The 138411-nt window shown below is 58.2% G+C and overlaps 2 protein-coding genes across 6 annotated transcripts; both read left to right on the top strand.

Annotated features, from left to right (window-relative positions):
• Positions 1 to 5633: 5633 nt before the first annotated feature.
• On the top strand, positions 5634 to 9902 carry TMEM250 (transmembrane protein 250). Of its 3 annotated transcripts, XR_015548903.1 has the most exons (3): positions 6007 to 6308; positions 7427 to 8020; positions 9504 to 9902. XR_015548903.1 is itself a non-coding variant. In XM_087418780.1 (2 exons), exon 2 carries the CDS (start codon positions 7520 to 7522, stop codon positions 7937 to 7939), a length of 420 nt encoding a protein of 139 aa, XP_087274906.1. In that variant the 5' UTR covers positions 5634 to 5999; positions 7427 to 7519; the 3' UTR covers positions 7940 to 9902. The 3 variants fall into 3 exon arrangements, 2 of the variants coding, with proteins under 2 accessions (XP_087274906.1, XP_087274905.1); XM_087418780.1 differs by lacking the exon at positions 6007 to 6308 and adding an exon at positions 5634 to 5999 and having other exon boundaries at positions 7427 to 9902; XM_087418779.1 differs by having other exon boundaries at positions 7427 to 9902.
• An 18106-nt stretch (positions 9903 to 28008) lies between these two features.
• On the top strand, positions 28009 to 104708 carry NACC2 (NACC family member 2). Of its 3 annotated transcripts, none has more exons than XM_087418777.1 (6): positions 28009 to 28129; positions 69471 to 70426; positions 95445 to 95609; positions 97828 to 97933; positions 98431 to 98528; positions 100032 to 104708. In XM_087418777.1, exons 2-6 carry the CDS (start codon positions 69535 to 69537, stop codon positions 100529 to 100531), a joined length of 1761 nt encoding a protein of 586 aa, XP_087274903.1. In that variant the 5' UTR covers positions 28009 to 28129; positions 69471 to 69534; the 3' UTR covers positions 100532 to 104708. The 3 variants fall into 3 exon arrangements, with proteins under 3 accessions (XP_087274903.1, XP_087274904.1, XP_004423714.1); XM_087418778.1 differs by lacking the exon at positions 28009 to 28129 and adding an exon at positions 28527 to 28755; XM_004423657.3 differs by lacking the exon at positions 28009 to 28129 and adding an exon at positions 67621 to 68221.
• Positions 104709 to 138411: the final 33703 nt, after the last annotated feature.

Raw genomic sequence — 138411 nt, 5'->3', positions numbered from 1 at the left:
TGGGTCTGGGTGGTCCTGCTGGACGAGGCAGTCTTCAACAGGCGCTGAGCAAAACCTGGTGCACAGCCTCAATCAGACGGAAGAAAAATGACTGGGTCCTGACCTCAGGGTGCCCTGGGTGAGTTCAGCTCTGGGCCCACCTCGGGGGCCAGGCCTTAAGCCGAGAGCCGACCTCCTCTCCCCGCATGCCCAGGTGCAGGGCCCAGGTTCATCCTGGCCCGACTGTCTGCCTGTCACTGCCCTCCTGTCATTGCCCTCCCGAAAGACAAAATGCATTCATGTCAAAACCCTCACTTGATCAAGAATCAGCGGTAGGAATGGGCAGGCTCTGAGGGGAGATGGTGGGAACGGAACCATTCCTAGCAGATTTCAGTTCCCATTGTTCTGGAAAAGACCGAGAGAGAGCCGGCGTCCGCAGCTGATGTGAGCGCTGGGGCCTCTGGAGCCAAAACCAAAGTGGAATTCATTCCAGATGGTGGTTCCAAGTGTGGCTCATCCAGGTGACACCGCAAAGGCAGCCATGTTACCAGGACAGCAGGCTGATGTGGATCTGAGCTGAGTGCCTGGCTGATGGACCCTACCTCCGTGAGGGGGAAGAGGGAACAGCTGCCCACAGGGACAACGTGGTCCCCAACCCCCAGGGTCCCGCCACGCTCTGGCCGGTACTCCGCCCCGACTCCCCGTGGCGCGTGCTCAGTCATTCATCATTTCTCGGCCTCCAGATTATTCCGGGGCTGATTAAATTAGCGAATGCAATCACAAGCTGAAGCAAGTTAATTGAGAGAATTTATTTGGGCCTGACAGTTTTATGCATGTTTGATTAAGTATTATAAGGTTTGTTTTTGATTTTGCATAATTTAACTTTAAATCCTGCACTGGGGGGCCCATCAACCATTAACGACCAAAATAAACCTCTTTTAAGATGCATCTATTTATGATTTATTTCTGAATGCAGTATCTTCCAGATTTTTTTGGTGCTGTTGCCAAAGTGACAAATATGTTAAAAGTAACATTTTGAGCCATTCTGTTCACCCTATAAATCTTCCGGAATGTATACAATTCATTAAAAGTTTTGAAAGAAGTACAAGTTAGCATTTATATTTGCAACAAGTGACATATAAATGCGTATGTTTGTCTTCTGAGCGTGCCATAAAATATATCCACCTCGCCCGGCTCCTCGGAGCCAGACAAATCGCCCACGATCTGGGGTAATGATGAGCTCAGCCACAAATCTTCACTCCTGTCAGCACAAAACTGTTCAATCAACAGGAGGATGAGTTGTGTCTTTTGTGAAATTAGCACAAGAGAAAACACAACCAGGGCTTGGGACGGGGGACGGGGCTGGCAGGAAGTGGCTGACCCGGTGGGAGCACTAACCTTGAGTACCAGCCTTCCAGGCCCCCTTCGAGGCCTGGGTCTGGGTTTTAGGAGGACATATCCCTTGCAGTGGCCAAGGGCCCGCGCCGGGAAGGAGGCCAGGACCACCAGGAAGCTGGGCTGTGTAGCCTCCTCCTTCGCAAGGTGAGAGGCAGGTCCCAGTCTGAGAGCTGAGTCCGTTGTCTCCAGTGAGGACTTCTCCACTTTGCTCCGCCGGGTTTATTGAGCACTTACTCTGGCCTGGCCTCGGTTAACGCCTTTGCCTCATTAAATTCTCGTCAATGGCCACTGGGAATGTGCTCACAGCTCACAGACGGAGGCTGGACACTTCGGAAGCTTAAGTAGTTTACCCAACCACGGAGCCACCTCTTCTAGCTTGGGGGCAGAGGAAGGACACGCTTCTGAAATCAGGGGAAACCTGTAATCTACAAACCATACTCCAGCTGCCCTGGACTGTCCCTGGCGTCACTCACAAAGCTCTTACCTGGAGATCCACGTGCTTCCCCAGCGTCCAGTGCAGTCCGATTTCCCTCTAGTCCCCTTTACTCCTGCCCTGCGCCACAGGGGGCTGGGACTGAAGCTGGCGAGTTAAATGCCCATGGATGTCATCAGGCGATGCTAGGTGGATGCCCATTGTCCTCCAAAGCCCGGGCCTCCAGTTTTGAATGCCCAGCGCAAGCCAGATACTTTAGTCAACCAACCAACCAGTCAGGCACATCCTAAGCCCTGCTGTGCTGGCACCCGGCATACAGCAGCAAACAGGAGCTCCAGCTCCAGAGGGTGGGATGGGGAGCGGGCGGCAGGGAGGCCTCCCTGCCCGGAAATGACCACGCTGAGACTGAGGGACCAGCTCAGGCCGGCCTTGGACTTGGAGAGGTGGGGGAGAGCCAGCCGCCTGGAGGGACAGCAAGGAGGCAGATGGGGGCCACTCCCCCTCCCCAGCCACCTTGAAAGTGCAAGAGAGAACAGGGACCTTTGCACAGCTAGAAAGTTGTGGGGCCAGAGAGAAACCAGACAGCTAGAGCCGCAGCACAGGCTCTCGGCCGCTCCACTGTCCTGCCCTCCATAAATGCCGTCCATTGCTTCTGCAGTGACCTCTGCGGGCCCGGCTGGCCCTGTGACACACCAGCAGGCGGCCCCAGGACCCTGGCCAGGGTCTGCCCTGAGGAGAAAGGCATCCTCTCCGGGTTTACGGAGGTAAAGGAGGAATCACAATGGGGAAGGAAGATGCTGTGATCTGTTCTCAGGGCACACTGCCACCCCAAGTAGGCTGGAATTCTGTAACCAAGGACCAGCAGGGAAACGGCCATTGGTGAGACCACCAGAGTGCTGGATCAACTAGTGATGTCTGTCCCAGATTGCCAAATCCATGAGTGATGTCTGCAGGGAGTCTGTGGGGGGCGGCTCAGGACGAGTGACACTTATTAGCCATCTGTGGGTGGCGGATTCATCCTGGGTTTTGGAGTCAGGCCTGACTTGATCAAAAATCTCTTTCCTCATCTGTAAAGTGGAGGCAAGACTCTTTACCTTGAAGGTCGTTATAAGGATTTGAAATGACATGTTGTTCCACTCAACCCATTTGGGCATGTAAAGAAAGAACCCCAACCTCTGTAAAACAGCAGCCATTTTGTTATGCTCAGAGTCTGTGGGGCAGGGATCTGGACAGCGACCAGACAGGCCCTCTCTGCTCTGTGCTGTCTGGGGCTCAGCTGGGAAGACAAATTGGGGGGTGACCCAGAGGGCTGTGGCCAAAATCGCCCAGAGGCTTCTAGACCCACAGGTGGGACGCTTGCACCATGCACCCGAAGGCTGGGCACCGCTGGGCCATGCACTAGAGCCCCCGCCATGGCCTCTCCCATGTGCCCGCCACATGGCCCAGAGACTCGCAGCGTGGCAGCTGAGTGCTTCGAGGGAGCGTCCAGGGGGCCGAGGCAGAAACTGCACAGCTTCTTCTGACCCTGCCCCAGATCTCATGGCAGCCCTTGGGCCTCAGGCCAGTTCCTAAGGCAGCCCAGAGCCGAGGGGGCACTTGAGTCCATCTCTTGCTGGCGCAGGGCCGTTTATGAGGACTGCGGGTCGCTGTAGGGCCAAGCCTGCAGGGTGGCCTGATGTCAGAGGTCAGGACCCTGCTCACTCATCCTCTACTGTCCTGGAGTCGCCCCCTAAAGTGACGGGATCCTCCCCCTAAGTGGAGGGGGGTTGGGGGCTGAAACCATCCCCAACCCGGCGGGCCGTCCGCTGTGCTGCCTCAGCTCTTTCAAATCACTCAGCAGAATTCGCCTAGCCTCTCCCTGTGCCAGATGCATGAGGATAAATGTTTGTTTAAAGCGGGGGTCCACGAACTTCCTGTACAGGCCAGAGAGGAGAGGTTTTCCGGTTTGCAAGCCATTGGGTCTCTGTCACCGGGCTACCCAGCTCAGCCGCAGTGGCTCAGAAGCAGCCACAGCCAAGCAGGGAGTGGGCTGGATTTGGCCGGGGGGTGCCCCAGTCTGCGGCCCTACCCTGAAGCCTCAGATGGACTGAGAGCCCCGCTCAGGTCCCTCATGCAGCATCCAGGCAGCCAGCTCTGCGGCACCACGTGCACCACCCCAGCAGGTGGCGCCAGGTCACCGCCGCAGCTCGGACGTCCTGGGGGAGGCCTGGGGCTGACCCGGGAGGGGGAGGCCCGAGAGGCTGGAGACTGAGATGGGCACCCCTGCTGGACCCCCACACCAGGGAACAAACACAGCACGTGTAAGGGGCCTCCCCCGGCCCTGCCCCTGAGCTGGCTGTGAGGACACAGCCCCGTCCTGGTCCTCTGGGCTCCTGGCCTGGCGGTGGTCAGGCAGTCAGAACCCCCCCACTTGAGAGGGATAGTGGGCACCAGGGAAGGGGTGGCGCATGGTTGGAGGCGGCTTCCCAGAGGAAGGAATATTTGATTGGGGTCTTGAAGGGTGAGCAGGAGCTTGGTGTATGGAGGAGGGGCAGAGGGACAGAAAAAGCAAATGTGAAGGGACAAGTCAGTCGTGAAGGAGAACAATGGGGCCTCCTCACAGAGCCAAGGAGGGGGGCTGCATGGGGCATCCCAAAGGGAGAGGGCTTGACAGGGGCTGAAGAAGAAAACCTCCACCCTGGGGCAGGGTGCAGACCAGAGGGCCAGAGACCAGCCCAGAGGAGATGCATTTAAAGAAACACTTCTTAAAACATCCCCCTTCTCTCCCATCTTCTCCTGCTGCAGCTCCACAGCTGCTCTGGAAACTTTTCAAACTCTCTGGTCCTCAGGTCTTCCCGCCCGCCCCTCCCCTCTCCATCCAGACCCTGCCAGGCCCTCCTCACCAGCAGGGCAACGGCAGGAGGGCCAGGAGCAGGCGGGCCACCAAGCACTGGGCCCTTCCTACACGACAGGGATTGGGTGTGGGGCGGCTGGGGTTAGGGCTTGTGGGGCAAGGTGACGTGGGGGCAGTCAGGAGCTCCCCCGCCTGGGTCGAGAGGCCGGCGGTCCTGGCGGTCAGTCAGGAGGAGGGTGACGCCCTGCTGTCTTCTGTGAAGGGTGCCTGGAGAGCTGGCCTCAATTAGAGTGTCCAGTAACAAAAACGACAACCAAGACCAGAACCCCTCAGCCACCCGGGGTACAGCCAGCCACTTCCAGGTGCACGAACTTGCAGATTCTCTCAAATGCATCGAACTCAGGCAGATGGAACTCGCCAGCTGCATCCCAGGAACACCAGGTGTTTCCCCTATCCTGACACCCCTGCTGGATTAAAACATTAAAATACGTCTGCATTGAAATCCTCATTCTCCTGGGAAAGGACAACCCCAGGGCCCTGCGGATGTCCAGCCAGCCCGCCCCGACTCCCTGCATCCGGGGACACGTGTCCCTGGATGGTTCGGCCAGCCCGCCCCAGCTCGATCCCGCCACACCCACCCCTGCCGGCCCCCTCGGGTTCCGGCCCCCTGCGCCACCCCAACCCCCAGTGGCAGAGCCCGGGTCGCAGACTAGCAGGTCAGCGGGCGGTCCAGCGCTACGGGGAAAACCCACTCCAAGCACCAGAGCAACTGCCCAGCTCGCAGCCCCGCCCACAGAGGCGCGCGCCTGCGCACTGCCAACAGCCTCGGGCAGCGGCGCGTGCGCGGAAGAGGTACCCGGGGACCACCCCCACCCCCCGCGCGCGCAGGCCCACTATCTGCGCCTGCGCAGGACAGGCCGAGGCGACGACGCCCGTACGGGGGCGGTGACGCCGGGCGGCAGCGCCACGGGCCGCACGCACGCACGCGCGCACGCCCTGCGGAAGCGTCGAGTTCCGGGTCTGAGAGTCGGCCCGCGGCCGGAGGCAGGGAGGCGCTCTCGGTGTCGGCCCGGGCGGAGGGGCGTGAGGGAAGTCCTACGGTGGCCGCAGAGGGACGGCGCTACGGCTCCCACGCTGGGCCAAACGCCGCCGGCCGCCGCGCGCGGGAGCCCCAGGTCCTTCGGGGTGGCCCCGGGCGGGGACGCGTGACGGCCCGGACCCGCAGCCGCCGCGCCGTCGGCACCATGCGGCCGCCCTGCTCCCGGAGCCCCAAGGGACAGCGGGGCCCGCAGGCCCGGCCGCCGGCACCGCCCGCCTCCCCAGCGTCTCGGGACGCCGGCGCGGCGAGCGCACCCGGTGAGCGGGGCGCGGGCGTCTCCGGGGCGGCGGGCGGGGCGGCGCGGGGCGGTCCTGCGCCCGGGGCGCCCGGCGGGAGGAGCCGCTCCCCGTCGGGGCCCCGCGCGTCCCGGCCTGCAGGCCCGCGGGCCGACGTCTTTGCGAGTCGTCGGGACCTGCCCGCGGGCCCCGCGCTGGTGGAGGATGGCGAGCGGCGGCCGTTCAGTGACCCTCCAGACGAGGGCACCGGCTGTCCTGGAGGCGGCGGGCCGAGACCGAGGAGAAGCCGGGATGGAGCGGCTCAGGGTGCGGGAGCTGCTTCTAGACCAGGTTGTGGCCAAAGCCTGTGGTTTGGGGGCGGGTGGACGTGCCGGCCTCCCCCTCCTCTGCCTCTGGCCTGAGCAGCGCTGGGGCAGCCATTTGCTCTGACCAGCGGCGGAGAGGAGCTGGCAGAAGTTCCCTGTGCAGGGCACCGGGCTTAAGCCCAGCGGGTGGGAGGCAGAGGCCCCCGCAGCGTCTCCCCGTCGCCTGCTGCGATTTTACACATCCCGTGCTTCCAGCTCTGTGTCTCCACGCGCAGATTGTTTAGGCCTCAATGGCAGTTACGGGGTAAAGCCGAGAGTCGCTGGGTATTTGTCTTTTCCTTCCGGCCCACTCTGTAGGGCCCCGTGCGCTGCGATGACACCACCAGCCTTCAGCTGTCGTCCACCCTGTCAGGCATGGTTGACCCTTTCCCTGTAGCACCAGCTTCCCACAGCGTCCCCCTTGTGCAGGGCAGGGATGGTCTGGGTGGGAGGGGGTGAGGTAACCTGCCGGAGGTCCCTCCTAGTGAGTGACAGCGCCAGGGTTCAGGCCCAGCAGGTGGCCCCAGAGCCCCCGTACCCCACTGTCTACCCCCCAACCTAGCTGTCTGGCTCCCAGCTCTTGGCTTGTCAAGTTGCTGGAGTGAACTGCGCCGTCTATGCCCTGTGGATGCCCCTCTCCCTCACACTGGTCCTGTTGTGCGGTGCCATCCAGGGACTCCCATCCGCCCTGTGTGAAGGGGCCACAGAAGTCCAGGCAGGAACGGGCAGCCCAGGTACAAGCCGGAGGCTGAGTCTGTTGCCCGGGACTTGTAGGAAGCCTGTGGAAGGGCGAGGTCACTCAGGGTTTCCACTGAAGCTTCCTCATTGGTTTCGGCATTGACTGCCTCCAGGGGGGTCGCCGCCACTAGCCTGGCCCTCCTTTCCAGTGGCGCTGGTGGATTGGCACTTCTCGTTGTCACGTGGTTCCCTTTGGAGTGTCCTTAGTAGCTGTGGTGGAAAGAGCAACCCCAGGGGGTGTGCGCAGATCTCATGTCCTGGACTCAGTTTCTCTGCAACCCAGGGCTGGCTGATGTCCCCGGCAGGGACATGCTCGCTCGCCGCGTCCTTGGGCTGACCCGCCCCCTCCTTGTTGTTCTCCTGCAGGCGCTCACCTTCCCCGGGCTCAGCGGCGGGCTCCCGGGCCTAGGTGCCCATGACGCCTGTCCTGACTGCCGCCTGGACGCCGCCGCAGCGCCAATGCCGGTCATGCCCATCCCGCGGCGGGTGCGCTCCTTCCACGGCCCGCACACCACCTGCCTGCACGCGGCCTGCGGGCCGGCGCGCGCCTCCCGCCTGGCGCGCACCAAGTACAACAACTTCGACGTGTACGTCCGGGCGCGCTGGCTGTACGGCTTCATCCGCTTCCTGCTCTACTTTAGCTGCAGCCTCTTCACGGCGGCGCTCTGGGGCGCGCTGGCCGCCCTCTTCTGCCTGCAGTACCTGGGTGTGCGCGTCCTGCTGCGCTTCCAGCTCAAGCTGTCGGTGCTGCTGCTGCTGCTGGGCCGTCGGCGCGTGGACTTCCGCCTCCTGAATGAGCTGCTCATCTACGGCATCCACGTGACCATGCTGCTGGTCGGGGGCCTGGGCTGGTGCTTCATGGTCTTCGTGGACATGTGAGGGTGCCAGCGGCCTGGCCCTGGGCTGTGTTTACTGTGACCTGGGCCGGTCGATGCGTTTGCAGCCTCTTTTCTTGACGGGGTAGGTCCGGGCCCTGTCGTCTTGAGCCCGTCCCACAGGCGGGGTTGCAGGCACGGCTGGTCCCCGCCCCGGTCTCTGGCACAGGAGAGGAAAGAGCTGCGACTTCTGTGAAGGGGACCTGGCGCCCTCCCCCTGCTGCTTCTCTGCTCCGGCCCTCCCTGTGCGCACATTCAGGTGCAGCATCCTCCTGGCCGCCTGCCTGTGGTTCCAGCCTGCACTTTTCCAGGCTGTGCTGTGGGGTGGGGCCTGCCGGTCCATTCTGCACTTGGAGAGCCTCTGTGTCCCTGTCCCCTCTCCAGGACACTGGCGTCACCAGTGTTGTGGGAGACCCCTGGGAGGGGCGTGCTGCCCAGGAGCAGATCTGGAGGGGGTCCTCTTGGCCACACAGCCCCTTCTGTGCACCCCGGGCCCTGGTCCCAGCCTTAGGGCAGCATCAGTCTCCACTAGCTAACAGCGCACTGCCACAAGGCTGTCCACTCCGCCCAGGGCCGCCCAAGTTTGGGCACAGCCCGCGGACCCGCCTCCATCTCTCACCCTGAGAGGTGTTGGGGGTCCTGGTCCCAGGCCAGGCCTCAAGGTCACCTTGGTTTGCTTGGACATAGTCTCGCGAGGAGTCACCGGTGGTCTTGGCAGGTTCCTAGGTGAGGGTCCAGTCCGCGGGATTGTCGGGCGTCGGGTCCAGGGCAGGTGGGTCTTCCTCCTGGGCAGATCTGTTGAGAACATCAAGCTGGATGCTGTAAACATCAAGCTGGATGCTGTAATCTCCTCAAATGTGGATTTCTGGGGAGGCAGCTCAGTTCTTTTCTGGCTCTGGGGGGCCTTTGGTCTCTTCCTTTGAGGGAATGCCCAGAACTGAGTCTTCTGTGTCTGGAACAGATGTCAGGGGTCTTCAGGAGGTGCACCAAGGCCTCTGAGTGTGCATCCCGGAAACGTGAGCAAACTCTGTTTAAAAAGCGCCTCTTAGAGCCCGGGGCGTGCCCTAGGGCTGGACCTCTGAGTGAGGGGCCTGGCGGCCAGGCTGCCCCTCTGCCTCTCTGCTCTTCTGCTCCTGCCTTGGCAGCTGTTAGAGCTGCTGGGGAGTGAAAAGCAAAAATGAATGTGGGTCAGGAAAGGACAGGGCCAGTGTGGGGGCTTCTGGTCACAGAGAGAAGACCACCACCAGGGGCCAGCGTTTTGCCTGGATCCCTGCTCTGGCCTCCATCCGAGGGGGACAGGGTGGCCGTGTGGCTTAGTGGCCACTGAGGGCCTCATTGGCAAGTGAGAAGGCACTCAGAATGATTATGCTGAGACAACAGTCAGGGCCCCATAGTGACGGTGACAGGTCAGCCGACGCCGCTTCACCCCAAGTAGTCTCCATACCCCCGGACATGGACAGTGGCCAGGGGGAGCTGTTTCGAGAGTTGTGTGCCATTGGAAGAAAAACCCAAATCAGGTAGAGAAAGCAAAAAACAATTGGCTATAAACCGTGCTCTTTGATTTGTAGCCAGCTTCTGACGACCGGCGACTTGAGGTGAGTGGGAAGGCTCCTTGACCGAAGTTATGAGTTGTCTGAGTTGCCCGGACGGCAGTCGAGGAGCTGGCCTGCGTGGACCCCACTTCACAGCGCTGCAGAGAATCTTTTGCACTAAATCATGCTGTTTCCTAAAACCTTTGTTTTGTGTTAATTAACTCACGTTCCTCAGATCCTCTGAAGCCCCCCTCACTGAGGTGGGTGCATGTCCACGTGGTCGGGATGGCAGGAGGGGTCTGGCCATGCCACCTTGAATGTAAACGGCAGTGCAAGGAGTTGACAAGCTGAACGTGAAGCTGCTCGGTGTCTCGAGTGCCTGTTAAATTCTTTATGAAATGAGCCACCTGCATTAAACTTATTTTTTTAACATGTTGATTGAGTGATTGCTTAAAGCTCAAAAAGTTTATTTCTTTTTGTAAGGGTGTAACCCACCAAAGACACCACAGATACTGTTTCTCGCAAGTTAAAATAGGGTTTTAAAGCGGTCATCTGTGATGCTGGGGAAGGAACAGATGTGGGTGCTGGGGGGGCCCACCTTGACCTGGACGCCCCAGGTTCCACCAGGGGAGCCTGTCCCCAGGATTTGGCCAGATGGCAGTGAGAATGGGTCAGCGCTGGCTGACACGAGCTGAGGTGGCTGATTTCAACCAACAGACAAGCGTGTCGAGTCCCAATAAGATGACAAGATGCCCTCACACTGGTGAAGGCAGATACGATTCGGACCCGTATGTCCAGTCTGTGCTTGATTTCGGGAGATGGTACACGTGCCCTGGGGGAAAAAAACAGCAGGAGACCAAAGTTCTGGTTTAACCAAAAGCAGTTTGAAAAAGGAGACACACGTTATTACGGAGTGTGTCTGTTCTGCAAGCAGCCACGATGGGCAGAAAGCGCCGTTGAAGGGAAACGGGCTCCGTTCCGGAGCTGCCTGTCTGCCAGTTCTGGAGCTTGGTGGAACCCGATGTTTCGGAGGAGAACAATCGAGTCATCTTGGGGTTGAGCTCTGGATGGCAGAGTTGGCACAATCCTCACAAAAGCCTTCGTCCCTGAGAAGCTGCAGGGGAGCCTCAGGAAGTGGGGGTGTTGGACAGATGGGCTGAGGCTAGGGCACTTCATCCCTGGACCTGGGGTGGCCCGAGGACTCCTTCCCCACAGACTCCAGGGGGAACCCAGATCCGGCCCCTCGAGTGAACCTGCCGGGGTAGCTCGGCCGCACTGGCTCCGTGGGGAGGGGGGTGGTGACCCCGCCTGAGCCTCGGGGACGCCCACCTTCCCCAAGGGGCTCCCACAGGCCTGCCCACCCGTCTTCCCTTGTAAGTGGGCCGGAGTGTCCCCTCAGTGGTCTCTGTCTAGACCAGCGCTCTCCACCAGAACATCCTGCGCAGTCCAGTGCGGGAGCTGCGGCCCCCAGCGCCCCGAGAACAGGAACGTGGGCTGTTGTGGCCCAAGTCTGGTCGGACTCAGCCACGTGTGGCTCGCAGTCACCTTGCTGGACAGTGGATGCGCAGGCTAAGTGACAGCAGTGTTGGGTGTGCTGCAAGCCGCAGGGCTGAGGTGCTGTCGGGTGGGGTTTCCTGCCGGCCTCCCGTCCTCTGGGCTGTTAACCCGATGTCCCCAGGTGATAGTCACCATCAAAGACGACACGCAGACTGGGCCAGCGGCCACCAGAAGGCAGGGGCTGCTTGGGGTTTGCGGGCAGAGCCTCAGTCCGCCTAGTTGGTGCTCCAGTTCCCAGTTAGGGTGCCTCCTGGAGAGGGTCTCTGGGGCCATCTGCAGCAGCACCGTTGAGCTGTGCCTCTGCCGGGAGGGGAGATGTGAGTGTTCTGCTGAAGTGCCTTATTCAGAGCAGATTCATTTGCTCATTGTGGGCTCCAGGTTTCCCGGAAAAAATGGGAACGGCCTGCAGGCTCCCAGGGGCTGTGAGGAGTCCTCTGCTGCCCCGCCACCCTCCAAATGGCCCAAGCTGCCCGCAGGGTAGAGAAGTGACTAGACCCGAGCGACCTGGGAGCGGGTGAGGAGGGCCACCTGCTGCCCGGGCAGAGCAGGACATGAAGGTTGGTGAAGATGGAGGCCGACGGCCCGGCGAGTGCAATTGGAAGAGGAAGGAGAGTGCCCAGAAGGTTCTGCAGCTGGTAGTGCTGCCCCACGGTGACGGTTATGGGCGGGGGTGGCAGTGGGCCGTTGGTTTGGGAGTCGGGCTGGGTGGGTAGGCCTGGGCCAAACTCTGAGCAGTGACCAGAGAGAAGGCAGCCGGCCAAGGGCGGTGGAGCAGCGCCTGAGGGAGAGCTGGGTGGGGCCGGGCCCAGGCCGCAGCCGTCAGCAGGCGGGCATGGGAGCCTTGGAGGGGCACCGGGGGACAGGGGGCCATCCCTGGGCAGGAGGAGAGGAGGTGGGCCGGGACAGACCGAGGGAGGGCGGGAGGAGGGGGAGCGCTTCCCTTGAGCAAAGAACAGAGGAGTCAGGGCTACCTAGGGCCAGGTGTTGGGGGTGCCTGTGGGAGAACAAGCCGACGCCGCCGTTCAGCAGCCACGCGCTGTGGTCAGGCTTGATTTCCAGCCTGTCTCTCTGCCGAGCAGCCCCCAGGGCCAGCCCGGAGGGTGAGGGGCTGTCGGTGAGGAGGGGGCAACGGCAAGGAGAAGGGGGTGGTGCTTTGGGAATTTCTAGAAATCAGATGGTTATTTGAGAAAGTCTAGATGGTGTCCAGACACTGAGCAGGGGTGGACAAAGTGGCCTCGGAAGATGTCCTCTTTGTCCCTGCAGCCGCTCTGGCAGCGATCACGCCCCCAGGGGCAGTCAGACCCCTGTGTCCCTCCACCTCACTTCCCCCCTGGGTGGTGGCAGCCGGCTGGGAGGGACACAGTCCCTACCCCTGAGGATGCTGGGGCAGGCGCCCCCAGCTCTGGACCAGAGCGTGACCCCCAGTGCTGCTGCAGAAGACGGGGCCGTCCACTGGGGCTCGCCTGCTCGGATATTGATGTTCCCTGACCTTGAGCGGTCCCTGTCCCTCCCGGCGTGATTGGATGAGGGAGCCAGTGGATGGCCGGGGCTTGGTGCTGATTCAGCGCTTTCTGGGGAGGGAACGTGCTTCCTTCCCTCCGCAGAGGCCAGTGCGGTTCTGTCTCTCCCTTTTTGGTGTTGTTTGGACAGGGCCCTCCCTGCACTCACCCCTCCAGGAAGGCCCTTCCTCTCATCCCCTAGGAGGCCCAGCCCTCTGCTCGGCACCCAGCTCTGTGCAGGAGCCACTTTCCAGAAAATCCCCAGCAGTCTGGCACGCCTCCCTGACAGCTCCCAAAAGAGGGAGCGCCCCCGCCTCACCAGCATCCTTGCCTGGGAGGGGACAGGGACATACGGGTGCCGCTGATTCAGCGGCTCGTGGGCCGCGCCCCTCCCCCAGCCCCAGCCGGGCAGCATGCCCAGGCCCGCTGGCAGCTGTGTCCCACGGGGCCTCTGGCAGAGTGGCTGTGGCTCTCGGTGTGTGGCCCGCACTGCGCCTGGGGGGCTGGCAGACTGATGGTGGGGGAGGGCCTGTGGCGGGCAGGCTGCCATTGCCCCCCCATGCAGTGGCATGGTGCTGCGGAAGAGGCCCCACAGGAGGGTGCATAGTGAGTGAGGCTACCGTGGGCCCCCAGGAAGGAAGCGTGTCCTGAGCCAAGAGATGGCAGATACACCACCCCGGGCTACAGGCAGTCTCCCAGGAGCCCAGGTCTCGGGCAGGGTTCCTCCACCTCCGGCTGATCCAACCATGGTCAACTGCCCCCCAGACCCAGGCTGGAGGCTGACCCGGAGCCCTGGGGCAAGGACGGGCTACACTGCCGGCCCATCCTTGGCTCGAGACTAGCCCCGGCCAGAGGAGGGTAGGACAGGAGCCAGAACTCCCAGCGTGGGTTTGATTTGCTTCTAACTGTGCTGGGATGCCCAGAATGACAGGCGGTCTGGGCGGACACCGGGGGCAGGCCCCAGCACAGGGCAGGAAGTTGCCAGCACTGTTTGCCATGTGGGTCCTGTAAACGGGCGTGAGTGGGAGATGCAGGGTCCTTCCTCAGTGTCCCCGTTACAGAGAGGGCCATGGGCGTGGGGCAACACCCAGGGAAGGGTGGGGAGCAGTGCAGGCCTGGAGCCTGGGGGAGTCTGGGAGGAGCCGGGGAGAAGCCCAGGAAGATGGGGGTCAGGAGGAGGCGCTCGGCAAGGTCACGGGGTGGTGAGTGGCCTGGAGCACGCCCCCCCACAGTGTTCATCTCCCTGGAGGTGGCAGTCCCGCCTCCCCCACCCGCCATGGCCAGGAGGAAAATGCTCGTGTTTGAACCGTCCACAGCCACGTTCCCGTTAGCCTCGTGTTGACCGCCATTCATTCCAGGAGGACGGCTGCTCCATTCGGCTTTCTTAGAATATTAATAACCAGTCCTGGCTGAAATGCTGCATGAATATTCACACAGAAATCAATCTGTCCAGGCTGGTGTGGTGTCGTGAGAGAGGAGCAGTGAGCAGCCAGGTGGCCCTCAGAGGAGGTGTGTCCCCTGTGCCTTGAGGGGCCAGGCCCCCGGACTGGCTGCTAGGAGTGACCTCACCTGGGAGCCCAGGAGGCCGGGGGGAGGCCAGAGGCCCTTCCCTTGCAGGTAGACCCAGAAGAGGTCGCTCTCCTTTTGCAGTGGACCTCAAGTCACCTCCTCAGAGAGGCAGCGAGCAGTGACCTTCCTGCCCTCACTGGGGTCAGGAGACAGGGACACAGATGGTCCAGGACCCAGGGCCAGGCACAGCCAGATGTGCTGGGCAGCCAAGACTGGTCCTCCTGGGGAGCCCCCATGCACAGCCTGGGCCCATCCCTGACCCCCACTCACCCACTGGTAGGAATGTCTCTGCCCACTCTGACCACCAGCTGCTCTCGAGAAGGGATTCATGTGCCCAGAGAGCGTAGATTCCCAGTTCTTCCCAGCGAGCACTAGCAGGCGTGGGTGCCCTCTCCCTGTGCCGCATCACTGCCCTGGGTGACTGCACTGGGCCTCCCTCTGGCCTCTGGGGACCCAGCCGATGCGCCCCTGTTCCGGTTCTCTCCCATGAGGCCCGGGGACGGGCTCTGCTCCCACAGCTCAGTTCTCGCTTGTCCAGGGCCTAGGCTGCTGCCCGGCTGCTGACCCACAGAGTTGGCTTTTCAGAACCAAGGGGGCCTCTGCCCCTGCCTGCCTGCCCAGGGTGGGGGCAGCCCTCCAATGGTATAAATCTGGGTTCTAAGTGTGAATTCATCATTTACAACTCTGTGACATAACAGTAACACGGATTATTTGTGTGTTTTTCAAATTGCGCTGTGATAACTCTGTCTGTCTCCTCGGCTCCCTTAGTGCATAAAGCCCCTGATGAGCACGGTCATCCTCCCCGGAGTGGACAGGGCTGCTGGACACAGCTCTTCCCAGAACGGGCGGGGAGAGGGCTCTGGGGGTGCAGCCCAAGGCCAGCATTTCCCTCTGCAGAGAGGAGGGTGGTGTGGGGGGTGGCCACACTGCCCCAGTGGGCCAGAGCTCCCGGCAGCCCTCTTCTCAGGGGATGGTTCCGGAAGCCAGGGGCCAAGGCGGCAGGCCCTGCCTGAGGACAGAGCAGATGGCCCCGGGCCAGAGCAGCAAGGCCCTCAGTGGCCCAAACCCAAGGCCCATTCCCTGGCCTTGACACTCCCCGTGGGGTCAGCCTGTAGCAGAAGGCCAGACCTTCTCATGGAGCACCGTGTTGTCAAATGAATGAATGAGTGAATGAATGAGTGAATGGGGCTGTCCTGTCTCAGTCCGTTCAGGCAGCGGTAACAGAACCACAGACAGGGCGGCTTATAAACAACAGACGTCTGTGCCTCACAGTTCTGGAGGCTCAAGTCCAAGATCACGGCGCCAGCAGATTCCGTGTCTGGTGGGGGCCCCTCCTGGTTCACAGATGGCGTCCTCTCGCTGTGTCCCCACGTGATGGAAGGGACGAGGGAGCTCTCCAGTGTCTCTTCTTACAAGGGCACGGGTACTGTCCAGGAGGGCTCCACCCTTACGACTTAGTCACCTCCAAAGGCCCCACCTCCTACCATCACCTCGGGGGTAGGATTTGACATATTAATTTAGCGGACACGAGCATTCAGACCACAGCATGTCCCTGTGTCCCTAGGACCTGGCACACAGTGGGCCCTCCATGCTCACTTTCTGAATGATTATGTCCAGGGTCACTTGAGGCCCCTGTAAGCCAGGTCTCATAGGTGGGACGTCTCCCTCCAGAGGTGTCCACGGGCATAGAAAGGTGGCCCCACCTGGGCCCCACCACCCAGGTTCAGGACCTGGCCCTGGAAGTCATTCCTCTTGTCCCACCTGGGTGTCTCTAGCTGCTAAAGCCTTTCCCGAGTCCTGCCTGGCCTCCTATCCAGGGAGCGTGTGCCCAGCTCTTGCCTGTGTCCTGCAGAGGCCCCGGCTGTCCACACGCTGCCATGCCCATCCTGGCATGACTCGGCCAGGCTCTGCCATCCGTCCTGGGAGGAGGTGAGCCCCTGCAGCCACCCGACCCTGAGGCTTCTCGGGAGCAGGAGGCGGCAGCTGCTCAACAGCTGCACGAGAAGTTAGAGGGAAATTGAGGACAAAAGAGGAAGAAGATTGGAGCTTCCTATTTAAACTGAGGGGAGGCACTCCGAAGCCTCATTCACGCGCAGAGCGCGCCACGGGTTCTGCAGCCGCTGACGAGAAACCAAAATACCCACCCAGTTTCCTCTCTTGAAAGAAATCCAAACTCGCCTGACGAGGAGCCTGCAGCTGTCTGCTGGCCCCTGCAGGGACCGGCCTCAGTGGGCCCAGGGCCACAGGGTCAGAAGCAGCACTCACTCTGGCCAATGCGCCTGGCCCCCAGGCCAAATTGAGGCCAGAGTGGATGGGAAGGAGCCCGACCTGGCCGCACAGGGCAGTGGCATGAAGCACCTGGGCGGACAGGAACCCCACGCCCACTCCAGCCCTGCTCTCCCTGCCATGCAGGGCCTGGGAGGCAGACCCTAACCCCAGCCTTCCGGCCCCGATGCTCCCTAGCCGGCAGTATGCTCTTGGACTAGGTTTAGCTGGCGGCTCAGCTCTGCAGTGTTCCTGGGGGTTCATTTCCTGGACCCCAGCAGACACATGACCATGAAGGTGGGAGCTCCCTCATGGGGCTTGGGCTCCAGCTGAGCTGGGACCACAGCCTGGATGGGGACTTGTCCGTCAGCATAAAACTGGCTGGTGCTCCTTCCTGGAGAAGGTGGTCCAGTGGAAGTGGAGGATGCCCTCAGAGAAGGGCTTTTCGGGAGGAGACTGCAAGCCAGGTGCGCAAGGCTTAATTTCCAGAGCAGCCTTCCGCCCCTTCCAGCAGCTAAATGACTGGGCTGTCCGTCCGTAAGGGAGCAAGAGGCAGTGAGTGGGAAGAGGCAGTGAGTGGGTCTCTGGCCCCCTCTCCCCACCACGCCCGGCTCTGAGCTGCAGGCTCCCCTCGCACCCCTGCAGTAGAGGGGCTGCGGCCACCGCACTGGGCCCTGACTCAGCCTCCAGTGGGGAGCGGGGTCTGTGTGCTGACGCTGTCGGTGCCGGAAAAACTGAGGAGACCGAGTCTCTCGCGGGCTGGCCGCAGCTGCAGGCAGACACAGTTGCTGACCTTTCCGGGGATTTAGGAATCTCCATTTCTCTGAAGCCAATTTGTGCCTCAATTACAGACCTACGACAAGTAGGAATGGAAACGCTGGGCATTCCCGGCCTGGTCTGGAAGATGAATTAACATAATGAAAACGAACGTGCTCTGCCCAGGGTTTTGGAAGTGAGGTAGATTATGTAATAAACAGTGTTCAACCCAGCTGCCTGCTCAATCCTTCAGCTGGGAGTGAAACGCCCCCAGGGAGATGACAGGGGGCCAGCTTCTTAGGCCTGGAGGTGCCCATCTCCAGGTGTGTGCCCCTGCTGCACACCTGCCCAGGGCCAGGTGAGCTTCTGGCCCCAGGAGAAGCCCTGGGCTTGCTCAGGCCAGGAGAGAGAGCAAGGCAGGTTCCTCATCAACACAGGTGTGGCAGCCGTGGCCCTGCACCCTCAGCACCCTCGATCTTTCTGCGGACTTGGCCTCCACTCTGAGCCGGCTCCTGCCTCCCAGGTGTGCAGTCCTGAGTGCAGAGCAGGACACAAGTTGGGTGTGCTCCTGAGATGTGTCCCTGGGCTCCTGGCAATCAAGGTCAGGGATCAGCGATGAGCAGTGTCGGGCTGTTCTAGCCCGGGAGGAGGTCCCTCATCCAGGCAGGGGTCTGGAGCACTGGCTCCCTGACCCTGCGCTGCAGCCTGTGGAACTGAAACCAACAGTCCTGGTGATGCCCCTTCCTTCCTCCCATTGCATAGAGGCACCAACTCCTTTGCAAGATGTTCTGGATTGTTCTGGGATGCATTCCTAGAAGCCCCGCCTCCCTCTGGCCCTTCCAATGGTTTTGTAGCCCCCAGTTCCCTGGGCTAGCTCTTCCTGCAAACAAGTACCTGCAGGGTTTGTGTGCTGGACCCCGGCAGATGCACCCCTGTGAGGCGGGAGAGCCCTGGTGGGGCCTGGGCTCCTTCCGTGATGGGCCCAGGGATGAATGGCCTGAGCTAGGGCTGCATCTGGTCACCTAAAGGCCGGCTCCACCCCTTCCACCAGGCTGAGCGCCTCATTTGGGCAGCCTGAATCTGAGCCACCAGGTCCTCGCCCAGAGTTTTCCAGGACAAACAAAGATGACAGGGATAATGGCAGTGGCCAGCATGGACCCGGGCCGTGGTGCCCCCAGGGCGGGGCTGGATTCAGTCATCCCTGCAGCCCAAACATTGCTCAGAGGGGATAGTCGGGGCCTCAAGGGGCAGGGGCTGCACTTCTGTCTGTCACTCTCGGCTTCCCACCCTGGGGGAGCCCAGACTGTGCCAGCTGAGGGGGCCCCATGGGCCACGGGGCCGTTCTGGGAGGCATGACCCCATGACCACACACAGGCCAGGGAAGTGGGATCTTGAGCGGGAGGACCTCTCTGGACGGCCAAGTGGAGGGACCTCATGAGCCCCAGTCGGCCCTCCCGCCGCCCCAGGGCCAGCCTTGTGGGTGACCTGCTATGAGACTTGGCCATGGCTCCCCCTCTCTGCCGCTCTGAGCCCCGCAGATTCTTCGGGGGGCAGGGGTCTCACTGGAGTCAGGGCTGGGAGAGTAGAGAGCCCTGTGACCTCCCCTCTCTGTGCCCCCCTGTGAGCAGACAGTGGGTCCCAGACCCTCTGCGGAGCCTGGGAAACCAGGCAGGAGGACTCGGCTCTCCCCTGAGCAGGAGCAGGGGTGGAGGGGAGGAGGAGTAGGCGCCACGGCTGGGGTGTCCTGTGGAACCCCCAACCGCCCACCCGGCCCCTGGTGCCACCCACCATGTGCTATACATCCCCAGAGACCCCCAGGGCCAGACTCGGGCAGCACAGCCCCTCCAAGCCCTCCTCCAGGGTCAGGCCACACCTGCAGTGGACCCAGGAGCGGGGACAGAGCCGGGCCATCCTGGCAGACAGAGCTCGGAGGGGGACTTGCCCGTCAAGGGGGCACAGCTGCTGGGCACTCGCTTCCCAGAGAAGCAGGGTGCAGTGGGGGCCCCAAGGCGGGGATGGCCCTAGCTTTGGTGAGGTGTGAGGTGTTGGGAGAAGCTGCAGAGAGGAGCCTTCCCGGGCAGGGACAGCCACTTGGCCTTTCTTTGTTACCTCACTCACGACCCCTACGGAGAAGGGGAAGCTGCTTTTGGAGAGGCCCCAGGGGCACCGGGCCCACCTGGCAGACAGGAGCAGCCGGCAGGGGCGCAGGAATGAGGGTCCAGCAGGGCCGGAGGCCGAGAGGGCAGAGCAGCCGCATTACCTCCTGCTTCTCAGGAGGCCTGATCTACCTGGTGTGGGGGCGGCCCTCAGCCCCGCAGGTGCCACCTGGGGGAGTGGGCCGAGTGGGGGCTGACCCTGGGCTGAGACCTCTAAGCCGGTCTGGGGGTGAGCCCAGCCCCTCCCGGAGGGGAGGCCTCTTCAAAGGGCTGCACCTCGGTTCACTGTGCAGACCCCACCGCCTCTGGCCGCCCCTTGAAAATGGGTGGTTTTCAGTCCTGCGGTGCCTTCAGACCACCAAGTGGCACATTCTCCTCACAGCACCAGACCCAGACCCAAATCTGCAGGCCCAGCTCTCTCCTGGTGAGCTGCAGGTGCAGACCCAAGACTCGGTGCCCCTGCCTGGTGACTGCGGTCCTCGGACCCTGGGGTCTGAGCTGCCAGAGCATCCCCCCGTCCATGCCACACATACACGGGCCCACAGCCAGTGGCCAGCAGGGCCAGCAGCTCTCAGCGTGGAGGGCAAGCCAGGCCGGGCCTGAGAGTGCTCCCCACCTTGGACCCTGATGTGCATGCCGGTCACCTGGGGGTCCTGTCACAATGTAGATTCCAGTTCAGCAGGCCTGGGGCCTGGCACTCTGCAATTCCTGTCTAGGGCCTGGGGCTGGGCAGAGGTGGGGGTGGGGGGCAACAAGTTGGGGGACCCAGGACGGCAGCGTGGCTCTGGATGGGGAGGTTGGGTCGGCTGTGCAGCCAGATGCCGAGAGGTTAAGACAGGACCGGGGCAGGGTGACCCCTGGTGACGGCGGGGCCCTCCAGCCCCGCACTACTGACACCCAGCCGGGTCTGCTCTGACTCCCCAGGCCTCGAGCCTTGGGCAGTAACTGCCCACTCGGAAGGCCTGATTCCCCCAGACTGTTCTCCTTCCCTGTCTGAGGAAATGGCCATCACAGGCCACCTTCTGGCCAGCAGTCTGAGTGCTCCCCTTGTCCTCCTGGCTCTACCTCCACATCCAGTTCCTGTCCCCTCCACCCTCCTGGGCCCCCAGGGGAGCCCCAGTGGGTCTAACAGAACATTCTTCTCCACCACAGCCAGCAGACCTCTTCACCACGCACACGGGTCAGAAGCGGCGTCTCGAGCTGGGAACAAAGCCGAGGGCTGGCCCCGGTGACCAGTCTGCAGGCAGCCCCTTCCCTCAGACATCCCGAGAGCTGACCCCTCGGCAGCCCCCTGCCTCCTACTCACCTCTCAGATGGCCCCGTGGCGGGCAGGTGGCCTCCTCTTGGGGCAACGCACAGAACTTCGTTCTTGTGGAAAATACACATAAGATTCACCATCTTAGCCAATTTTAAGTGCACAGTTCGGTGGCATTAAGCACATTCTCATTGTTGTGCAACCATCCCCACCATCTGTCTCCGGGACTCTCATCTTTCCAAACTGAAGCTCTGTCCCCATAAAACACTCACCCCCATCCCCTCCCCCAGCCCCTGGCACCACCATCCCACTTCCCGCTCCTGTGAATTTGCCTATTCTAGATATTTCACATAAGCGGAATCTGAAGCCTGTTCCCTTGTATGGATAGACCATGTTTGGTCCATCCATCGATGGACACTTGGGCTACTCTTACTTTTGGCGATTGTGAATGATCCTTCTATGAACACGGGTGTGCAAATATCTCCAGGAGACCCTGCTTTCAATTCTTTTGGTTTCTACCCAGAAGGGGCCTTGCTGGGTCATTCCACCTGTCACTCTTTGAGGAGCCGCCATCCTGTGTCCACAGCAGTGCACGAGGGTCCGCTTCTCCACATCCCCCACGCTGGCCATTTCTGTCTGTCTGACTCTGGCCCCCATAACGGGGGAAGTGGGATCTCATGGCGCGCACAGCACTTTTCAGTCGTGACATTTTGGGGGTTTGTTTTAACTGTCCGTCTCCTAGACTAGGACAGAAGCCCCAGGAGAGCAGCCCCGGCCTGCCTTCTCCATCACATCCCAGGGCGGAGTCCCGGGCCTGCACACAGCTGTGCTGGAGGAGGACGGGCTGCCTTTCTGCTCTCTCTGCGGGCAGGTGGCTGGTCTGTTCACTGCCCCCCGCACCAGGGGAAGAGGGCCGGGCCCGCAGCACTCCCAGGCTGTCGGAGCCTCTGCTATGCCCTCTTTCAGCAAGCTGTGGCTCCTCGTCCTAGGGGGTTGATTAAACCATCTGCTCACAGGTGTAGAAGTTCACTGTCCCTAGGGCTGCAAAGAGAGGGTCCAGTGCTGTGAGAACCCCCTGGGGGTCAGCCCCTGGGCCTGAAGGATGAACCAACAAGTGTTCACTTGGCAACACAGGGAAAGAAGGTGTCCCGGGCAGGGGAACAGCAGGTGCAAAGGCCCTGTGGCAGCAGGCACAGGGGGAGCGAGACACCAGCAGACAGGTGGCCTGTGTCCTGCAAGGAGAGTGTGAGTGGTCGGGGGAGGACCAAGGCTGGGGAGCAGACAGAGGCCAGCAGCTCAGGCCTAGTGGGAAGTCATGAGCACAGAAGGGACAATGTGAGACCCCACCCATCCTTCTCTCCATTTCTGCAGCCCCTCCCGCTCTCCCTCCCTGCTCCTTGTCCTTGGACACCACCCCAATCTCTGGCTCCTGGCTTCCGTGTCTGCTGGAAAACCAGGCTCTCCCAGGAGTTTAAGAGCCCCCCTCTCATGTGGGGTCCAGTCGCCCACTTCACCACCACAGGGGACCATGGTCTGGGCAGCGGGGGGCTGGAACCCCTAGAGTCTGTGTCCAGATGCACTGCAGGACAAGCTTGGTCCCCGTTCCAGCACGAGCCAATGCCCCACTGCAGACCTCGAAGGGGTGACGGGTGCCCTGCAGGCAGAGGCAGGAGCGCCGGGCCCGCACACCACACTAGGCTTCAGGGTGAGCAGAGCACTGACCCCCGAAAAAAGCTGCCGGTGACCGCAGGTGCCCTCACATCCCAGGACCATGGAAGTGCCCTGAGACCCGGCATGTCCCCAGAGAGGAGTGCACGGATCCCCCACGGGGTGAAGGGGCTGCCGTCACCCTGCCCGGGGGTTCTCCCTGATTCTCCAGCGGAACCTGCAATAAGAATGGAAACGGCAGGGCCGGCCCCGTGGCTTAGCGATTAAGTGCGCGTGCTCCGCTGCTGGTGGCCCGGGTTCGGACCCCGGGCGGGCACCGACGCACCGCTTCTCCGGCCATGCTGAGGCCGCGTCCCACATGCAGCAACTAGAAGGATGTGCAGCTATGACATACAACTATCTACTGGGGCTTTGGGGGAAAAATAAATAAATAAAATTAAAAAAAAAAAAAAAGAATAGAAACGTCAGTGGCAGGGGCGGCAGCGGACCTGGAGCGTCCCCGAGCAGCCAGAGGGCCTGCCTCCGGGGAAGCTGGGCTGCCGGCCCCTTTGTTGGAGGATCTGCGGGAGGGCGGGGACCTTCAGACCCCCACGGCGTGCCAGCACCTTCCCATTGTCCCTCCCCATGCCGGAATCCGCACACAATGCCGCCCGAGGCCAGGCCGCCTGGCTGGGTCATGCAAATACCGGATCTCCAGGCCTGCCTGGGTCATGCAAATACCGGATCTCCAGGCGCTCACCCTGAACAAAGAAAAGATAGTTTCCCTGGGAGGGACAGGCTGGGGGCTGGGCCCACAGGATGGTGTTCAAGGTTGGCCCCCTGCCACCCGGAGGGGTGCCCGGGCCTGCCGTTCTCTGCTGGGCTTTGGTTAGAGGGTGGCCTGGGTCCTGGGCGATGGCCGCTGAGGTCCCTGCCCGGTGTCCTGGGCTACTGCTGTCCAGAGCGGCCGTGGGGCGCGGGCAGCTCTCGCTCCCTGGGCCGCGTGGGCCCCCTGCTCCCCTCAAAGGCTCCACAGGCCCACCCTGGCAGACCTCCTGGAGGGGGGGCACCGCCCACCTCGGACAGGCTGTAGGATCAGATCGGCACTGTCTGAGTATTAAAGAGGCAGTGGCCTCAATCTGATCCCCAGGCTGGAGACGGGTGGGCCAAACCCCCACCACTAAAACTCAGCGCCTGATTCCCGCTGCGAGCCTGGGGGTCGGGGCCTGGGCCTGAGCCGGCTCCTCCAAGAGTCCAGGGTAAGGCTAGAGGCCCACTCAGACCCCAACCGCGAGGGGATGGCCTGGGCTGCCCAGCCCCCCTGTCCCGCCCGGCTGGCACAGAGACAGTCCTAACAAAGGGCACTTTGTGGGCTGCTGGCGGGTGGCCGCAAACAGGGCAGCCGGGGCCTCTCCTGGAGCCCCACTCTGGGGGACAGAAATGGAGCCTCATCCCCGTCCTGACAGCCCCCGGGCTCGGGGTTGGGGGCTTCTGACGTGCAGGAACTCCCTCACAGCCCCTCCCCAGAAGGCCCAGGGAGCCCCCACCAGGGGCAGCTTCTGTGCAGGGTTGGGACCTGGAGTCAGACGGTTCCTTTGACCCAGTAACTGCTCTTCAGACGTTCAAAGAGGCTTCCTCCTGAGAGAACGTAAACGCCGGCCCTGTCACCAGAGGCTTTTCTGTGTCCTCGAGTCTGTACTGACAGGAGAGAAGAAAGTGGGGGCGGACGAGCTCCCTCCGCTCTCCCGGGACAGACCAGCCCAGGGCCTGGGAGAAGGGCGTGCTGTGGGCTCCTGGCCCTCGCACGGGACAGGCCGGCAGGGCCCGGTGGAGGCCTCCTGGGGAAGTGCCGCTCAGCCGTTCACCGGGCTGGAGTCTGTCCCCCGCCTGCTGCTTCCCCTTCTGCTGACAGGCACCCGGACCCTCTGAGGACAGGAAAGAGGCACTACATCTCCAGCAGGAGACTGGGTTCTGGCCCCTCCTCAGGCTCCCTCACTCTGCAGGCACCCGCTCCGTGTCAGGCACCCGCTGGGCTGGGGAATCGGGCAGTGGACAAGATGTGGGGCCTGTACCTGCTGGGCAGACGGAGGCTGTGAATGTCAGAGTAGGTTAGTGCTGGGGTTGGGTCAGAGAGAGCAGGCTGGCAGTGGCCCACCTGGCTCTTTTATATGGGAGGGTTGGGAAAGCCAACGATTTAGGGACATCTGAGCAGAGACCCAGAGGAAGTGATAGAGCAGCCTTGAAGACACTGAAGGGAGAAGGTACAGGCAGTGGGAACAGCAGGTGCAAAGGCCCTGGGGCAGAAAGATGCCAGCAGTCAGAAGAGCCATGCAGAAACCGGTGTGGCTGGAGCTGCGGAGGGACGAAGGAGGGGGAGTGTTGGGTGAGAGCCAGGTCCTGCCCACTGCAAAGACTTGGGCTTGTGTTCTGAGTGAGAAGTGAGATGGGGGGCACCGAGGATCTGAGCAGGGAAGGGTTATGATCTGACATGTTCAGAAGTGTCTCTGTGCTGCTGTGTAGTGAAAGACCCACCAGGGCAGGGGCAAGAGGGGGAGATGGGGAGACCAGTTACGGGACTGCTGTGGTCACCTGGGGGGAACCAGGAGGCTAGCAGTGGAGGGGTGAGACCTGGGGGATTCCCAACACAGCTTTGAGGCCAAGCTGTCAGGACTGGGGTACAGACCGGACCCGGGGGGAGAAAGGTGACAAGGAGACTCCAAGGGGGTTGGCCTGAGCTGCCGGAAGAATGGGGCTTCCAGAAGGATGAGCTGCCATTTGCTGAGGTGGAGGTGCAGTTCTGGGGCGCGGTTTGGGGCTCTGCTTGGCAACGTCTCGTTTGAGACGGCCGTCAGCCACTCTAGGGGACCGGTCGAGGACGCAGCTGGCTGTGGCTTGGTTTCGAGTGTCTGATGCACCCAATCCTTCCTCGGGATGAGCCTCAGATGGAGGAAGAAGCCTCTTCCCAGAGCTGATGCAGCTGTGGGCCCAGACTTGCCCATTTGCATTCAATCTGGGGGCCCATGCACCCCTGAAATCCCCACACAGAGCCCTGGGGGACCACAGCCTCCGGGTGGCACCCTGAACCATACGGAACCCAGGGAACAACTGTCCACGGAGCAGAGGTTGAGCGCAAGGCTGCAATGGTCCCAGATGACTGGTATGGACGCGTGGACATGGAGCCAGGGAGGAGAAAGGCTCCCCCAGACCCCTCCTCGACGGGAGCCGGGCCCCACCCAGTTCCTTCTCCATCAGGTCTCCAGGGAGCACTCGCCACCTGTAGGACTGCAGCAGCAGCACCCAGTGGGCTACCAAAGGCCTCCGCCATCCAGGGGAGGACAGACAGGTGACTAGGCCAAAGCAGTGGTGACCCTCACCTTGCTCCCAAGTGCACCCCGAGACCCCACCTTGGTGGCTGCTGGATCCGCAGATTTGTCTGTTGAGATTTCCCTCTTCCCTCAGTCTGATGTTCTTTGGATAAAACGGGAAAGAATCAAGCTACTGCCACAAAAGCCCAGGACCAGACGCCAGGCTGGGCTGCCCTGAGCTGAGAAGACCCTCGCTGGCATCTCAGAGGGGCTCGCGTGCTAATCAGATCTCTCAGGAGGGACTGTGGCCCCCGGCCTGCAACCAGCCAGCAGCAGGCTGATTGTCCACAACATCTGAATCGTCGTAACGATCAAATGGGGTGAAGGAGCCGTGCAGGACCCCACTTTGAGTGGGTTGCCCACCCCCTGCCCTGCCTGCTGGGAACCCTGGGTGACTGAGCCCCAAGCTAGCTGCATCTTCTTCCTAAGCTGGGTTTTGGGAGCTCACTCCACAAGCTTCCTGTGACAACTGTTGGATAATGTGCACGGAACACGTAGCGCAGGCCTGGAGTCTGGTGGGTGCTCAGCGTTAGTATTTAGAAACCGCGCACACACACAGAAGCCGCACCAGACCCCAGCGTCCCTGGGGAGCACATTTCTGGTTATCTGTTGTCTTTCAAAAACTTTTCAGTTTTTCCAAATGTCCTTCATTAAAGAAGGAAGAATTTCTTTAATATTTAGAAAATAAAAGTGATGAAAACAATCAGAACTTGCTGCTCTGTGAGCCAGCTCCACAAGGCTGCAGGCTCCCCCAGGAGTGTGCAGAACAGCCTCCGCCCTGGCCCGTCTTCACCCAGTGCTAGTGAGGTGCTCCCACCTCTAAACCCTCCGTGGGGCCCATCCACACAGTGACCCCAGCCCTGGCCACAGGCAGACCTCGGGGCCTAGTGGACAGCTTCTTGAGGCCCGACCCCAGGGCTGGAAACTGCTAGAGACATCTGTCTCTGCTCACATGTGTCCTGTGTAGAAGCCACAGTTTCCCAGGAGCCCAGGAGAGCTTGCATTGCTGAGATCCTAAATGATGCTTAGGAGTCACCAGGAATCCTGGGGCAGCTCAGCTGCCCTGGGTCAAGGCGTGGCCCCCTTCCCCCACGGGGCACCAGAGCCTCTGCTGGTCCCTGTGCTGAGCAGGGGCACTACTGTGTTGGCAATTTACCTGCTTCTCTGGCCTGGCACCTCCTGGGCCAGGACCACGTGCCAAGCCACGCAATGGTGTCTCCAGCCGGTGGAGCCCCCCAGGACATGTCAGCCTGTCCTGTTGGCTTGGAAGTGGCAGTGGGCTGGGCTGAGGGTGCGTGGGACCTGGGACGTGTTTAGGTCTAAGTGGGATTCTGGGGCCGTGCAGAGAGTCCTTGAAGGTCCACCTCCCCCCCCCCCCCAAGAAAGCAGGGCAGGAGTGAGCTGGTGGGGGGACCTTTTCTGTGCAGACCCTCTTGTTGGGGTCAGGGGTCAGGCTGATCAGGTCAAGGACCTAGCTTGAGGCTGAGGACAGGAGTTCTTGGACCAAGCTTCTGATCTTTGTCTTAGGAATGACCTTGGCTAACTGTCCTGCAGGGCTTTAGCCCCAGCCTCTGACTCCTAAGGGGCCCAGAATGTGCTCCAGGAGGGGGTGGCACTCTGTTCTTCAATTAACCCCCTCCTCCCTTGACCCCATGCTCAGGATCAGGGTCCTGGTGCTACCCCCATTTTCCTGCGAGGACCCTCGTGGCAGGGAGGGAGCCAGGCTGCCTCTGGCCTGGGAGGACCACTGCAGCCTGTCCTGATCCCAGGCCCCAGTTTAGGGGGTGACTGACTGGGGCATTTATGGGTCCCTTTGGGAGTGTCGCCAGTTTTATTTCTGCGCACTTATTTTCAAACCGCACCTCTGTCTACAGGAGGGTGGCCTCGGCAAACCGGGAGACGCGCGGGGCGGATGGTGGAGTGACTAACGCGCCAGTGCGCCCGGATCACGCCGGGCCTGAAAGCAGACCCCGGCCGCGTCTACGCAGCTCGCAGTTCCCGGGCCCCGAGCAGGAGGCGCCGGGGCTTCGTGGTTCGCCCAAGGGCGCTCCGGCATCCCGGTTTCCCCTGGCCGGCCAGAGCGTCTCTGGCGGTGGAGGCCGCGCACCCCCGCACCGCCGGCAGCCCCACTGGGCGCCGCATCCCGGAGGCTGTTCGGTGCAAGCGCTGCTGCCGCGGAGAGGGTGCGCCCCACCGCAGGGGCTCCGGGGCTTAGCGGGTCCGCGCGGGGACGGGAGGGCCGGGGAGGGTGCGGGTCGGAGCCCCGGTCGCCAGTGCCCGGCGCAGGGTCGGACGCCGGGAGCTCGGAAGGGCACAGCTGCCGCCCCCTACGCCTCCCTGGGTTCCCCCCCGCCCGCTCCGCCCCGCCCCGCCTCCCCCGCCCCCGGGGCGCCCACCTGGCGGCGAGTGCGCGCGCGCGCGGCCGGCGCGCTGTCCCTTTAACCGGCCCGCGGCGCCTCCCCGCGCCCCGCCCCCCGGCCGCCCGGTGCTGGGCGAGGCCGGAGAAAGTCCATGTGAGCCGAGCGGGGCCGCCGAGCACTTCCTGCCGCCGCGGCGCCGCTGCCGCAGGCCGGACCGGGCCGGGCGCCCGCAGGTACGCCAACTTCGCGCCGCGGCCGGGCCGCCGCCGCACTTCCCGCGAACTCCGCGCGCCCTGCCCCGCGCCGCGCCCGCCTGCCGCAGTGCCCGCCGCGCCCGCAGCCCAAGTTCGCGCCGCGCCCGGCCGGGCGGAGGGGCCGGCGGGCCCGGGCCCGGGGAGGCGCCCCGAGCCGACCCGACGCGAGCCGGCCGCACCTGCCCCACCCGGCGGGGCCGGGCAGCGCGCTCCGCCGACCCCGGCCCTGGGCGTCTCCCTCCCCCGGGCTTCTCGGGACGCTCGGCCTCCCCCGACCGGCCGCACCGAGCCCGGCCCTGCGGGTGGGGAAGTCCGCGCGTGTTCGGCCGCGGGCCAGGGCCGAGGGGACACACCCCTCCCTCCCGGGCCGGGGTCCGAGGCCGGCCGCGCGGCTGCGCATCTGCCGGGCCCTGCGCCTCTCCCTCCCGGCCCCGGTGGGCCCCCTTCGGGGGCGCCACTGCCCCCCGTTCCTCCTTCGTGTAAGGTCAGATCTGGGAGAACCGGGGGCGACTGCCCTGGGAGGGGGCGCCCACCTGTCGTCCGCTGCTGTGTTCCTGCGGAGCGGAGGTCTCGGGGCCCAAGCCCCTTCTCCAGGAAGCTCAGAGGTGAGCTCCGAGCCTGCTGCGCACCCCCTGTGGCCAAGGCGGGGACCTAACCTCTTACCACTCTGGGATGGTGTGGGGGGGGGGTCATGAGGTCAGAGGTCACCTCTAGATCCCCTCTTCCCGACTCCTCAGAAGTTCGGTCTTGGGACTGGTGACTGCAAGCTCTCTTCTGGTGCCCTTTAAACCTGTGGATTTGCCGTCGGTCCAACCCCTGGCGCTGGCCTCAGAGGCTGTTCCTCTGCCCCCATCCTCCTCCTCTTCTTCCTCCTCTTCAGGGTCTGGGGACCAAGATGTTTTGCCCACATGGGCACTTGGGCTCCTTCTTTCTAGCAGTATTTCTTGGGACCTGTTGGGCACCCAGCTGTGTGTCCCCTGGCTGCACGTTCTAGCCGAGCCCTCCTGTGTGCCCTAGGGGGCTGGGCCTGGGGAGGCAGGAGGCAGCCATCCTTCTGGTCTTTCTGAGCATCCTGGGTGCTCACTGTTGTGCCCCCCAGCAGGCCCCCCCCTGCTTCCTCTGCATCTGGTCTGGGTTTCCCTTCAGGTCTCCCCTTACCCCTCCCCCCTTGCCTCCCCGCCCCTCCCTCCCTCGGGTTTGCCCAGATGATGGCAGTAGGACTGCCCGGTGGTTCTCAGCGCAGGTGGTTCTCAGCACCCTGTGCCGGATGTTATTTAAGCCTCACGAGGCCTCCAGAAGAGGGAGCTTCGATTATTGGTTCCATTTCACAGATGAGGCTTGGCAGGAAGGAGTTAGGTGAAGGGTCAGGCCGCCGGCACTGCCCTCTGCCTTTTCCCCTGGCCCTCTGTGCGGCCCGTCCCTCCCAGGGGGCCTGCGGGCAAGACCCAAGGTAGTTGGCCTCCCGCTCTTCCGTGAGCTATCTAGAAGGAGCAGAGAAGTAGAACAAGATATCACTTGTCACTTCTTAGCAGCCAGGGATCTGTTCTCAGTGGTCACACCCAGGGTGGGGACGGTGCTGGGCGAGATGTCTGATACCATGCTGATTCTGTGAGCTGGCTTGGTGCATCCTCTACTCCAGAGCCGTTTAGTCCCCCCGAAGAACGTTTGGAGAGGTGACAGTGCTCGTGCCGTAACTAAACATGGGGGCTCCAGGCCCCGCTAGGCTGCACGGGAATGTCTCCAGGTTCTTTATGGCAGACGTGCTGGAGGGTGTGCCGGCACGCCTGGAGGGACCCTCTGTGGGAGGTGGGCTCGTTGGAAAACAGGAACTTCTCCCTGTTTTCCAACTAACATGAGCATGCATTATTCATGTAAGGGGGCAATGACGATGGCAAGTGTGGCCTGGGTTTCTCTTGCACCTCTCCCTCTAGGGTCCTGTGCCTGGCTTGCGTCATGGGCTGGGCAGGTACCCCTTGTGGAAAGGAAGGTAAGAACTGTGGCGTTGACCTTTTCAAGAGTGTTCCCAGGGTGCCGCCTGCACCCCTTCCTCTGAGGTCTGTGCTCCCAGGAATCAGGGCTGGGGACGGGCTGCACAGGACACGGCCTCCCGTCACGGTCCTCGGCACCTGCCATCAAGCATGTCAGAGCCTCAGCCACCCAAGGCCTCATTCCCTCCACCGCAGCTCAGCAAGTGCTGTCCGGCCCTCCTCTGCGGTCCGCGCCCATCTGCCCGTTCCAGCTCACCCTGTCCTCTTGCCTGGGCTCCTCCCTGGGGTCTCTTGTCCTGTTGGGCTGTGGGGGTGGGCTGAGCTGCCCTGGCTGGGGGCAGTGTGCTGAATGTCTGCTGAACCTTAGCCCGGGCCCCTCACCCCTGAACTCTCCAGCGTGTTTCTCCCGAGAACCAGGGCCTTCTAGAGACCCCAGGGTGGTGGACACACTGGGAAGTTTGACCACGGCTGGGTTCTTGGGACAGGACAAGCTGCCTTCCAATTCCGGGTAGTGTTAGCTGGCCTGGGCCTGGCTCATTCCCATGGCCAGTGTCTCCAAGGGGTCCCTGGGCTGAGGACCCTGGGGCTGGCCTTCCAGGCTGATGTTTTGAAGGGGAGCGAATCCCTGTGGTGTGGTGCCCTTCGAGGGTTTTTCCCAAGGCAGGGACAGGGGCCACCAGCCCCTGGCTGGACCTCAAGCTGCTCCTGGTGGGGGTGGCCGCTGCACAGAGCTGGCCCCACTTTGGGAGCTTGTCAAGTCTGGCTGGGTCTGGAGTCTGACTAGGGGCTAGTGAGAGGTGTCAGGGCCTGTTCAGGGCTGGCTCACTTGGGCCTCTCACCGGCCCCAGCCGGGCCCACCTGACTGCGGGGTCCGCAGAGAGCACAGCCCAGCCCTCTGTTGTGGTCCCGTCCCTCCCCCACCCCGACGCCCCATCTCTGAGCACTCAGCCTGTCTGGCTTTTCTGGCATCCCCTTGGTCCTCCCGGAGGTGAGCAGTCTGGCCTCAGGTGCTTGCAGGTGGGGCTGGAACTTAGGGTTACAGCTAGAGTCTCTACTCCTGTCTGCACCCCAATTCGGAGATGTGTGCGGCCCCCACACTGTGACCCCTGGGCGAGGCCTGTGTGGCCTCCTCTGCCGCCGCCCCCCCCCCCAGGTTTACTTTCCCTTTCTGTGTGTCCAGAGCCACGGCGGGTGTAACTGGAGTATACCCCCCGCCCCCGCGGGATCTGGGCTCCGGGGGTCCAGCTGCTGGCTGGGGAAAGCATTCCGCTTAAGCTCCCGTCTGCCCTCGCCTCCCGAGCCCTCCTGAGCCAGGCAGGGATCCTGGCGACCTCTGTTTCTCTTTTAGCAAATCCCTGCTCTCACCAGGCCTGGCTCTCGATGAGATCATTTGCAAAATATGCTTCCCGGCTGGCCGGAGCTCCCTCATTGTGTCACCTGCAGCTGCTCGCTGGCTGGGAGCTGGGCTTCCTCTGCCGTGGCCTCTGGCCTTTGTCGTTTAAAGTTCAGGTTTTGGAGGCGGGCGCCCTGTGGGTGAGGGTCTCAGCAGGCCTCCGGCGGGTGGACATGGAGGGGTGTGGAGTGATGGTCCTAGACGTTTGGGACGTGAACGTTGGAGCAGGGCTGCCTGCAGCTGATGGGCTCCCTGGGGGCCGCCTTTGTGGTTGGCATCCTCAGAGTGGGGGCAGCCCCCGTGAGGACAAGGATGGCTGGGGTGTCACCCCTGCCCGGGCCTGCGAGTGTGTCTGAGCAGGAGAAGGAACGGAGAGGGAATCCGACTGTGGCCCTGGGCTCTCTGGCCCTGCCCCACCCCTGGCTTCTGCTGGCTGGACCTGGGTCCAGGCAGGGAGGCAGTTTGGAGCAGGAGCTCCAGGGCCCCCCCCCCCCCGGGTCACATCCAGCCCAAGGCTGTGTGACCTTGGATGGGAAACTCACCCTCTCTGAGCCCCACCCTGGCCTGTGTGTTGCAGTGCTACATAGTAGCTTCCTTATTAGGTGCTGCCAGGCTGATGGTGAGCAGGCCGGGCCTGGGGCCTCCATGCTGGCTGGGCTGGGCCTGGGGGGCCTTTTGAGACGCCCTCTCCCTGGGAGTGGGCTGTAGCCAATGAGGGGCGCACGCCCCTTGAAGGGGAGGCTGTTTCTCGCTCTCTGTGGACGATGGAGGCATGCTTTTCTCCGAGGCGAGGTTGTTTTTGGTCCCACGGGGAGGAGAGGCTGGCTCTGGGTCTCTCTGAAGGAATCTTGCCCCTCCCCCTCAGCCCTGGGCCCTGGCATCCAGGAGGGCACATGGCCATGGATGGGCTGGGAGCTCCTGGGCCCGCCCAGCGCCTGCCGTGAGCCTGGGAAGCAGGGCCGGGGGCGGGGACGGCAGGGGCCTGAAAGTGCCCATATATAGTCACTGGGGTGAGCAGTGAGCCCAGCTGCGGGGCTGCATCCCAGGCCCAGGGCTGGCTGGCCCCCAGGCTCAGCACCAGGTCCCTGAGGGTGGCCTGGACCTGGGGGGGTGGTGCTCAGGGCATCCGGCTTTGGGGCAAAGCATCAGATACAGCAACAGGCACAGGCTTGGTGCTCTACAGGTGTTTGTTGATTGAAAATAAAAATCTCCTGGGCCCTTGGTAGTCAGGGCCAAGTGTATTTCCTGAGACACCATCTTTGAAAGTTCGAGGCAGTAATATGTGGCTGCCCCGTCGGCCGGAGCCACCAGTGTCCCTCCCTCCTTCCCTTGTGGACAGTGGGGGCGGGCTGTCTGTCTGCAGCCCCAGCCCTCCACAAAATGCCACTCTAATTAAGGTGACACTCCTAGATGTCCCCTCCCCACCCCGACAGTACCAGAGCCTGATGGCTGGTGTTTTCTAGAAGAGTGCCTCCCTCCCTCCATCTCCTGGACGCTGCCTGGAGTAGGGCCAGTGGGGAGGGGGCGGGGCCTGCCTGGTGCTCCTGGGGTGGTCTTTGGAGGAAGGCCGCTCCCCTGTCCCTCGGGGTCAGGAGCAGAGGAAGTTGTCCTGGGTCTTTCCCCGCTTTGGGGTCTCCCTGGGGCGTCCCCTGTGGCTGCAGTTCTCCACCCCAGTGTGTGCCCTGCCGGCTCCCTTCCTCGGGCTCCCTGTCTCTGCCGAGAAGGGGGAAGTAACAGCCTTTGCTGCATTCCCAACTTCTGTGCTGTTAAAAAATCACAATGTTAACATAGTTTTGCTCATTTAATTTAGTTTCCATTGCACTGCTAAGCGCCTTTGTTAAATTTTGTATATTGATACTTTTTGTTGTTGTCAGCAGTTTTTTTTTCCTTCCTTTTTTTTTTTGGATATAAAGCCATTAGGGTGAGAGAAGATTAAAAAGATACATTACAATTAAAATGTTAATGAAATCTGCATCATACAACTTTTGAAACCCTTTAGGCATTAATCTTGCCTGTGTCATGTCCATTAACTCTGGCTATTCTTATTCCACACTGACCCCTGCTGAGAGATTTGTGCTAAATTGGATTTTTTTTTTAATAAAAAAGAAAAAAAAAGGCTTTTAAGAAAATAGAGGTTGATGGTGGCCCTGGCTCCTAAATGGAGAGAAAGGAGAGGGGAGAAGGGGGTCCGTGGCCTCCTCTGTCGGAGCCCCCCTCTGAGCTCTCAGCCTTGCTCCTCCCCGCTTCCCTGTGGGGGCCCATCCACTGGGGCCCTGCCCTCCCTGTCTCCCCGGGGGACACCGAGAGTGGGTGGTGCTGGGTGCCCGAGTCTGTGTAAGCCCCACCGCCGTGGGCACCGGGACCCGGTCACCTGCGACGGCACAGCCTCCCGAGCTGTCGGGTGTGCGTGGGGCCCGCAGTCGGGGTGGATGTGCGAGAGTCGAGGCTGAGCTCACCTTCCTGGGGAGAGGGCGCCGACCCCAGGCGCTCGCTGGGTGAGGGGGAGACAGGAGCGCCCCAGGCCCGGCCTGCGTGCAGCATGGAAGTTCCCGTGGCTCCAAAGACTAAAGAGCTTTGAGTTCTCTGGATTCTGAGTCCCCCACATGTTGCATGGAAGTTGGGCCTCGTGGGCGCTGGGGTCTCCAGCATGAGGCTGGTGTGGGAAGGGGGAGCCCCTCCTACCTACTCCCAGGGCAGTCGGGACTCCTGGCAAGAGTGGGCAGTGGGTGCCCGTGAACTTCTCTGCAGGGACTTGCCCTTGACTGTGGCCGGAGCCAGTGGTGGTTCAGACCTGCGTGGCGCCCCTGTTTGGAAGGGTCCCCTGGCCTGGGAGAGGCTCGGGTTGGGGGGGTCCTGGAGTGGCCTGTGGCCTCTGGGTCTGGCTGGCCGGGCCGTCTTCAGTGGGCCCAGTGCTGTAACCACAACCGTCGCGCTGCGAAGCAGGTCAGGTGGTTGGCAGTGGGGCTGCGGCAGACAGATTTCGTGTCTGTGTGTTTTTGCAACACCTTTCTATAAAGGGAAACATAATTTAAAATATGATTACTTAGTGTTGTAACAGCCGCCTCAGCGCTCCGCGCTATGCCGAGATCATTATCAGAGGCTGATATTAACTTGCAAAGAATATTATGCAAATTGCCCGCTGGCTTCGCTGGGAAACCTTCTCCCGGGATGCGCGTGGGGCATGGGGCGGGTCCCTTGGGGGGCGACACCTCTGTGTCCTGGACCCACCAGCATCGGTCCCTGGGCTACATCTCAGGACACTGGGCTGAGTCTGTCCTCTTCCTCCACACTGGGCCCTTGCCCCTTGTCTGTGGCAGGGGGTCTCTGGAGGGACATGGGGAGCAGAGGGACAGGACGGACCCAGTGCAGGCTTCGGAGCAGGATGAGAGCTGGACACTCGCATCCTCCGAGCCTGCCACCGGGCTCCATGGTGTTTGTTGAGTGAGCATTGCCTCCATGAGGAGGCCTGGCAGGGCACGTGGACCTTATCTGAGGCCACTGTGATCATGGCAGTTAACCTGGTGGTTATGGCCAATTGTGACAGCCTCTGGCGGTAACTGGACCTGGGGATTTACGAGCCCCGAGCCCTTGTCAGTCCCTGAGGAAGGGACTGAGGTTGCAGATTGCCCCATTCCTGGTACAGCAGGCGATCCTATTGACTGACTTAACATTGTGGCTTTGCTGCTTCCAGGGGCTCCGGGCAGCCCCTGAGAGGGAAAGCGGTGGGCCGTGGTTGGATCTGATGTTGTGGCTGGACTGCCCGCTCCCACCCATGCCCTTGGGGAGAGAGACTGAGTGGACTCTGAAGATGGCTCCCTCTGATGGCTCACTACCAAGGGTAGTGAGTCCCCCCACCCCTGCAGCCCCCCAGCTGGTCCTGATGGGGGGGGGGTGCTGTAGTCTTCTGGCTTTAAGATTCTTTCCAAATGCTCTCTCTGTCCCGCAGTAACAAGGAAGATGGACAGAGCAAGTTTGGGGTAAAGATCCCTGATCCCACATAGCAAGAGGACCCATTTGTGGGTTCTCAGAAATAGCATCCACCTGGCAACCGTAGAAGCCTAGTGTAGCGGCCCAGTGCCGGCCGTCATCTGTCCTCCATGTGACCACCTGTACTTCCCGTGAAGGTCGTTGTAAATGGGCAAGGTCATGGAGCAGGGCACCTGGCTCTGTGTCTCTCAGGGCAGCTCGGGCAGGAGGAGGCAGGGCTCTGGGGGCAGCTGGGACTGGACGGGGCCTTCACAGTTACCGGGACCCCTGTGGGGGCGTCTAGGGCCGTCCTCAGCCACGCGGCCACTGCCTGCAGAGCCAGAGTTTGGAGCAAACGTCGCTGTGGGCCTTGAACCCCGTTCCTCACTGTGCTGCTGTGGGACCCTGGGCCTCAGTCTCCCCGCATGTGAAGTGGAGGAAGCAGATGGTGAACGTTAAAGGAGAAGCGGAAGTGGGGGCGCATCCCACTTTCTCGTTGACGGGGCGGCCCCAGAAAGCCGCCTCGCACACTCCGTGCCTGGGAGGGGTCCCGTCAGCCTTGCCCGCCACGAGCTGGTGCTCCTGCTCCTTTTCCCGCCAGGCTCATCCCTCCCATTGCCGCCTCCCCCCGTTGTGTGAACGCTGCTCTGGGGGTTCCTGTGGGGTCTGTAGCTCCAGGAGGGCGGGGGTGTCCGCCTGCCGTGGAGATGACAGGCGGGGGAAGGACATGAGTGCCCTGGAGCCTGTCGAGGGGAGAAGCTGGGGGGAGGTGTCAGTGTCCTGGGGCTGAGGAACAGATGACTATAGAGCTGGTGGCTGAAAACAACAGAAGTGTGCTCCCTCAGCGGTTCTGGAGGCCAGAGGCCCAGAAGCAAGTTGTGGTCGGGGTGAGCCCTTCTGGAGGCTCCGGGAGGGAGTCCTGCTGTTCCAGCTTCTGGTGGTGCCCGCAGTCCCTGGCGTTCTTTGGCTGGTAGACGCTCGCTCCCGTCTCTGCCTCTGTTGTCACAGGGCCGTCTTCCCTCTGTGTGTCTGTTTCCAGATTTCCCTCCTCTTCTCAGGACACCAGTCATCGGACATACGGCCCACCCTGAATCCAGTCTGACCTCATCTCAGATCCTTAGCCAGTTACATTTGCCAAGACCTATTTCCAAATAAGATCACATTCAGAGTTCCAGGTGGACTTGAATTTTGGGGGACACTATCTGACCTGCTGCGGCGGGGGAAGGCACAGAAACTCTTTAGTGCCTGGCAGGGGGCTGTCTCGAAAGTGAAGGTGGGCCTCGCTGAGACAGGCCATCTGGCTCAGCCCTGTGCTTGCCCAGAGGGGTGTGAAGGGCCGGCGGAGTTGGGAAGTCTGGAAGGCTAGGGGGAGCTTTGTTTTCAGGAGCAAAGCTGGGGTCGAGGGTGGGAAACGGGGCCACTGACGAGGAGATTTTCCTGAGACAGTGTCTGCAGTTACGTAAGTTTTGGGACAGGAGGTAGAATTTGTGTTAATCGTAACCCAGTTTAGTCAACGCCTCCGTGTCATGCGACGGGGCCTGGAAGGCGTGTTGCTCGCAGTGGAGTCCTTAGGGCTGGGCTGTGCCCCACACTGTAGCACAGGCTCAGGCCACCAAGGCCTCTGGTTCCTTCCTTCCTTGTGTCTCTTCCATCTCCCAAGAGGAAAAGTAAGATCGTGAGATACAGGGGAGATAACGAAGACACCAAGGCAAAGAGAAAATGAGAGGAGAAGAGATATAGCGGGAGGAGGTGGGTCCCCAGGACAGGTCTTGGTGGGCCACAATGTCCAGGCAGTATGTGGGGGGAGCCGAGGGGCTGTACCATCCTTGGGGTCCAGACAAGCCCGGGCCTTGGGGGGCCCCCCATCCCAGCCCTGGGACCATGAAGCAAGCGGCTGTCGGGGCTCGAGCATGGGTGTGTCAGCGGGGGGCCGGCTCTGTTGGGTCGTGACGTGGCCCTTGGCGCCTCTCCTGGTGGTGGAGCGGGGTCCCCCAGGTTTTCCCCACTCCTCTTCCTGCCCAGCTCTCCAAGCTGAGCAGACCAGGCTTGGGCACTGGTACAGATGACTGCCCGGCTGGGCCAGGCTGGACGACAGAAGGGAGGGCTCCCGAGGTCGTGGGGGGCAGCCCTATGGTCTTGCTCTGAGCCTCTTGTCAGATTCCTAATAACCCAGGAAAATGGGAAGTCCCCCCACCAAGCATCCTGGGGAGTCGGACCCCAGCTCTGCCTGGGAGGCCTCTGGGGTGTTTGGGATGCTCCTCCGTGCCCCCTCCCCAGGGCCCAGTGTGGGGCTGCTCTCTCGGGAAGGTGGACGGTGTGCTTTTGCTGCTCAAGTTCAGAAGGCCTGGGGAGGGTCCCAGCCACATTCAGAGACTCATGTTGAAGGTTTTTAGAGTGTCTGGCCAGGGCTTGAGATGGACCCCAGGGGGCACGGGGTTCCCCAGGATCCGACACCCCCCTCTGGGGGTGGGGGCACGGTGACGTGGTTTTCCCCAGCCCGAGGTCCTAGAGGCAGCCTCCTGGGGTCCCGGGGCCTACTTGTCACAGGCAACGTGCCCAGCAGCAGGTGGGGTTGAGGAGCCCCCTCCCCCACTGCACGGCACTGGCAGCTGGGGACCTGGGTTCTGATGTTTAAGGAAAAGGTAAAAGATGAAAATATTAAACTCACAGAGAAACTGCACGTCCCAAACGAAGAGCTTTTTCCTGAACCTTCTGAGAGTGAGTTACCCGTGCAGACTTCAGCCTGTCTCCCTGCGACAAGGTCTGCCTGCTGCCCACCCCCGCCCCAGCCCCAGCAGTCACCGTGATGGCCCTGCTAACCTCGGAGTGCCCCGGCCAGGTCTCACCCCCAGGACGTCCTTTACAGCTGGAGGGTTGGAGTGGAGTCCACGTCCTAGGCGCTTGCCGAGTCTGTTAATTAAAAAAAATTCTAGTTACTTATACATAAAATTTACCATCTTAACCAATTTCAAGTGCACAGTTCAGTGGCATCAAGCACATTCTCATTGTTGTACAACCATCACCACCAGCATCTCCAGGACTCTCATCTTCCCAAACTGAAACTCTGTCCCCGTTAAACACTCACCCCCATCCTCTCTCCCAGCCCCCGGCACCACCATCCTATTTTCTTTCTCTATGGGTTTGACTCCTCTAGGGCCCTCGTATGAGTGGAGTCCTACAGGATTGTCCTTCTGTGTCGGGCTTATTTCACTGAACATAATGTCCTCCAGGTTCATCCATGCTGTAGCACATGTCAGGACTTCCTTCCTTTTCAAGGCTGCATGATATTCCATTGTGTGGATAGACTGCATCTTGTTTATTCACTTATCCACTGGTGGACACTTGGGTTGTGTCCACTTTTTGGCTCTTGTGAATAGTGCCACTGTGAACGTGGTTGCTCATACCTGCTTGAGTCTCATCGTGTCTCTTAGGCCTCTTCAGTCTGGAACATTCTATGGTCTTTCCTTGGCGCTCGTGACGTTGACTCTGGAGTCTGGGCCAGTTTTGCAGAAGGCCCCCGGTCTGGGTTTGTCTGAGGCCAGCTTGTGATACACGGCAGTGTGTCTTGGGCAGCGACTGTCTTGTCGGCTGGAGGTGGCACCTGTCAGATTTTGCGTCTAGTCCTTTGGAGAAGTTCCTGTCTGATGCGTGTGTTTCTAGCTCCCCCCACTCCACCCCAGCAGCCGGGCCTGTGGGCAGGGCAAGGGGTGTGCGTGGGGCTGGGGCAGGATACAGGAGGGGTCGGGGTGGGTGGTGGGCTGCACAGGACCTTGTGTGTGTGGAAGGATTTGGGTCTCGGGCCAGGAGCAGGGAAGCTGTTGCGTGACGAGGGACCTGAACCAGTGATATCGGGGTCACATCAGAACGAACTGCCCCCAGAAAGGGGGGGGTCTTGTCCTGGCCGTAAGCCACCATGTCCCTCTGGTGTCCCGTGTCGAGAAGCTCTGAGCCGGGCACTGGGCTGGTGCTGTCACTGCCCCAGCCCTGGCCCCTGGCCCGCTCTCCTCTGGGCTCTGAGGCTCTGTGCAGAGGATGAAATAGGTGAGGAGTGTGCCCAAGTCTGGTGTCCCCTTCCTGCCAATGATGAGCGAGAAGAGAGGCGGGGTCGGGAAGAAGTGGCTTCCTTAGCCCATTTATTGCGTCCCCTCCATCCCCCCTGACCCGGAGCTGCACCAGGGCATCCGGGTTCTTGGCAGATGTTGTCTGAGTCTGAGCAGATCTGTCCAAAACCAGCAGGTCCCCCATCCTTCAGAGCAGGGGTTGAGGTCAGTGTTGGTGGGGTAGGGGTCCTGTGAATTTCCCAGATGGTCTCAAACAGCAGGAATTGATGCTCTCCTGTTCTGGAGGCCAGAAGCCCCGAGTCGAGGTGTTGCAGGGCCGCGCTTGCTCCGGAGGCTCTGGGAGGATCCCTCCTGCCTCCTCCAGTTGCTGGCAGGTATGGGCACTGCTTGGCTCCTGGCCACACGGCTCCCGTCTCGGCTCTGTCGTCACATGGCTTTCTCCTCTGTGTCCAGGTTTCCCTCTTCTGAGGACACCCGTAAGACCTCATCTTATCTTGACTAATTACATCTGCAAAGATCCTGTTTCACATAAGGTCACGTTTGGGGGTTTCAGGTGGACATGAATTTTGGGGGGACCCTATTCAACCCAGTACAGGGGTGACACCCAAATTGTCCACCTGCCCTGTTCCCTGTGCTCGGTGACCGCCTCCTCCTCCCCTCACAGCCCCAGTCTTGGAAGGAGCAATAACGCTGTCTCCCTGAGCAGCGGGGGGTCCTGTGTCTCCGGACCTCGGGGTGGGCCCCCGGCCCTCTGACCTCCTTCCAGGCTCCTCTGAACCCCCAGCCCGGCTGCCTGGCCTTCGGGCTCCTCTCCGTTGGGGGGATGGGGAAGGGGGAGATGACTCCATTCCTGGAGCCAAGGATGAGGGTTGTGTGGTGTCAGCCCGGTGCCAGCGAGGCTGTTTGCCCGCGCATCCTCCACCGGAACAGGAGGAAATCCATCTGATCACGTCCATCTCAGCACGCTTGTCTGATGGAGTAGAAGTTATTGCAGCCATAAAACACGCGGGATTGTTCCTCTCGGTCCGAAACTTGACAGGACTGAGGCATCAGCATGAAATCCGAGTCATCAAGTGGCCACACATGATGTGAAATTAGCAAAATAACATCGACCACTTATGGCAAACGTCGAGTCTTCCTTGTGGGGAGAGGGAAGTAAGCAAAGGCCCAGGACTGGGTATGGTGGTGGGACTGTTGTCCCGTGGGTGCAATGGTGGGCACACGTGATGGGGGCTGGGGCTCTGCAGTGGCCTGCTGGCCCCGAGGGGTGTCAGGTGCAGGGGCCGGGCAGCTGGTCCCGCTGGCCTGTCTCTGGGGGTCGGGCCTGCGGGGCCTTCCCCCTGGGGCCCTCAGGAGTGGGGCCGGGTGCCTGCAGGGGAGGCTGCCTGAGGGGAGACGGGGCCTCGCCTGGGCTCCTCTTTTGTTTTGTTCGGCTAACTCCAGGGCTAAGCCCGGCGCTTTACGGTGGGGGCGGAGCATCAGTCAGCGTTCCCCAGGGAGTCAGGCCGCTGTACCCCCGTGGGCACCTCACAGGCACCAGGAGGAGGCGGGTGAACTGGGTGTCTGGGAGGTCCAGCCACTGGCTCAAGGCCACGGGCACAGTCTTGAGGTGGCAGCGCTGGCACTCGCCCTTTTTCAGGCCCCTGTGGCTCCTGGGCAGTCATTGTCTTGCTTTGGTGACGAGCTGGCCCAGACCCTCTGGCAGGTCATGCCAGGGCCGAGGGTCTTGGGAAATGTCTGGTAGCCCCCTTATTTCATGGGGAAACAAGGCCCAGAGGAGTTGGGGTGCAGAGCAGAGCAGGGTGTAGTGGTAGCTGTGCCCAGTGATGGTTTTCCTGGGGTTCCAGGGTGTGGCCCCAGGTGGGCGGGGCAGGGCAGAGACAGCAGGAGCCTGTGGGCAGTGGTGGTTACCAGCTGCCTAGCCCTGCCCTCCTGGTGCTGTCTGGTTACCTGGGCCAGGTGCCTCCAGGGAGACGGAGCTCAGTCAGGGCGGACTTGGGGCTGCCACCCTGGGTCGAGATGGCTCCACTAGGGGCCAGCAGGAAGGGGCAGTGTGTCCTTGTCCTTGGCGGGGTGGTGGGTGAGGGCATGGCCGAGAGGTGGGGCCGCCCGTCCACTGGCCCGTGTGTATTCCTAAAGGTTTCGGTTCCTCCTCACTGTTTCCTAACTGCGCTTTCGTAATAATTATAACCGAACAGAGCCACTGAGCGGGCTTGTTTGGAGCCCCAGCAGCTGTGATTACATTGCAGTCACTGATTTCCAGGAAACCTCATGAGGGAATTCGTTAGAGCCCGCGGTGGAAGCGGATGCCCTGTGCACCCGCCCGTGCGTGGATGCCCCACGGTGCGCGCCCGCTGCCGCCTCCCAGGGCACCGCCCGCCGCACAGAGAGCGGCGCTCGCCGGGTTCCTGGCTGGGAGGAGGTGCGATCCCCAGCCTCGGGCGGCTGTCCTGTCCTGTCTGGCCTTGGAGGCTTGGATTGTCTGGGGACTGATGTCTGTGGGTCATTGGTTAACTTGGTGGGCCAAGTTCACGGGCTGACCCCCGACCCGCCGTCTCCCCACCTGCTCAGAGTCCCTGGGGGGCTGGCTGCCCGTGTCGACTGGCTGGCTCTTGCCCTCTGGGTTTCCAGCAGCCTGGGGGCCTGGCAGGTCCAAGGTGGCCGTCTCAGTTCCGAGTTCGGTTTGATTTGCTTGGAAACTCTTTCCCGCATCCCTCATCGGTCTTAGAACATATGAATACATATGAACCTGTTTCTTTTCCCTGAGACTGTTTGAGATCCTTTACCCCGTGGTGTTCCAGATCGTCGCTCCTCCATCACCTCCATTCATCCGAGCAGCAGCAGCATCCCCTGCCTCCTGGAGGGCACAGGGAGGGGCTGGCCGCTGTCCTAGGCCGTCCTCAGGCCTGTCTGCTGCTTGCGGGCAGCTGAGAAGAGCCCCACAAGCTGGCTCCCGCCCAAGCTGGCGTGGAGACTGGGCCTGCCTGGGACCGGGGTCACGGCTGCTTGTGCCAGAGGGAGGGACCCGGGGGACCTCCCAGTGCCCGCCTGGGGCCCAGAAGTGCTGTCCTGGGGTGATTAACAATGCAGCAGGGTGGTTACTTACTTAAATTTTAAAGATTTTATTTATTCAGTTTTTCCCCCCAAAGCCCCAGTAGATAGTTGTACGTCATAGGTTCACATCCTTCTAGTTGCTGTACGTGGGACTCGGCCTCACGTTGGACGGAGAAGTGGTGCCTCGGGGCGCTCCCGGGATCCGAACCCGGGCCGCCAGCATCAGAGCACGCGCACTTAACCGCTAAGCCACGGGGCCGGCCCTACTTACTTAAATTTTAAAAGTCAGCTTAACACTAGTGTCAGAAACGTGGTCTTTTTGCCTCTCTCTCACTTCCGGCCCCGCCCCCCCGAAGTGTGCCCTCTGGAGGGCTGTGGTACCTGCCTGGTGTGTGGGGGCAGCTTTGCCTGGCCCCGAGCGGGGCCGGCCTGAGTTTGTGCCCCCGCAGGCCGCCCTGTTCTGGAGTCTGGCTGGTGTCCTCTCGACCCGGGCCCCTTTTGCTTGTGGTATGGGGTGCACCCCCTGTGTGTCTGGAGAGGAGATCCGCCCCCCGCACACTTGATCCATCCCCAAAATAAGATAAGCAGCGACGTGTCCTTTGTTGGCTAATTCTGTGCAGTCTGGGCTGGGGGCGGTCCACCCACTGGCTGTGGAGTTGACGGTTTAGTCCCCCCCGCCATGGCCTGACGTCCTGGGAGTGCTGGCCACGTGGGTCCCCTACAGAGCCCCCTGGCCATAGAGGGAGGAGGGTCCCACAGCTCCCAGTGGCCTGAGGCTTTCTCCACTTGGAGGGGAGGAGGAGTGGGGTCCTGGGTTGGGTCCTACTGCCAGGCAGAACCTCGACATGGTCACGGGCTGACGGACAGGGAGCCGGGCCCTCCCGAGGGGTCCTGGGCAGCCTGGGGTCTGCAGGCTCTGCTGCACCTGCCTGGCCCCTGCGGGCCAGCCTCATGCTGTGGGAAGCGTCCCCTGCCTGGAAGCCAGATGGTGGCTGGTCCCCCGGGGCTTGGCCTCCTGGGGTTCAGGTGGGTGCAGCAGCTTGTGTCTGCGGACCCAGTGGGTGGGGCCCCACCTTGTGCCCCTCTCTGGCCCCCTGGTCTCAGTCCCCCCAGTCTTGGCCCCGCAGCCCCCTGTTCCTCCCTCTGTGCCCCCCTTGGCCCCTCATGTTCTTGGTTTCGCTCGCCCCAGACGGGACGCTCAGACACACGTGAGTGGTTTTCAGGTCTGTGCCCTGAACTAATGTGGTGTGCACTTTGTTTTAAAAAGCCACGATTGAAGTCGAATTAACATATTTACCTTCAGTGCTCCCAGGGGAACCGTTAGCGAACCAAGAGGTGCGACGGCGGCTGCAGCGCCGTGACAGCACCGGTTGGTGGCGACGGTGGCACCTGGCTCTCGGGGCTTCGTGGGCAAATGATCCTCAGGAGTGCAGCCCCCAGCCTTCCCCGCAGCTTCCCTGCCACCTAGGGCCCTGTGCATCCTCCTTCCGGGAGGAGGCGGAGACTGGGCAGTGGGCTGTGCTCTGGTCCCCAGGTTGCTGGGACGGGACTCACGGTCCCACCCACCGTGGCGGCCCTCACCCGTGGGCTCTGCTGCGCCCCGATGTGGCCAATGCCAAGGGCCCTGAGCCAGGGCCTTGTCCCCGCTTCTCTGGCGCTGGGGTGGGTCCCTCTGGCCTGTGTGCCCTCATTGGCTTTTGGTCCAGGCGCACTTTTTCCTGGAGTCCTGTCTGTGGATGAAGAGGCCTCACGTCCACTCTCAGGATCCAGGTTCTAGTTCCCGGGCCAGTGAGCAGGTTCCTTCCCCCTCTGATCCTTCGTTTCCCTGTTTGGAAAAAGGGAAAATGATATTTCTCCTGAGCTTACATTAAGAATGGTGGGCAGGACCTGGAAATGTAAGCCACTGAAACAAGACGTGGGATCGTTTAGGGCCCCTCCAGGTGTGTCCTGCCTTCTCATGGAAACTGGATGCTGACGTCAAGGGGACTGAGGTCTTGGGGATTCTGGGCTGAGGGGAGTGAGGGTCCAGGGAGACCTGGTCTGCCGCACTGCGGGGTGGGGGTGTGCCTGGGCCCTGGGCCTGTGACACAGTATCTGTGGTGGGCATTGCCTCCCCAACATTGTTTTTTTAAAACTTGCACACGGGTTGTTTGGATACATACTGAAAATTTTATGGTCAAAAGACTATGAATAGAATGATATTATTTACCTGATTTTGACCTTTAAAGCACACTTTTGTGTAGGGAAGTACAAACCAACATTTAAATTCATCATTCTGTTCTCAGACTGCTTTTCGCTCACCGTTTATTACTGTAGAAGTGGATGTTTGAAGCACACTTGGCCGTGCAGCCGACAGAAAATGCGCAGATCCTAAGGGACCAGTGGGTCTATTTTTATGCACCCAGCACACCTTTGTGACCAGGGTGACAGTGACGGTGACAGTGTGGCCCCCAGACCCTCTCCCCTCCCCCCAGCTGAACTTGCAGCCCCTGGGTGAGTTTACTGTCCTCGAATCTCATGTGAGTGGAGTGGGGTCCCGCCTCCTCTCAGTGCTGTGACTTTCAAGTGTGTCCAGGTGGCAAGTGTGGTTATAGAAGGTTCTGGGTGGTTGGTGTTGCTGTCCCATGTCCACATTTTCGGTATCTCATCTGTTGTGGGTTCTTGGGTCGTTTCTGCTTTGGGGCTATTCTGAAGCCCCCCCTGCTAGAAGGTTCTGGGTGTGTGTTGGGTGAGCGCCTGGGCGGGGGTCCTCTCATTCCCTGTGGCTATGCCCTGCCGCCTTTCCCAGGTGTGCTGCCTTTGGGACACTCTTGTGAGCCCTGTCACCACTTCTGCCTCCCTCCCTCCCACCCCTCTGAGTTGCCCTTTCTTGACTGAGGCAGAGAATTCTTCAGATACCCTGCCACAGGGCCTTTGCTCCGCAGATCCCCTTCTCTTTGCCTCTGCACTCTTAACGTTGGGCTTCTGAATTCTCAATTTTAACGAAATACAGCTTGTCAACAGTTCCCTAGTGGTTGGTGCTGTTTGCGACTCATTTGGGACCTTTTTGACAAAAGGTCACGTTTCTTCTCTGTTCTCGAAGCTTGACGCTTGTGCCTCTCACATGTAGTTCTCATCAAGTACAACCTGATATTTTTTTAAATTGTGGTAAATTACAAGTAACATAAATTGACCATCTTAACCACTTTTAAGTGCACAGTTCAGTGGTGGTAAGTACATTTTCATGATTCTGCAACCATCCCCACCATCCGTCTCCAGGACTCTCTCATCTTCCCAAACTGAAGCTCTGTCCCCATGAAACACTCACCCCCACCTCCTCCCCCAGCCCGACACCACCATCCACTTCCTGTCTCTGTGGGTTGACTCCTCGAGGGACCTCAGATCAGTGGAACCACACAGTATTTGTCCTTTTGTGACCGGCTTCTTTCACTGAACACAGTGTCCTCCAGGTTCATCCAGCTTGCAGCATATTGCAGAATTTCCTTCTTTTTAAGGCTGAATAATATTCCATGGTGTGAGCTGAAAAGCTGGCTTAAAGAGGATTTGAGGAACCGAGTATTTATGGTCATTGAAGAAAGAATGTTGGACTCAGATTGTTCAGTTAGTTGCAAAACTGCTTAATGTCCCACAGGGCAAGAAAACCAGACCCTTTGGGGTTCTCTCTGCTATGGGACAGAAATATCGTTGCATCTCCTTTGGGCACGGATGTAAGAGTTAACACGTCACCGAGTCTGGGATGTAATCGATATCAAATAGCAAATGAGACAGAGGTGTGAGGTAAGCCTCGGAAGGCCGCAATCCTGGGCGGTCCAGTCCCTCCCCTCACCTGGAAGGGCACACACTCGGCCTCGGCCCTGTTTCCAAGTTTTTGATAATCGTTTAGCATCCCTTTGTGATCATCAGTGATCTCCACATGTAGTTTTAGAAAGCGGGTTCGTTGTGCTCTGTGTGATTTGTCACACACCACAGTGAAGGGAGCCCGGGGCGGCTGTGCGGCTGTGAGGCTGGCAGCCCCCCTCTGGGCATTTCCTAAGGAGCCCGTCCTCGGTAGCTGCATTCCTGCAGAGGGGACTTGTTTGCTCTTCTCGACCTTCCCTCCGGAGCCCAGTTCCTGTCCGTGGGATCGGTCAGTGGCGCGCCCCGGGTTCCGTCTCGGCCGCGCAGTCAGCTTGTCCAGCTCCAGCAGGACACAAAGGAGGCCAGATTCCTAGGGAACCGCTGCAGATAGTTACGTTGCCTGGAAAGGTAGAGAGACTCCAGAAAAGTGTTTTTCTCTGAATTCTGAGGCCTTGGGGAGAAGACGCACCACGTACAGAATGTATCTTGTGGTTTACAGAAGCGAGTCTGCTACGTGGGGGCTAGAGGTGGGTCGAGAAGGAAGAGGAAGGGTTTTCCTCCCCTGTTCCAAGACGAACACCCACAGTTAGGTCTCGCTCATCGGTTCTCTCCCCGTCTCGGATGGTGTGGACCTGAAGGGGTCTGGAGACCTGGTCCCTGTCCCTGGTGGGGTGACACTGTCTAAGGGGCGAGCCTGTGCAGGGCGCCCCCTCGGAGACGTAAGAGGGCGAGGATGTGCCTCTTTGTGAACAGCCCTGTTCCTGGCCTGCGGCTTCCAGGGAGCAGAAGCCACTGGTTGATGACCAGACGGAATCTGCTCATCTCACAGGGAAGCGAGCAGTGCCAGCCTGGAGGAAGTCAAATCCTGTACGGGGCATCGCAGGGGACTGTTGCATGGGGATGTGATCGCTGTTTCCCCCAGAGTCAGAGCATAAATGGATGGTGAGCATGGAGACCAGTCTGGAGCCCCAGGAATGGAGTGTGCGAGAGTTACATCTGATGAGGGGGGTCAAGGTCAACCCGGGAAGGCGGCTCTGGATTCGGTGCCTCTTCCTGGGCAGGTCTTGCTGTGGAGTCGAGAGATACGGGGCAATCAAATAAAGCCAGCGTTCCCTGAACTTCAGCATTCAGATGCTGAAAACAGATGTTTGTGGTTGACTGTGGGCCCTCCAGGACACTATAGAGAAGGGTCAGATGTAAAGTCCCAATTCATTTATTTTAGGGTCTGATGTGGAGAAGGCGAAGTCAGTCTTATTATCAGAAATGTGGACTCTTAATTAGGTAGAACAATGAATGGTTTTAGCCTGGCTGTCTATTACTTGAGGGACAATACAGTGTATTAAGTAATCTTAGGAATCAGTAACACCTTTGTAAGAACCTTAACTGCTTAGGGAGTGAAGAAATTTTTTTTTTTTTTTGTGAGGAAGATCAGCCCTGAGCTAACATCCGTGCTAATCCTCCTCTTTTTGCTGAGGAAGACCGGCTCTGAGCTAACATCTACTGCCAATCCTCCTTTTTTTTTCCCCTCAAAGCCCCAGTAGATAGTTGTATGTCATAGCTGCACATCCTTCTAGTTGCTGTACGTGGGACGCGGCCTCAGCACGGCCGGAGAAGCGGTGCGTCAGTGCACGTCCGGGATCCGAACCCGGGCCGCCAGTAGCGGAGCGCGTGCACTTAAACGCTAAGCCACGGGGCCGGCCCGAAGTGAAGAAATTTAAAAAGAAAAAAATCAAGGATGTGATGTCGTCCACGTAAAGCGCCAGATTATTCTGGGGAGATTCGGGATCCGCTGTCAGGGCAGAAGGTGAAGAGCCTTTGGCCGCCTCCTCTTCCGGGCACAGTCCACACTCCAGCACCAGGCGCATCGTAACAGAGCACCAGACTCTAGTTTTGCAAGAATACAACGCTTGGCAGTAAAAGATTCATAAGCACCTTTTAAAAGATTATCTTATGTAATAAACCCATAAAAACTGAGCGAATTGTGCCAGAATTTTCACATTTTGTGGCTTCTTTGCAGAGACATTTACAGGTGTTATAAACCAAGAGAAGTAAAGATCACTCCTGCACACCTCCTCCAATTTTCCCTGAGTCCGTTTGAGTGTTGCATCTTCCTGTATCCTGTCACCTTCAGGGACAGCCAGACATTTAACTTTAAGACAAAATGCCTCTTTTTCCCGTGATGACAAACACCCCCTTGGCTATCCTTTGATCTGTAGTCACACTTCTTGGCCACTGGAGCACCTGCTGGTGTCCCCATTTTATTAAGGCCTTTTAGTAAAGACCTGCAGGTGACGAGAGGAAGATGATGGAGACCTGCTCGTGTTACACAGCGTCCTAGCACTTCGGGCAAACCCAGGGCCCGCCTGACAGGATCCCTCCAACACACGAGCACGCATGCACGTGTGTCCATGCACACACACACGTGCCTTTCACACCTTGTTAAAGTGGCCGAGGGCGTGTTCATCTAATCTGTGATGGATGCAAATAAGAAGCCAGAGCATAAGTTTCAAAGCTCTGCTCACTGATCAGTGTTTTGATCCGACACTTAGAATTAGCCCGTATCAGGCTGGCCCCGTGGCTTAGCGGTTAAGTGTGCGCGCTCCGCTGCTGGCGGCCCAGGTTCAGATCCCGGGCGCGCACCGACGCACCGCTTCTCCGGCCATGCTGAGGCCACGTCCCACATACAGCAACTAGAGGGATGTGCAGCTATGACATACAACTATCTACTGGGGCTTTGGGGGGAAATAAATAAATAAAATCTTTAAAAAAAAAAAAAGAATTAGCCCGTGTCTAAACATTGTTTATTAATTTAATATCAGTGTAGGATGTTATACTGAACAAGGATTTGGGATATTTTAAGTTGATACAGCTACTGTTTTTAACTCTTTATTTTGAGAAAATTAATGGATTCGCGTGCAGATGTGAACAGTACGGAATGAATGGATAAATAAAAAGTGGTATATCCAGGTGGTGGAATATTATTTGACCATGAAAAGAAAGGGGTGAATGTTATGGTGTATGAACTATATCTCAATAAAGCTGTTATTAAAGGTAATACTGAGACCCAGGGCACCCTTCCTGGGAACCCCTTGGGCTGCCCTCTTAGGGCCGCCCCCACGTCCCTCCCATACCAGCTTCTTTGATCTGGTCTCCGTTTCTGTAAGTGACCCATCTCCCCAGCCTCCCCAGCCTTTGGTGCTGCTCTTTTTGGTTTTAGCTGTTCGGATGGGGATGTGTGCATCTCGCGGTGGTTTAGTTTGCGTTTCCCGGCTGGCTGATGGTAGTGGACATCTTTCGTGTGCTTCGTTGCCATCTCTGTGTCCCCTTGGTGAGGTGCCTCTCCACGTCTTCTGCCAGTTTTCTGACTGGGTGGTTTTTTGCTGTTGAGATCTGGGGCTTCTTGCTACAGTCTCAATATTGGCCTTTGTCAGATATGTGGTTTGTGAGTGTTTTCTCTCACTCTGCAGCTTGTCTCTTCATCCTCCTAACAGGCTCTTTCTGCTGAGCAGAAGTTTTAAGTTTTGATAAAGTGAAGTCTAGCAGTTTTTCCTTATGGAAGAACTCTTTGCCTTGCCCTGGATCCCGAAGATATCTTCCTTTGCTTTTTTCTAGTTTGAAGTTACACATTTAGGCTCTGGATCCATTTGGACTGATTTTGGTGTACGGTGTCAGGTTAGGGTTGAGATTCATGTTTTTTGCCTCGGGAGGAGCAGTTGCTCCAGGACCGCGTGCTGAGAAGGCTGTCCTTTCTCCCCTGAATCGCTCTTGCGTCTTTGTAAGATGTCGGTTGGACGTGTTGTGGGTCTGTTTGAGATTCTCTGTTCTGTTCCGTTGATCTGTACGTCTAGCCCTATGCAGTCTTGGTTACTGTAACTGTATCGTAAGCCTTGAAATGAGGTAGACTGATTCCTCCCGCTTAATTCTTTTTCAAAATTGCCTTAGCTATTCTATTTGCCTTTTTACATAAATTTTAGAGTAATTTTGCCTTTATCTGCAAGAAATCTGGCTGGAATTTTGAAATGAATTGTGTTAAACATGTGTATTGGTTTGGGGAGACTTGACATCTTAACTGTGTGGAGTCTTTCAATCTATGAATACGATATGCCTCTGCGTTTATTTAAATCTAGATTTCTTTCATCAGCAAGTTGTAGTTTTCAGCACACATGTCCTGTACATGTTTTCTTAGATTGACATGTTGATATATTTTTTGAGTGATCGTAGATGGTATTGTATTTTTAATTTTGGTAATTGCTAGTATATAGAAATACAACTTATCTTGTATCCTGTGACTTTGAGAAATTCATTTATTTGTTGTAGGAGGTTTTTTTGTAGATTCCCTGGGATTTTCTACATCGACAGTCCTGTCATCTGCAAACAGGGACAGCTTTATCTCTTCCCTTCCAATCTCAACGCATTTTCTTGGCTTATCGCACTGAGTTGAGTAAGAGTGGCATGTTCCCCGTCTCAGGGAGAGAGCATTAACTGTAAGATTTTTGTAGATGTTCTATGTCAACTTGAGGAAGTTCTCTGAGAGGTTTTATCATGAATGGATGTTGACTATTATCAAATGCTTCTTCTGCATTGAATGGTATGTTCGTCTGATTTTTCTTTTCTTTATTGTCTGATGATATGTTGGGTTACGTGGATTGATTATCAAATGTTGAACCAGCCTTGCATCCCTGGAATAAATCCCACTTGGTCATGGTGTATAATCCTTTTTATATATTGCTGAATTCTGTTTGTTAATATTTTGTTAAGGATTTTTGCATTTATATCATGAGGGACTAGGAATACTATCTTCATAAAATGAATTGGAAAGTGTTCTTCTTCTATTTTCTGTGTATAAGTGGTATTAAGTCTTCTTTAAATGTTTGGTAGAGTTATCCAGGGAAACCATCTGGGCTTAGAGATTTTTTTTTTTTGAGAAATTTTAAATTACAAATTCCATTTCATTAATAGTTATAAGGCTATTAGAAAGCTCTGCTTCATATTGGGTGGATTGTGGTAGTTTTTTCCCCCCTAGGAATTAGTTCATTTAATTTAGCTGTCAGGTTTGTGTGTGTGAATTTGTCTGTATTATTACCTTATTATTCTTTCAACATCTGTGGGGTCTGTAGTGATAGCCCCTGTTTCATTACTGATATTGATAATTAATTTTTCTTCTCTTTCTTTTTTTCTTGTCAGTCTTGCTAGAAGTTTGTCTATTTTATTGATCTTTTCAAAGAACCAGTTCTTTGTTTCATTGATTTTTTTTCTCTATTGTTTTTTTTTTTTTAATAATTTTATTTATTTATTTTTCCCCCAAAGCCCCAGTAGATAGTTGTATGTCATAGTTGCACATCCTTCTAGTTGCTGTATGTGGGACGCGGCCTCAGCATGGTTGGAGAAGCGGTGCGTTGGTGCGCGCCCGGGATCCGAACCTGGGCCGCCAGCAGCGGAGCGCGCGCACCTAACTGCTAAGCCACGGGGCCGGCCCTCCTCTATTGTTTTTCTGTTTTCAATTTCGTTGATTTCTGCTCCTATCATTATTTCGTTTCTTCTGCTTGCTTTGAGTTTATTTTCTGCGTCTTGGTTCTTGAGATGAGAACTTAGATTTGAAACTTTTCTTTTTTTCCTAGTACATGCACTTAGGGCTATAGAGTTTCCTCTCACTCTTAAGTGAGTCCCACAAGTTTTGATATGTTGTATTTTCCTTTTCCTTCAATTCAATTTCCTTGAGACTTCCTCTCTGACATATGGATGGCTTAGAGGTATATTGTTTATTTCCAGATTTACTTTTCTGTTATTAATTTCTAGTTTGATCCCATTGTGGTTGGAGAACACACTTTGTATGATTTCAGTTCTTTTAAATTTCTTTTTTTGTGTGTGAGGAAGATTAGCCCTGAGCTAACATCTATTGCCAATCCTCCTCTTTTTTGCTGAGGAAGATTGGCCCTGGGCTAACATCTGTGCCCATCTTCCTCTACTTTATATGGGATGCCACCACAGCATGGCTCGATAAGCGGTGCATAGGTCTGTGCCTTGGATCCAAACCTGCGAATCCTGGGCTGCCGAAGTGGAGCACACAAACTTAACCGCTACGCCATGGGGCTGGCCCCATCTTTTAAATTTCTTGAGGTTTGTTTCATGGCCCAGGACATTGCCTGTCTTGGTGTAAGTTCCATGGGCACTTGAAAAGAATGAGTATTCTGCTGTTGTTGGGTGGATGGTTCTGTAAATGGCAATTAGGTGCTGTTGGTTGATGTTGTTTAGTTCTCCATATCTTTGCTGATTTACTGTCTAGTTCTGTCAGTTGTTGAGAGAGGGTTGTTGAAGTCTCCAACTATAATTTTGGATTTGTCTTTCTCTTTTTAATTCTGTCTGTTTATGCTTCATATATTTGCTGTTCTGTTGACTGGTACACACACAAGATTGCCGTGTCCTCTGGGTGATTTACCCTTTCATCGTTGTGAAATGTCCCCCTCTGTCTCATAATTTTCTTTGCTCTGAAGTCTGCTTTATTTGATATTAATATAGCAACCCCTGCTTTCTTTTGATTATGTTTGCATGCTTTATCTTTTCTGTCCTTTTCTTTCAACTTGCCTATATCATTATTTTGAAGTCAGTTTCTTGTATACAGCATATAATTTTTTTTTTCCTGAAGAAGATTTGCCCTGAGCTAACATCTGTTGCCACTCTTCCTCTATTTTGTATGTGAGCCACCACCACAGCATGGCCATTGACAGATGAGTGGTGTAGGTCTGCACCCAGGAACCAAACCTGGGCTGCTGAAGCAGAGCGTGCCCAGCTTAACCACTAGGCCACCGGGGCTGGCCCCCCTGGGTAATTTTTTAAAAATCTACTTTGCCAATCTCTGTCTGTTAATTGGTCTGTTTAGGCCATTTATATTTAATGGAATTATTGATGTGTCAGGACTTAAGTATACCATTTTATTTTTTTTGATAAAATAAATCAAACCTTGGGGCCGGCCCAGTGGCACAGTGGTTAAGTGCGCATGCTCTGCTTCTGTGGCCCGAGGGTTCACAGGTTTGGGTCCCCAGCGTGCACTAATGCACTGCTTGTCAAGCCATGCTGTGGTGGTCTCCCATATAAAGTGGAGGAGGATGGGCACGGATGTTAGCCCAGGGCCAATCTTCCTTGGCAAAAAAGAGCAGGATAAAGGAGGATTGGCATCGGATGTTAGCTCAGGGCTGATCTTCCTCTCACAAAAATCAATCAATCAATCAGTCAATCAATCAATCAAACCTGGGCTGGTCCTGTGGCTTAGCGGTTAAGTGCTTGCACTCGCTACTGGCAGCTCGGGTTCGGATCCTGGGCGCGCACTGGCGCACCGCTTCTCCAGCCATGCTGAGGCCGCGTCCACGTATAGCAACTAGAAGGATGTGCAGCTATGACATACAACTATCTACTGGGGCTTTGGGGAAAAAAAAGAGGAGGAGGATTGGCAATAGATGTTAGCTCAGAGCCGGTCTTCCTCAGCAAAAAGAGGAGGATTAGCACGGATGTTAGATCAGGGCTGATCTTCCTCACAAAAAAAAATAAATTAAAAAAAAAATCAATCAAACCTCATTTCCTGTGGGTCACTTGAACATTTTTAAATTTCATTTTGATATATCTGTAGTTTTTTTTGTTCTTTTTGAAATAACAGCTTTATTGAGATATAATTCACATACCATACAATTCACCCATACAGTGTACAATTCAGTGGTTTTTAGTCCATTCAGAGTTGTGCAGCCATCACCACAATCAATTTTAGAACGTTTTCGTCACTCCAGAAAGAAACCCTGTACCCTTTAACAGTCACTCCCGTTCCCTCCGTCCCTCCCTAAGCCCCTCCGCTCTCAGCTCTAGGCAACCACTGGTCTGTTTTATGTCTCTGTAAATTGCCTGTTTGGACATTTCATATAAATGGAATCATACAACGTATGGCCTTTTGTATCTGGCTTTTTTCACTTAGCATAACGTTTTTGAGGTTCATCCGTGTTGTAGCATGAATCAGTACTTCATTCCTTTTTATGGCTGAATAATACTCCATTGTATGGATAGACCAGATTTTGTTTATCCATTCATCCATTGATGGACATTTGGGTTGTTTCCACTTTTGGCTATTATGAATAATGCTGTTATGAACATTCATGCACAAGTGTTTGCATGGACATATGTATTCATTTCTCTTGGGTATATGGCTAGGAGTGGAGTTGCTGGGTCGTACTGTAACTCTATGTTTACCCTGTTGAGGAACTTCCAGACTGTTTTCCAAACGTAGCTGGACCATTTTACATTCTCATCACATCTTCACCAGCATTTTTAATCTGTCTTTTTTATTATAGCCATCCTAGTGAATGTGAAGTGCTATTTCATTGTAGTTTTGATTTGCATTTCCCTAATGGGTAATGATGTTGAGCATCTTTTCATGTCCATATTAGACGTTTGCGTATCTTCTTTGAAGAAATGTCTCTTTAGATGCTTTGCCCATTTTAAAATTGGGTTATTTATCTTTTTATTGTTGAGTTGGTAGAATTCTTTATATATTCTGGATACAAGTCTGTGATCAGAAATATGATTTGCAGATATTCCTTCCCATTCTTTGTTTGTCTTTTCACTTTCTTGATAGTGTCCTTTGAAGCACAAAAGTTTTTAGTTTTGGTGAAGTCTGATTTATCTTTTTTTTTTCCTTTTGTTGCTTGTGCTTTTGGTGTCACATCTAAGAATCCATTGCCTAATCCAAGGCCACAAAGATTTACTCCTGTATTTTCTTCTAGGATTTTTATAGTTTTAACTCTTACATTTAGGTGTTTGATGCATTTTTCAGTTAAGTTTTGTATATGGTGTCAGGTAAGAGTCCAACTTCATGCTTTTACGTGTGGATACCCAGTTGTCCCAGCACCACATTTTGAAAAGATTGTTCTTTTCCCATTGAATGATCTTGGCACTCTTGTGGGAAAATCAGTTGACCGTAGACACATGGGCTTATTTCTAGACTCTCCCTTCTATCTATTGATCTATATGTCTGTCCTTATACCAGTACCACACTGTCTTGATTACTGTAGGTTTGTAGTAAGTTTTGAAATCAGGACATATGAATCCTCCAACTTTGTTCTTTCTTTTCAGTTTTGGCTATTCTGGGTCCCTTGCATTTCTGTATGAATTTTAGGATTGGCTTGTCAATTCTGCAAAAATGTCAGCTGGGATTTTGATTAGGATTGCATTGAATCTGTAGATCAATTTGGGGAATATTCCTGTCTTAACAATGTTAGATCTAATCCATGAACGTGGATGTCTTTCCATTTATTTAGATCTTTAGTTTCTTTCAATAAAGTTTTGCAGTTTTCACAGCATAAGTTTTACGATACTTTTGTTAAATTTATTCCTGAGTATTTTATGCTTTTTGATGTCATTATAAATGGAATTGTTTACTAAATTTCATTTTCGGATTGTTCATTGTAAATGTATAGAAATACATTTGATTTTCGTATGTTGATCTTATATCCTGCAACCTTGCTGAACTATTGCTTATAGTTTTTTGGTCAATTCCTTAGGATTTTCTTTATGCAAGATCATGTTATCTATGAATAGAGATAGTTTTACTTTTTCTTTTCCAATGCTACATCTTTTATTTCATTTTCTTGCCGAGTTGCCCTCACTAGAACTTCTGGTACAATGTCGACCTTCTAGCATTGTTCCTGATCTTAGGGGGAAAGCATCCAGTCTTGCACCATAGAGTATGATGTTAGTTGTGGGTTTTTCACTTGTGCCCTTTATCAGGTTGAGGAAGTTCCCCTCTTTCCTAGTTTGTTGAGTGTTTCTTTTTCTTTCTTTCTTTTTTTTTTTGTGAGGAAGATCAGCCCTGCCCTAACATCCGTGCCGATCCTCCTCTTTTTGCTGAGGAAGACTGGCCCTGAGCTAACATCCGTGCCCATCTTCCTCCACTTTATGTGGGACGCCGCCACAGCATGGCCTGACAAGTGGTGCGTCGGTGTGCGCCCGGGATCTGAACCCGGGCCCCCAGCAGTGGAGCGCGTGCGCTTAACCACTACACCACGGGGCCGGCTCCTGTTGAGTGTTTCTTATGTGCTGAGTGTTTTTATGTGTCGTTTGTGTGTGTTGGGCCTTTTTAGATGATAGATGTTAGAATTATCTGACAGAGATTTTAAAGCAACACTCCAGTATTCCGTATTCCCAGAAGCAGAAGTCTAACACAATTAATTTTGGTATCAGTTTGTCAGAATTCTTCAATATAGTTGACTATATAATTTTATATTTTTTTCATAATCTTCAGCATCATGTAAAAGTAATGCTAGATTCTCTGATTGATGAAACAGTATGTGGAGTTTAGGAAATTCAGATTAACTATTTCCTTGTGAGAAAACACATCTAGATCTTGAAAGTAAAATATGTGCTTGATATAAATCAGGGAAGAGACATCGAGTTGTTTTTTCAACTCAAGTTGTTGAAGCAGCCTGATTTGTCCAGAATTCCCCTCGATTACAGGAATTTGGGGTATTATATGGAAGTGCTTTTTGAGCTAGGAGTTTCTCTGAAAAGGGTCCCCTCTCCCTTGAATGCTAGCTCATTTAAAATAATTAGAAGTTCATGGGGCCGGCCCGGTGGTGCAAGTGGTTAAGTGCGCGCACTGCGCTGCGGCGGCCCGGGGTTCGCCGGTTCAGATCCTGGGCGCACACCGACGCACCACTTGGCAAGCCATGCAGTGGCGGCGTCCCATATAAAGTGGAGGAAGACGGGCACGGATGTTAGCCCAGGGCCCATCTTCCTCAGCAGAAAGAGGAGGATTGGCAGATGTTAGCTCAGGGACGATCTTCCTCAAAAAAAAAAAAAAAAAGAAAGAAGTTCAGTTTCTTTATGTTCTGGGGATTCTGAAAATGTTGAGTTATGAAATTCCTTATTATCTATTAGCCCATGAGGACACAGCTCTTTAAGAGATTTTATAAGGCATGAATACCCTTCAGAGGTGGGAAAAAATTCCACCCTCAAGGTGAGGAATGGCACACAGCGCACCTGCAGCGTCAGCCACAGGTCGGAAGTAAACGCGGAAAACAGCTCACCTCTCCACGTCTCACAGGTGTTTTCCTTTGCAGGGGACAGGAGCTATTTCCTTGATTGATGAACAAACAGATGACCGATAGGGACAGACAGAATCCCCTCATCTACCCTGCGGAGTCTCCATGTGGTCAGGCTGGAGAGCCAGCCCCCAGCCATTGCTGCCCCCACTCATGGTCTCACAGGTCTCAGGGTGCTCTGGACAGTGTGGCCGAAACCAGCCTAGTGGTCCTGGGCACTGCTCATCCTGGGTCTAAGCCACGGAAAAGGGGTGTGGCCCAAACCACAAGTTAGATAGGATACAGATGGACTGACAGACTTGGCCAACAACCAGAAACAAAAACAGTCTGGGGTGGATGGGGGTGGAATAAACAATAAAAACAGAAAAAGTGGAGGCTGAGGGCTGCTCCTCTTGGGTTCACTCGGGGAGATGGGCGACTCGGTGTGGGGCTGAGCTCAGACCACCAGCCTGAGGTGCTTCTGCAGGTGAGTCTGTTGGGGGTACCCATCAGAGTGTAGTTTTATACCAGTTATAAACAAGACCCTGTACAAATAGGAGATGAGTGCATGTCGGGGAGGTATTGAACCCGTGGGGAAGGAGCTGGTAGGCTGGGAAGCTGGCTGGCCAGGCGACACCGAGGGACTGAAGGAAGACCAGGTGATCTGGACTGGCCGGACGAGACCCAACGCTGGCAGCTGTCCTGCGGGGCAGAAGCCTGTACTCTCTGGGGCCGTCTTTTCTACAGAGAGAAGTCTTGCATCTATCCTGACAGAAATGAGCGAGTTTGCACGTAACTTGACGGGGGCTGGATAGAACGTGAGTCAGAGGGCAGTCCTCCCAGACGGTGGTCGTCCTCGGAGAGTCCCTGTGTTGGGGAGGGGCTGAGCAGTTAACATTTGCTTTATTTCCAAGTGTTTGATAATTCTCTGACCAGTCTGCCGTCCCTCTGGAATGGATGTGCGTCTATCTCAGAAGCTTGCTCCCACACCCAGCCGTTCTGCTTGTTGCTCGTAGGGCCTCTCCGGCCGGCCTTTGTCTGACCTGACGTTGTGGGGCTGGGGCTGGGGGGGACATGCTGGGTCCAGGTGCTGCACGGCCTGGTCCCCAGCCCCTCTTCAGCACTATCAGCATGTCTGTCCATCCACCGTTCCCTGCCCTGCCTGCCTTGGCTCCTTTCTCCTCTGCTGCCTTCATGGGGGGCTTCGCCCTTCTCTCTGCCTCCAGCCTCTCCTGCAGGCTGTGTTCCCAGGTGACCCCTCAATGGCCAGGACCCCCCGGTGGGAAGGGCTGGCACTGGAGGGCGAGGGGAAGCATCTGAGCAAAGCAAGTGCTGGTACGTGGGAGCTGGGGGTCTGAGCGGCCGGAGGCAGCACGCGACCCACTCCAGTGTGCCTGAGGTACAGGAGCGCTCGCCCCCACCCCACTCACCCCAACCAGGTGCCAGGAGACCACCTGACGTCGGGCAGGATGGGAACTCGAAGCTGCGGCTTCCTTGACCTCCGTGGGGTTCCAGGGCAATCGAGGACCAGGCCTGGGGAGGAGCTGGCCCACCTGGCATTTCTCGCTCTCTCCTAGCCCCCGAGGGGGGTGTCTCTTCCATCCTAGAATGTGGTACCGATGGGCCTTGTCCCTACCCTGTGACAGTCCAGGATGAACAGTGAGACCTCAGGCCAAGAGATCCAGGGATGTCACCCACCCACACACACACCCACCCTCACCCCTTCCCCTCCTGACTCCCCTTCCACCTGTGCCCATCCCCCCCACACAGAGTCTCTCGGGGGGCCCTGTGATTCTGGGGCTGGCTGGGTCTGAGCTGGCTTCCAGGATGCAGAGGGGGAGCTCTGTGTCCTCAGTTTCTGGAAAGCCTGGGTCTCCATAGCCCACCTCCTGGCCTGTGGCGGGAGCCACATGAAATGGCGCGGGTGGGGCTCGAAGGGATGGGAGCTGCGACTGACCGCAGCCAGGCGCTGGCGAGAGGGATCCCGGTCCCAGCCTGGCGTCCCCCACCCTGCCCTGCACAGGGGCCACCATGGGGAGAGCAGACAGGTCCTGCCTGCTGCCTGGACCCACCTTCCAGAAAGAACGCGCCGGCTGCCTGCACGGCATTCCCAGGCCATAAAGTTGGGTGTCTGTGTTTGCGGTGTTTATTTTTCATATCGGTAATTACCTTTTATGGCCCCGCAGCCCGTGCCTCTGATCGCAGGGCCCAGCTCAGGACTTCCCTTCTCCCCAACCCCTCTCTCCTCCTCTACACGAGGCGCCTCCTTGTTCCACACGGGCTTCGGGGAGGTCTGGGTTTGTGGTTAAGATTCTCACACTGGAGCACGAGGACGATTATGTGTAGCTTTTATTTGGCCCCCAGGATTCTTACTGCATTATCTGTATTTCCTTTAATTTGTGGGATTTCTAGTAAATGGGCTTAAAAATAGATCTGGGCGTAATGCCAGGCAGATGCGGGCAGCAGGCCTCTGCATCTCTCTGAAGGCAGAGTGGGATAACCCCGGTGTGACTTGGGCCTGCCCCTCCCGTGGGTCCCCCGAGGTGGCCCCGCCACTGCCCCGCAGGAGGAGCAGGGAGCACCAGGGCAAGGGCTCCGAGTCCCCAGCAGGAAGTCCGGCTGAGTCTCGGCTGCAGTCAGGGTTGGGCCTGGGGTGTGTGCTGATCGCTGCTGCTCTGCCGCCCAGGAAGGTGGGGGTCCAGGGGTGTTTGGGGTCTGTTTGAGGGGAAGGAGGTGGGTGCACGCTGTGGGGCTCTGATGGAGGCCAGGCTGAGCAGAGGGCAGTCACCTGCTGTTGGTTTGTGCTCCCCCGGGCTCACTGGGTGCCGGCTTTGCCCCTGGGTTCCCCTGGTGTCCCAGCTGCCCCTTGGCCCACAGTGACCCTGAGATCTGAGTGTCAGTACCATCTGTGGGGGTCCCGATGCCCTCTGGTGCCCACCCATGGTTGGTGCTGTATTGTGCTCTGAATGGCTGGCGTGGCCTCTGCACCCCTCTCCCTGTCCCAGAAACTTAAATGCTGTGGGCCTCTGCACTGTGTCTCCCTGCAGACAGGAGGCCTGGGCCCAGAGGGCAGAGCCAAGGCCCACCCAGGCCTCTCCTGCCTGTCCAGGGCTGGAGCCCCACTCGAGGCTCAGGAGACCCCCCCTGTCTGGTCCCGAAGGCCTTCAGTGGCTAGGCTTCCTTCCCTGCCTGGATTCCTGCAGAATTCCATTCCCCAGAGTGGGCCATTGCCCTAGGACGTGGGGGCACACCCATGGTGGTAGTCGCTGCGTGTGAGTCAGATCTTCTGAGGGCGGAGCAAGCCAGTGGGAGGGGCAGTGTCCAGAGGGTTAAATGTGGAGACAGGAAGACGGAGGGAGTCCGCCCCGGGGCTTGACTGCAGGCAGCCAGGGCACTGGGGAGCCCGGGAACCGGGAGCCTAGCCCCGGGGCACAGGTGCCTGCTGCTTCCACCTGACACCTCAGAGCCAGGCACCTGTGCGCGGCAGGTGGCTGGGTGTCCCCAGATGGGAGAGGAGTGCTGTCCCAGGAGCCCCTGGGAGAAGATGGAATAGGCAGGCAGCCTGGGGTGAGGGGGTGGTGGGGTCCCTGAGGTGCTGCGGCCGTCTCCCCCGCCCCACAATTGCCTCTTACCGCAGGGCCCATGTGGGCAAGGTTGGCCAGGGAGTGGCTCTGGGCCATCTCAGCAGCCACTGTGCAGGGAGCAGGGAGGTGGGGGCCGGTGCACTGTGGCCCCATCTCAGGGTAATTGCCCCCCCCCCCAGCGGCTGATTTAGTGTTTCTGTGTCGGTCTGATTTACATTAGATTTTTAAGCATAATTAGAAATGCAGGGAGCTCTGTGTCTTACCTCGACTATTTATGGCATGATATGCAGATGAGGAGAGCTATGAATATTAAAGATGGCAGTGTGTGCAAAGTCTCGCTGTCTTTAATGAGTTGGGTGACCGCACAGGGCCTGGCGCCCCCTCTGCCCTCTGGCCCAGGACCCCTTCCCCACCCTCCCCCAGCTACTCTGGGACCCCCACAGGCTGGGGAGAGGGGAGAGCGAGGCTGCGGCTGCCTTTCAGGGGGTCAGGGCCTGGGAGTTCACCGGGCAGCCCCTGCTCCCCGCACCACCCCAGTGCCCCCGCCTGGGCGCAGAGACCCTGCTTCAGCCACGAGGGGAGAAGGGCACTGTCTGTACGTGGAGCTGAGCGGGCTGGCTTTTTAAGTTATTAAACTATGCCCGAGGGAGACACTCTTCAAGCTTACGTTATTTAAATTACAAATACGGGTGAGAGATTGTCGGCTCTGTTCAAAACACTGCTTAATTCTTTGGAAGCTTTCTAGAACTGGTTGGTGGTTACTCGTGGACTTGGTGGGTCCTCGGCCCGTGGCGGGGTGGCGGGCGGGGGCCGCAGGTGGGAGGTGGCTCGTGGGGTCTATTCCCCTCCCACCAAGTGAGCGCCTGCTCCTCTGAGTGACTGCTGCTGCTGCCTCTTCGGGCTCATGCCGTGTTTGTTTGACCCCGGACCCCCCACCCACACTTTGAGAGTGGAGGGTCCGAGGCTGGCAGGTTGGGGGCAGGCAGTCATACCTAGTGAGTGGTGGCGTGTCAGGAGCCACAGGCTGCATCGTCCCTCTGGATGTGGGGCTGGGTCACACACACCCTTAGACTGGACCCTTGGTCCGAGCCCACTGCATAACCACATGCTGTGGGACACAGGACCCGCTGTCCCATCTGCTGGGGTGTCCGTCCAGCCGCGCCCCCCCCCCCATGGTCCTGTGGCTGGAGGGTCTGATGGGGCCTGGCTACTGGGGGCTTGCCTGGTGCCCTGGGCCCTCAGGGCCTGGAGTGGGGGTGTGTCTGGAGGCCCCAGTGCTGGGTGGTAAGGAGCCCACGTGTGTGCTTGTGTCTGTCTGAGGACCAGCTCTGTATTGTGGCTCTCTCCTTGGGGCAGCCAGAGGAAGGATTGATAAGCACATTTTTGAATTCGCAGATTCTGGCATGCTGCCCTTCTCTGTTTGGAAAAAAAAAAAGCTTCCAGGCAAACATTTGTTAGTGCAGTTAAAACCAGCTTTCGTGCTTGAAGCTGGTCCAGGCTGTGTCTGGGGTGGAGGCTGCCCAGGTGCCTGGCTGGACACAGGAGGCCTCTTGTCTCTTCCTCTCGGGCTGGGGCATGGTGAGCCAGACCGGGGTCTCAGAGGTGGGACCCCCCCCCCCGCGGGGACCCCTGTGACCCAGAAGTTTCAGAGGCCTGTGTGCCCCCTTCCTGTCTCTGCAGCAGAGTCCTGGGGGCGTGGGGTGAGTCTGGGCCTCAGTCTAGTGGGGTCAGTCCTCGCTGTCTTGATGACCGTAGCCCGGGACGGTGGGTATTGAAAGCGAGAAGCCGGGGAGGGTGGTGACCGGGCGCGTGGGGTACAGGTCCCGGCCCTTGCAGTGCCTCAGTGTCCTCGTCTGCACCGACTGGAGGGGCTGAGGGCTGGGAGGCGAGCACATAGTCGGTGCAGCGGTGATTGTTGGGAACCATGGGGAGGGGCTACTGGCAGCTGAGACCCTACTGTGGAGCCCTGCTTCTGCCTGCCGGGTCCTCGCAGCGGCCGGCCCTTCCATTAGCAGCGAGGCCCTGTGGCTGCTTTATGATGTATTAAAAGTTTAATGCAAACCCGAGGCCCAAACTGGGTGGTGCCTCCCCCAGCTCTCAGGGGACCTGGCCTTTCCCAGCTGGGCAGCCTTGCTTCCAGCAGGCACCTGGAGCCCTGAAGGGTCAACCTCCGGGCTGCCCCCTCATAGGAGCAGAGCTCCACGGCCACGCCAGAGCATCAGGGGACAGGATGGGAGTGAGCTTCCCTCCTGCAGGCCCCTCCCCCTCGCTCTCCTAACAGCCTCCCATAGCCACCTCCATGCAGCCGCCGGGTGGTATTCTCGATGCCCAGTGTGCTCACGTGTGTTTGTGCTGACTCACAGAGGAACCTCCTCCTCCCTGTGAGACACCGTCCTGGGGGATGTGGCCGGGGGCTGTGCCCCAAACTCTGGAGCGCCTTGACTTTTAGGAGGGGTCCTTGTTGCCAGGCTGGCTTCCCCCGAGACGGCAGGGCTTGGCAGCTGGGCAGTGGGGCTGCCGTGGAGACGGCCTCCGACTGTGGGCAGGGGTGGTGGGGTGGCAAGAGGGGTTCCTTTTCTTCCTGCCAGAATGTTTCCTGGTGCACCTGCCTCCCTCCTTCCCCTACCGTGCGTGTGTTTAATGGTCGTGCGTTTGCCGAGGTCCAAGCCTCTTATTAGGTTGGTTAAATTAAATCCTGCACAATAATTTTATTTAATTTCGTTGATCTCACCTTCTTTCCCTTGCTGGTGGTGATCCTGCAGAAATCAGACTCGCATTCCTCCTCCCAGCCATGCTCTTGTCACAGGAAGACGTTCAGGATCTGGGGTGGGTGTGGAAGGGTGGGGAGCAGTGGGCAGGTCCTAGCTGGGCTTCTATGGGACTCTGACCCCCTGCTGATCCCTCAGCCCCTGTGCGGGCGCATCTGCAGCTCTTGGGGCCAGTACTCCGCCCCCTTCCCGTTGGGCTCCTTCTGTCTACTTGCAGGCTGCGCTGCCTGTGGGGACGGGGGCTGGGAGGCCTCTGGTTGACAACCTGTAACCCCAGGGTCTGGTTTTGGCCATCCCCGAGGGAGGGTCCACAGAGAAGAGACCCCCTGGCTGCTCACGTTTTCTCATTCTGGGGGAGATCTCAGAGTCTGTGTGGATGGGGGACCTCCCCCTCCGAGGCTGGCACAGCTACAGGGGCTGGACTCTGGCTTTGTGGAGTCAGCAGGGGCTTCCCAAAGGGGGTTCCATTCTGAAGGGCTTTATGAGGGGGAGGGTTCCGTGGTGCGGTGGCTTTGAAGATGGCTGGGGTGAACAAAGTTAGAGATCTCTGATATTCTGCCTGGCTCTTCAGAACCTTCCATAAGTGAATGGGCACACGAATCTCGCTGTGGAGGGGAAATGGAATAGGTGGCACTGCCTGGGAAGCAGGAGGTGGGGAAACTGAGGCACAGAGAGGAGAGGGTGGTCACGGCAGGCTGGGCCCCACTGCACAGGGAAAGGCGAGGAGGTGCCTCCCTTCCTCGGCAGATGGCCACCCCTCGGCCCGCTCTGGCCCTGGCCCTCTTCTCTCTGGCCGCTGCACAAGGGTCGGCCTGAGGCTTGTCCTGCTTTCATGGCCCGGGTCCGTAAACCAAGCCTTTATTTTATTCTTTCCTCCTCAAGTTCAGCTTTGTTCTTGCCCCGGCGAGGCTTCTAAGAAAGCAACCTAAAACCAGCCTTCGTCGGGCTCTCACAGGCCGGGCCACAGGGCCGCAGCCTCACCTGCACAGGTGGCTTCAGGACACGACGGCACAGTGCCAGTCGTCCTCGGTCCCCGGGGACCCAGGCAGGCTCGTCACCTACCAGGGGAATCATGGTCCCTTCTCTGGGCAAGCGATCTGGCCCTCAGCCCTGGGGTGCAGGCCCCTGAAACTGGACGGGGGCCTAGGCGGGCTGGTGGCTGAGGGAGAGCCTCCCCCACCCCGGGCCATCGCCCTCTCCCCCAGGTCTCGGCAGGTGAGTCATCGCGGTGCAGCTTACCGGAGCATTGTGTGCCAGGCTCACACCCAGGGCTTTACTGATATCGTCTCCATTGACCCTACGGTAACCGCCTGAGGGTAAACCTGACCCCGTTGACAGATGAATGTCCCAGGTGTGGTGGCATTTGCTTGAGGCCACAGGATGTGGATGCGAAGTGGCTGGGGCAGGGCCTGGCACATGGGGGTGGTGCTGAGAGGGCCCAGGCCCTACAGGCCTTGGTTTGTCCTGTGCTCTCAGTTTAGGATCTGACCACTACCCGCCCAGCCCTGGGCAGTTGGGACCCTCTGGGGGCAGGTGCACAGTGCACCTTTGCTGGTCTCTGCCTGGCGAGGCTGGGTCACCCCCTCTCAGGGCACAAGAGCCTCCATCGGGCCAGGTGACCCCACCTTGCTCTCTAGGAGGCTCCTGGCAGTGGGTGCTATGGGTCTGTGAAGGGGACTGTTTTGGGGACCGCTGTCCACTGCACTGTATGTCGCTGGGCAGCACAGCCCCTCTCTTGCTGTTCTCTGCAGCCGTGCCCAGCATTCGGTTAAATGCCCGCCAGGCATTGGGCAGACCTGTCCCACCCTCTCTGAGCTCATGAGGGGCACCTGGCAGGCTCTCTTCCTGGGAGGGCCAGGGTGCGCACAGTGGAAGGCTGTGTGCCTGGGGCCCTGGGGCCCGAGTCCTCACCCAGGCCAGGGTTGGCCCCTGCCCTCCTGTCCCCTCCTCATCACGGGTCCCGACATCTTTCGGCCTCTGGGTGTCCCTCTGTTTATCCACGTTGGTTCTGCCTGTGCCCCCATCTGCCTTCCTTTGTGGCTGGGTAGGCACGTGGGGCTGTGCCCCCACCCCCACCCTGAGGCTGCAGTCCCCTCGTCTTGGGGCCATTGGGCTCCTCCTAGGCCTCAGGAAAGGGGGACCACCAGGATGACACCGCGCAGTCTGGGGGCCTGACAGGGCTTTTGGTAGGAGCTTCCCAGGGCTGGGCCTCCTGGGTGTGGATAAAGACCAGTTGGCGAGGCCGCCCGGGGTGGGAGGCATGGAGACAGGCATCCATGTGGATGCCCGCTGCGGCCCCTGGGCGGCTGAGGTGTGGCAGTGCCCTAGCAATGGCAAAGGCTGTCCATGGCCGGAGGCAGCTTCCTGAGGGCGGTGAAGACAGGACACCACGAGGGGGCCGTGGCGCGAGTGTGCCGGGTGTTGGCTCACGCTGTTGACCTCTGGGCTTGGCCGCTGTGGCCGCACTGGCTTCGCGCTGCTTTCAGCTCAGGCAGGTAGAGGCAAGGGAGGGCCGAGGTCTGGACTCGCTCGATCACCAAGCCAGATGGAAGCCTGGCTGGTGCTGAGATGGTGGCCGCAGTGCCCTGGGGCCTCGAGTGGAAGGAGCCCGGCCGCTTCCTGCTGTCGCCCGCAGGGCCCCCGAGCCTCAGAGTGGCCGAGTGGGACCATTTCTGTCAACATCCCTATCGCTGTCCTTGTCTTGCTGTCACCCCACGAGTTGTCACCAGCCCCGTGTAGGAGACACAAAGCCGCCTCCAGAGAATCCTCTGCCGGCCACTGCTCACCGGGCGGCTCCCACACCTGGACTTCTTCCTGCTCCCCATTCAGTGGCTTTTTATCTGGTGTCGGAAGCTGGGCCCACGGTGTGTGAATCGGGAGCGCCAGATGGCTCTTTCTTTCTCTCCGGACGCCTTGGAGGGGACAGAGGGGGGTGCTGCCTGGCACCCCCGCCTCTTCCCTGCTTCAGCCACCAGGGTTAGTTCACTGGTGATGGCAGCCATGCTGGGCGTTGCAGGGGACCAGACCTCGGCCATCTCCAGTCTCAACTCTCTCCCTTCTTGCGGGCTGCCTATGCCCTTCCCAGGGCCACAGTTGGTGGCAGGTGGGGGAACCGAGGCTGGGCAGGCCAGTGGTTTGCCCTAAGGCCCCCACAATCCAGCAGGTAGTGGTGTGAGCCTGGACCGAGGTGCCCATCCTCTGTAGCGGGACATGCAGTGTGCATGGTGCTGTGGCCCATCCCCAGGAGAGGCTCAATAGAGGTCGGAGGCTGTGCGCCCCGCACGGGCAGCCCGGCCGCATTTCGTTACCTGGGGGATGGTACCTTTGCTGCCACCTCTGCTGGGGCAGGTCCATCCAGGGGACGTCCATTGGGAGCTCCTAGTTGCCGGCTACCGTGGGACAGGCCCCAGTTGTGCTCACAAAGTTACTCTTTTTTAAAAGAGCTGACCTGGATGACTGTCCTGGGCGAGTGGGATATGGGATGTTGGGGCTGGACTCGCTGGGCCTGCTGCTTTGGGACCCCAAGGAGAGAGGACGGGTCACCGTGGGCCCTGCCCTGCCGTCCATCTCTGGGCCTCTTCCTCCCCAGCCACTTGCTCTCTCCTCTTCTGCCTCATGTTCTCGTCTCCCCTCTCCCCTCCCTCATCCAGGGTTGCCCGACCCCCTTGCCCCCCCCTTCTCCTGCCCCGCCCACCCTGGAGGAGTTGGGCGGCTCTGCCAGCCCTGCAGACTGTTTGGAATAGTTTAAATGCTTTGACACTCGGCTGTACTGGATGGCAGGGCGGCAGTTTACTGGGTAATTCATATGCAAAACTGCACTATAAATTTCCTGGCTGTCTCAGTTGCCGTGGCACCACGAAGCATTTCTCCACGTACAGTACAGTATTTCTGCCATCTTTGTTTGCATTGCAGTGAGTCATCAAAAGTCTGTCTTGTACCGACACCCGGAGCGTGCATTCCTCTGGCACCAACACTCCACTGTTTTTAAAGCCGGGGCTGGGAGCTGGCATTTACTTCGGCTCCCAAATCAAAGGCGGCTATTCATTCCCGAGAGCTGCCTGAATGTCCGTCTGCATCCGGCCTCTTCATTGAGATGCTGTGCGCTGCCCCGGAGAGCCAGGCTGGGTGCAGCTGAGCTGCGGCCGCTGAGCCCAGCGCGGAGCCTCTCTGCCCTCCTCCTCCTCCTCCTCCTCCTTCTCCTCCTCCTCTCCCGGCTCCTCGCGCCCTCCCCACCCCAAGGGCTCCCTCTCCGTTTGCTGCATTCCCGGAGCAGCTGGCGGCTGCGGGCGGCCGGCGTGCGGGCAAGCCTGCCCCTGCCAGGCTGAGCGGGCAGTGCCGGGGCCACCAGCGGCAGCGGCCAAAGGTAGGTCTCCCCTGCTGGCCGGCGCCACCCGGCCGGGCCAGCAACTTCTCCGCAGTGGGGGCACTGCGGCCCCTCTCCGGAGCGGCCGCCCACCTGCCCAACTCCTGTCGGCCAGCCGGGGTTGGGGTCCCAGGCGCTCCGCCCTCTGCCCTCCCTCCGCCAGGCCAGCCGGCACGGCGCCTCTGCGGCCGCCTGCACTTTCCTCCCGTGGGACAGAGCGGCCCTTTGTGCGGGCGCCGGCTGCGCGGAGTTGGGTCGGCGCCTTCTCCGACCTGTCCGTCCCCAGCCCCCCTTCTCTGAATGGGGCAGCAGATCAACAGCGCTGGAGCCCCGGCCCCAGCCCCTGGGGCGCCCTTGCTGGTCCCTCCCCCCAGTGTCCCCATGACCCCTTTAGTCACCTGGGCTGGGACCGAGCCAGCAGGGATTGGCCAGCGTTGGAAGCTGGGGGACCAGGAGGGCGTGCAAGTGGGGCTGCGACAGGCTCCCAACTGCTGGTCTGGCCGCTGGGTGCCTGACGGCAGCTCAGGGACCTGGGGAGCCGGGCCGCAGGCGGGGCAGCCTGTGCAGCTCAGAGCCCCTCGAGCCCTGGAGATCTCTGCAGGAGAGGGAGCAGAGATGGCGGAGCACTTTCAGAGCCCGCCTGAGTTCTCCCAGCTTCAACTCACTTCCCGGGGTGCCCCCACCCCTTACCCTGGACGAGGGGATGAGGGGGCTGGCTCCCCAGCCAGTGGGGCAGAAGTCCCCCCTGCGGGCCCTCTGCGTGGTTGCTCTGAGGGCAAAGAGGAAAAACCAGAAAGCTAAAGCCTCCGGAGACCCCCTGAAGACCCCCTGGGCGCCCTGCCCCCTCTCCCGGGGCTCTGGCCCCTCCCAGGGGAAAGGCTGCCAGGGGCTCCTTTGCTGCTAACTTTTTCCTGGGAGAAGAGTCTACCTGCGCCCTCGCCCCTCCCCAGCGCCGCGGGGCTGAGCTGCCCGGTCCCGTCGCGCTGCCGTGCAGGCCTCTTTCTTGTCTTCTTAGGACAGGGTGTCTCCCGGCCCCCGTGGGCTCAAGCTCTTGGCTGGGGGGGCTCTGGGAGTACCCCGGGGTGGTGAGGGGCATCCTGCTGGCTGGGCATGCGACTGGGGCTTCTCGTAACTGGGTAGAGGAGGGCATGGGGTGCTTGGGGGGCGCATTTCCTTAGTCTTTTGTGGGGGTGGGCGGCTGGACGTCCGGGAACCTGACCGTGTGTCCCCCACGCCCTCTCTCCCACAGATGTGCCCGCTCGGGCCACTCCCGCGCTGAGAGTCTGAGACGTGCCCGCCGGCGCCTGCCCACCATGTCGCAGATGCTGCACATCGAGATCCCCAACTTCGGGAACACCGTGCTCGGCTGCCTCAACGAGCAGCGCCTGCTGGGCCTCTACTGTGATGTGTCCATTGTGGTCAAGGGCCAGGCCTTCAAGGCCCACCGGGCCGTCCTGGCCGCCAGCAGCCTCTACTTCCGAGACCTGTTCAGCGGCAACAGCAAGAGCGCCTTTGAGCTGCCGGGCACGGTGCCCCCCGCCTGCTTCCAGCAGATCCTGTCCTTCTGCTACACGGGCAGGCTGACCATGGCGGCCAGCGAGCAGCTCGTGGTCATGTACACAGCCGGCTTCCTGCAGATCCAGCACATCGTGGAGCGCGGCACAGACCTCATGTTCAAGGTGAGCTCGCCCCACTGCGACTCGCAGACCACTATGATCGAGGACGCCAGCTCCGAGCCCCAGAGCCCCTGCAACCAGCTGCAGCCGGCCGCTGCCACAGCCGCTCCCCCCTACGTCGTGTCCCCCTCCGTGCCCATCCCGCTACTGACCCGCGTGAAGCATGAAGCCATGGAGCTGCCGCCGGCCGCCGGCCCGGGCCTGGCGTCTAAGCGCCCGCTGGAGACGGGGCCCCGGGATGGTGCGACAGTGGCAGCGGGTGCTGCTGTGGCGGCAGGCGTGGCCCCTCTCAAGCTGCCCCGGGTCTCCTACTATGGGGTGCCCAGCCTGGCCACCCTCATCCCCAGCATCCAGCAGGTGCCCTACTCCCAGGGGGAGAGGACCAGTCCAGGGGCCAGCAGCCTGCCCACCACCGACAGCCCCACCTCCTACCACAATGAGGAGGACGAGGAGGACGATGAGGCCTACGACACGATGGTGGAGGAGCCGTACGGCCAGATGTACATCAAGGCCACAGGCAGCTATGCAGGTAACGCGCGTGGGGGCCCACCCTGTGCTGCTGCAGTGGCCACCTGCCGGCGGGCATGGGTGGGCTGCTAGGTCCTATGTGGGCACCGGAGCAGAGCTGACGTCTGCCCTGTGGCGCTCACAGCCTGGCTGGGAAGACGGCACACCTGGGGGCCGGGCCAGCTCGCTCGGGGAGGCCGCTGTACTAGAGGTGTGCGGGCCCAGCAGGGAAGAGTCCTCACCCAGACGGGCTGAGCTGGCAGGAGCTGAGACCTGGGGCAGGAGCAGGACTTAGGTCAGCCCTGCAGGCCTCAGCTAAGGACTTTAAACTTCATCCTGGATGAGATGAGAGGCCACAGGCGAGTATTCAGCTGAGTGAAAACGGCTGGAAGCTGCAGTATAGCATGTGGGACAGGGTTCCATGCTCCCCTGGGCAAGTGAAGAGACTGAGGGCCTCAGTGGACTAAGGACCTGCCAGAGGGCTTAGAGGGTACTGTGTGACCCAGGCTGGTCACTCACCTGCTCAAGACCTCAGTGACCTTGTCTGGTACCATGAGTGCCCCGGCAGGCCCGTCTCCATGACCATTGACCTCAGCCCTTTCTCCACCCATGTGGTCTTGCCTCTCCATGAGGCCAGAGATTCCCCTGTACCCTCCCTTTTGCCACCACCTCCCTAGCCCAGCCCCAAGGGACAGGCAGGAAGTGCCTGTTGAACTGAATGAGCTGCCCCCCCCCAAGTTAGTTTTGGGAGTGGGGCTCCCCTCTTTGGGACCTGTAAACCTGAGATGCCCTCATTTGAGATGCCTGGTGTTGGAGACTGCATTACAGTTCCCAGAGACAGGTCAGGATTTGCTGGGCAGAGGGTCCCGTAGTTGGGGCCTGGATCGGGTATCTCCCTGTGTTCCGTGTTCCCCGAAAACTGGCTGTGTGCCTGGGCCCGCTGCCTGCCCTGATTTGCATGCAGGGCCCGTGTCCAGTGGACAGCCACAGACACGGTGCCAGCAGGCAGTGACGTCCCAGGGCTGGGGCCCCGAGGGGCAGTGTGGGGACTCTGTCCTCTCCTCTGTCCCCCCGTGTCCTCGTGCTCTGATGGGATAGACGCTCCGCCCCACCTCTCCCCCCTCGGTCTGCTCCTCGACCTCCAGGCAGGTGCTCGTCCATCAGAGCAGGGGGCAGGAGCAGAGGGGGCCAAGAATGCCCACCAGCTCAGGCCCTGGACAGCCAGGCCCCAGAGCGGCCGAGGACTGGACAGCTGGGTCTCGGCCTCTGGTCTGGCCAACTCGGTTCCCTCTCAGAGCTGCGGGGGAGGACTGCCCTGGGTGCCCCCACCCCTAGGGGCTGTGGGTGATGGTTTTTCCCTAGAACTCATTACTTCATTTAAATACCTATTGTCGTGTTTGCATGAATTCCACGAGATGCTAGTGCAGACCACCTGGATCTGGATTTGGTTTCTCCTTTCAGTGGTAGAGGGTAGGGCGGGGTGTTCCCCATAGGAAGAAACCTGCAAGCTGTGGCCCAGCCCTCCAGAGGGCCTACGGGGCTCCTGGCATGCAGGGACCTTCAGGAACCCCGCCCATGTACATGTTCCTCTGCCCCCTGGTGACAGCCACCAGGGAGTTGGGGGAAGCGCTACGTGGAGCCCCAGACCGGGCCAGAGGGAGCTGGGGCGGCTCCCAAACCCCTTCCCCAGGACCGCAGGGCACGTGGGCTTAGGGCAGACCCCCACAGTCCTTGAGGACTACCCTCATGCCAGCAGCTGGACCGGGCTCTGGAGGAGTCAGGGGTGTTCCCCTGGGGTGGACCCCCCAGGGGTGGGGGCTGCCCACCAGTGGCCCATGGCAGTGCACTGCAGAACCAGGAGAGGACTCCGGCTGCCGGTCGTCTCCTTAGGGTCCTCCCTGCGCAGCCCCGCCCAGCCAGGGTGGCCTCGAGCCTTGGCGTGTTCAGGATGGTGAGAAACAGGACAGGTGTTGGGATTGCTGAGTGCTGGTGGAACACGGTAGCCCATCTGAATGCACCTGCCCCTCCCGCTGGACGAGCCTGGCGCCCTCTTCTCGCCTGGACAGTGGGGCCCACTTGTATCCCTGGGTTTTCCAAGGAGCCAATGGGACAGTGGCCATGGAAAGGCCAGAGTTGGGGCTGGGAGGCAAGCTGCCCCGCTGCCGGGACCATGACTGACCTCACCAGCTCCCTGGCCCCAGAACTCAGATGAGATGCTGAGTCCTGCTGAGGCCAGGGGTGCAGACCCGGCCCAAGGCTGTGGGCCTGAAGGGGCCACCCCGCCTTGGGTGACAGGAGGGAGTCCTGCGGCCATCACGGCCCCTTGACCCCGTCTCCCCTGGGGATGTGGGAGGTAGGACTGGGTGGTGGGAAGCTGGGAGACTGGAGGGGCAGTGGGTGGGGCGCAGGGTGTGGCCGGCCTCCTCCTGCTGACCCAGGATCTACAGTCTGGGTTTTCTCCTCCGTGAGCCCATAAGTGGGGCAGGGAGGGGGTGTGTGATTTCTTGGTTAAAATCTAGGTTATTGGCAGTGACGTCGCTGGCATCACCGGGCGCCGGGCGTGCTGGGAAGAGATTTGTGGGGGTGGGGGCCTTGGGGGCAAGCAGACAGGCCTGTCCCCAAAGGCTGGCTGCCCCTCAGGTGCTGGCGCCCTGTACCCAGGGCTCTCTCTGCGCTGGCCTGGCCTGTTCAGAGGACCTTCTCATACCCCCTCAGGTGGCCAAATGGCCTGCTGCCCCAGGCTTCGGCCTGGACAAGGGTTGGGCAGAGCTCTCTTTGAACTGGTGAAATCTGGAATGTTCTAAGGTGCACCCCTATGGCATAAGGACACTCAGGAGTCCCTTCTCCTTTCTGGCCTCAGTTTCCCCACCTGCCAAGGGAGTGGTTGGCCTGAGTGACCGTCAAGGGTCTTTTGACCAGCATCCTCTGTGCAGGAAAGCGTGGAGCACCACACTGGCGACCCCGTCTCCACCCTTGCCCTCCAGAAGAACCACTAGCAGCTCCTACGTGGCGAGCTCTTGCTTCGGAAACAAAGGAATTAAATATTAGAGATGAAGTTCATAGCCTGTGGACAACTGCCTGCAGCCCCTGCCGTGTTTTCTGCCTCTTTCCGTCCTGTGCGTTTTCTCATTCCTTCCAAGTCCTGTGTCATTGTCCATTGGGTGGAGCCCCTGGGGTTGGTTTTTCCAGTCCCCCGTCGAAGGACATTGGCCTTGTTTCTGATTTGTTGCTGTTAGGAGTGATGCCACCGAGAAGGCCTTGACTGTGCGGGGCGCGTGGACGGGGCCGTCATGCTCCCGCCCCTCCTCGCTGTGGGGTTCACCCCCCCAGGTCCCCTTCTGGGGCTCAGGACAGCCCTGGCTCCAGCTCCCAAGGGCTCGAGAGCTGGTAGTGTCCGCATGTCAGCTGCTGTGCTGGTAGCGAGGGGCCACCCCTGGGGTGGTCAAGGCAGGGGGGTCTGTGGGGGTCGGTATTGGTTCTGGGGTGGGCAGGGCACAGAGGGCACCCCAGCATGGTAAGGGGTCTGCTCACGTGGTCTCCACTTCTTCACGCTCCTTGGGCACACGTGGACCCACAAGCTGCGAGCAGTGGTGGCCTAGCTGGGCGTGGCCCCTGACCTGCCATCGGGGGAGACAGACAGACAGCAAACAGGACCCTGAACAAGTATTTAATCATGGCTGAGGTGACAGCGAGGCGGGGCAGGCCGCCCCTGGCCCGGGGAGTGAGGCTGAGGGCGGGGAGAATGAGTGGACAGAGCGTGTGGTGGGACAGGTGCCGGGCGCCAGCCTGGGCTCTGCCCCTGTTCTCTGCGGGGAACACGGGGCCCACCTGCTGTGTCTGACCACCTTCCGAGCCACCATCGCTGTGCCCTGGGCCAGCGTTCCCGCACCAGCCCCAGCCGCCCCTCAGCCGGCAGATGTTTAGTTGTAGCCGGCAGATGTTGCCCCCTGCGGGTGTCTGAGACAGGCACGCCTCAGTATTTATACACCAGCCGCGCGCCTCTGAGTTAATCCTTTCTCAGGAGAGGCCCACCCCTGGGGTGCTGTGCTCGTGCGCCACGACATGACTGGTGGCCTGTGAGCTGGTAGCCCAGCACGAGTGGTGGCCCTCTGCGGTCTTGCTCTGCCTTCCCCGCCGGGGGCCAGCCGGCTCTCCCGGGACCTGCCCACTGTCCCCATGCCCGGACGTGGCACAGGCACTGGCAGTGCTCGGGAGTGGTCCTGACAGGCGGCAGCACATCTGTTCCCAGCTCCGCCCGCTCCCAGCAGAGGCTGCAGATGCCTCCTGTGCAGCGGAAGGAGAGGAGCTTGTGCAAGCCTTGCCCCTGGCCGGGCCCTTTTCAGCATGACCTACAGGGTCACTGCTGCTGCCGTCCCATCTTGCGGATGGGGGCCCGGCCTGCAGCTGTCCGTCCCTCTCCACCACGGCACGGCGCCCTTCCAGCAGGATCTCCTGGCTGGTCAGCCAGTGGGGACGCCTGTCGGAGGCCGCTCCGAGCCTGTCCGCAGCTCAGAACTCAAGGACTGTCGCTTGGGGGCACAGAGAAGGGAGAGGAGGCTGGATTCGTTTTGCAAATCCCGCTCCTCATCACCCCGCACTGCCTCCTGGCTGGTGCTGGGGTGTCCGCACTGTTAGAGCCAGCCCAAACCAGGGGGCCTGGGGAGTAGGCGGAGCTTTTGTCCCTGGCCTGGCCAGGGTGGGGCCCAAGCAGAGGTAGGGGCATTCCCTCCCTTTTAGGGCAACTCCCCGGCAGCTCGGGCCAGGCGAGGGAGGTGCCAGCCTGGTGTGTGTCTGCCACCGAGCACCCAGGAGGTTGGCCCCAGGCTGCCCTGAGGGCCGGGTGCTCCAGGTGCCAACTGCAGCTCGTCCCTGAGAGCCCCCAGGGCTGGCCTGCCTGCCTCCTTGGCTCCCTGGGCCTCGGCCTCTGCCAGGGCAGGTGCAGGGCAGAGCGCCTCCGTGCAATGTCACCTTTAACCCTCAAACGCCCAGACACCCTGAGATTTCTTCTTCCTAAACCGAATTATTAAGGTATAACTTACATACCTCCGTGAAATGGGTGTAAAACGTGCCTGTTTGAGGCTGGGCTGTGGCACCGTTGGCACAGTCTGGTGGAGAACGTTTCCGTCCCCCCGAGGCCCTCGAGCCCTCCCTGGCGTGCCCTGCCCCACCCCAGGCAGCCTCTGCTCTGCGTCCTGTCCCTCTGGATGCTTTGCCTGCTCTAGGACGTCACGTAAACAGAGTCCTACGGTGCATGCTCTGGTCTGACTCCTCTCGTCGGCAGACTACACTCGAGACCCATCTGTGCTGCGTGCGTCCGCCCTGCCTTTTTCTCTCCCTCCTTTTTGTTTATGAACGTGTTTATACACAATAGAATGTACCAATTTCAAGTGTACAGGTGACGAGTTTGGTAATTGTAATCGGGCAGGTACCACGGTCACAGTCAAGATGCAGAACCATTTACTCCCCTAAAATGTTTCGCTGGGTCCCCCCACCCCAGCCGCTGGCAACCACCCATCTGCTTTCTGTCCCTGTAGTTTTGCATTTTCTGGAATCTCTGTAAATGGGATCACACAGAACAGAGTCTTTGATCTTTGACTTTTTCCACATCTTGAGATTGATCCATGTGGTCATAGGCGTTGGTCCTTGGTCCTCTTGGTTGCTGTGGACGTGCGCCAGTGGCAGCGTGTGAGTGGCTCCTGTGTGGGGCTGTTGTCGTCACGCTGCTGTGAACATCTGTGTACCAGTGGGCCTGCTGCGTCATACTCGAGGCGCATGTTTAACCTCCACCTGCCAGCGGTTCACTGGTTTCCTGCGAGGTTTTTATTTAAATCATGAATGAGGTTTCAGTTTTATCAAATATTTTTCTTCATCTATTGAAATGAGTATGTGAGTTTTCTCCTTAATTTTACAAATGTGGTGTATCCATCAGTTAATTTCCAAATATTGAACCACCCTTGCATTCCTGGAATAAACCCCACTTGGTCATTATGTATTTCAGTTTTATATATTGCTGGATTCAATTTGCTGATATTTTCTTAAGGAATTTTGCATCTGTGTTCATGAAAGTTAATTATCTGTAGTGTTCTTAAATGTCTTTGTCCGGTTTTGGTATCAGGATAATGCTGATCTTATGTTCTCTTCTCTCTTGTTTTCTGAAAGAGCCTGTGTCGGTTTGATGTTGCTTCTTTCTTAGGTGTTGGATAGAATTCGTTTGCTGACAGAGCCACTTGGGCCTCTAGTGTTTTTGCCGTCGTTAATTGTGGGAAGGTTTTTAATTACAAATTCTATTACTTTGATGTAAACTATTCAGAGTTCTCTTTCTTCTTGTTCCAGCCATGGTAATTTGTGTCTTTCATGGAGTTTATCCATTTCTGGTCTACTTTGGTGTCAGTGCAGTCATTCCAACTTTCTTACATTTAGTATTTGCGTGTGTTGGTTCTTTCCATCTTTCCTGTTGACCCACCTGTGTCTTCGAGTGCACTCCGTATAGGGTGTGTAGTTGAGTTCCACAATTTCATCCAATCTGGCAGTCTTTTGTCTGGAGTCTTTATAATTTTATTTATTTTTTCCCCCAAAGCCCTAGTAGATAGTTGTATGTCATAGTTGCACATCCGTCTAGTTGCTGTATGTGGGACGTGGCCTCAGCATGGCCGGAGAAGCGGTGCGTTGGTGCACGCCCGGGATCCAAACCCGGGCCGCCAGCAGCAGAGCGTGCGCACTTAACTGCTAAGCCGAGGGGCCGGCCCTGTCTGGAGTCTTTAGATCATTTACATTTAATGTACTTTTTGATGGAGTTAGGTTCCAGTCTATCATCTCCCTATTTGCTTTTTATTTGCCCTTGTTTTCATTTTCCCTATTTTCTAGGACTTTTTTTTTTTTACTTGGGGAAGATTAGCCCTGAGCTAACATCTGTGCCAGTCTTCCTCCACTTTATATGTGGGTTGCTGCCACATCATGGCTGATGAGTGGTGTAGGTCTGCACCCGGGATCTGAACCCACGAACCCTGGGCCACCTAAGCAGAGCACACTGAACTTAACCACTACACCACAGGGCCAGCCCTTCCAGCACATTTTTTAACTGGGTTTTTTCTGGTGTTCCTCTTCAGCTCCACTGTTGACTTGGTGGTTATATCTCCTTTATGCTTTGGTTGTTCAGAGTTTACACCACATCTTTAACTTGCCCCCAGGTACTTTCCCAATTAAATGATGCCCTCATGTGACTTACAACTCTTAAAGCAGCGTCTTCGTTTCCCCCCCCCAAGTCCTTTGTACACTTGTCATATATTTCACTTCTTCCTAGGCTATAAGCCTTATAATATGGTATTATTTTTGCTTGAAACAGCCAGTTATCTTTTTTCCACTCTTAGTCACTTTTAAAATTTAAACACAGTAGGGGCCGGCCCCATGGCATAGCGGTTAAGTGCGCGCGCTCCGCTGCTGGCAGCCCGGGTTCGGATCCCAGGTGCGCACCGACGCACCGCTTGTCTGGCCATGCTGTGGCGGCGTCCCATATAAAGTGGAGGAAGATGGGCATGGATGTTAGCCCAGGACCAGTCTTCCTCAGCAAAATGAGGAGGATTGGCATGGATGTTAGCTCAGGGCTGATCTTCCTCACACACACACACACACAATAAATAAATAAATAAAAATTAAAAAAAAATTTATAATTTTTATTTATTTATTTTTTTCCCCCCAAAGCCCCAGTAGATAGTTGTATGTCATAGCTGCACATCCTTCTAGTTGCTGTATGTGGGATGCGGCCTCAGCATGGCCGGAGAAGTGGTGCGTCGGTGCGCGCTCGGGATCCGAACCCAGGCCGCCAGCAGCGGAGCGCACGCACTTAACCGCTAAGCCACGGGGCCGGCCCCTAAAAAAAAAAATTTAAACACAGTAAAATTTACTCTTTTGGTGTGCACTTCTCTGAGTTTAAACAGATGCCTGTAGTCACGCAATCACCTCCGTAATCAAGATACAGAACAGTCTCATCCCTCTAAAAACGCCCTCATGTGGCCCCTTTGTAATCATTTCTTCCCCCTCCTGCTGAGTCCCAGCAACCAACTGATCTGTTTTCTGTCATAAATGGAATCATGCAGCCTGTGGCCTTTGAGTCAGAACGTCTTTGAGGTTCATTCATGTTGTCTGAATTTGTAGTTCATTCTTTTTTATTGCTGAGTTGTATACCACAGCTATACCACAGTTTGTTTATCCATTTGCCAGTTAAAGGACATTTAGCTTGTTTCTAGTTTTTACTAATTATGAATTAAGCTGCTACAAACTTTTGTGTACAGGTTTTTGCACACACTTCAGTTTTCAATTCTGTTGGATAAATTAATCTGGGAGTAAGATTGTGAGTCACATGGGAAGTGTATTTTTAACTAAGAAATTGCCCAAACTCCTGTCTAAAGCGGTTGTATCATTTCACATTGCAGCCAACCGTGCACGAGTTCCAGTTCTTCTGTCTTCTCGTCAGCACTTGGTTTTGTCTTTTTTTTTTAAGCCATTCTCATAGGTCTGTACTGGTATTTCATTGTGGTTTTTATTTGTATCTCTGATGCCTAATGATGTTGGGCGTCTTCGTGTATTTATTTGCCATCCGTTTATCTGCTCTGGTCAAGTGCCTCTTTGAGTCCTTTGCCCTTTTCTTATTGGGCTCTTTGACTATTGAGACTATTGAGTGTTGTTGCGTGTCGTGCGTTCCTTGTACATTCTAGGTGCGAGTCCCACGTTGGGTATGTGATTCGTAAACCATTTCTCCCAGACCCCAGTCCTTATAGTGTCTTTCATAGACGTTTTTTAATTTTGATGAAGTTAAATGATCAGTTATTTCCTTATGGATCGTGCTTTTGGTACAGTATTTAAGTCTTCACCTAACAAGATGACAAGGATTTTTTCCTGTTTTCTTCTAGATCTGTTATGTCTGTGGGTTTTACATTTAGTCCCTGACCCATTTAGAGTTCATTTTTGTATAACGTGTGAGGTAGAGGTCGAGAGTCTAACTTGTTTTTCATGTGGATGTCCAATTTTCTTCTGAAGAAATTTAAAACATGAAAAAAAGTTCATATTTGCCCACATACGTGCTGTGTCCAGTTCTTCACACTTTGTACAGATTGGAGTTCCCACCTCGTGTCATTTTCCTTCTGCTTGAATTTCCCTTAACATGTCTTCATCCTAGTGAATTATGAAGAGGTCTTTATATCACCTTTTTAAAAAATCTGCCCTATTGAAGTAATTTATGTGCAGTAAAATGGATCCATTTTCATTGTACAGTTGTCAGTCATTTTTTTTTTTTTTTTTTTGTGAGGAGATCAGCCCTGTGCTAACATCCGCCAATCCTCCTCTTTTTTTTTTTTTGCTGAGGAAGATGGCCTGGGCTAACATCTGTGCCCATCTTCCTCCACTTTATATGGGACGCCGCCACAGCATGGCTTGCCAAGCAGTGCGTCGGTGCGCGCCCGGGATCCGAACCAGGGAACCCCGGGCCGCCGCAGCGGAGTGCGCGCACTTAACCACTTGCACCACCGGGCTGGCCCCGTCACTGTCATTTTTGACGGAGACTTGGGCTGGGTATAGAGTTCTGGGTCGACGATTACATTTTGCTCCCTGGGTGTCATTCCCCTGTCTCCTGACCTGCACTTTCTCTCATGGGAAATGGCAGTCACTCTCCTCTGTGTTGCCGTGTGTGCTGGTCTTTTCTTTTCAGGCTGCGTCTCTCTCCGGTTTTCAGTGATCCCGTTATGAGGTGCCTTCCTGTGGGTTTCTTTGTGTTTATTCTGCTCAGGGCTTGTTGAGCTTTTTGACACGTGTGCGTATACTGTTATCTCTTCAAATATCTTCGCGTCCCTCCCCCCAGAGCTCCACTTAACCGTGTTTTTGTCCCTGAGGTTGCCAAGGCTTGTTGGTTTATTAATTTTTAGCCTTTTTCCTGTCTAGGCTTTAGACTGAATAGTTTCTGTTGCTACTTAGCTATTTCTTCATGTCCACTGATCTCTGCTGTTCCATTTTGTCCTTGTTTACTCTTCCCATTTTTCCTCTCATTGAGTTCCTGTTTGTACTTTTTTGTTAAGTTCTGATCATGTTTTACAGCTGGTTTAAAGCCTTTGCTGATGCCTTCCTCTTTGCCATTTCTTTTTTTTTGGTGAGGAAGATCAGCCCTGAGCTAACATCTGTTGCCAATCCTCCTCTTTTTGCTGAGGGAGATTGGCCCTGGGCTAACATCCGTGCCCGCGCTCCTCTATTTTATATGTGCGACGCCTCCCTCAGCATGGCTTGATGAGCGGTGTGTATGTCCGCGCCCAGGATCCAAACCTGTGAATCCCGGGCCGCCGAAGCGGAGTGGGCAAACTCGACCACTACGCCACTGGGCCAGCCCTCCCTTTGTCATTTCTTGATCTTTTTCTACTGACTGGTTTTTTTCTTCCTTAGGATCATCTTTTTTGGTTCTTCCTGTATCAATTTTTCACTGGATGATGGGACGTTGTGACATTGTTGAGCACCTGAAGCTTGTTGTCCTGGGTCTCTCGGGATGGAGTTAAGTTGAATTCCATAATGAGTAATGGTGTTGAGACCTTTCCACAGCCTTAGCCGTGTGGACAGCCTCTTCCGTGAAGCCTGCGTAAATCTGCTGTCCCACGTGTGTGTAGAAGGACTTGTCTGTCCTGTTCTTAAAACTTCTCATGAGCTCTCTGTGCTCTGAATAGGCCTCTTCAGTCAGATATATGTGCCAGAAATCACTTCTCCCCCTCTGCAACTTGCTTTTTCATTTTCTGAATATAATTTTAATGTAGTAGTTTATTAACTTTTTCTCTTTATCAGTAGCAGCTTTTATATGTTGTTTAAAGAAATCTTCCTTCACCTCAAGATCATTGCGATGTTCCTCTGTGTTCTTTAAAAAAAACAAACACTGTGGTCTGAAATCATTTTAAATTTACAGAAATGTTTCAAGATAAGTACAGAGAACTCCTGTATACCCTTCACTCACTATGTGGTAAGAATTTGCCACATTTGCTTTATCATTCTTTTTCTCTTTAAATGTATGGGTCTTTTCTGAACCATTTGAGAGCAGGTTGCAGACGTAATGTCCCTTTGCCCCCAACTACTGAGCATTTCTTACAAACAAGGACATTCTCTTACATAAACACAACACAGTGTTGAAAACTGTGGAAATTCATTTTCGACTCTGTGCCATTACATGATCCGCAGTCCATGTTTCTATTTCTCCAGTGTCTCAATATTATCCTTTATAGCAGTGTTGTGTTCAAGTCAGAGGCACACATGGCATTTGTGGTTATTTTCTTTCGACCCTTTATTCTAGAATAGTTTCTCAGCCTTTATCCTTCATGACACTTTCCTTCTTGAAGAGCACGGTTCAGTTATTTTGGAGAATGTCCCTCTGTTTGGTTTTGTCAGGTTTTCTCTCATGATCAGATTCACGTTGTGCATTCCAGCCAGATGCCGTGGAGGCGATGCCGTGTCCTTCTCGCTGTGTCGTATCAGGAGGCACACGGTGCCAGGCTGGCTCAGTGTTGGTAATGTTACCTCTGATCATTAGGTGCCGGGGTGGGGGGCGCTCTGCCAGGTGAAGAGACTCTGTGCCTCGTCAGTTTTAGTGTTTATTGATAATTCTTGCCTGGATTGATTACTACTCCCATGGTTGCAAAATGGTGATTTCTAACTCCATAACTCCCACATTTATTAGTTGGCAGTCTTTTGTAGGGAAGAGCTTCCCCAGATCTTCCACTGAATTATTTTATTCCTTCATTTACTGCTATTATTTATTTAGTGTTAGTATAGAATTTTTATTTAAGCATTTTTCATATTGTCTTGTTCAGCAGAATATTCCAGGTTCATCTTACACTTTCTGTTCTCAGCCCTGGAGTCAGCTGTTTTCCTTTTAGTGGGGAGTGGTATTTAGAAACCAACATCTCGGTGCCAGGTTGGCTTATTGCTACTGGGGTGTCCTTGTTTTTATACCCTTTTGGCAGTCAGAGCTAGGAATTTAAGTATTTAAAAATCACGGGTTCATACTGATGTCCCCAAGTCGAATTTAACACCCTGCGGTTCTCCTACCTCCCTCTCTTCCTATGTCTATTTTTCTTCTCCAGCAGTCAAGATTCTGGCTCTCTTGTTCTCTTATTAAAGGCTTTAACATCTGTAGTGCATCTGGAATGGATTTTTGTGTGTGTGTGAGGAAGATCAGCCCTGAGCTAAGATCAGATGCCAATCCTTCTCTTTTTGCTGAGGAAGATTGACCCTGGGTTAACATCTGTGCCCATGTTCCTCTACTTTATATGTGGGATGCCTGCCACAGCATGTCTTGATAAGCGGTGCATAGGTCCGCGACTGGGATCTGAACCTGCAAACCCTGGGCCACTGAAGTGGTGTGTGCAAACTTAACCACTATGCCACCAGGCCGGCCCCTGGAATGGATTTTTTAATGTGGTGTGATATAGGGCTCAAGGTTGACTTTTTTCCCATATAACTTTCCCACTGAACTACCACTTCTATTGCGAAGCCCCTTGTTGCCACCGCTGCACAGCAGTGTCCCCTCTGTTGTGCACAGGCATCTGTGAAAGGTACACATTCTCTCTGAACTCTGTTCTGCCCTATCCATCTCTGTTTACCCCGTGCCTGTGCATATCCTCTTCATTTCTCTTTCGTGTAAATCTTTCAGGTTTTTGTTCCTTACAGTTGCTTTGCCTTGGCTGGTTTTTGCATTTTTCTATGCCTTTCACAATCAGTTTGTCAAGTGTCACACAAAAACACCTTCCGGCATTTGGTTGGGATTTCAGTGACTCTGCTGATCAGCCTGGAGTGAGCTGACATCTGTATAATATTGGGTCTATTCCCTCCTTTTATTTACATCTTTTCAGTTTTTCTTGGAAATATTTTTGTAGTTCTCAGCACGTTTTTTGTTAAATTCCCTAGAAATTCATTTTTTGTTTTAATCTACATGATATTTAAGTTTCTTTTTTTTTTATTGTGTTGCCAGTCCATAGACACAAATTGGATTATTTTTAAAAATCTGGCCACCTCACTAAACTCGTTTATTGTAATAGTTTACCTGCGGATTCTTTTGGATGTTCTCTGTATAGAATCCTGTCCTCTGCTAACAATGACGATCTTATTTATTTCTGTTCTTAACCTTTTTATTTCCTTTCTTGCCTGACTGTACTGGCCAGAGCTTCCTGTTCATCCCTGACTTGTTTCCAGACTCAGGAAAGGCTTTCAATGTGTCATCTTTAAGTAGGATATTTGCTGCAGGCTTTTTGTGATACATTTTGTCAGATTAAGGAAATTCCTTTCACTAGTTTAAGAGTTTTTTGGGTTTTTTTTTTCATAAATAAGTGTTGAATTTTAACCAAAGCTTTTCCTCTAAGTGTTGAAATGGGTGTAAAGTTTTCCTCTTCTACTCTGTTAATGTTCTAAATTACATTGGTTGCTTTTTCAAATATTGAAAAAACCTTGCATTCCTGGCGTAAGTTCAACCTAGCTGTGGTGTAGTATCCGTTTTACAGACCCCTAGATTCAACTTCCTAATTTTTTTTTTTTTTTTTTTGCCCTTTTCTGGGTGACTCTCCTGAGATGTGAAGACTTCCTCTATGTTCATCTCCTAGAAAAGGCACGTGGAAGGCCCGGCGTCCCGCAGTTGCTAAGTTGAGGGGCGCCCACCCCTCTCTGGCCAGGCCCTGAGCACGGACAGCAGGGGCTCTGCAGAGGTACCACCCAGCCCCAGCTGTCCTGAGCTCCAGGTCTAAACACTGGGACACCTGTTAAGTGTGCCACATACAGTGCATGCAGTGTGGGCGCTGGTGCAAGTACCCTAAATCCCCGTCAGGGAGGCGAGAGTTCAGAACCAGGGCTGGAGTCGGCGGGTAAAGCCGAGTGGGTGAGATCAGCCTAGTGGGAGGCCACCAGCCGAGGAACAGCCGGGCTTTTTCCTTATCAGCTAACGTTCTCTTTAGGATTTTTGCCACCGTGTCCAAGAGACATGAGAGTGCCCTCTGTTTTCCTGTGAGGTCACGTCTCACATTTTGCTATCAAATAAAGTGACTTGAGAATTATTTCCCTTTTTCTTTTTTTAAATAATCTGAAAGAGTTTGTATAAGGTTGTGGTATTTCTTTCTGAAATGTTTGAAAGAATTCACAGGTGAAGCCATTTCGGTTGGGTGTTCTTTGCAGGAAGATGTTAATTTAGATTCATCGTCTTTACTAGCTACAGGACAGGTTCAGATGTCTGTTTCTTCTTGTGTCCATGTTGGTAAGTTGTGTTTCTCTAGAGGCTTCTCGGCTTCGTCTAATTTTCAGATTTATTGGCATGAATCTGTTCCTCATATTTCTTCATTCAGACTTACCAGATATTTTCCATCATATTAGTCTTTTCAAAGAACCAACTTTTGGATTTTTTTCTCTTTACTTAACGTGTTTTAATTTCAATTTACTTCTACTTCCTTTGAGTTTAATTTGCTGTTCTTTTCCTAGTTTTCGAGAGAAATCTTTAGATCATTGATTTCTCAGCCTTTTAAAATATATGCACTTAGGGCTGTCCGTTTCCTGGTCAGTTCTGCATAATTCTCTCCAACAACACATTTTGATATGTGTTATTTTCATCGTCATTCAGTTAAAATATTTTCTAATGCGTTGTGATTTTTTTTCCCTTGACCCTTGGGGTCATGTATGGTATGTTGCTTAATTTCCAAGCATGTTTTGGATTTTCTGGTCATCTTTTTGTTACCATTTCTAAATGAAATTCCCTGTGGTCATAGAATATACTCAGACCGCTTCGTTGCTCTGAGATTTGCTGAGACTTGCTTCATGCCCCAGCGTATGTTCCATATGCACCGAAAAACAATTGCATCGTTCAGCCTAATACACTGCACTGATAATTGTGTGATCTTGCCTGCTGGTTCAGGTGTGTCTTCGTCTTCTTATGTTGACTAAATGTTACCTGGCCCGCTGACCCCATAAGATGGTACCCACAGCCCTGCTCAGAACAAGCCAAACACGTTCTCTTCGGCTTACAGGAAACCACATCTCCCTTCTTTGGCCATTGAATAAAGCTTGTGCTGTTGAACGCTTAGCTTCGGTCTCGTTTCACAGTTGGGACACTGAAGAGAGGCAGCGTCCCAGGAAGAAGGGCAGGAGACCCTTCGCCGGGTCTGCCCAGGTGGGGAGAGAGTCCGGTTGGTGACATGAAGAGATGGTGCGTGGCAGTCTCCACGCCTGGTGGTGGATGTGCCCTTTCCTCTTGGTGGTTCTGCCCGTCGTGACGGGGTTTCGATTTGGGTGCATGTTCATTTCAGGCTTGTTCTCTCTTCCGGTGGCGTCGGCCCCCGATCGTTATGACGCACTCGCCTGGACGCTGGGAACACCCCTTGCTTCAGAGTCTGCGTGTCTTACAGCGGCCTGGCTGCCCTGCTTTCTTCTGTTGGGTGTGGCCGTGGCACAGCTTTGCCATCTTTTACCATCGACCTCTCTTTGTCCTCTTGTTTAAGGCTGTCTCAGGTTTTGTTTGTTGTCCAGTCTTAACAAATGTTAATTTTTTTTTTTAGAATTTTATTTATTTATTTATTTTCCCCCCAAAGCCCCAGTAGATAGTTGTATGTCATAGCTCCACATCCTTCTAGTTGCTGTATGTGGGACGCGGCCTCAGCATGGCCGGACAAGCGGTGCGTAGGTGCACGCCCGGGATCCGAAGCCGGGCTGCCAGCAGCGGAGCGTGTGCACTTAACCGCTAAGCCACGGGGCCGGCCCAACAAACGTTAATTTTGTTTTTTTTTTTTTAAGCAGAGCACTTTATTTATTTATTTATTTATTTTTGTGACGAACATCGGCCCTGAGCTAACATCTGCCAGTCCTCCTCTTTTTGCTGAGGAAGACTGGCCCTGAGCTAACATCCGTGCCCATCCTCCTCCACTTTGTATGGGACGCCGCCACAGCATGGCTTGCCAAGCAGTGCGTCGGTGCGCGCCTGGGATCCGAACCGGCGAACCCCGGGCCGCCGCAGCGGACCTCGCGCACTTAACCGCTTGTGCCACTGGGCTGGCCCCAAACATTAATTTTTAATTGGAGTGTTTAGTCCACTTCCATTACATGTAATTACTGATATCTCTGGGTTGCATCTACCATCGCACAGGCAATTTTCCATTTGTCCCCGCTGATCTTCTGTTGTGTCTCTGTTTCCCCCCTTCTTCCAGGTCCATCAAGCATTTTACTCTGCTTATTTCCCTTCTCCGCCTGTTATAAGTGTGCTGGTCTCTGAAGGGTTGGGGGTGTCAACAGCCGTCCAGCCCGTGGTTTTCGTTGACTGGGCGCTTCCCCCAACACGAAAGTCTTCATCCGCTTGGCCCGTGTGCCCTCCTTCATCTGCCGTGGGTACTGTAGCTCTGTGTGCATTTTCCTCTCCACCACCCTTTGTTGTTGTTGTCTTAAATAGTCGTGTTTATATTTATCCGCACGTTTATTTTTTCCTCCGCTCTTCACTTCTTCCTGCTCACCCTCCCCCTCTGATCCGGGCTCACTTTCTTCACGAGGCCTCACATCTTCGGTCCGTGTGGGAAAGTCTCAGTCACCGTAGCTTCCCGTGCGCGCCCTCCTCTCCCCGGCTCCCGTTACACGTGCTGTGCTTCCCCGTGGCCCACAGGTTCCGTGTGACTTCTGTTTGCTGACTTTTCTGTTTCTTTTTTCTTTTTCTGCTTCCATCTGGGTATTTTGTATTGAGTTATTTTCCAGTTCACAGATCTTCTCATCTGCTCTAATTTCCTGTTAAACCAGTCCTATTTCTAGGATTTGACCCTTTTCATCGATTCTAGTTTTGTGGTGAAATTCTCCATCTTGTTACCTATATTTCTTGCACATACGAAGAGTAGTTAGTTGGAAGGCGGTGTCTGCCTGTTGTCTGTTATGGATCACCTACGCATCTGATCTAATGTCTTTTTGTCAGTTTACAGGTTGTTATCATTTGGTTCCGTTTTCTCATATTCCTGGCAATTTTTTATTGAATGCTGGACGCTGTGTGAAGACATTTGGAAGCTCTGAGCAGTGTAACTCCGAAGAGGGTCTGGGAACTGTTGGAGAGGCCGCATGAGGGGGAGTCGGGTTTTGTGTCGCAGTGCCCTGACCTCCAGGTGGGAGTGAGGCTGGGTGTTCCTGGGTTCCCTGCTCCTGGGCTGTGGCTGTTTCGTGCTTCAGCTGAAACTCTTCTCCTCCTTAACGGGCCCCGAAATCCAATGTTTGTCCAGTCCATACGTGAGACACCAAATTCTAGACTTAATTGTTTTTAGTTTGTTGGCAGTTGTTTTTTTGAATCTGGTCCTGCACACATGCTGCTTAGTGGTTGGCAGATCGAAGGAAGCTTGGGAAATTGCACCCAGAATGCCAGTTCCCAGGTCGGGCCCCTCGGATCTGCACGCTCCAGCCCTGGCACTACCTCCGCTCAGGCCCACGGCGCCGTTCTCTCTCCCCGGGCACCTGGCCCCGCGAGTCCAGGCAACTTGTCTTTTAATGCAGCTTTTAGAGTTGTTCTCGATGAGGGGGCTGGTCCGATATTGCTGCTGCTCCCTCCTGGCCACAGTGGGCGTCTCTGGGGTCTTTTACAAGTTAAATGCATTTATTTTTGTGTAGCTAATGTTTGCGCATTTTCTTAAAGAATATGAAATGATCACACAGTGGAAAGTCGTTCTCCCACGCGGTCCCTCCACCTTCGGCCCCCCGAGGCATTCACCACCGGCCTCACGGCCTGGGTGTCTCGTCCACATCCAGAGCATGCGCATGCGTGTTTTATGTCAACATACTCCCAGTGTGCACGCAGAGCCCAGCTGGTGTTTTCATAGCCGTTAGTGTCACTTGTTGTGGTGGCCGTGATCTGTAGCCCGTCCACGGGAGGGTAGGGAGGCTGCGGTGTCTCGAGGACAGCACTGGACGGGTCCAAGGAGTTGACAGAAGGACGGAGAGCAGAAAAGGGATGCTGTCAGACTGGCAATAGAACAGCTGGTGGGATCGCTGTGGGAGGGTTGGGAGACCAGTCGGGACTGCTGGGGTCCCCCAGGGCCAGTCTGGGGCTCAGGAAACAAAAGCAGCCGAGCCCTCTGGGTCTGGGAGGGCAGCGGCCAGGGGAGTGGGTGTGGCGGCTGCTGTGCCAGGTGTGATTGGAGCAGGCGCAGTCAGATGGGGAGATGCCCAGAGGGCGTTTCTGGTGCTCTGAGCCCTGACCTGGAACGGCCAGGGCACGGCTGGGGGCCGGATTGTCCTGTGGGCAAGTCCCCTGGGGGTGCGTCTAGGGTAGGCTCTCCCGCAGCCCTGCGTCTCCCCAGCAGTTGCGCCTGTACCTTCCTGAGCGTGAGGACCCGAGGGGCCCTCCCAGTCCCCTTCTGTCCTGCCTCCCAGGAGACCAGGGCAGGCCTCCCCACTCTTGGCCTAGTGTTTCTGTTTCCACCTTTATTCTTTCTTCCTGGCTTCGCTGCCAGACTTGTGTTATTTTGTACCTGACATACCGTATTCCACTGGATCTAAATGCATTTTGTCCCCGTGTTTCAGCATCCTTCGAATCGGGCGTGTCTTACAATCCATGGTGTGTCACGATTAAGTTGGCACATAAAAGACAGAATGATGACTGTGGAGACCCCCCAGCCTCTGGGGCCTCCCCCATCCCGCCCCTCCCACCTGGGCCCTAGCGCACCTGCAGGAGCCGCCACCTGCTCTGTTCCCAGGATGCTGGTACATTGTGTTGTGTTCGAATGGACGGAGGTCCTTCATGAGTGTGGCCCTTTTAAAACTGCCAGTCAGGTTGGCACTGAGCTGGCAGCTGCAGAGATGGGTGCCGTCTCCCACCTGTGGCATGTTTGTGCATGAGTGGAGGCCACCTGGGGCTGAGCAGAAGGGGCCCAGGAAGGGCTGGGCAGCCACCCTGGGCACAGGGGTTGTATGGCCTGAATATTCACAATACGAAACCATCACTGCCCAAGACAACCCCTTGCTGCCCCCGACAGTCGCCCACCCCCACCCCAACCCCTGGCAGCCACTGATCTGTTTTCTGTCCCCAAAGCATTTTTTTTCTTTTTTTTTTTTTGGTGAGGAAGATTGGCCCTGAGCTAACATCTGTTGCCAATCCTCCTCTTTTTGCTTGAGGAGGAGTATTGCTGAGCTAACATCTATGCCAGTCTTCTTCCATTTTGTATGTGGGACGCCTCCATAGTGTGGTTGACGAGTGGTGTAGGTCCGTGCCTGGGATCTGAACCTGAGAACCCTGGGCCACTGAAGTGGAGCACATGAACTTAACCACTATGCCACTGGGCTGGCCCCTCTGTCCCCATAGTTTTGTCTTTTGGAGAATGTCATACAAATGGACTCATCCAGGATGCAGCCTCTTGAGACTGGCTCCTTCATTCGGCAGAATGAATCTGACATTCATCCAAGTTGTGTGTCAATAAGTTGTCCCTTGTTACTGCCGAGTAGTGGTCTGTCATGTGGGTGGTTCACAGTTTGCTCACCTGTTGAGGGACATTTTTGGGGGCATTTGTGAACAGAGCTGATGTCAACATTCTGGTCTAGGGTTCTGTGTGGACGTAGTGTTCATCGCTCATTTCTCCCGGGAGGAATTCGTAGCAGTGGAATTGCTGGGTCGTGTGCTGAGGGTATAAGAGGCTGCTGAGCGGTTCTCTGGAGCGCCCATGCCATTTTCCGTCCTCACCAGCCGTGGACGAGAGTTCCAGTTGCTCTGCCTCCTCGCCAGCACTTGGTGTGTGCAGGGTTTGCCGGCTTAGCCGTTCCAATAAACGTGACGTGGTATCTCATCGTGGATTTAATTTGCGTTTTTCTAACGGCTAATGATGTTGAGCATCTTTTCATGTGCTAATTTGCCATCTGTATATTCTCTGGTGAAGTGTCTTTCCAGATCTTTTGCCCATTTTTAAAATTGGGTTGTTCGTTTTCTTACTGTTGAGTTTTGAGGGTGCTCTGTAGATTTTCAGTACAAGTCCCTGTCAGATGCGTGTTTGCAGACCTCTCTCCCATCTGCAGCTCGCTTGTCTGTGCATCCCTCGAAGACGGGAGTTTTCCATTTTGATGAAATCAGTTATCAATTAATCCTGTTATGGGTTCTGCTTTTGGGGTCACGTGTAAGCTTTTAGCTGAACCCAAGATCACAACGATTTTCTCCAAGTTTTAAGTTTTGTGTTTTATATTTAGGTCTACGATCCATTTTCGTTCATTTTTGTGTGAGGTGTGTGGTTTAGATCTAGGGTGTCTGGGTTTGGGTTCTGCCCATGTGTGGCTGGTGACTCGGCACCATTTCTTCCTCCTCTGTGTGGTGTGTGCCCCTTTGTCCCAGATCAACTGGAGTGTTTGTGTGGGTCCGTTCCGGGGCCGTGTCTCTGTCGCCAGTGCATGCAGGCTTGTTACTACAACTTAGAGACATCTTCAGTCAGTGTGATTTCAGCATTTTTCTTGCCATTTGTTTTTTTTTGTGTGTGTGTGTGTGTCTGTGTGTGTGTGTGTGTGTGTGTGAGGAAGATCAGTCCTGAGCTAACATCTGTTGCCAATCCTCCTCTTTTTGCTGAGAAGGATTGGCCCTGGGCTAACATCCGTGCCCATCCTCCTCCACTTTATATGGGACGCTGCCACAGCATGGCTTGACAAGCGGTGCGTCAATGCGCGCCTGGGATCCGAACCCGTGAACCCCGGGCTGCCGCAGCAGAGCACGTGCACCTAACCGATACGCCACCAGGCCAGCCCCTCCATTTGGTTTTAAGTTGTCTTTTTCTATATAATTAAGGACCAGGGTTTGTTTTCTTGTTCTGCCGTTTAACAAATGGCACACACTTTTGTGGCGTGGACATCACCTTCTCTGTCCCCCACCCCTCCCTGCCCAACCTCAGCAGGGCTCCGCTGTGGCTTGACCAGGGTGGCTCCATCGCCTGCCGGCAGCCCCTCACATTGGGGGGGCTCCCGAGGGCGGGGAGCGCTCGAGGTCTCACCTGGGTGATTCCCCAGGGAGACCGTACATCTGGGGCAGGCAACAGGGTTCGTGGTTTGGGGCCCCTGGCCATGTCCTGTGGGTTGGGGCCTTAGTGTGTTCTGCTGGGGGAGAGGATCCAGATTCTGAGTCAGTGAACCCGGGAGGGGGAGAAAAGTTCAGGGGCTGAGGCCAGCGCCACCCTCCCCCTTTCCCTCCAGACCCGCATCACCCGCTCCTCCTTCCCTTCATTCTTTTAAAAAAATTTCTTTATTGTGGTAGAATGTACATAATATAAGATTTACCTTTATAACCATGTTTAAGTGCATAGTTTGGTGGTGTTAGATACCATCCATCTCCAGAACTTTCCATCTTGCCAAACTGAAGCTCCGTCCCCATTAAACACTCACCCCCACCCCCTCCCCCAGCCCGACACCACCATCCACTTCCTGTCTCTGTGGGCTGACTCCTCTCGTCCCTCATATGAGTGGAATCCCACAGGATCTGTGGCTCTGTGTCTGGCTCATCTCACTCAGCATGGCGTCCTCCGGGTCCTGTTCCTTCTTCATTGGTTGGATTCGTGCTGGGCGACCCAGGCAGGGAGCAGCAGGGCCTTGAAGGCACAAGGGGCCCTTCTGGACCCCCATTCGGAGCCCCCGGACTGTCCACCGCTGGGTTTTCTTAGGCCAGTGTGACCTGAGGGAAACCTTGCCTGCCTTTGGTTGCTGCGGCCCCATGCCCAGATTAGCTCCTGTTCCGGATCTTTCCATCGTGACCTTTATGACCGTGACTCACCTCACCTACATGGAGGGCGATTACTCACCTCCTGAAACAACAGCTAATTGCTCTTGCACGTGCTTCTCCGCAAATTTCACGGAGCCTGCAATCCTGGAAACCACAGTTGCTGCGGGTTACAAGCGTGCTGTTGATGGTGAAGGTGGCAGCGCCGTCACGGCGGCCGGTCCTGGGGTGACAGGAGGCCGCTGCGTCCCTGGTGCTCAAGGGACCTAGGTGTGACCTGAGGGGTCTCTGCAGGTTGCACGCCCCTGCCCACAGCCCGCAAGGGGCCTCCCACCACCCTTTAGATCAGGCGCTGGAATGACCCATCCAGAGGGCCACCAGGGACATGCAGGCGGCCCCACTCTGTGCCCCTGTGCACAAGCTCTTCTGGGTTTCCAGAACCTAGTTGTACCTCGGCCCCCTCCTCTCCCCTGGAAGGAGGAGCCCCTGAAGCTCAGCTCCAGGCCGCGGTGGGTGACTTGGGGCCCAGGGAAGGGGTAGGGGTGCGTGAAGAAATTTGGGGCACCTTTCCAGATGAGCCACCACTCGGGTTAGGGTATTTTTAGCTGGCGCAGTATCCGGCACATGGCAAAGCAGAAATAGAAGAGGCTCCTCTGGTTGCTCTGGATCTGACAGTTTCTGGCTCTTGGGGAGCCGGGCTGGGGTGGGGGGTGCGGTGTGCAGAGAGCAAACAACTTCTGCTGTTTGGAGAAACATTGCGGGACGAGGAGTTGTGGATGGGGATGAGCACTCTTTATGTAAATGCCACGGCGCCAGCGTTGGCGCTCCCCGAGTCTGCGTGTGTAATCACAGCAGGCTGGGGGGCGGGGGCGGGTAATTATGTTTTAAAATATCATCCGGCTTGTTTTTCCTGTGCTCCCGAGCCCCTGGGTATTCCAGGTTTGGAAGATTCTCCTTACTCTCTGCTGATCTGGCCCTGCCCGGGTTCCCCAAACACGCCTGCTGGGAAATGCCCCCCGCAGTGGCCACCCCCTGACTTCTGCCTGGTCTGTGCTGCAGCCTCCACCGGGGGTCTGCCAACTTGGGAAAACTCCCTCCCTCACCCTGGAATTCGGCAGCAGCTGGACTGAAGGCACAGTGTGCTGGTCCTCGTCCTGTGCACACTGGTGGTGCCTCCTTGGGAAGGGACTGAGCACCGAGGGGACAGGGTGGAGGGGTGGACTGGGGGTCCTTGATGGGAATTTGGGTGACTCCAGAGCCCGTGATTCCAGACCTGGTTGGGGGGAGGTCCAGAGTAGCTGGGTGCTGCGACCCCCCACCCTGACCTCAGGACTGGGACCCACCGTCTTGCCTTTTCCCGAAGGACTCGCTTGTGTTTTTCGGATGCTGGTCCTCTAGGGACTGGACGGCCCCTCTCCCTCCCCCACGGGAGCTTGGTGCAAAGATAACTTGGGGTTACTTCATGCTCACACTACAGGTTCTGGGGGTCTGGGCGGGAGTGAGGGGATGTCCGCCCGGGACCCTTCTTTGCCCCCCTCCCTGCTGAAGTTCCTTTACAGCAGCCCCACCCCACGTGGCTTCCCCGACTCCTTCTCCCGGCCCATCCTGGTCTTCCTCAGGCTCAAGTGCCTCTGCTGACTTTTCCTGTGACCCCTGAGGGGTGTCACAGTGCAGAGGGGACAGGGGCGCTAGCCAGGCGGAGGAGTAGGTTCCAGCCCAGCCCTGCCCTCTGGGCATCCGAATCCTGAAGGTTCTATGAGCTGCCGCTCCCGCAGTGTCCACTAAGGCTACTGAGGGAAACTACTCTCCTTGGCCAGGAAGACCCAACCCTGAGTGGCCATCTGCGCAGCCCGAGGGCCTTTCCGACAGGCAGACCCTGCCCGTGTGACCGGGTGGGTGAGGGAGGGACGGGCCCTCGGGTCTTTACCTGCAGCTCAGCCAGGTGTGCAGGGGGAGCCCGCCCGGAGCAGCTGTGATTTCTCAATGATGACAGCTGGCTGGGAGCAGAGGGCCCTCCCAGGAGGTGACCTGGAATTGTCCAGGGGCACAGGGATCGGGGAGGCAGGGCCTCTGCCCTCTGTCTGGGCAGGGCAAAGAGTGCTAGACTGGTGGCCATGTGTGCCCTGAATGGGGAGGCTGGTAGGGGAGCCGGCTGCGCCCTGAAGCTCGGCTCTGCCTCTGCGCAGGCCTCATCCTGACCCTGGGATAGGCGGGGCGTGAGGCTTCAGGGGCAGGAGCTGTTGATGCACAGGCAGGAAGATGAGGAAGGGGCTGTGAGGGAATGAGGAGAGGGTGGTGGGGAAATGGGGGAGGAGGCAGGGCAGGACTTGGGGGCACCTGCTTGAGGGGTCTTGGGGTGCACAGCCTGGTGTGGCTGGGTGCTCTCCACCGTGGGAGCCTCCCCGTGGCATCGGCCCCCACCCCTGCTTGCCTGTCCCTGGACAGGGCACTCCCGACGGCAACGGGCAGGCCCACGGCTCCGCCTCAGCCTCCAGACACCTGGCTCAGCATGTGGGCATGGTGGGTGCCCAGCAAGTGCCCCACAGACTTGGGGCCTCGGTGAGCCCTGGAGGGGAACCCCATCCCGGCTGCAAGAGACCCGCCCGAGGGCCTGTGGCCAGGCCAGGCCAGGGTGGGTGGTTGGGAGGGCAGGGCGGTCGTCTGCTTGATGTCTGGCCTGCGGTGCAAGTTGGGGACATCAGAGGGGGCCTCACCTTCCCCCTCCACCCCCGTCCCCATCGTAGCTGCAGGTCTGGCATGCTCAGGGGTCCCTGACCGTCCCCTCAGCGGTGGTGTGTCAGGAACATTCCCAGACGGCCCGGAGGGCTGGAGCCAGCCCCCGGCGACGCTGCGTCTGCCTTCCCCGGCTCTGCTACTGCCTGGCTTCACTGCCGGCAAATATTTATGGAGCTGCCACTCGGCCGGGCGTACATGGTGCGGCCTCTGGGGAGGTGTCCACTCGTGGAGGGGTTGTGTCCCCCCACCTGCAGAGGTGGTGCCATGAGGAAGCAGGCTGGGGGGACAGTCTGGGGCCCTTTCTGCTCCCAGCCTCCACTCCATCGGCAGAGGGGGCCGCTCCCCCGGCCCCCCGCCAGCCTGCCCTCTTTCCTGCCCACCCCTCAGCCCTGAGCGACCTGTTCTAGGCCCGGGTGGGTGTCCCTTGTCTGCCTCCCTCCGCTCACTCCTTCACTCTGTCCTCCCTGCAGAGGGCAGGACCAGGTGGGTAGGGAGGACACGGAGGGTGGGCGCAGCGGGTCTGACCCTGGCCTGGCTGGGCAGGAAGGATGTCCTTCTCCATCCTTGCCCCGGGCTCCCAGAGGACGCCCCTAACCGCTGGGTTCTGTGCCCACAGTGCAAGAGAAGCCGGAACCAGTGCCGCTGGAGAGCCGCTCCTGCGTCCTCATCCGCCGCGACCTGGTGGCCCTGCCCGCCAGCCTCATCAGCCAGATCGGGTACCGCTGCCACCCCAAGCTGTACTCGGAGGGGGACCCGGGTGAGAAGCTGGAGCTGGTGGCAGGTGAGCCCCCCCCACCCCATCTATTGTATGCAGATGCCTGGCGTTCATTTTTTCTTTAGAGCTGTGAACAATGTACTCATCACCAATCAGTCAAAAAAAAGATAGAACATCTTAAATTTCCTCTAATTTCCTTTTAGAAGAATGTGTCATTAAGAGGAGTTATTCAATTGAATTAATTTAGCATTTTAATTGAATCCCCTGGGCTGGCCGCGCTCCTGATTGGCAGGGGCTGTGAGCATGATTGTGTTTTAATTTAAGTCGCAGATAAAACCAAGTCGGATATAGTTTACTAGTCTCCCTTAGCCCATCCCAGCTCCCAGAGTCTCCAGTTGCAGCGTCTTAGGGGTAATGACCAGAGGTTCCAAATGGCAGCTCACAGTCAGAAGTGGAATTTTTCTGTGAAAATAAACGGCATGATTGAGTCCCAAAGCCCATTAGGGCTGGGTGCCTTTGTCAGAAATACTGATCTTCTCGGTGTTGGGGTTCATTTGGCCTCACGGCTCCTTGTGGGTCTGATTTGTAAGGCTGTTCATCGGGAAGATGAAAAGTGACAGTGCCGTCAACCTGGCGGGTGGACCTCGAGCCATTTTCTGGGAACCTCTTCCTTGGTTCACCAAGGGAGTCCCAAACACGGGCTGGCCAGGGCCCTCGCCCCCCCCAGCGCTCCGAGTGATTTCTCTGTGAGCTGCTGGGTGCCCACCTCCTGTCTGGTACCCCCGACCACCATACCTTGGGCAGCATCTCGGGTTCTGCCCGAGCTGTCCCCTCTGTTGGGAACCCCTGCCGCAGAGGGCGGCTTCAGAACCAGGTGCAGACAGGTGGCGTCGCCTTTCAGCTGACAGGACAACAGCTGGGTGGTGGTGGCCGGTCTGGCCAGGGCGAGTGGGGTCGGGGCACTCCAGGCCATGCCCTGAGACCCTTGCCAGCCGTCGTTGTTCTGGGCAGCTCTGTTCAGGGAGGGTCACTGTTGGCCTGTGATGGATTGTGAGAGCCAGGCCCGGGCCCTGGGGGTGGGTTCCCGGTCCAAAGGGCTCACCAGATGGCCTCGGTCCCAGGGGAGACCTCAGAGGAAGGGCCGCGCCTTTCAGGGGCGGCCTGTTAGTGTTTGGGGTTGAGAGGGAGCGAGGGCTAAGCCGCCCTCCCTGGCCTGGCCCACAGCTGGACGTCAGGTTGCCGGGCCCCACAGGGCCCCAGCACCCCTTTACAGATCTCCCCACAATGAGGGGCTGTCCAGCCATGTGGCTCAGGGTGGCCTGCTCTGCTCTTGGGTTGAGACGGTGGTCTCCATCCAGCATGGGCCATGCACTTGTTTAACCAAAGCTGCCAGCAGGGAGGCCCCCAAGGCCGCCGAGCCAGGGGCCCCTCAGACAGGAGCCCTGCCCCCAGGAAAGGAGCCTGGCCCCGCCCTTGTCTATTTTCCGATGAGAAGGTACAGTGCACACTCTGTAGAAACAGATCTCGGAGCAAGGCCCAGATGAGCCGTGGAAGTTGCCGAGAGCCCTTGGGGCCCCGGGGTGTTGGCGTGTGCCCATCAGTGGCTTTCACACCGGTTTTTCTCCAAAGTCAGGGCACCGTCTGACTCTTGCGTAAGCTCCTTTTCCACAGGCAACCTTCAGTGTAAGGAGGCCTCCCCTGCTCCTGGCAGGTCTGATCCTGCTGCCGGCTCAGTCCTTGTTCACCCGGGCCTGGTGGAGCACCTGGGCCTTGCTTCTGGTGGGCTCGCTGGTCACACCTCTGCCCTGGGCTGGCTCTTACCCTGCAGTGCACCCAGAGGAGGTGCGTGTTGGCCAAGTGAAGCCCCAGCTGGACCTCCGTAATTCCAGCTCCCCATCCCTTGGTATTTGGGGACGGGACCGAGAGGCAAGAAGGAGTGTTTCCGAGACCGCGCCAGGGAATTCCCTTGAGGCTGGAAGGGTAGTTTGGGGACAGCCCTTTGAAGCATGTGACCGAGGCTGCCTCCTCCTGGTGATGGGGCCCCCTAGAGTGACAGTCCCCAGCGCTGCAGGGTCCCTGGCCTGGATGGGGGCCTCGGGGACGGCCGTGGCATGTCCCGGGTCCTGCTCTAAGTCAGGAAGGCCTTCCACTGCTCCCCGCCCTTTCTGGCCCCCCTCACCCCACCGTACGCCCGTTCTGGCCCTACAGCCCCCGGGAAGGTCATGGCCCTGGGTTTTGGGGGGCGAGGCGAAGGGCCACACTCTGTCATGTCTGGCGGCTGCAGGCTCCGGGGTCTACATCACACGCGGCCAGCTGATGAACTGCCACCTGTGCGCAGGCGTGAAGCACAAGGTCCTGCTCCGGCGGCTCCTCGCCACCTTCTTTGACAGGTACGTCCCTCAGCGGGCACGGAAGCTTCTAGAGTCTCCTTTAGCGGCGAGCCCTCTGGTCGTAAGGCCCCACACCTTCCTGACTTCGCACCACTGTGTCGGCCCGAGGACCTTCCAGGCTCCGGGAAGGAGCGAGTCCACCTGGACAGGAGCTGGGTCTGGGGAGGGCTTGTGGACCACCCCCCGTGGAATGAAGATGCGCACTTGCTCCACTCTGTGGGTGGGTCAGAGGAGCCCCTTCCCCTGGGGGGAGGCACCCCACCCAGGCCACCCAGGCTTTCCTTCCTCCGGCCGCTCAGAGGGCGGTGGGGCCTGCTGCCCACCACTGCACCCCGACTCCTGGGAAGTAAACACTGGTCCAAGGGTGAAGCCAGGTGACATCCCCACCCAGCGGGCTTTCGGCTCCTCCGTCCCGGTCTGTGGGCGGGGAGGGCCCACTCCCGAGGGTCACCTCCGGCCGGCAGCCTCACTCTGCCTCCTTCCCATCCCTCCGCCAGGAACACACTGGCCAACAGCTGTGGCACGGGCATCCGTTCGTCCACCAGTGACCCCAGCCGCAAGCCGCTGGACAGCCGAGTCCTGAACGCTGTGAAATGTAAGAGGGCCTGGGGTCTCCAGGGCGGGGGGCGCGGGGTGTCTCGAGGAGCTCCAGAACCTGCCCCTCCAGATCTCGGCCTGAGAAAGCCGGCTTCTCCCCCTGGCGCCAAGCTGGGCCCTCGGGGCCGAGGGGCAGAGAGAAAAGAGCAGCTCTCAGAAGCCAGGTCTCGAGGTGCTAACGTCCTTGGTAGGTTTCCAAGCATGATGAATTCAGCTGTGAAACTATTTTAATATGTGAAATAGATCTAATTTTCCTTTTTGAACAAAACCCCTTATTTACATTTTGAGGTTATTTTGAGCCTTTGCCATCTGCTCCACTGGCTTCTGCCTCCCGCTCCTGGGCGCGTGGGGGTGGAGCCCGGTCCATCTTCGTGGCAGACCACCACCCCCATCCTTGCACCCCCAGACTCGGAAGAAGCCGACTAGTGCCCAGCATGGGCCAGATTGCCCAAGAGCACGTCCTTGTGTAGCCATCAGCACACGGAACTCTCTCTTATTTCCTTTCTTAAGAAACATTTCTTGTGAGGCTGATTCTGTTTTAGAGCAAAGAGGGGCCTCTGCAGTGGGTAATTACAGTCCCAAAGCCTGGGGTGCTGGCAGGGGCTCTGGGAAGATGCTGGGAGGGAGGTGGCTGATGCTGCCCCGTAGCAGGGCTTGTGGTACCGAGGGCTCGCCCTGGGGGACCTGCCTCCAGGTTCCCTGCTGCTCGGAGAGCTGGGTCTTGTGGCTCCCGGTGGAGAAAGGAGAGGGTTTTTATTATTAATGATGGTGATGCTGATGCCCATTGCTGCTCACTTTCTTGGGGCTGGGGACGGGGCCGAGGACAGGTGTCGACTGGCTCCCTTCTCTCTCCTTGTCCAGCCTGTGAGGAGGAACCTTTGTCAGGCCTAGAGAGGCCCAAGCCTCACAGTGGGCAGCTGTCCAGGGCTGCTTGACCTCAGAGCCCTGGCCTGACACCCCTTCTGGCCAGGGTGGGGGTAGCTATCAGGCTTGTCTGACCAGGCCCTCAGATCCAGGGTGGGTGGGACAGAGGGGGAAAGTGAGGCCCAGAGATGCTAAGGGGCCTGCCCAAGACCACACAGCCAGCCAGTTCTCAGGGAGGAGGCCAAGTCCCTGGTCCTGTGCTCACACTGGAGCCACAGCCTGGCGCCCTTCGCGCTGGTGTCCCCCTGCCCTGAACGCTCCAGCCAGGGACTGTCCCAGAGGAGTGTGGCAGTGCCTCCACGCCCAAGTGGTGAGAGGGTGGCCGCTGGTCTTCAAGCTGAGGCCGGGAGAGGCCTGGGTGGCCGCCTGGTCTCCCGTGCCAGTGGGGAGCAGGACGGAGGCCGTCCCCACTGGCCTGGGAGTGGCTGCTCTGGCTCATAGCGCTCTGACCGCAGGCTCGTCCGGGGCGTCTGGGTTCTGTGGCCCCTCGGGAGGTGCAGGGTCAGCAGTGGTGGAATTCCCGGGGGGGCGGGGGCGGCCACCCTCACGCCCGCCTCCGCGCGCCCTGTCCTTGCAGTGTACTGTCAGAACTTCGCGCCCAGCTTCAAGGAGAGCGAGATGAACGTGATTGCCGCGGACATGTGCACCAACGCCCGCCGGGTCCGGAAGCGCTGGCTGCCCAAGATCAAGTCCATGCTGCCCGAGGGTGTGGAGATGTACCGCACGGTCATGGGCTCCTCGGCCGCCGGTGTGCCCCTCGACCCCGAGTTCCCGCCCGCCGCGGCGCAGGTGTTCGAGCAGCGCATCTACGCCGAGCGGCGCGGCGACGCCGCCACCATCGTGGCTCTGAGAACTGACGCCGTGAATGTCGACCTGGGCGCCGCCAACCCCGCCTTTGAGGCCAGTGAAGTGGCGGACGGGGCCGGCTCAGTCATCCAGGAGGTGGCTGCACCCGAGCCGCTGCCCGCCGATGGCCAGAGCCCCGGGCAGCCCTTCGAGCAGGGCAGCGCCAGCTCCAGCCGGCCCCCGACGCCGGCGGCGAGGAGACAGGAGGGCTCCTACACGGGGACCTTGTAGAGGATGGGGAGACGCGCGAGGGACCGGGTACTAAAGCTGCTTGCATGCGTTACTAATACGACAATGTGATCAAGCCACTTACCTACTGAACTGCTACTGTTGCCTGAAAAAAATGTGATTTTTATTCTGCTTGTATTTAAAGTTTATGAAGGAAACAAATGCATTTATTATACTGTAAACGGTTAGGCCCCTGCGACCCTGTGGCGAGAGAGGTCCCAGGGCTCCTTTTGATACTCTCGAGGTTAGCCCCCTGCCCCTTCTTGGGGGGGAGGGGGGGCAAGAGGCCCCGGTGCCCCCTCTGCCCACTTCCCCCCCTTCCTGTTCCCTCTGCCCCGGGGACAAAGCCAGAGGCCGGCAGAGTGGGGGCATGGGTCCCAGACACCCGTTCCTTACCCACAGGGACCCCGCCTGCCCCTGTGGGGCCACAGGCTAGGGCTGGGCCCCCAGGGGCCAAACTTCTCTTGTTTTTCCTTCTTCCTGAGACTCGGGGGTCAGACCTGCCGGGTCCACCATTGTGTGGGGTGTGGGTGTGTGTGGGGAGTGTGTGAGTGCATGTGAGTGTGTGCTGGGAACAGTGTGAGGGCCCAGCGAGGGGCCTTGCTGGTCACTGTGGCTGCAGAACTGTTCTTGGCTGTATCTGTTCTATCTCCACCCCGCACTCTCGGGGTCTGCCCACTGCCCACAGCTCCATGGCCCCTTGGGCCACTGGCTCTGAGCACCTGCTGGCTCTGCCTGGCGGCTGGCCATCTGTGGGGTGGGGCCGCCCCAGTGCAGCCCTCAGCCATGCTGGGATTCTGTCTATGTTTTTGTCTTAATTCAGATCTATTTCATATATGGTTTGGAAACTTTCAGACCCAAAAGAGCAAAAAATTAGGGAGGATGGGGTGTCACTCCCCCAACCCACTTGTGGCTTGGGCGTGAGTCATCTGTATACCAAGCCCCCCACCCCCACCAGGTCCCACTCACCTCCCATTGGGGGCGGGGGTCCCAGGGGAGTGCAGCAGGGTGTCTGACGGAGGAAGCAGAGGCCACACAGGAGGCAGGGGCCCAGGCTGGGGCTGGAGTGGGGTCCCCTCGGTGCGGGCTACCCCGTACTGTGCTCCAAGCCTTCGGGGTGCACCTCTGAGGCTGTGGGTGGCTGGGCAGTGGGTGCAGGCCTGAGCTAGGGCAGCTTGCGGGCGGGGCGGGGCGGGCACCCGGGAGCTGCAGCAGGTTCCGAGGCTCTGGAATGCACTGGAGGGGCGGGAAGGAAGGGCCCACAGGGTTGATGGTTTGTTTGAGGCTGAAATGCTCACTTTGAAGTTTCATTGCTTGTTCTTGTGGGGTGGGGCACAGGTTGTCCAAAGTACTCATGTGGCTGCTTGTCCAGGGGCCACCTTCCTCTCGAGTCCCAGGCAGCCCCACGCATGGCCAGGGACACTCCCTCACCCCTAGACGTGGAGGGGGCTCTTGCTGCTTCCCTTCGTCTCATCCCGGGTGCAGAGCAAGCCCCTCCACCTGTGGGTGCACACGGGACCGGACAGGTGTGGCTCAGCCCCGCCCATGCCCCACAGAGCTGAGCCTTCCCTGGCTGCAGGGCCTCCTGCAGGGTCCCCATGTGGGGCAACCTGGGCCAGGAGGCTTAGGCGCTTTCCCACTCAGGCTCCCCATTCCTGCTGACTGCCGCCCCTCCCTGTGCCCCGGAGACCTCAGGTGGGGTGGGGGCTCCTTCCCAGATTACACTCAGCCTCCTGGGCCTCCTCCAGGCAGGCCAGGCCTGTGCCTGCCCTCTAGAAAGATCTGATGGCTTCTGGGAAGGGGTGGGGGGACCCTAGGCGGGCCTGCAGGAGCTAATCTTGGCCTCTGTACCGGCCCCTCCCTGCCCCAGTGGGAGGGCCGAGCCCTGGGGTCGTGGGCCTGAAGGGCTGCAGCTCCTGCTGGGGCTCCAACCCACCACCTGGCCCGAGGCTCCTCTCTCTCCCCACTTCCTCCTCCCCGTCTCCGCCTAGGTGGGGTTGGAGCTTACACAGGCTGGGGCCCACAGCCCACTAGGGACCAGGACCAAGTCCTCCTGGAATTGGGAGGAGGCCACGGGGTGGGGGAGGTGCTGGTGGGGAGGCTGACCCCACCCATCTCCTCTGGAGTTTCCCTTCATCTACCACACCCCCAAATTTGCACTTTAATTTGACCATCCCTGGGGACCTTCGAGAGCCGGCTGCCCGTCCTGGGTTTCGACAGAAGGGCTGGCTCTCTCTCCCTCTGTCTCCTCCACTCCAAAGTGGGCGCGGCGCCCCCACCCTTGGCCAGGACCGGGGGTGCCGCTCGCCCTGTGGAGGAGGCGGTGGCTGCACAGCAAACGCCTGACCCCCGCTCAGGCTAGCACAATGTCCCGTGACCTCTGTCCCTTGATTGTTTATAATCGCCGTCTGTTTTGTTGTCCTGGGTAAGGAAGGCAAGAGCTGTAGGTGGAACTTTAATAATAATTCAATGTGAATGGGTTCTGAGCTCTGCCTGCACCCCGGGTGGGCTGGGCCGAGCGTTTTGCACTAATGTCCCGCGGTGGACGTGGTCGGGAGCGTTTGCAGACGGGCATGGCTGATGATTGTATCTGCCGGGGCGCTCCCTCCGCGTCCAGAATGTTCCGCGGGGCGGGTGGCGGCAGGCCTGGGCTCGGAGGGGCCTTCCAGAGTGCCTTAGCATCTTTTGATCATTTTTCCCAAGGAAAACCAATTAAGAAAACCGGACCCTCCCCCTCCTCTGTTTACAAAACGACTAATTCCTGTCCCATGTGCGTGATCCCGACTCACCCAGACCCCGTAGACCGAGAGACGAGCCACTCAGTATTTATGAGATGTCTGCACCTTTATTCCTAAGCTTGACTATTAGCAATACGCATATACTACATAGAGTCTATTAGAGAGCTAAGTTATAGCAGCGCCTTTTCCAGGAGGAGAGAAGGGACTGGACCACGTCGGAGCTGATGTGGCAGGTGGCTGGCTTGGCATCCGGCCGCCGCTCTGCCCTCTCCTGCCCTCCCTAGCGGGACGGGATGTGCCACAGGAGGCAGCTGGGACGGAGTGTGAAAGGTCCAGGAGAAGGGACCGGGAGATGTGACAGATACTGTGAGCTGGGGCGGCCCCGCCCGCCCGGCCGGCATGCCTCGGTACTTGAATTCTGTCTTGTGTTCTGCACTGTGTCTGGTGTCACCCAGAGTTCTCTGTGGTCGCTTCACTTTGCATCTGATTCGATTGTCTTACCTTGCCCCGAATGTGGACGCAGCTGTGGACGAGAGGCCGAGGGGAGAGACCTCCGGGGGCACAGCCTGCAGCCCCCGCCTGGCTGTCCTGGTGCTGGGTGACAGCGGGTGGGGGCTCCAGGAGCCTGGGTTTATCTCTCCTCCGTGAAAACTCGTTCTCCGGCGGCTGTGTTTAGAGCTGGGAGGCAGGCAGGGGTGGGGCCTGGGAGGGCAGGGAGGCCATGGAGCCTGACCGCTCCCCATATTCACCGCCGGCCCCAGACGCTTACTGCTTCAATTCCCCTCAGATGGGTTATTTTTATGGAAATACCTTGCTGCAAGTGGAAAAAGGCCTATGGCCCATTAACCAACTGAAAACTCAGAGAAAACCTCTGTCTGCCTCTGCAGCAGTAAATCCTATATAGTGAGGGTTCATAGCTGTCTTGAGCTGTAACTACTGTTTGAGAACGCGGCTGCTGCGCCCATCCGTCTTGTGTCAGCCAGCCGCTCCTAGGGTCTCACCCGCCGGAGGCACAAGATGTTTCAACACAGCAGAGGTTTTTGGGTTTTGTTTGTTTGTTTTGTTTCTTTGGAAAAAAAAAAAAAGGAAAATTATGCAGAATCTAACACATTCAGATTGGACAACCTGCTTGAATTCTGATCAATCGCTTCATTGTAGCGTTTTGCACATGATTGTAATTTTTATGTCAAAAGAAGCCAAACTTGCAATACTATTTTTAGCAGACAAAAAAAAAAACTGAGTATAAAATGTATAAATATTTTTGACTTGAACATTTGGATGGCACTGGGTGCAAACAGACCATTCATCCTTTGGACGGAATGTTTGGGGAAAAGAGACTTTTTAAAAGGAGACGGTTGTTGTAAAAGTCTGCTGAGCGGTTCGGTAGTACTGTAACTCACGACTGTTAAAAAATAAACAAATTGTTCCTGTGCTGTATAAAGGAGATTTGTCTCACATACCACTGAGTTCCATTTCAGCCACAGAAGATGCTCGCTTTTTTTTTTTTTTTTTTAAGAAGGAGGAAAGCTTTGTTCTTCCTGCCTCCTCACGCTCCTTCATGCTGCTACGTGGCAGAGTCAAGACTGTTGCTTTTCAGCCACGGCTGACACCGTATCAATAACTCCAACAACAGAAACATCCGCCAGCAACCGGGAAACCGAGGGCTTCTAGCGTGCTCAGAGCCGACTTATAAGGTGGAAATCCGTTATACACAAACAAAAGGATGTGATCGTTAATTGTAAAGCGCTTTGTAAAATTCACATTTACAGAATAATAAAGTCAGTTCAAACCCAAGTTGCCTGCACTTTGCTGGGCTGGTGGAGTCAGGGGAGGACATTGAGAAGCTGGGTCAGGGGGTGGTATTTGTCCAGGGACACCCTCAGGACCCAGGAGCCCCAGGTGGGAGAAGGGTCCATCCCCAGGTTCCTGGCCCACTTTCCTCCCCCTCCCCCCAGGGCCTCACAAGGGAAGGGGCTGGTGGGCAGGACATCCTGGGGTTCACATGCCTGGGTGGGGGGGCCCTGCCCTGAGTTCTGGGCTACCTGGGTGGGGGGAGGGCTCTTTATATTGTCTGTAAACTGGGAGATGCCTCGCCTGGTTCACCTGCCTGCCACCTGCCAGGTGTGCGGCTGCCTCCCCCACCAACCTCCTCCTGGGCCAGGTCCGCCCCCAGGTGGACGGAGAGGGAATTGCAATGGGTGGGGCAGGTCACCAGGCCAGACTGAGAGCCCCTGGGACCAGGCCTATCTCTTCCATCTCCCAACCATCTCTGGAGCCGACCGCCAGGCCAGCCTCGGACTGGGGTTCTCGGATGCAGACCTGGCAGCCATCTCCCTGCTTTGCTCCTCTGCTGTATCCACAAGGACCTTTCTGAGCTCCCCCTGGACCCTGGTGGGCAGGCAAGGCTTTGCATCCATGTGTCCCTCGGATGTGGGTCAGGTCTTGGGCCCTCATATGCATTTCCCACAGCCAGCCGCCTGCGTCGTGGGCTCCTCACTTCCTGCTAGGTTCTCATCTAGAGGGGCCACCTCTGACTTGCTTCTAAAAGCGCCCCATCCCTGGTCTCTCCCCTCTGCTCAAGCTGGGAGATGGGTTTATTTGCTCACTGTTTATGGCACCTCCGGTCCAGGGCAGGGTCTGTAGGTACACTTTGTGGGACATCCCCAGAAGGTGTCCCCTGCAGCCACGGCCAGCACGGAGCAGGCGCCAAGTCTAAAATGGGTAGACATGGTTTCTAAAGGGGCCCTCTGCACTGGGGACCCCCACAGCAGTGGGTACCTGGTTTAGGGTCACCTGAGCTGTCCCCTCCTGCAGGGCCCACTTCACACTCTCCGCCCAGTAATGCCCAAGGAGCCTGGCCCTGGACACGGCTAGAAGCCCTGGGCATGCCTGTCCCCTTCCCACTACCAAGCCCAGCTCCAGCCACCAGGGTGAGTGCATGGGTCAGCTTCCTGCTTCGGGTCTTGTTTTCAGAGCTGTTCCCTGCCGCCCCCAGCCCAGCTCACCAGTGACCTCCACCCTGTGCGAGCCCCTTCCCCCCAGGGCCTCAAGGCTGCTGGACGGGATGTATTCCCATGTCACTCTCCCGGGCCGGTGGAGACATCCAACCTCCGGGCCATGGGCCGCACACCTGAAGGCCCCAAAGCCTCACCACAGCCTCCAAATGCACCCCCCCCCGAGGGCCCCAAGCACCCCCTGCAGCCGGGACAGCTGGGGCCCATGGGGAGGACATGACTGGGAGGAAGTTCCTGCCAGTTCCTCTGGGATGGCGGCCCAGCCCAGCCCCCTTCCGGCTCTCCAGGAGGAGGGGGAGCCGGGCACCTGCCGGCCTGTGCTCTGCTCCTCCGGCCTCTGTCCTTCAGCTGGCTCCCTGCCCTTGTGGCCTCCGACAGAAACCGGCGGAGGCATCAGAACCTCTGCATCAGCTGTTCGTTCTGAGCCCGTGGCCTCCTCTCCCGCTTTGTCCTGCTCTGGGAGGATGGTGCAGCGTCAGCAGGACCCGGAGGCTCTGCCGGGATCCCTTTGTCGTCCAGCACAAAGGGTCGGAGACCCTGGGGTGGGGGTGGGGGTGGGCCCAGAGCCTGCGGGGGAAGGGAGCCTGTGGTCCCCCGTGTGAAGGCCGGGTGAGGGCCTGACCAGCACTGGGGTGAGCGGGAGGCGGGGGGTCGGGGGCTGGGGGCGCACTGGCCACATTCCCAGCAGCCCGCGATTGACAAGCTCTGAGTCGAGTGTTCTTCATGACCCGCATTGGACAGGCACCCCCGCTCCCCGGGGGGAAGACTGAGGCTCCGTGGGGAAGGGAATCGCCAGCTGTCCCCTGGCCCACGCTGAGCACCCCGTGCCATGCCGGCAACAGCCTGGCCAGAAGGCGGTCCTAGCCTGTCCGCTGTTGCCAAGGAGGCTTGGGACAGGTCAGTCACGGCTCTGTGTTACGTCCGTCCGTCCGTCAGGTGGCCTCAGGAGGGCCAGGCGGGGGTGTCCACTCGGAAGTGGACACAGGCACTTGTCAAGGCACTGCTGGGGGGTCTTCGTCAGCGAAAGGAAGGAGAGCGGCTGGCAGGGGGCAGCAGGTTAGGGCCCTGGGTCAGGAAGGGAGGTGTGGGAGGCCAGATGGGGCCACCCATCTGCGCTGCTGGAGGCACCCAGCTCCAGGCCCCGACCCAGGTCTGGGCACACCAGGTGGGGGCAGGGACAGGCAGGAGGTAGATTTGGTGACAGTGTGTCAACAGGATTCCTGCTGTGACAGAGTGGAGGCATCAGAGGTCCAGCCGGGGCTCCATCCTTCCACCCATGGGGGAGCATAAAGCCATCTCCCCCATTGGGCCCAGCTTCTCAGGCTCCCTTGGGGTGTCTGTGGCCAGCAGCGAGGGCTGGAGGCAGGAGGGGGCCAAGGAGCCTGTCGGGGTCAGGGCAGGGAACCCTCCAGGTGGCCCTGGTGGAAATGCGGCCCCAAGAGCGGGACTGGACAGAGACATCCAACCCAGGTCTGTCCATCGCCTGGGCCGGCCTAGAGGGAGAGATGGAGCCACCATGGAGGGGGCCTCCGACAGTCTGAGGGAGGCCGTTCTGGGTGGGCCAGGGAGAGGGAGGCTCCCTGTGATCCCAGGTCCCACACGGCCTGCCCAGGCCCCCTTGCCTGGGTGGGGCTCAGCTGCAGGGTTGGGATTTGGGGCCTAGAGAGAGAGAGGAGTGTGGGTGAGGTGGGGGACTCACAGTAAGCAACATTCTGGCCCAGGCAGCAAAGGCTCTGGGGGTCTAGTCCACACCTTACCCCCACCCCACCTCAGATGGGACGCAGGCCTCGCTGAGGAGAGAAGTGGCCTTGGCCTCAGGGGAAGCTGGTCCCAGCCTCCTGGGACCCGTAATTGACTAACAGCTCCAGACAGACGCGCAGGGCTGGGAGATGGATGGCGCTGCCTTGTGGGGAGGGTTGCGGAGGCCCCAGTTTCCAGGAAAGGCAGGCTGGTTCTCCAGGGCTGCCCATGAGGTACAGGGAGGAGTGAGGCCTTGACCAGGGCCAGCCAGGCTGGGGCAGAGCCCATGTGCCCCGAGCTGACTTCGGGCCTCAGTTTTCCCTCATGCATGAGGGAGAGGCTGGCCCGGGCGTGTGGCTCTATCCTGGTTCCGTCAGGTAAGGACAGAGTGACCCTGGGGAGGAGCCAGCCACATTTGTCCCTCTGGCCTCCTGTGGTTGGGCAGGTTCTGGAAGGCGCTGAGCTCCATGGACACCAGGAGGCAACTCTCCTTGGCAGAGGAATTTCCAGGATGCCCCACACTGGTGCCCTAGATGGGCCACACCAGGCTACAAGCCACCCATTTGGGCATCCAGCTCTGTGGCCTCACCTGCTTGGGCCCTTGGCCAGCCTTTATCCGGGAGTGGGGGCAGAGGGCAGAGGTTCCCCCTCGAGGAAGCAGTGTGGCCCCCAGCTTGGGGCCTGCACTCAGGAGGGAGGACAGGGAGGTCACTCCTAGCACAAGATGTTCGAAACAGGCTGCTGGGCAGGATCCCTGGGCACCCCCCTGGGGACAGTCCACGAGGGAGGATGGAGAACTTGGCCTGCAGAGGCCTGGAAGTCTGGGTCTCCATCCTGAGCTGTCTCTATCCAGAGCCTGCTCCTTCCCCTCGGCGCACGGAGGCCAGGGTGCAGCTTGGGGCTGGGAGAGCACTTCCTGACCTGCCGGGTCGAGCAGCCGGCGGACCCCGAAACACCCAGGAGTTCACACTCACGGCCATCCTGGCAGACTGGGACCTGGTGGCTCAACTGTCTCCTTCCTTCATCCATCCAGGCCCCTCCCCGGAGCCCAGGTCCTCGACCCCTGCTGACATGGCGTTGAAGGGGCTGCAGACTGGACGAGACCCGGGTTTGAGGTCTGACTTGGTGCTGTGAGCTGGGAGAGAGAGGCAGGCGCCTGCCCATCCCTGGACCTCGGCTTCCCCCTCCGACTGCAGTGTCTTGAGCCTTTGAACCCTGAGACCCCCGGCCCTCATCATCCGCCTGAAAGGTGAAGGCCGCTGGGCTCAGGCCTCTGGTGGGGAACTGCTCTGGCCACGTGGGAATCACACTAACAATGACACCGACAGAATCATGGAACGCAGAGACCGCCAGGAGCCCACATCAGGGACCCGGGGAGGGTGGGGACAGGAGAGCATTTAAGGATGGCCCTGCCTTTGACCCCCTGTCCATGGGCCTCCTGGTCCCTGTGCTGGAGGCGGCATTACCTGGGGCCACACAGGGTTGGGGTGAGCTCGACCCCGGCTGACCTCTCTGGCCTACTGTCTAGGGAGGGCCTCACTGAAGTCCACCACAACCCTGTGAGGGGAACCGATTGTAGCCCCATTTTTCAGATTGGGAAACTGAGGCTCAGAGGAATTTCAGAAGTGTCCCGGTCACAGTTAGAATGTGACAGAGCCAAGATTTGAGCTGGGTCCCTGCTCAGCACTGACCTCACCGACCCCAGCCCTGGGCAGCGCCCCGGCTCCGGGAAATGAGCATCCCCAGGTTGGCAGGTTGGATGGGCTCAGCCAGGTGCAGCAGAGGAGTGGTCCGGCTCCTCATCCCGCCAGGAGCCACCTGTCCACCTGCCTCGTTGGTCGGACCAGGGTGTGGACTGCCCGCGCCTCGCCCCCACCACAAGGGGTGTCATCGGCCCTCCGTCTGCAGAGGGAAAGAATGAGGCGCCTGGTTGGTCCCGCAGGGTGACCCAAGGGGCTCTTTGAGAAAGGGAGAGCAGCAGAGATGAGAGCCAGCTCACAGGCAGTCTCACCTCGGGACACCTGTGAGGAGAATGAGGGGCCCCCGAGCTGAAGTCACCTGCCCTGGGCGCCCACCTGGAGTTGGCGGGGGGGATCAGGTAGCCTGGCTCAGCCTAGCCCTCACCCCGAAGGGCTCCAAGCATCCCGAGGCTGGGTGCTGGTGACAAGGGCCATGCAGGGGCTCTTTCAGACAAACCAGCCCCAACAGGGCAGCAGAGTTTTTCCTGGTCGGAATCCCCAGAGAGAAGGCAGGTGTGGCCCCGCAGAGCCAGGATCGTGCCCACGTCACGGCAGCACATTCCCGGCAACCAAAGAGTGGACACGACCCTAGTGTCCATCGACAGATGAAGGGATGAACAAGATGCGCTCGGTACTCACCGTGGAATATTCGGCCCTAAAGGGAAGGAAATCCTGACCCTCGATACAACCTGGATGAACCTGGAGGACGGTGTGCTCGGTGGAATAAGCCAGACACCAAATGACAGACCCTGTGGGACTCCCTCCTGTGAGGGACGAGAGGAGTCAACACAGAGACAGGAAGTGGACGGTGGTGTCGGGCTGGGGGGGGGGATGGGAGTGAGTGTTTAATGGGGACAGAGCTTCAGTTTGGGAAGATGAGAGTCCCGGAGACGGATGGTGGGGACGGCTGCACAACGATGAGAATGTGTTGAATGCCGCTGAGCTGTGCACTTAAAAATGGTTAAAACGGTGGATTTTATATCATGTGCTTTTACTATAAGAAAATGTGCGTGTCGGGGCTGGCCCAGTGGCACAAGCAGTTAAGTGCACGTGCTCCGCTGCGGGGGCCTGGGGTTCGCGGATTCGGATCCCGGGCGCACAACGACACACCGCTTGTCGAGCCATGCTGTGGCGGCGTCCCATATAAAGTAGAGGAAGATGGGCATGGATGTTAGCTTAGGGCCAGTCTTCCTCAGCAAAAAAAGGGGGATTGCCATCGGATGTTAGCTCAGAGCTGATCTTCCTCACAAAAAAAATAGAAAAAAAAAAAGAAAATGTATGTGTGAAAGAGGGGCTCAGGAGTCAGGCCCTGGCTGGGGCTCCTCACTCACCTGTGACTGGGGGTAGAGACCACCCTGCAGGGCCACCTAGGGGATTGGATGATTGGGGCTTGTTGAGCACTGTGCTCCCCAAGGCACCAAGGAGGCGGCCCCAGTGTTTCCTGTGTTTTTCAACAGTGAGTCGGATTCACTCAGGGTCTACACGGAGGCGGGATGGGAGGGTGTTAAACAGAGGCACTCTCAGCTGAGCCCACCTGACCACAACCCACAACCCACAATTCCAGAGAAACAGCGAAGAGAGACTCACACCCATACGGGCGACTGGGATGGGGCGTCCACCCAAACAGGCCAAGTCGGTTGGCCTTGAACACTGTTTTAGAAGCCGACCATGATTCCTGCTGGGTGGGCTGGGTGGGCAGGGCAGCCTGGCTGGGCCTGGCACGACCAGGCCGAGCCACCAACCTGGTGTCCGGCAGGTGCCTGAGGGCAGGGAGGCTCCTTGCTGTAGGCGGTGGCTCCTCCCTTTCTGGAGGCCTCTCTGCTGGGGTCCTTCCAGGCAGGCTGGGTGGGTGAGACTGGGAGGAGGGCAACCCCCGTGCCCCACCCCAGGCCACGAGCCCCACAGCCCGGAGGCCTAGGCATTTTCCTAGCAGGACCACACGCCAGCCCTGCCCAGTTGGCTCCCTGGAGTCCTGCCCTCCCCGCTAGGCCTCCCTGGTACCCTTCTCCAGTGCCCCCCTCACCGCAGCTTCACTCCCCCTGCAGCCCCCCTTCCTCTGTGAGAGACAGCCCGGCGCAGTGGGAGGCACCCCAAACCGAGCACTGGAGCACCTGTCCCATGCCACCCTTTTGTGCCTCGGTTTCCCCACTTATTCAGCAAGGTGAGGCGGAGTAGACCATGCTTCTCAGACTCTGCCGGGCCTCAGATCCCCTGGGCATCTGGATAACATGCAGGCTCTGGCTCTGCAGGTCGGGGCTGGCCTGAGACTCTGCATTCTAACACTGCCCCAGGGCACCGACTCCCCTGCCATCGGACCTCACTTTGAATGACGTCCAGCCCTGAGAGGACAGCCGTGTTGTCCGGTGGAGACTCAGACTTCTTGTGAGAGAACACATGGGTCTAGACACACGGACGGCAGCCTGCATGAATGCCACGTGCATTTTCGACGTGTCCCAGATGCCTCTCTGCACCAGCCCACGCGTCCACACCCCCGTGGGTAGCAGCCCAGCATGGTGCACCATCACTCGTGTGTCCCCAGCGATGGTCGGGGGCCTCGTGCAGACTTGCTTCAGGCCACAGGTCTCTGCCCCCCGCTCCTCTCAGCTGGGCTCCCGGGAGGACCCGGCGGAGGTGCCCACCCCTTTACCAACGCGGGGGTGTGGGAGTGGTCTCAACTGTCCGCAAGTTGGTAGGCCAAAAGACACACTCTGGTCCGTGTTTTGAAAATCACTGGCTGCTGCCAGCCGTCACGTCCGCGGCCTTGGCCCTCTTCTCTAGGGATGCGTCTTCGCCGCTCTCCGACGAGTGTTGTCCCGTCCTTACTCACCGAGGAGCCCTCTGTGCAAAGGCCTGCTGGCCTGCCCCCTGCCCACTGTGTCTTTTGGATTCAGACTCCAGCCGTCTCCGTCTGCTGAGCTGCGGACCCCTTCGGATGGGAGGGAAGACCAGGCAGCCCAGGCCCCTCCTCTGGGGAAGGGTCTCCCCACCCAGCTGCTGACTTGGGAGCGGGATTTTCTGTGGCGCTGGAGCCGCAGCTCCGCCCTGGAGCTGTTTGCGATAGACCCCGAGCTGCCTGCCCGAGAGGGGAGGGCCAGCAGGTCCAGACCCATGGAAGTGTCACCGCAGGCCGAGTCACCAGGGGGGCGCTGCAGAGCTCTTGGGGGGCATGAGCCATCTGCATACCCCAGGACAGGCCAGATGAGACAAGCCGGGTCAGGGCTGAGGGCCAAAGGGACGTGCCCAGAGTGGAGCCTGGGGGCTCAGCCGAGGCTTAGCCGGGGGTGGTGGGGTCAGCAGTGATGCTTTGAGGGGGACACGGCATCCATTACAAAACTACAGGGACCCCAAGGGCTACCTCTGGTGGGCAGGGGCACGAGGAGGCCAGAGACCCCTGCCACTCAACCCCAAGGCCCCTCATCAGTTCCAGGGGTCTGGAACTCCTCAAGGCTCCCGGGTCCCTCAGGAGGAAGCGATCACCTGTGGTCACTCTCATTACACCATGTAGATGCGGAGCCCAGGCCTACGGAGGGGTGTGGCCGCCACACAGCCAGTCAGCATACAGAAGGACTGGGAGGGAGGCCCACACCCTTGATGCCTGCCTGCCCCCATAGAAGCCCACGAAACCCTGCCCGCCGTAAGCAGGTGTCCAGCCCCGAGGGCTGCTGGGCAGGGTGGGCAAGCTGTCGAGAGGGGCCAATGCGCTAGCTCTCTCTGCCTGCAGGGCACCAGCACAACAAGGACCGGGTGCCAGGTGGGGAGCTGACGGGAGGTGAGGGGCCCAGGCGGGGGGCTGGGCAGGAGGGGTGGCCTCTGGGCCAGGATGGACTCTGCCCCTGTGGGGGGCTCCAGGCCTTGGATTGGCTGCCTCTCTGCTTGCCCACCTAAGTGGGGGTGAAAATGACAGCCGCTCTCCACCCAGAGGGACATAGGATGTGGGGGAGGGAGCGGATGGGGGAAGAGGCGAGTGGAGGGCAGAGGAGGAGCGTGAAGCTGGGCCTCCCGCCCCAGAGGCACTTCGGGGGCTGATAAGAGTCCCTCTGGGCTCAGGGACCGGCTGCAGGGGTCCTGGGTGCTGCAGATGGGAATGGGGCTAGGCACTGGGGGGGTCTGTCTCTCCACCAGGCTCCCCCACCCTGCCCCTGGCAGAGCTACCCCAGGCTGGGGCTCTGCACAGACCTGGAGCAGCCTGAGCGGACTCAGCCCCGTGGGGGCTCCAGGTTTTGCCTCTACCCGGGTCCCAGGGGGCATGTGGAGGGACGTGGACTGCACCGTGCTGGGCCCAGAGTGGCAGAGCCCCCTCCTGGAGGAGAAGCTGGATGTGGGTGTGGAAGGGGATGACCGGCCGAGCAGAGCAGAGCGGGATTGGCTCCGGCAGGGCGGCCTGGCTGCGAGGGAAAGGCGGTCACTCCCACCCAGTGCCCAAACGCACGGATCAGCTGGGCGCATGATCTGACAGCCTTGCTGGAGACCTACCCAAGTGGGAATGCATAAGTGAGTCGGCCTAAGAGCCCTGGCCGTTAAGCTTTTATTCGATTGGCAGGGAGGCCTGAGGTGCCCTCTGGTTTTTGCTGCTGGATTATACATCTGTGCTCAAAATACGTTCCTGGAATGGAGGCGGCCGGCAGGACTCGTTGGAATGGAAATCAATTTGATTAGAGAGCAGTCAATTACCGTGAGCACCGAGGCTGCGATCCAGGCGGAAGCCAGCTCCGCAGAGCACGTGGAACTTTCCTAGGAGACGCCTACGGTGGAGGAGGCTCCATGAGGGAGGGGCTGCGGATCCCAGAGATCCCCCAGCCCACAGCGCCCGGTCGCTGCTGCCTACTCCCCACTTGGCCTTGGTGCTTAGCGCCCCTGGGCCTCAGTTTCTCCTCTGTAGAATGGGATCATGCTGACGCCACCCCTCGGAGTGTGGGGGCCTCCATGAGGCCGTGTCTACGAAGTACACGTTGGTGCATGGTGCACAGTATACGCTCAGTGAATGCTGGCCAGGGGGTTCGGCTTGGGCAGGCTCCCCAGCACACACACTGGACCCCAGAAGGATTTTAGGAGATGATTCTGTACCAAGAATCTAGGGAAAGCCGGGTCCAGCAGCTGCAACCCGTTACCCGAGAAACAAGGGAGGTCCAGTGGAGACAAGCCCTGTGAAGGGAAGGGCCCTGGGCTTACGTCCTGTGAGCCTTGGCCTGGCTACTCTGAACCTCAGTCTCCTCCTCTATAAATGGAGCGGTAACTCCCACCTCATGGCTGTCAAGGGAGGAGGGATGATGTGTGTCAGGTGTGTGGCATGTTGCGGGAGCCTGGTCGCAGAGGCCTCCCCGCTGGTCCTCTTCTGCTGAGCGGGGGAATGTGCAGGGTCTGGACCCTCAGCCTTCACCCCCATACGGAGGCTGGTGCCACTCTGCATTGCCTGGAGATCCCTCCAGCAGGGGCTGGGGCTGGATCACTCTGACAGTGTCCAGGCCCCACAGGCCCTGGTCAGGGAGGCAGGCCTGGCCCTACTCCTGTAACAGAGGCAAGCTGTGCCCTTATTACCAATAAGTGGGGGGTGGTCCCAGAGCTCCCTGGGTGGGCCTGGCACTGTGTGGGCCCCCAGCAGGACTTGCTCAGGCCTCCACCAGAAGGCTCAGTGCCTGTGTGCTGATCACAACCAGGCGTCCCCGGCAGAGGCGGTGCCCAGCACACAACGGGGGAGGACAGGATGGGGACTGGAGATTCGCCCCTTTCATCCCCTCAGCCGGGCACCCTTGTGCAGTGAACAACCTGCACGCCTGTGCACTGCAGCCCTGCCCTCAGGAGCCAGACCGACCTGTGACGGGGTCCCAGCTCCACCCCTGGCTGGGGACTTTCAGAGTCACTTAACCTGTGTGAGATTTTGTAAAACAGAGATAACACTTTCCCCCTTGCTGGGCTGTCAGTATTTATAGAGCGCCCACCACGTGCACCAAGCTCAGGGAACAGTGCACAGCGTGTGCCCCAAACAGGACCTCTGACTATCCTGGTTTCATTGGCCGACCCGAGAACACAGCGTCACCAGGATCCCCAGCCCGGCCCCGCCCTGCAAGAAGGGGAAGGTGTGAGGCCCGGCACAGGCTGGTGCGTGGCAGGTGCGCCATGGGGCGGACGCCATCCCCGCCCTCCCTCTTCCTCATGTGCGTGCGCGCGTGCGTGCGAGAGAGGTGATGGTTTCCGTTTAACAGACGGGAACATCCGAGGCTGTGAGAAGCTTGCTCAAATCTCCCTGCTGGTGAGAATGGGACGTGATGCAGCAGCGAGGAAAGCAGTCTGGCAGGTCCTCAAAAAGCCAGACACAGAATTACCCCATGACCCAGCCATTCCCCTCCCAGGCATGCACCCGGAGAGTGGAAGACAGATGTTTACACAAAAACTTGTGCGCCCACGTTCATAGCAACATATTCACAATCACCGAAAGGTAGAAACAGCCCAGTGTCCATCAGCAGGTGATGGGTAAACAACACGTGGTCCATCCACACAGTGGAATATTACTCAGCCATAGAAAGGAAGGAAGCCCTGACACACCACAGTGTGGATGAACCTGCAGGACGTGATGCTGAGTGAAAGAAGCCAGACACGAGAGGATACCTATTGTACGATTCCATTTATATGAAGTGTCCGTAAGAGGCAGATCTACAGAGACAGAAAGCACATCAGTGGTTGCCAGGGGCTGGGTGTAGGGGGAGGAGTGGGGAGTGAGTGCTGATGGGTACAGGGTCTGCTTTTGGGGGGAAAAGTTCTGAAACTAGATAGTGGTGTTGGTTGCTCAAGATCATAAGGGTTGTACTTAACGCTACTGAATTGTGCAGTTCACAGTGGTTACAATGGTAACTTTGATGTTTTGCGTGTTTTACCACAATTAAGAAGACAAGCCTCATGGGCAGTGGGTGGTAGAGATAAGGTGGGAAACTGAGTTGGGCCCGCCCAGGCGTTGCCCTCCGTCCGACACTGTCCCGAACAGTGGCTTGGTGCTGGAGGGGCCCACCTAGCAGGCGGGGTGCCCTGGCTGTTGCGGGCTTGTAGGTGGGGTCTGTGCACCGTGAGCAGGGGGGCAGGCGGATGGGCCCCCCGCAGAGTGAGACGTGGGTATGCACTGATCGAGCCCGAGGCCGTGTGGAGGGTCCGGGGTGTGAAGTCCACCCAGCCGGAGCTCCAGCATCGAAACCAACCGCTGAAGGTGACTGGCCTTTTCATCCAGCAGGCGGCCGGGAGGGGTAAGCCCGGCCCACGCGGGGGACAAGGGACGTCGTTAGTCACAGGGAGGAGCCGGGTGGACCAGGGGAGACAGAAGGAGACAGTGGTGGAGCACGGAGCCAGCCCAGGGCACTCCGGTCCCAGGAGGGGCTGCCTGACCCCCTTGTTCCAGACCAGAGGTGACGGGGGCCAGGAGGGGGCTTCTGCAACAACTTCTAGAAAACTGTGGGGGTGGGGGGGCAAAGCCACAGAAGAGGAGGGCAAGGCAGCCAGCCAGCAGGTGAAGGGGAAGAAGAAACCACAGAGCCAGCAGACGCCCCATCCTGATGTCCCCACGAGCCTCCTCATCCCCCAGGGTCAGTCGTCCACTCGTGGACCCCAACCCCTCCAGACTGTGAGAGGATGGTGCTCCCATCCCCCACAAGCCCCTGACCACCCAGAGGTGAGTGTCTTGGCCCCTTTACAGAGAGGTCCGTGAGCGGCCCCAAGCCCCACGAATGCTGACCCAGGGCTCTGAGTCCTGGGTCTGGGGTGGGAGCGCCGTGGGGTCACCAGCGGAGGCCGAGGGCACACAGGGACCCAAGATGAGTTCACGGGAACACCCTGGCACGTGTCAACAGAGGGAGGCGGCAAAGGGTCTGTGGACACTCAGGGGTCTGGAAAGGCTTCCTGCTGGAGGTGCCCACAACGGGCTCTGAAGGATGGGGTGCGTGGAGACAACGCTGCTGTGAGCTGGGGCCGCGGCCAGGGGGCTCAGCCCTGGAGACGGGGAGCTCCTGCGGCCCTGAACGCCAGACCTACTATGTCCCTCTGTCCTGTCAGGCTCCCTGCTGGCTCTGTGGTTGTGCTGCTCAGGGAGAGCCAGCCTGGTTGGGCAGAGGGGCCGGCCCCGGGAGTGGCAGTCGTGCGTGTTAATCCCAGTACCTTGGCTTCCGGAGGCCGCCGAGCCGTGTGCTCCCGCATTTGTGTTTAGAGAGCAGAGCAGGTGGTGGGCGCAGTAACACCTCACAGTAGGACTGCAAAAGCACATTAAATTTAGATTTAATAAGACAATTATTGTACGGAAATTAAAGACCCATTGATTATTCTCTGAATATTGAGGTCTAATCCCTTATCGCATTAATCGCCCGGACTGCGCATGAGCGTGCGTGGGCGTGGGGGGCGGCTGCTTCTCCATCCCAGCTCAGGGGCTGCCCACCTTGCAGGGACATTCAGTTTCCAAAGCCCCGTCCCTCTGAGCCTCACTGCAGGGCCCACCGCAGCTCCCCTGGTTGAGCCCAACGTGGGCCAGGTGCCTCCTAGGGCTGGCCCTGCGGATGTCATGGAATCCTCCAGAAGCCTCTCTTGCTTTGTCCATTTTGCAGGAAAGGACACTGAGGCTCAGGAGGAGAAGGGACTCGCAGGACCACTCTGGGAGTTGCGTGGTGTAGATGGCTGGGGCTTGGGGAGGGGGAGAGAAGAGGAGTGAGAGAGATGCAGTGGCAGGGAGGAGGCCGGGCCTGGGGGGAGCTGCTGGGGTGGGACTGCCCCTGGACATCCGACCTGGTGATAAAAGCTGTACTGAGCTGGGGGGAGGGGGTGGAGGGCTGTGGGGGGCGCAGGCAGTGCTTCCCAGCCTCGGCCCCTCCCTCCCGGCACTGGCCTCCCCAGCTCTCCCCTCCGCCTCTCCCCTCCCCCACGGAGCTACCCACCCGGTGGGGGCTAGAGGAGCTCTGGGAAGGGGCGATTCCTGGAGCAGGCCCGCCCCCAAGGCCCCCGCAGGCCAGCCCACCTCAGCCCCCAGCGCCCCCCACTTCCCCTCAAACCAGGGGCTGGAAGCTACTGAGGGCACGATGACCTCTTGTGGCCGCAATAAATCTGGTCACTCTGTCCCTCCCGAGACAGCAGGGGAGGGCCCTCCAGTCTCCAGCCTGGGAAGAAGAAACCAGCTCTCCCAGCCTCCCAGGGATCAGCGCCCCTCGCTGTAGTTCCTGTAACTGGCGGCCGTGCTATTAATAATCAATCCGTTTGGCCCTAAAAGCGGACATTTATCACCCGCCTCAGGGGGAGCAGAGGGACCTCTGCGGGCGGCCTGGCCGGGTGGGGGCTGTGGGTCCATGTGTGGCCGCAGTCCTGCAGGCGCCGGCTGGGCCGGGGCCGGGGCCGCAGATCTACGCGGGCTGTGACGCATCTGGCGGGGCTGCCCACCTGATACCTGGAGCCAGGCCTCCGGGGACACGGTGGGGGCAAGAGTTTCCCCTGTGAAAGCAATTGCCTCCCGCCCTCTTTGTCACCTCCAAGGAGGGGCCTCAGTGTGAAGGAGCCCGAGAGTCCGCGGGGGGCTGCTGCCCTTGGTGTCTACCAAGCAGGACCCCTGGGCAGGGGCAAAATGTGGGCGGGGTCCACCCTGCAGCCAGGTGGGTGCCCCCAAGAGTCTGCCATCCCCAGCTAAGGCGGCTGGATTTCTCAACTAAAAATACATGATGCCTGATTAAATCTGGAACAAGAAGGAATTTTTAGCATAAGTATATCCATGCAATTTGGGGACGTACTTATACTTTAAAAATCATTGTTTATTTGAAATTCAAGCTAAACTGGAGGTCTGTGTTTTATGTGGAAGCCCTCCCTCCCACTGTGCAGAGCCCACCCCCCGCCCCGTCTGTTTCCTGCTCCGGTCCCTCACTCCCTGCACTCTGGCCTCCTGCCCGTCCCTCCATGTCTGCCACAGGGCCTTTGCCCAGGCCAGTCCTCTGCCAAGGCTGCTTGCCTGCATCAGAGGAGGCCCTCCTCCAAGATCAAGATGTGTGTACAAGGTGATGCTATTTACTCTACAAAGCAGCTCCTGTGTCTTTGATTTTATCGTGTTTTTCCTAAATTAGAACACAATCAGGGCCGGCCCCGTGGCTTGGTGGTTAAGTGCGTGCGCTCTGCTGCTGGCAGCCCGGGTTCGGATCCCGAGTGCGCACCGACGCACCGCTTCTCCGGCCATGCTGAGGCCGCGTCCCACATACAGCAACTAGAAGGATGTGCAACTATGACATACAACTATCTACTGGGGCTTTGGGGGGGAAAAAAAAAAAAAAAGAACACAATCATAATAACGACAACTAACAATAACAGTGGTCATTTCTTGAGCTCTTGCTGTGTGCCTGGAGCGGAGCAGGTGCTCAAACTCATAAATCTTCCTGGGAACCCATAGCACCTGTCTTTGCTTGTAGGGGCTCCCACCCCCCAGGGCTCCTCAGCTCTCCCGAAGTGGCCACCTCCCCGGAGCTCTGCACGTCCTCCTGAGGTGACAGTTCCCTGGTGTCTCCGAACTCTGGGGGTTCAGGTTTCCTCCAGGTGTATAGGGATCTGGGGCAGGGCATGGTAAGGTCTGGCGAGGTGGGGGACAACACAGCCCTTTAAGAACTGCAAACCTGTGGACTGTCCCTTACAAGAATGGGGACTTTGGGTCACAGGGGAAACCTGTCTGGGAGGGGCTGTGCTGACCCAGCTTATGGATTAGGGGATTGAGGCCGGGAGGGGAAGCCAGGGCCCCCACCCTTTCCTGTCTTTCTCCCCCTCCTCCTCTGCCCCACTCCAACCCCCACGAGTCCTGCCGCAAGTGTCACAGGGTTGTCCCTGCGATGCCCCCCATCCTTCCCACACATAGAGAGCCCTGATGCACGCTAAGGCCTGTGCCCAGACGGGCTCCCTGGGTCTCAGACAGGCTGGGAGTGACAGATTCACTGCATGGCTGGACACACACAGATACACACACAAATGTCAGCTCGAACACTCCTAGAGACTGAGGCCCCCAGGCCCTCCCCTCTGCAGGAGACAGGCGGGCAGCGGGCACCCACCCATGCTCAGTGTGTTGGGGGGCTTCCATAGAGAGCGGTGCTGGGAGGCCAAGACAGATTTGCTCTCAACGCCTTCCCCAGTGAGGTCGGTCAGCCCAGCCCAGCCTGGCAGCCCACCAGGAGGACAGGGAGAGAAGGGTCCCTATCAGAGGGATCCATGGCCCCCACCCAGACTCTCCCAGGATGCAGCCTGAGGGCAACCATGCTGACCCTCCCCAGAGACGGGAAGAAGGAAAGCCCGGAGGGGGTCTGGACGCCCGCCTGGCCCCAGAGCCCAGGGCACGCCGCAGGGGCTGGGCGGGAGGGGAGCTGGGCCCTCCGCATCTCTCTGCCGAATCTCTGCCTCGCTGGGATCCGCCTGCAGGCACTGCTCACTTGTTCTGTTTAACCAGCGTGCTTTCAGCTGGGAAACTGTCGGCGGCAGTCTGCAAACACCCTTCCCGCTCCGCTGCGCCGCCTGCCAAGCGCCGCCCGCCGACAGCTTGGCTCACACAAGGCTGGAGCAAGCTGCCCGGCCTGGCACGGGCCTTCTCGCCAGCCTCCCTCGGGAGCGGGCTGGAGAGAGCTGTCCCCCGCTGCCTCATGACAGGGCTCCAGCCCCCGCGGTGTCCCCCAGCCTTGTCACCTGCCCCGGTGGCCTCTACAGTCCCACACACCCAGAGGAATCCAGAACCCCTGTGGCTCAGACACACCTTAGGAGGAATTACAGAACTCTGGGGAGGAGGTACATTTGGGAAGGGTCAAGGAGCACTAGGAGGGAGCAAGTGTCCCCGAGCCTTGGGGACAGGCCACCTCTTGACGTCAGCCCTGTGCCGGTGCTTGAGTCCCTCCACTGAGCCCTGACCTGATCTGCCCTTGGGGTCCCCTCTGCTGGCCCTTGGTGGCTAATCAGGTCACAAGTACCTGCAGTTTCTGGATGTCCTCTTCCCTCCTGCAGACACTGGCACCAACACCTGCTCTGGCTGGAGGAGGGGCCACAGGCCAGGACACTTCTCAGCCTGAGCCCCCCCCACCCAGGCAGACCAGTCCCTGGGTGAAGGCCCCTTGTCCCTTCGGGAAGGGTGTCAGGGCACACAGGATTGGCCCTGTGGGCATGCAGGGCTGACTCGGTCACACCCCAGTGAGACACACCCAGCCCGGCCCCACCGGCTCCCTTGCAGCCCAGACCACACCAGGCTCTGCAGACCCCTCTCCCAGGGCCCTCTGCTGATGGGAGGGAGGGGTCTGGGGCCACCCGGAAGTCCCCCAGACCCCCCTGGAGCCCCCACATAGCTCTCCAGGCTGAGCCTTCAGGACTGGATGGCACGATCTAAAATCAGTAATCATGCTGCCTCGTGGCCTAGTAATTAAGTGTCTGTTCATCCCGATTATTGTCAGAGAGAGATTTGTTGTTCTCCTGGCAAGAAAAACCAAGCTGCTGGAGGCAGGGCCCAGGAGCAGCTCAGACCCCTCCTCCTGCAGCGGGAGCCCCGAGAAAGGACCCGGCTCCTGTCTCTTGGGTTGGGCAACCCTCAGCCTTGGCTTTCTCTCCAGACAGCCCGGGGGGCTTGGAGGTGGCCCTGGACTTTCTCACTGCATTTGGGGTCTTCCAGGCAGAGTTGGGGGGCGGGGAGGCTGCAGGCAGCCTGGACCCCAGGTGGCCTCGGGCTCGGGGGCTCAGGGAGAGAATGTGGACGGCTCCCAAGGTGCTGGGTCCCAGTGCGCTCGCATGCACACGCGCGTGCACACACACACGCACGCACGCACACATGCACAGATGTGAACGTGGCGTATTAGACACAATGGCGGCTCCCCAGGGCTGGGCAAGAGCCTTAGCTGGGGGTCCTTGGGCCTGATCAGTCTCGGCTCTTCCGTTAGGAGCCCCACTTGTGCCTCAGTCTCTCCACCATCAGACCGGGGGTGATGGTCCCCCCGTCTCCTGGGTGAGAGGGACGCAGTGAGGTGGTGCAGTGGGTGGGACGAGGATGGAGCTGCCTGAGGCCGGCAGGGTCTGAGCCTGCCGGGGCCGCACCGGGGCTCGGCTCGGGGCCCATGATCACCCACACCACCCCGGGCAGGAGCTGTTCCGGGCCGGGGGCCGAGTCCCACACCTGCAGACGCAGCCCTGGGCAGAGGGCTAATCCACTTTCCTTAGAGCATTTTAAAAATTAGGCCAAAACATACATAAAAGAGATTTTTTTTGAGGGAGGAGAAAATGTGAAATAATGAGCTAACAAAAGAATTTGGTCAAACATAATCTTCTAACAAGAATTGACTTTAAAATTATGATTATTAGCCATATTTCCTTTCAGGAGCAGTTAAAGACACTTCGGAAGGTGAGGCAATTAATTTTTAAGTTTATGTTGCACATTACAACCCAGTGAGCCATTAACAAGGTGGTGACATTAACCTTCATGCGCTTGGCAAACACAGCTGCGACACTCTCGGGACCCACCCCGGACGGCCTGGCAGAGGGGCTTGCCCTCGTCCAGCCCAGCAGGGGTGGTACCCAAGCCCCAGGGGGTGGAGGGCTGCGTCCTCCCAGAAAGGGACGGGGTGAGCATGGGCTGCACAGACCCTCCGGCGACTGCTTGTCCAGCAGCTCGGTAGACGCTGGGGAGGGTCCTGTGGAATGTGGGGCTAAGTCTGGGGTGGCTAAGAGGTCAAGGCTGTCTGGAGCTGGGGTCAGAGGTCAGAAATGGGGCTGGGGCCTCTTTCAAGGCCTAGTCGATGACCTGGAGCCCTGAGAGCCCTGGCTGTCCCAAAGCCAGCATGGGGCACGCTCGAGGGCTGGCGGCTGATGGCCGCCCCTCTGCCCCAGCTCCAGGCCCTGGGACCCCGCTCAGCTGGTGTCCGCTGGGCACGGCAGGTCAAGTGCTTCCTCCCAACAGCCCCACTTTCCACGGCAGGACTTGAAAGTCAGGGTGCTGTGCTGGACTCAAAGGCACAGCGGGCAGGGCCAGCGTTTGCTCCAGTCCGGTCTGACCCTGAGGCCATCACTCCTGCCTCTCCGTGGGCCCCGGTCTCCCCACTTGGGAGCAACTGGCTGGGCCAGGTATCTCTCGGGTCCTCTCCCACCCTTACCTGCTGCTAGGGCTGGAAACGCTGCTCCAACCACAGTTCAGAGGGCCCTGGAGGTCGGGCCCCACGTGACTTTCCCCAGCCCTGGCCATCGCCCCAGTGTCGTTCCCTTCTGCAGGCTCTGTGCCAGCCGTCCCCAAGGAGCGGTCTAAGGTGACAGGGGAGGAGGGCATGAGTGAGCATCTCTTGGTCAGCTTTAAAGGAAGCGGCCCTGCTGGCCGCATCAACACAGAAGACGACGCACTTGTGGGGGCATCTCAGCCCCTAACACCTGAGCAGGGAGACAGTGTTGAGTCCAAGTCAAGAGCAGGTCCTGAAGGTGGCCTGAGGGACACAGGGAGAAGAGGACAGCCTGGGCTCGGGGTCTGGGGTGGGGACAGGCCTGCTCCTGGCCGGGCTTCACGGGCCTTTGGACAAGTTCTCTGGCCTGGGAGCAAGGGATGCCCACCATTGGAGGTGAGCAGTACAGCCCCCCTCACATGGGGCTTATCTGCCATCGGAGGGGTTGGAGGGGCTCGGGCTATGGGTTAGTGCATTTCCTGAAACTTGAAGCCTTTACATACTAAACCCCGTTAAACTGTTTTTGTTGGAAACTCTTCTAACAGCTGCCTCCCGGCACCCTGCCTTCTCAGGAGGGTCAGTGAGTACCGAGGAAGGGCCTGAGTTCCCGGCTCCTCGGTCCCCCCCCACCCCCGTCTGTCTCCTCCAGCCCCCTCTGCTCCTCAGCCACCGCTGGTACTGGGTGGGTGGTGAGCCTGGAGACGCTGACTCAAGCTGAGAAAACAGAACAGGCCTGGGTCAGCTGCGCCACCCTCACATCCCTGGTGTTTCCCGCCCGGAGGTGAGTGAGCCCGCGGACCTGGGGCCAGAGTGGAGTCTGTCTCCTCCTCCAGGTCCTGCCTGCTCCTGCCCCTGAGGGTGGGCTTGGGGTCAGGGCATGCACCTGCTTTGGCCCCTACCCCCTACCCCAGGGCAGGTGGTGAGAGTGGAGAGGGGGTCTGGGACAGCACCCCTACATCTTGCCATGGGCCCCCGCCAATGAGACTCAGACGGATCTGAGACAAGCCTGCAAAGTCTCATACCTATAACTTTAAATTAAAAACGCCATGTGCTGTTTATGGGTTCTCCGGCAGCTCGGCGGCAGCCCCATAAAGATCATATTATAGTACAAGCCATTACGCGCCGAGTTTACCATAGATACATTTCTAAATGGCTCAGCAAACAGCAGCCTGCTTATGGGCAGGGAAGGAGAACTGGTTCATTTGGGGTAACAAATGATCCTTGATTTGATTTTAAATGCAATGACAGCCAAATTTATTTCTTATTTAATCACTTCCCTGTGCTGTTGAGAACAGGGTGCCATTAAACTGCGCTGCGCAGAGCAGACTCTGGAATCGGCCGAAGGAGGCGAGCGGAGGGATGATGTTTATAGGGGAGAGCCGAGCACATAACGGAGTGGATATTTCTGTCATTTATACAGTAGCTTACATCGTTATTTCTTCCTGCTTCCAATTTTTCTGTAATAAAAATATAGGCAATGTGATTCTCTTTGCATTACAGATAAACCATCTTGATTCTTTATTAAATATTTTTATTAATCTGAAGTACTACAGAGCGTTTGCCCAGATAAATCAAGCCCGGAGCGTCACTCTCCCGCTGCTGCTCTCCACGAGGCAGCCCCCTTCGAGCGGGAACCGGAGAAGGAGGTTTCCATATTCATGGCTAGGCTCCCTTCTATCCCTGTTTTACGGCTATGTGTACGCGGCAGAAGTGGCGCTAACAGGATATTTGTTCTTCAAAATCCAATTGGTTTGGGTAATCATTCTGCAGGCCCCAGTCCTGTGTTGTATTTAATTAGGAATTACCACTCTGGTGTCACTCACAGGCGCCAGCTGGGACACGCAGCCCCTCTTGGCCGCGTCGGGGGCTGAGGGGGAGCTGAGGGGTCTCAGGGGCTCTGAGAGAGGTGTCAGCCCAGGCAGCACCCAGCAAGTATCTGGGGTGCCAGAGACCATGGGGGCCATCGGGGTGTGAAGTGGATGGGCTGAGGGTCAGCTGCAGTGGGGGGCCTAGTCGTGGGGGTGGGGACGGCCAGGTGGGGCCCTATTGGGAGCAGGGGGCAGCAGAGGACACGGTGTCAGCTCTGGACTGCTCCTCCATCCTGGGTGGCCTGGGGTGAGCCTGCCTGTCCTCTTGCCATAGTGGGGGACACATGGGTGAGAGGGGACAGGCTGGGATCACCCGTGGGGGAAGTTTCTAGCTGCAAAGTTCTCTTTCCAGCCCCTGCTGTGGACCCACCCCAGAGCCAGGAGAGTCACCTCTCTGGCAGGCTGTAAGAGGTAGTGGTCCCTCTGCCCCCAGCTGCGCCCCCCCCGCATCCTCCTCCACTCTTCCTCAGCTAGTTCGCTCCCCCGGGGGATGGTCACCGCTGCCTCAGGCTCTGATGACAGCACAATAGGGGGACCTCTCCTGGGTCCCCTCCTCTTGGCTGCCAGGGTCATCCTGTGTGGTGGTTTGGGGGCTGTCTGCTCTTGAATGGGGTGCAGATCTCAGACTGTCCCAGCTCAAGGGGTGTCTGTGAGGGGTGGATGCCTGGGCCTGGGGCCTTGGGGGACTCCAAGGATCTCCTGGGCTGGAAGGGGGTTCAGATGGCTCTGGGGACATCACATGGTGGCTGATCAATGGTCAGTGGTGGGAATGGTGCGTGTCCTCGTACTGAGGGGTGATGACACCCCCTTATGCACTGGGCCAACGTTTCATACTCTATGCGGCCAAGACACAGCCACAGCTGTTCCCTCCAACACCCAGGCCCCTCTTCCTATCCAGTCCACCCCACCCGTTCACCTCCCAACCTGCCCTGCAGAGGACAACGCCCAACGGCCCCCCACCTCCAGACCCCTTGGCAAGACTGGGCCGGGGGCTCTCCAGTCTCCCACCCCTGAACCCTCCCTACAGAGGTAGGGCCCACTCACCCCACGTTCAGGGCCCATGCAAGGCTTGGGGTCAGGTCCTGGCTTTGCCACCCAGAGTCTGGTGGCCTCGGACAAGCCCCACCCCGCGTCTGCTACACGCACCTTCTGGCCTGGCAGGGCTGTGGGGGTCCTGGTGAGTGAGGGTGGGTAAGCCTCAGGGTGGAAGCCCTGTCCCCCAGGCTCTAGAAGGACACCCCAGGATCACCTCCACCAGGTAATGCTGGAGGAACAGTCTGGGGAGGCTTCGTGGAGGAGGTGCTCTGGAGAAGGCCCTGAGTCCAGCATGAGTCAGGGTGGGGACAGGAACAAGCCTGGAGGGGCTGTGCTAGGACGGGGGTGGGGGGAGGGGTTGGGGCAAGCAGGAGGACCGTTCAGGGAGGGGCAGATGGAAGAGGCCCTGGAATGCTGGGCTGTGGAGCCGGCACGACTGCTCAAGGAGGATGCACGCCTCCAGCTCCCCGAGGGACCCTGTGCTGGGAGGAGCAACCACGGACACTTATGAAGCACTGCCTGGGCGCGGCCGCACACCTGTGCTCAGAGCTGGACCTTCAGAGACAGGTGCCCCACGACAACCTGTGAGGTGCACAAGGGGGGAGGACCAGCATCGAACCGGGGTCAGGCCTGAGACCGGGGCCCAGCCAGACCCAGAGGAAGGAGGGGTGACCCGGAACCATCGCCCAGTCCGCCCAGGAGGGCCAGCAGTAGCCAGGCTTAAGCCCTGTGGGGCCCCTGGCCGGGGCAGGTGGGACCCGCTTCTGTCATCTCCTTGGCGTAAAGGCCAGCAGGGGCTGGTGTGGACTGTGTGTGTCTGGGGCGGGCAGTGCCCGGGAACTCAGCTGCTGCTGCTGACAGTGCCCACGCAGAGGAGGGAGAGCGGGTGGACAGGCCATCTGGCCGGGCACCAAGGGAACGTCGTGTTCCCACCACCTCCTCGGCAGGACCCGATCTGAATGCAGCGCCGTGTGCTCGGCCTCAGTGCTGCCCGAGTCCAGCGATGCCAGGCGGGGGGAGGGGAGAGGCTGGGAAGGGGGGCCGTCGACCCCTCAGTACCATCCCCCACCTGAGCCCCGTGACTGTCCTGGGGGGATGCCCCCCACAGCAGAATTGGCTGACTGAAGTGGGCCTCTCAGAATCCTGCCCCTCCCTGCAAGTTCTGGTCTTGCTGGAGGATTGGGGGGTCAGGGCAGGGGTGGGAGGGGGAGTCACGACCCCTCTCTGTGCCTCAGTTTCCCCATCTCTTGGTGGGCTTTGCCCTCGAGGCTGGTAGTGGTGACCACGTGAGTGGCGGGGACCGTGCACGTCCAGGAGGGTGCCTGCTGCAGCAAATGTGGGACCGAGGTCAGCTGCACTCCACCTCCCCCCACCCGGCCCCCTCCTGAGTCTCCAGCCCTCTCTCTACCGCAGCCAGACACGCCCCTCCCCCAGCCTGGCTCGTTGCCCCGTGGACTGGGCACCCAGGGTGCAGGCGGGCTGAGCGGCCTGGGCACACGTCCTGCCTCCACTCCCCGGTGGCCCCATGCTACCAGGGCAGGACTCTCCGTCCTCGCCCATGAAACAGGGAGGGGCCCCTTCGCTCCCGGGGCTGAGAGGGGCTCCATGACACAGGCGTGTGCGCTCTCAGCACAGGGAGCAGATGAAGGTGGGGTGACACCGCGTGTGTCCCTAGAAGGGCTCAGGGGCCAGGAGGGGGCAGTGCAGGGCCCAGGGCAGGCGGTGGAGGTGGGGGCTGGGTGTCACTGGGGGAAGGACAAGTGTGTTCTGGCCCCCGCTCAGGCCGTCAGTAGACCCAGCACTGTGCTCCATGCGGCACCCCAGGGTGGGTCCCCCGCCCACAGATGAGAGGCCCACCCGCTGAGTCTGCTGGTTCCTGAGGCTTTGGGGAAGTAGGGGGTCCTCGGAGGTGAACACTTCAGGCTCTCCTTTCCGACAGTTAAATGGTGTCCTGGTGCTGAAGCAGGGAGCCGCCGAGCCTTGTGGAGGAGAGGAGGGTGCTGCCCAAGAGACGGCAGCTGGAGTCTGTGGCAGGGTCTGGCCCAGGGAGGGAAGGCCATTCCTCCCCCCACCCCCCGCTCCCCGACTCCTGCCCCCTACGGTCTCTGCTCCACCCTCCCCCCAGGCTGCTGGGTGGGGGCTCTGGGAGGGGCCCACACTTTCTGCCCAGGTGCCACCACCAGCCTCCCTATTTCCAGGGCATCGCACGGATATGAGCCAGGACGAGGGTGCCCGGCCTGGCAGCTGCTCAGACACCCCCAGCCAGGCGTTGTCCATGGTTACTTGCAGCCGCCCCCCCGCACCCCCCCAACCCTCTGGTTCCGCCACCCGTGTCCTGGGGCCTTGGGCAGACATGTTCTGCCTGGGACTCGGTCTCCCCTCCTGCTCGTCCTGCCTCCAGGGCTCCGTGGTGAGACCAGGCTGCACTCGCTCTTCCAACAGCTGGGAGGGATTTACTCCCAGGAGGAGGAGTTTTGCATCTTCACGTGTCTTCGTTGAGTCTCCCGTGCCTGGGCACCCAGCCTCCTGCCGGCAGAGCGCGGTGGTGGTGGAGGGGACGGTACCCTCCTTGGGTGTGGAAGCCTCTGCAGGAATTGTGGCCTCAGGCCCGGGGTAGAGGTGAGGGGGCCCCAAGGGGCCTCCAGGAGGAGCCCAGAGGCCAGCTGGGGTGGCTGTGGTGGAGGCCCCAGTGCTAAGATTCTGGAGTCATGGGGTCTGGCTGCAGAGAAGTGCCCACCCTCCTCTGGGGTGGGGACCCAGGGAATGAGCCTGGGGGGTGTTGTCGGGTGCAGCTGTGACTGGCAGCCCTCGGGGACCACACCCCCCACCCTGGCTCCCTGGGCCCAGCGTAGCAGGAGGAGGGATTTGAGAGGCCCCAGGAGCAACCTCACCCCCCACGGGAGCAGGAAAAGACGTGGGCAGCCCACGGAGCCCCAGGATTCAGGGAGATTCTGGGGTGAGCCCTGCAAATCACCTCACCCCACGAGCCTGTTTCCCGAGGCTCTCTCAGAAATGCACGTCGAGGCAGCTGTGTGCCCCGTGAACACCGTCCCCCGGCACCGTGGGGGGCAGGCTGTCACCCCACACACCTCCTCCATCAAGGCTGCTCCCAACCCCAACCTGGCCCCACCTGGAGCCTCTTCTCTGTGGCTGTCCCAGTGCCCCCCGGCCCCGCCTGCTGGAGAAAGGCGAGGTCCAGAGCATTCCTCTCTGACCTTGGGCAGATCTGCCACTGGCTGGAGAGCTTGGTATGAAGGTGGGGGTGCTTCCTTCCTGAGCGCTGGAACCTTCTTCCACAGCCCTACTGGACTTCCTCCCTGGTCCCGCGGCTGCCCTGCAGGCTGACAGCCCCCAGCAGTAACCCGGCAGGCAGGGCCCAGCGTCCGCAGCCTTGCTGGTCCATTCCCACCAGGTGGGTCCTGTGACGGGTACAGGTGCCTACACCGCGGCCCAGAAAGGGGCGGAACTCCCCAAGGTCGCAGCCAGCAGTTGGTGGAGCTGGCCTTGAACGGGGTCAGGCTGCCTCCGAGGGCCTCACTGGTCCCCTCTGTGTCACCCGGCTATGCTTGCTACCACCCCAGGCCAGGGACAAGGCCTGAGGACAGAAGGACAGCGGCGGAGCCCTTGGTTGAACAGACTGACTCCCCCTGGCCTCCTGCGTTGCTGAGGGTTCCCCTGGCCCTTTCCTCCCCCAGTGGCCCTCGCATGCGAGAGGGCCCCACTTCAAGCCCCATGCCAGGCTGCCGGGAGTCTCCCCGAGGCCCTGACGCAGGACGAGGGCTGGCAGCCTGGGTCTTCTTCAGTTTTGATTTGCACTGTGAGATGTTCTGTCCTTTACAAAAGGCCCCCCATCCTTCCTCTCGAGGGGTGCTCCCTACAGGCTGTGGGGAGGCAGGGCCAGGCTGCATCTCTAGCTCGATGGCTGGGAAGACGAGTCTGGCAGGGACTCGGCGTCTATGGCCTCCTGTCCAAGTTCCTCCCTAGGAAGGGAGCCCCCTGCAGAGGGCTGACCCCGGGAGGGCCACCCTCAAGTGTGTGCTTGACTCCTGGGAGACCCAGCACCACAACTACACTCCATCCCTTGCCTGGGGTCCCTGAGCCCCTGGGCATCCCTAGCACAGCGTGGGGTGGCAACAGCCCAGGGCCCTAGCCTGGGACTGTGGGGTGGTGGGGGGCTGTGCCAGGCTGAAAGGCCCTTCCTCAGACGTTCTGGGGCAATTCCCAGCGCTTAGGGGCACCTGAACGAGACCCACGTGGGTTAAATGACACACTGGTGAAGCTCCATCTTCCAGCGAAGGCCCGTGACGTAGTGACAGGCTCTCAGCCCCCTGGGGCCAGGCTGGATGGAGGGGCGGTGAGCTCCGGGTGCACAGGCAGCCTCCAGCCCTTTCAGTGCGGGGTTCACCTCCCAAGTAGGGCATCAGACTTGTTTTGGGAACAGGGGGTCAAAGCCAGCCACCAGCCAAGGGTAAATGAGTCCAGAGTTAGGCTGGCCCTCGGCCTTGAGCTGCGGGGCAGAGGCAGGGCCTGGGCCGGGCCCCACGGGGGACAAAGATGGGGTTGTGGCTGGGGCATCAAAGCACAGACCACTTCCCTCCACCCAACGGGCAGCCCTGGATGGAGACTCGGGTGGAATTCACCATCGGTACCCCCTGGTTCCTGCAAGATGCCAGGTCCTAGGGCGTCCGGAGGTGGTCAGGGCAGGGGCCTGAGGCCCCAGGAGGGACAGTGGGTGAGGAGAGCAGCACGATGCAGCCCGGAGACCGGGCATCCCATCCAGGTGCCTACACACTGACTTGCCTGGGGACCTTGGGCAAACACGGGGCTTCTGGGCCTAGGCCCTCTCAGACAGCAGGGCCAGGGGCCTGGGACTCAGTGGGGGGTCGAGCCCCTGTGACTGCAGGGTCCTCCTGGCCCCCCTCACAGCGTGTCCTCAGGCTGCACCTGTGGGGCCTGAGCGTCTCCCAAGTGTGAGCTGAGCTGATCGTTGCAGAGCGGGTCTGGGTCTCCGAGTTCTCAGCAGGGGGAGTGAGGGTGGGTGGGTGGGGGTGACCCATGGCGCTCTCCAGTGACAATAAACACTTTGGAAGAGGAGCCGGCAAGCCTCTGCGGTGAGGCCATTCATTCCTGGAAAGAAAGCAATTTGTTTCATCAAATCACGCCGACAGCAAATTCGCACAGCACCTCTGAGGGGCCTCGCCGTGCTGGTTTCTGGAATTTTACAATAGGAGTTTGGAAATATTCCAGACACTCGACGGCACCGGGAGCTGGGGGCTATGCCTATGGAGCACAGGCAGCCCGAGGCCGGGGTGGAGGCCCGAGCCTGTGAGCTGAGGCCTGGCTGGACGGTTTTGCCGTATCTTCACCCACCACCCCCACCCTGCCCCAGAGTGAGAGTGTAGGACTCTCCTCTGTGGCCCCCGATGGCAAGCCCCAGCACCCCCGGGACCCCTGTGCTGAGCTGATGACGGCTGTGTGTGGAGAAACGTCAGCCAGGGTGCGCCTTGGCCCGGGGACCAGAGGGTCTGAGACAGCCCCCTCTGCCTGCGTCTGGGGGTTGCCCAACTCCTCCAAGGGTAGGGCGCCCTCCTGGGAACTGACAGGTTCTGTGGTGGTCAATGAACATTGGTCAAAGAATTCCTGAGGGTACTCAGCATTGAAAAGGAAGAAAATTCTGACACACACTACAGCACAGATGAACCTGGAGGACATGACGCTGAGTGAGATGAGCCAGTCACAGAAGGACAATCCTGTAGGACTCCACTCCTGTGAGGGCCCTCAAGGAGCCAAACCCACAGAGACAGGAAGTGGGATGGTGGTGTCGGGCTGGGGGAGGGGTGGGGGCGAGTGTTTAATGGGGACAGAGCTTCAGTTCGGGAAGATGAGAGTCCCGGAGATGGATGGTGGTGACGGCTGCACAACAATGTAGTGTGCTGAATGCCACTGAACTGTGCACTTAAAGTGGTCAAGATAGGGGGCCCGCCTGGTGAGTACTCGGGCTCCGCTTCAGCAGCCCGAAGTTTACAGGTTCCAATCCCGGGCACGGACCTACGCACTGCTCGTCAAGACATGCTATGGCAGGCATCCTACATACAAAGTAGAGGAAGATTGGCAACAGATGTTAGCTCAGGGCTAATCTTCCTCACCAAAAAAATAAATAAATAAAGGTCAAAATGGTGAATTTTATATGTTCTTTACCACAATCATAAAATATAAAAGGGCAGGCCCGGTGGCAGAGGCAGTTAAGTGCGCGTGCTCCGCTGCGCCAGCCCGGGGTCCGCTGGTTCGGATCCCGGGCGCGCACTGACACACAGCTTGTCAAGCCATGCTATGTCGGTGTCCCATATAAAGTGGAGGAAGATGGGCACGGATGTTAACCCAGGGCCAGTCTTCCTCAGCAAAAAAAGAGGAGGATTGGCAGATGTTAGCACAGGGCTGATCTTCCTCACAAGAAAAAATAAATAAATAAAAAATATAAAATATAAAAATATATATTAAAAAATTTCTGGAGGGAACAAAACAGACCCACATCAACACATTGATAGAGTTTGTCAAAGGGACACAGGAACCAACTGAAAGAACCCCTGTGGCCAAGGCCGGAATAGTTGAGCAGAAAATAATGTAGTATTAGGTTATAACCCAATGTATACAATAAACATCCACGAGACCACACTGATATAAATAAATGGTTGAATAAATACAGAAATGGGAGAGAAGAGACAAGTCTCCGTGCAGAGGAATCCCAAATAATACGCGCAGACACCCCAGGGGAGCTTGACCCCTCCTCAGGCGTGGGCTGCGCTCAGCGACTTCCCTCCAGGGGGTGAGGCAGGACGAGGGAGGGAAAGAGCAACCTACAGGGGAGGAGCCAGACAAGCAGGCCTCTGCCCGGCCAAGGTCAACACCAGCAGTGACCGGTCATGGTGACGGCATGCCCCGGACACGACGCGATGGGAAGGGCCCCTCACCCTGCCCTCTTCCCCCCAAACCCACCGTCCCAGTCCAGTCACGAGGGAACATCAGGCAAATCCCAACTGAGGACGTCCCACGACGTCCCTGCCTGTCCAGGTCGTCGAAAATACTGCAAGTCTCGGAAACTGTCACAGCCCAGAGGGGCCCAAGGAGACTTGACACTAAATGTAAAGTGGGTCCTGCATGGGGTCCTGGGACAGAGGAGGACTTAGGAAAAAACCAAGGAAATACGATAAAGTGTGGACTTTAATTAATTTAAACAATGTCTTCCTGGGGGAGGCTGCTCTCGGGTAAGATGTGACCTTGGGTGAGTCATGGCCTCAAAGGCTGGACGCCTGAACCAGGGCCTGCAGGTCCCCCAGCCCTAGACCCCAGGCCACTTTGCAGGGGTGGATGGGGTGGCTCCATCCCCCGCTCTCCCCATGGCACAGAGCTGTGGTGCATGGCCCACCTCCTAGTCTGAGCCCTGCTGTACGTGGGACCGTGCTGGCTGAAGAGCCAAGTGACGCCTGTCCTGCAGGAGGGCGCCTCGTTTAAGACACGTGGAAGCTGAGGGTCCTGTGGGCTCTGGGGGAGAAGAGCCAGGCAGACAGAGGGAAAGTGGGCCGAGCACTGGGTGTGGGGGGGTGTTCAGAGGGAGAGTGGCCGGAATAACCACGTTTTAACCCGTCATAACATGGACAGTTTTGTTATGAAAAACACCAGAAAGCCATTAATGTAAATCATGAAATATTCAGGAAGGAAGTCTCTTAGAAGTCTTGTGTTCCCAGAAACGGTGCAGATCGCTTCCTGCATCAGGGGCGCCCAACGTCGGCTCTTGTGTGCGTCTTCAGAGGCTATTATCTCGGGACGGGGAAGCGTTAGATCATTGCTGCAGACATGGCCTCGTGGGGGGCGGGCGACGGAGTGAGGGAAGAGGCGCCCCTGGGGCAGCTCCCGTATCATGCCGTCAACGGGCGCTCCCGGGGCTCCCACCCGCCACCCCCCGTGGTTCCAGCTCACACAGATGGCCCAGCTCCTGGGCCCCGGGGTGCTGTCCTCAGAGGACGGCGGGCAGACGGTAGAGCCGCTACCACTGCCCATCTCTGGGTGGCCTTACCTGCTCCTCCGTGGCTGCTCTTCGTCACCTGCATGAGCAATCTTCTGCAGGAAGTCCTCCCTTAAACACGCAGTCCTGCCTTCCATAACGATGACAACTGAAGAGCGGCCGTGTCTTCCATCAGCACTCTGCTCGGCCCCTCACAGGCGTTCTCTCATCTATCCTGACAGCAGTCCAAGACCACATGGCTGGGGAGCATCGAGCAAGGATCTGGATCCAGATCTGTTTGCCCCCAAATCGTGCTCTCAACCATCATCCTGCTTCCCTCTGAACAACTCTCCACTGAAAAAACACAATGAAGCACAACAAAAAAGCAATGGGAAGAAGGAAGATGAGGGTATGCCCATTGGGATGGCTCCTGTCAAACAAACAGAACACAACAAGTGCTGGCGAGGATGTGGAGCAATTGGAACCTCATGCACTGCTGGTGGGAATGCAAAATGGTGCAGCCGCCGTGAAAACAGGACGGGGGTTCCTCAAAAAGTAAACATAGAACTACCATATGACCCAGAAATCCCAATTCCCAGTATATACCCCAAAGAATTGGAAGCAGGTCTTGAAGAGATATCTGTACACTCATGTTCACAGCAGCGTTATTCACAACAGCCAAAAAGTGGAAACAACCTAAGTGTCCATCGACAAAGGAATGGATAAGCAAAACGTGGTCTGTCCATACAATGGAATATTATTCAGCCTTAAAAAGGAAGGAAATCCTGACACATGCTACAGCATGGATTAACCTGGAAGACATGATGCTGAGTAAGATGAGCCAGTCATAGAAGGGCAAATGCTATAGGACTCCACTTTCATGAGGGCCCTCAAGGAGTCAAACCCATAGAGATGGGAAGTGGGATGGAGGTGCCAGGGGCTGGGGGAAGGGAGGGGGGTGATTGTTTAATGGGGACAGACCTTCAGTTTGGGAAGATGAGAGAGTCATGGAGATGGATGGTGGTGATGGCTGCACAATAATGTGAATGTATTTAATACCACTGAACTGTACACTTAAAAATGATTAGAATGGTAAATTTTGTGTTACGTATATTTTACGACGGTTTTAAACATAAAAAATTAAAAGACGATGAGGATGATGAGGACTGTGGGTGAAGGGGCCATGTGTGTCCAGGGAGTGATGGTGAGACAGGAATCCACAGACAGCCTGTGGTGGAAGGGACAACGTCAGCCGGGAGGGTGGCCGGGTGCCAGAGGAGTGTTTCAGCACCTCGGAGAGAGACACGCGCACCTTGAGGGCTGGGAGGGAACCTGTGGACCCAGGTCCAGGAGCAGGAGGTGGGGGCTTTTCTGAAGCCAGCCTGCTCCTTGCTCCGGGGGAGGCAGGCAGATGCTTGGTGAGACTGCCCAAGACTTTGCACCTCTGGATCCACAGGGTTCCCCCGGCAAGGGGTGGACATTCTTTCCTGAGGCTGTGCACAGGAGGGCCGCCATAGCCCCGTGGGGCGAAGGGACGTTGTGAAGGCCCTGGCGTGGAGAATCGGGGGCCTGAGTCTCATCCTGCCATGTCCTTGGGAAGGCTTGACCCCCCCATGACCTTGGGAAGGCTCCTGCCCCTCTCTGGGCCTCTTGAGTCTACCTGCTGTCCCTGGAGCTTCCTGGAACTAGGGTGCCCATTGGTGCCAAGGGCAGGAAAGGCACAGGTGAGGCCAGCACAGGGAGGAGGGAAGGACTTGTGTGCACTGGCCTGAGTCCTGCCTACACCAGCGTTCTCACCTGGGGGGTATGGCCCCAGCCCCGAGGAGACCTTGTTGTCTTTGTCACAGGGAGGCAAGGGGGTGCTATTGGCTTTAGTGCCCCAGGGCCAGGACTCAAAACATCACATGAGTGAGGCAGCTCTGCCCTGCAGATCCTCCCGACAGGCGTCCCTCTGAAAAATGGCTGCAAGTTCCACATTTCAGCAAAGAACACACAGCCTCCCAGAAACCGAGCCTTCAGAGGACCCAGCCACTCAGATCCTCCCTGACAAGACTCCCAGGGATGGTTAAAAACGTCCAGTTATAGTAAAACTCCTCTGTGCTGACTGAGGAGTTTCCAGCCTGGGTCACTGATGCCCTACGTGTGCACAGCGCTGTCCCCCGATCAATCGCCACATACTTACCTGGCGCTGGCATGTGCTTCATTAAGGGGAGGGAAGAGGAGGGCCCTCTGAGCACCCAGAAGCACCTGGCCCCATAAATACTGACTTTATGCGTGCCCCCTATCCCGGTCCTGCGTGGCTACACTCGGGAGGCCAGCAGAGGGCACGGGGTGAAATCCCATTTTTCACCCATCATCTCTATTGCTGTTCTGGAAAAGTGAGGCACAACAGAATTTGCTGTGTGGAATTCTCGTAGTGGACACACTTTTTGTAAATGCATGTTATTTCCAGGGTGAAGCTATGTCACGGCCCCTCCAATATGAGTTTACTCGTTCATTCAAAACAAACAGAAACTTGGCCGACTGCCGGTGCCACACCAGCACCCAGGAAACGATCAGACCTGTCATCAAGGAGGGAGGGGCAGAAGTGAACGCGGGGACAGGAAGAGCTGGGCTCTGACCCCAGAGGACCTGAGTCTGGGGGAGCCCAAGAGGGCTCCGGACTTGAGCCTGGTGGGGGCAGCCAGGGGGGCTTTGCGGCAGAGTGATGCTCGAGATGAGTCTCGGGGGCCAGGTGGGGGCAGGCAGTAGAAGCTGGGGCAAGGGCTTTGCGGGTGCAGAGGGTGAGAAAGCCCGGGGTGGTGAGGAGATGGGCCTGGGGGGCGCGGGCCGGGCCTCTCTGTGGCCCACCTGGAGGCCAGGCTGAGGACGTGCCACCTAATCTGCAGGGGTGGCTGTGGTGGGGGCCTTTAGGGATCCCTCTGGTGACAGGCTGGGGGCAGGGAGGCCAGTGATGGAGATGGCACTGAGTCTCAGGAGGAGGGACCGGGTCTGAAGAGGGCCCTTCCTGCCCGCCATCACCCCAGCTCTGAAAAGGAGCTCCTTCCCATGTGAATTATGGAAGGGAGTTGTGACGTCTGATTTTCCACTGAAACGTGTATATAGTGAACTGCTACAGTTTATTGGGCTCGTGGAATGGCCTAACATCGCATCAAGTGATGGCAATTGCACTGGGAAGGCGAGGCAGGGGAAGCTGCTGGGTGGCCCCCTTTCTCCATCCACTCTGGCTGCCATCATTTCTGCTACAGGGAAACAGAAGATCCAGACTCCAGGCCAGCAGGCCCTAGTGCTCTGTTTCTCTGGCCCTGGGGCAGTAGAACACTGGCTCTAACATTGGGGAAGCCTGGGGTCAAATCCCAGCTCGGGACGCCCATTTCACAGATGTAGGAACTGAGGCCCAGAGAGGTTAAGCAACCTGCCTAAGATCACACAGGGTCAGGATTGGAACTGGCGTCTGTCTGACTCCTCAGCTAAGCTTCCCACCTCCTCACCTGACTCACAGATGGGGATGCTGTAGTGGCCTAACACAAGGGGTGGCTGCAGAGACCCAAGAGCTGAAGGGTGGACCTGCTTATAAACTGTGAAGTGCCGAGGGGG

Source organism: Ceratotherium simum, chromosome 29 (genome assembly GCF_057802395.1).
Source record: "Ceratotherium simum simum isolate JZ-2026a chromosome 29, ASM5780239v1, whole genome shotgun sequence".
NCBI lineage: Eukaryota > Metazoa > Chordata > Mammalia > Perissodactyla > Rhinocerotidae > Ceratotherium > Ceratotherium simum.
This window is presented reverse-complemented; position numbering and strand designations above follow the sequence as displayed.

Bases quoted from the DNA above. Each gene is read 5' to 3' on its own strand.
- TMEM250 (XM_087418779.1), top strand. From the start codon at position 6,183: ATGGCGAGCGGCGGCCGTTCAGTGACCCTCCAGACGAGGGCACCGGCT. The intron at 6,309-7,426 runs GTTGTGGCCAAA...GTTCTCCTGCAG, and splicing joins GGGAGCTGCTTCTAGACCAG to GCGCTCACCTTCCCCGGGCT.
- NACC2 (XM_087418777.1), top strand. From the start codon at position 69,535: ATGTCGCAGATGCTGCACATCGAGATCCCCAACTTCGGGAACACCGTG. The intron at 95,610-97,827 runs GTGAGCCCCCCC...TGGCGGCTGCAG, and splicing joins GAAGCTGGAGCTGGTGGCAG to GCTCCGGGGTCTACATCACA. The intron at 97,934-98,430 runs GTACGTCCCTCA...TCCCTCCGCCAG, and splicing joins CTCGCCACCTTCTTTGACAG to GAACACACTGGCCAACAGCT.